This window comes from Taudactylus pleione, unplaced genomic scaffold (assembly GCF_031769625.1).
Source record: "Taudactylus pleione unplaced genomic scaffold, aTauple2 ptg000114l, whole genome shotgun sequence".
In the NCBI taxonomy this organism is placed as follows: Eukaryota; Metazoa; Chordata; class Amphibia; order Anura; family Myobatrachidae; genus Taudactylus; species Taudactylus pleione.
Window position 1 is genome coordinate 22119539 of NW_028284516.1, and position 126645 is coordinate 22246183.

The following is a 126645-nucleotide window of genomic DNA, read 5'->3' on the forward strand; positions in this document are numbered from 1 at the left end:
GTGCGATTGGTTAAGGACATTTTGTCTTTAGCTTTCAATAAGACTTCGTTTGAATAACCCTTCTTTCGAAAACGATCAGCTGTCTCATTAATTTGTTCCTCACAGATATTAGGTTCCGTACAATTTCTTTTAATCCTCAAAAATTGGCTATAGGGGATCCCATCCAGCCAATTTGAGTGGTGTTGACTTGTTCTTTCTATGAAACTGTTGGAATCCGTATTCTTTCTAAAAGTTTTGGTGTTAATTACACCATTTTTAACATAAATACATAAATCTAAAAAGGATACCTCTGTCGCACTATAATTAAAAATCAATTTGATATTAAAACTATTAACATTGAGTTGATTGCAAAATATTTTGAGAGAGTCTTCATTTCCACGCCATATGAATAGAACATCATCAATATAGCGTTGCCAGGACACTAGGCCCACCCCCAGCTTACCATTTTGCCACACATCATGATCCTCCCAGTAGGCCATAAATAGATTGGCGTAGCTGGGGGCAAACCTAGTGCCCATAGCAGTTCCAACTTGTTGTAGGTAAAAGGACCCATCAAAATAAAAAGAATTATTAATTAAAATAAATGTAATACTTTCAAGTATAAAACATTTAAGGGGAGCTCCCTCCGTCGTGCGCATGCGCAGTGGGGACCATCGACCCACTTGCGAGCGGACTGCCGCTCGCGAGTGGGTCTGAATGACCCCCTTAGTGTGAACACCAAATATCTCTTGAGTATACATATATGTGTATTCTCTCAACAGCGCATAAAGACCTCCATAGAATGATAGATTAGTTCTGAAAAGCACCTGTGTTGAGATGAAGAGATAATCTGCTTTTAGTCACATACCCGTCGGTAGAGGTGATCAATGAGAGTTACCTACTTCAATGCAGGTGATCTGCAAGATTCCCTGCATCTGCTGTCAGCTCCCAGAGATTGAAGCTGATGAGAGTACAGAAAGATAAATCAGAGGAAGAATAAATAACTATATATATAGGATATCTCAAAGAGCAGGTTGTGAGTACACGGGTGAAAAACACGTGTACTCACAACCTGCTCTTTGAGATATCCTATATATATGGTGATTTATTCTTCCTCTGTCGATTTATCTTTCTGTACTCTCATCAGCTTCAATCTCTGGGAGCTGACAGCAGATGCAGGGAATCTTGCAGATCACCTGCATTGAAGTAGGTAACTCTCATTGATCACCTCTACCGACGGGTATGTGACTAAAAGCAGATTATCTCTTCATCTCAACACAGGTGCTTTTCAGAACTAATCTATCATTCTATGGAGGTCTTTATGCGCTGTTGAGAGAATACACATATATGTATACTCAAGAGATATTTGGTGTTCACACTACATATCTACGAAGCTGGTATCAATAACAATTTGTGACTCTCTTTAAGCTTACTATTAATTAAGCGATCATGATCATACAGTTCTGACTTATGGCAGCATATAGCAAATACTGACAAAACTGGTATTCATTATACTGTGACTTGTTAATTCTGAAGAATGCAAGTGCAACATGCTTATGATGGTGGTCATAAGCTGTGATTGATGATCTTTTTCAACAATTTTACTTATGCTTGGAATTTCTGAAAGATTAGGATATCCAACTCTGAAAGGCAGAGATAGAAAATAAAAGAGAGTAACAGTAAAGATATCGTTTATATAAGAGCGTTTATGTTTAAGGTTGCTTGAGCAGTTTTTGAATAACGATATTCTTATACACTTTTTTTGTCTGTGATTATGTGTTATTTGTTGTGAGTAACTGTGTCAGATCTCTAGACAGATCTAATAAAAGTTAAGTTTTATAATCATTTAGAGTGCCCCCACACAATGAGTCTTCTTTCTCTTCTGTTTTCATATTATTTGATTTACTGACTCAAAGGGGAGCACCACCGGTTAGAAGAATAAGCATATTCGTTTAAGTGAAATTCCTATCATATTGAGAAACGAACCAATTACCGGTTACACTTTATTACCACGCAGATTCAGTGGGATAGGTACCTGTGCCCAGGCCATTCCTTTCTACTATACTTTCATCTGTTACAGAGAACTCTGCTGCCACAGTGTGGCTGAACTGCACTACAACATACAGTATTCTTACAGTGCTAACATTGCTTCAGTCCTGTACTCAACTTTGTGAGGCATTTTAACAACAACACCTATAACCAGACACAGCAATGGAGAGTTGCAAAGAAATATCCAAATATAAAACAGGACAAGTAGGCAAAAAAGGTCAAATGGAGTAAAGAACACAGACATTGGATAGTAGATAACTGTAAGAGAGTATTGTGGACGGAAGAATCTAGTTTTGAGGTGTTTGGCCCCAGGTGGAGAACATATGTGAGATGTATGACTAATGAAAGGATCCAGGAGAGGTACTTGATTTTCTGTCAAGCATGGACAGGGCCGGATTAAGGCTTGTGGGGGCCCGAGGGCAACTAAGTGTGGGGGCCCTCTTCAAGCCACAAGGTGCCTACCCCCCTCCCAAGCGACACTGAGCCTACCCCCCCCTTCACCCAAGCCACATAGTGCCTACTGCTGTATCCCCGCTGCGGCACTGAATACTCACTTGTCCTTCCGGCAGAGCTGCTCCCTAGTCCCCTCATCAGTGTTACGGACGTGATGTGTCATGTGACACCGATGAGGGGACTCGGGAGCCGCTCTGCGCTGCATGCAGCAGAACACAGAGCTGTGGCAGCTGAGCCCCCATCCGGGAACAGGTGCCACTGGACACCTGTTCTCGGCAGGTTCACACCGACCCTGCGTGGGTGCCCCTTTGTGCGTGGGGCCCCCGGGGTGACTGCCCCTGTTGCCCCTCCCCCCTCTTAATCCGGCCCTGATGACGGAGGACATGGGCCTGTTATGGTGCTGGTAAGGTAGGAGATTTACACAGGGTGCAAGGAATAATGAACCAGGAAGACTATGGGCCTGATTCAGACGTGGATGTAGTGTTGATGCCTGTGCCCAAGCATGGTTTATACTTAAAACCTGAACCATTAGGGTGCCTTGAATTTGGGAACCTCTGCAGTAGTGTGTATCATGCATAAGGAATGAGAAGATACAGGAAAGTGTTAGTGAATTAGTATGTGTATTAGTCTGAGGACACTAGAAGCCTGCTGCGTCCAGAGCTAGAGGCACTCAGGGCCTGATTCAGCAAGGGTCGCAACTGATAAAGCGTACGCAGATGGATGATTGTTGTATACTGTGCATGCGCGAATGCCCCACTGCAATCGGGACTGCGATCGCTGTGACTACGTAGACCCATCGCAGAGTGAATGACAGGAGGTACCGTTTGGGGGTGTGACGGGGTGGAGAAACGCAGGTGTGCCAGTGCGTGCAGGAAAGTTAGCAATTTAGTTGTAGGGTCTGACCTGCCTTAAATGTGCGAGTGGCTCCGATGTACTTCGATATTACCGATGTTTTGGCTGGATTGCAAGGTATTACGGATGTGCGAGAGGGGAAGTCGGCGCCTGTATGTTGTCCGTGCGAGCACTTTGCGATTGTAATTATTAGCACACTTTCACATCAGAACTGCGTACGCGATTGCAGCCATGATACCTTCAGCCATCCTTGCTGAATCAGGCCCTCGGTATGGTTCATTCCACCAAATCTCTCAAGCAGATCTTCTTTTGCTATTTCCAGGGGCATTTACTATACAATTATCTGTCAGATATCTGTGCAATTTGGCTGGTTGGAATGAAAACCTGGTAATGTATGGGAGCCAATGACACTCAATCATATGGTCTTAAACACTGGAAAACAGACAAAAAACAATTGTTCAAATTGGTTGAATTCGTGTGTTTTAACCAATTTGTCTGAACGGCCATTTTTGTTTGTTTTCCAGTGTTTGTGAGCAAATGGTCGATTTGAATGACACCATGGCAGATTAGAGCTGCAGCTGGTGAGCGTCTCAGAAGACAGGCCATCGACTGTGGCATTAGCATAAATTTGCAGTAGCACTACTGCATATCTGAACCAGGCCCTCTATGTAAAGCACAAATTGCCAATCACAGACTCAGTTACATACAAACACACCCTCTATTTCAGGTATATATATTATCTACTTTGTACCTCTATATTATATTGCAGTAAATGCCAAATAGCATTGAATAATAACAATGAATATTATGGCCTAGAGTTACCTACAAGTCTGTTTTGCAGACGGATCTTGCAACGTTTCGCACTGCGCAGTCATGGGAACTGAGCCTACGCAACATTCACCAACTACAGGCGATTCAGGCGAGTCGAACGCATCTTATCCACATCTCCAGATGCTTTCTGGCTGGTTACAGACAGATTTCTACCACAAGGTCTAACGTGTGCTGATAGGGACTTTCACAAGGAGACGTAGAGGGGCAATGCAGCCACACAGATGCGGCCAACGCTGATTACAGGAGAAACTCCTGAGGCACAATGCAGCTCAATGCTCACATACAGATGAAAACTATTAATACCCCTTTCACACCGCATTGCCGGTTTACACGTACATCACGGGTGCGACCCGGCTAAGACCCTTTCAGACTGGTGGCCTGACCCATCTTTTTGTCAGGTCAATGACATCACCACTATCACGTGCTGAGCTGGCGCTTGGAGATGAGATCATCTCCAAGAGCCGGTTCTTCCTATGCTGTGAACGGGACCCGGGTTGCATCAACTCGGGTTACCCGTTCACACTGCATCACGATCCGGGTTGAACCTATGTTCAACCCTGCTCATTACCAGGTTTGAAATGCCGGGTCGAGCTCATTTCAACCTGACCCTTTCAAACAGCACAGTAACCAGGGTTGCTACGCGTTCACGTGCAATAACCACACGTATCTTATGCTGGCCATACACTATTACGACCAGCATAAGATGCGATTCATCGTACGTTTTCCCTTAAACTCCCCGGCAGTCCTGGCTGCACGATTGTGCTTTTTCACACACGATGAACATACAATCTGACGTACGATCACTCGCCCCTATATGACTGGCCGTAATATGATCGATCATGTGCCTCACCAAAACTATGCGATCGTAATAGATTTAAATGACGCCGCTAGGATGGTCGATGCATACGATCATGACACATAATATGGGCTGCACATACCCACAAGCTGCCTCTGGATCTGCTTTGCAGGATATGTCTCTGCTTATACTGCTTGTACACCAAAGTCCCGGGTCTGACATGAGATTTGGAACACTTTTCCAACCCGGACCAGATCCCCTTTTACACTGTGGCGCCGAACTGGGCATAGCACCGTTCACACCGGAGCCGGGTCAGCACTGACTCGGCTCTCCGGTGCAGGTGAGCAGCGCTTCTTCCCCTCCTCTTACCTCTCTCTGCAGCGGTCTGGAGGCAGGGAGGGCGAGTGGGGTGCGCTGTTTCCGTTCTGGTCGGCCCGGCAGTGGGCACTTGGAGATGAAGTCACCTCCAAGCGCCACTGAAGTCAGCCAATCGGGTGGCATGTGGCGTGACCCGAGTCATCATGACCCAGGTCGCACTGTTTACACTGCAGGGTGACACGGGAACGACCCGTGCTCAACCCTGCAAGTCAGTCAGGTTGGATCCCCGGGTCCTGGACCCGGGTTGATCCGTTTACACCGACAAAAATCCCAGGTTGATGTGCGTTCATGTGCATTAAACCAGAATTTTTAAGTCGGTGTAAAAGGGGTATTAGCTGATTCCTGCTTGCAGGCTATGGAGCAGAGGCCAGTTCACTATAACTGCGCCCCTAAGTGAGGGCCTGATTCAGAAGTGAATGCAGTGTCAATTTCGGTTGCAAGCGGGTGATATAGTTCAGTCTGAACATGTGCCTCAGAATGAATTTGGATGCAGAGAGGACAATTTCAGTGGGCGTTACTAGGTGGTAACGGGGTGGCTGGCTGGCTAGATGCAGGCGTGCCGCGGCCAGTGACTGCGTCTTATTTTGCAGTTGCACTGGTGGCCATGTGCCGACAGACATTCTAAGCAACAATAGGAGTGCTCCAGTGTCCGATGGTACGACCGATAGTGGGATTTATTATGCAATGCGGCGGATTTGAATCGCAGCCGGCGAGTTTCTCTGTATGAATCCCATTGGCTGTGGCATTAGCATAAAGATGCAATCGCGCTGCACTACAAGATGGAGTCACGGCTGCATTACAGTCCACCTCTGAATCAGGCCCTGATCTGTCCCATAGATTCTCAGGTGTTTTAATGATACCCATTTCCTGGAAATGTCAATTCAAACTCAAGTGACACCTAAGTGCAGGCGGAGGGAAAATGGTTAGAAGAAAGTTTATATACAGTAGCTGCAGCATATCCATTGTATTTACCATTGGGAACATAAACTCACTAACATGTATTTTCGTGTACCCTTATTATACCTTATACATAATACAACTTAACTCCTAAAAATGGGATTTTGGTACTTACCGGTAAATCCTTTTCTCTGATTCCACAGGGGACACTGGAGGTGCTTACGCTGGGGTATAGAGGCGTGGATAGCTGGAGCTGGCACTAATTTATTCAAAAGTGTGAAGCTCCTCCCCCTCTATTCCCCACCAGCCCTCAGTTTAGAAAATGAAGACCGAGAGGAGATGGAGAACAATAGGAGTGAAAAGGAGAAATATCACTCAACAACAAAACCATACAACATACGGAACTAACAGGCAGGCGAAGAGCGCTGAGGTGGGCGTCCAGTGTCCCCTGTGGAATCAGAGAAAAGGATTTAACGGTAATTACCAAAATCCCATTTTCTCTTTCATCCACTAGGGGACATTGGAGGTGCTTACGCTGGGGACGTCCCAAAGTTTTCCCTACGGGCGGGAGCGCTCTGAGGAAACCTGCAGAACAAGGCGGCCAAAACTTGATGCTGAAGCCGCAAACGTATCAAATCTGTAAAACTTTACAAACGTGTGAACAGAAGACCAAGTGGTCTCACAGCACAATTACAAGGTGGAGGCACCGCTACCGCCTGCCCGTGACGCACCCACAGAACGTGTGGAAGGAGCCGAAAAAGACCAAGGAGGCCGACTCATTGTTGACATAAGCCTGACGGGTAGTCAGTATAAACCAACGAGCCAACATCTGTTTTGGAAGCTGGCCAAGCCCTCCGAACAGCATCATAGAGGACAGAAAGAGCCTCCGGTCTGCGGAGGGAGGCCGTCCAAGAAACAAATGTGAAAAGCTCGAACAACCACCAGGGTAGAAGGAACACCTGAATCCTCTACGAAAGAAGGCACCACAATAGGTTGGTTTATGTGGAAAGCCGACTCCACCTTAGGAAGGAAAGCGGCTACTGTCCTGAGTTCCGCCCCACCCTCATGAAACACAAGGTAAGGAAGCTTATAGGACAGAACCCCCAATTCCGAGGCTGTGAGCCGAAGCCCAAAGTGAGGAGGAGTACCGTCTTCCAAGACGTTCTCCTCCTCACTTTGACGTTATCAACCTCCTCCAAGGGTTCAAACATGGAAGACTGAAATGACCAGAGTACCAAGATCAAATAACAGGGTGCTATTGGAGGCACAAAAGGAGGCTGCACACACAAGACCCCCTGAAGGAACGTCTGCACACAGGAATGAGAGCCAATTTTCCTTGAAAGAAAATGGAAAGAGCAGAAACCTGCCCTTTTAGAGTTCCAAGGTGAAGGCCAGAATCTAATCCCGTCTGGAGAAGAAACAAAAACAGGGATAATCGATAAGTCCTAGACGGAAGGCCCCGACCGGAACACCATGAAATATAAGATCGCCAGAAGCTATGATAATGCACAGCCGAAACAGGCTTTCTGGCGCAAAGCATGGTGGGAATAATAGAGTCTGGGATACCTCTGCGTCTTAAAATATCGGTCTCAAGAGCCACCCCATCAACTTAGCTGTGCAAAGTTGAGGTGTGCGAAAAGAACCTGCAACAGAAGGTCCGGGTGAAGAGGAAGGGGCCACAGCTCGTCTGCCAAGAGGGACCGAAGGTCCGAAAACCAACTACACCAAGGCCATTTCATAGCCACGAGAATGAGTGAGGCCGACTCGTGTTTTATTCTTAGTATACGAGGAAGAAGTGTAATCGGAGGAAACCGGTAACGAAGTTGTAAGTCCACGGCACTGTCAGAGGGTTGACCGCCTCCGCCTGCGGATCCAGAATCCGTGACACGTATACCGGGAGCTGATGATTTAATCGAGACGCTATATCCGCCCGAGAATGACCCCCAGCACCGTACTAGAGCCTGAAACACGTCTAGGTGAAGCTTCCATCCCCCGGGATGGATATCCTGACGACTCAGGTAATCTGCTTCCCAGTTGTCTACTCTCGGGAAGAAAACTGCCGACAGGATCGCTGACTGAGAATCTGAGTTACTTCTCGCATGGCCATGCAACTACGAGTCCCGCCCAGGCGGTTGATGTATGCAACGGCTGTCGCATTGTCTGACTGAACTCTTACCAGAAGAGACGTCAGAACTGTGTTGCTTCTATGAGAGCATTGGAAAACGCTCTAGGTTCCAACACCTTTATGGGCCACCGTTGTTCCAGAGGAGGCCAACGACCCTGAAATTGATAGTCGAGGACCACTGCTAAGAGATTGCGTTCACCAGAGGAGAGCTACCCTGGTAGCCGGGTTCAAACGGATCAGTCGATTCGAATTATAGTGCCTCAAAGGCAGCTATCATCTTCCCCAAAAGACGCCAAGAAGCATGGACACCTTCTTTGGTCTGAGAATGAACTGAACTAGCAACCGGATATCCTGGGCTCTGTCTTCCGGAAGAAAAATCCTCTGTGATGCCGTATCCAGAATTATCCCCAGAAACAGAAGTCTCTGGGATGGAATGAGATTTGTCCAACCGTGCTGTGATTAGAGTATGATACAGTAAGTCAGTGAGATGTGGTCCAAGAGAAGGAATTCTGATGGAGATTTGATTAATAGGTCGTCCAAATAAGGAATTATGTTCAGTCCTGATGACCGAAGATGAGCAATCATAACTGACATAATTTTGGTGAAAATGCGTGGAACAGAGGATAATCCGAATGGCAAGGCCCGAAAACTGATAGTGATTTGCAATATGGCAAAGCGCAGGAAGGCCCGATGCGGTTCCCAAATTGGAACATGAAGATAGGCATCTTTGATATCCAGGGATATCAGGAACTCCGTTGGTTCTAAGCTTGCTATGACAGACTGAAGAGACTCCATTTTAAAACGATACATCTTCAGGTACCGGTTTAAGGACTTGAAGTTTAAGATGGGTCTGACCGAACCATCCGGTTTGGGCACTACAAAAAGGTTTGAGTAAAAACCACATCTTGATTCACTGGAACCGGAACTATCACAGACGATACCATTAGAGACTGGCTAGTCTCTTGTAGAACCTTCCGTAGGTATTTGTAGACTCGTAGTGACAAACTGAGCTGGAGGGGAGAATTCCAAGTTTATTTGGTACCTCAGGGAAAGCAGTTTGCGAATCCATGGGTCTGAAGAGGTCTGGTTTCAAACTTGTTGAAAATTCTATAAGCGAGCTCCCACCACAGGAGACCCCAGGTGGGACAGAAGACCGTCATGCCACCTGTTGCTCAGCTGGCATCAGTTCCCATCTACGTGCAACTGTATGTAGTGGACCTCTACCACCCCTTGTCTGAGTGGGAGCACCTCGGGATCTACCACGAAAGGTCTGTGGCGCACTAAAGGACTGAAACGAGCATCCTCTGTAAGTTCACCTGGGAACCAGAGCCGTTGAAGGGAGGAAGGAAGACTTACCCCCAGTGGCCCAAGATATCCATCTAATGCCGGCCCAAAAAGCATGTCACCAGTGTGCATTCTGCGTCGGCCTGCCAAGAACGCAACCAGGTAACGTCGGCCTGCCAAGACTCTGCGGCCAGAAATAGTATAAGCGGATATTGAACTGACTGATATACTTGGATGCTTCTCCTAGATAAACTGAAGACTCACGGATGTGTCCTGCTAGTAGATCCAAACCCGAAATGAACTGATCAGTCCAGCAAACCACAGCCTGGTTAACCCAAGCGGTAATAAGCGTAGGTCTAAACTGAGCCCCTGCTGCAGTATAAATACACCTTAGCTTTGACTCCAACTTATGATCAGAAGGGTCCTTCAGCAATGTAGCCCCCCATACTGGAAGCGTAGCCTTTTTTGAGAGACGGGAAACAGACGCATCAACAGGGTAGGGGGTTTCCCACTTTTCCATCATAGATGACGGAAAATAGCTGGACGGGAACCGACGAGGAATTTTGGAACCTCTTATCCTGATGTTTCCAGGCCACTGAAAACTGCTGTTGAAGTTGTTTTGAGAACGGGAAAACTGACGACCTTTTTGGTGGTTCAGTGAATAACTCACACTCCTGGGAAGCAGGAACAATATCCTCAGGTACATTAAGGACCCGCCTGCTGCCAGATTTAGAGGTTCCACCCCCGTGGAGGTAGATCCTAAGTTTTGACCGACATCATTCAAAACTTCCTGTAATTCACCTTCCTCGGTATCCTCATGTGCGAGGAGTACCTCTTACGAATCCTCTGATTGGAGGACGGTTATAAAAGGATGCTTCTGAGTAGGAAGTGAAGGGAATAGTAGCAGTGGTACCCATTTTAAGTCTACAGCACCTGGTATCCCCAGGCGGTCTCCCATCCAAGTACTAACCAGACCTGACCCTGCTTAGCTTCCAAGATCAGACGAGATTGGGCGTGTTCAGGGTGGTGTGGCCATAGGCTAACCTGTACCAGGCTGCCTAGAGACTTGGTTAACCCTGCCACCCAAGGGGGGATGAGACTTACGAGCTCCTTAATTCTGTCATACCACCTACCATGTCAGCAGCCCATGGAGGGGTGGGTGAGTTAGTAATGTCCATAACTAAATAAGCATCACCTAACGTGGAGCCCATAAAATGTGGCTTGGTCTGTTTGTTGCTACACTTGGAACAAACAAACGTCTTTTGAGAAGCCTTAGACATTTATACATCACCCATACAGACAGTGCAGAAATAAGGAGACAGTATACTTGTACAGATGCAGACAGTATACAGAGACAGAAGGCTGATTAAGAGAGAAGACACCCTCCCATAGCAATAAATTCCCTGCTCTTTACTAAATGTACCCCAGTAGCACTCACAGCCCTCTTTGTGAAGGATCCTGTAGTCTAGGGATGCCTGGAGCAAGAGAATCCAGCCTTCTGTTACATATGCTGCACACCTCCTGAATCAGGGAGAGATGCAGTTATTCATTGAAGAAAACGGCAGGCACGCTGTTTTACACAGCTGTCTGCCGCGTGTAGAGGAGAGAGCGCGCGCTGGCTAGGCTCCGCCCCCTTCTACATGCCCTAAGGGCTCCCATTATGGCTACTATTAGCGGCATTACCTTCCCCCTCCGCGCTACACTGTCGGGCATAAGCGGGGAATGCTAGAGCCGGGAGCCACGCTGAAGCGCTATTCTAATAACAACAGACACAGCTTATTAAGCTGTGTCAGCGTCGGGCAGCGTGTAGGGGGCCGGGGAATGCGCAGCTGTTACTCACTGCGTGTCCCTGAAGTCTCTCTCTCCATGCAGCAAAGCCTTCTCTTCTTTAGCTTCATGCTGTGTGAAGGCTTGCTGGGGCGATAAGGAGCTGTCAGGTGCTTTTAGAATAAGCCCTGTGCACTCCTTCCTGATTTTTATTTTCATATTAAAAACCAGGGTGCCCAGTACCCGGACCCCACCTTTGATATAGGTGGCGAAGGGTAACTGTAGTGTAAAAGATGCATAAAAAATAAATAAATAAAATTAAATGTATTGCTGGAGCACAGCCTGTAGTGACCAGCTCCTAGGGCACATTTTCTAAACTGAGGGCTGGTGGGGAATAGAGGGGGAGGAGCTTCACACTTTTGAATAAATTAGTGCCAGCTCCAGCTATCCACGCCTCTATACCCCAGCGTAAGCACCTCCAGTGTCCCCTAGTGGATGAAAGAGAAATAACGACACAGACAACAGTGTTGACATTTAAAATCTTTGTCAATTTTATTTTTGACAAATATTAGATTTTTGACTATAAGTTAATACTAATATTGGTGACGGCACAAAAAAGAACGCACATGACAATAACAACAAACAGTTCAAACAAACACACACACACGCAAGCCAATCATTGGTGATCAACTCTCCTTTTCTTCTAAGCACCCGTCCGGGTGGTATAGTCATTTCCCGTCCAGGACAATTGGCTAACACCTTACTCCACTTTCAAGGAGAGCGCACCCACTAAGCGTAACTATTAACACAACTAACATAGTGCCGTTCTTTACCGCCAAGCGAGGCCTAAACAGATGCACCACCACCATAGCTCAAACCTCTAAACAGAAATACCTTAACCAGAAGAAAATACCTTCCAGAAAAATAGCCACACCTGCAGATTTACAAATGAACATCGTGAAATTGTATCAATACATGCTCCACTACACCACCTACAGCCTCCACCATGTACCTAGCCACTGCAGTATTGACTTTTTTCCTAGCCACATCAAGCAGCGCAGCAGACCCAGCATTCCTTCCCCTAGACACGCCTAGGGACAATGATGGACCACACCAACTTACAGGAAGGCAGGGCTTCCGCTAATAATGGAAGTCCCTAATGACAACAGAGCACAAATCCAGGGCAGTGCACTAACCTAAATCATTCACACTCAGATGCAGTACTTTAAAACACGGAAAGAAAAAACACAAACAAAGCAGCGAACCACAGACACACCATACCGACAAGACATGGAAACGTAACAAAGAGGGGGGAAGGGGGAGGGGAACAAAGTAGCCAACCGGACTTGAGGCAAAAAACATAAAAAAACCTACAGTAAACTAACCATCACGCCGTAGCATATAATTCAGAAGCCAATTGGGTCCCCGGGGGAAAATAAAAAATTCCTCATAGACTTCCGCAGTAGGATGGGGAGTGGTTAGGCCTCCGGTGAGCTATGTTGAAACAAAACAGCTAAACCCAGGGCGATATAGCATCAGAACGCAGCAGAACGTCACCGACCAAGGGATAGAATATCCCTGTCGGATAAGCCAGCAGGAGTCGCAGATGTAGCAGCTATTATATTAAATGAGTGAGTACTGAACTCACCTGGATCGAGCCCTACAGATGCCAAACAACGCTTCAAAACATGACAAAACTAGTATTTCGTAACCGGGGTCCCATCCTCGTGCATCAACAATGCCCCATCCCGTTTGTCATTCATCCGCTCAAAGGCGCGCGCCAGCGCCACCTTACATACTGCAGGAATGGGACATAGTTGAAGTGAAAGCCAGCGCCCTCTATCAGCCTGGTCCTTCTCGGAGCGCGATATAAGGCACAGCATTGAGTCTGGGCGCACAATTATGTCTGCAATAGTGAGTGGTGGGTCACCCATCTTAGAGGGGGCAACTAATTAGCAGACCCAAAATGCTCCATGAAGTTCCATGGCAAAACCTAATTGAAACAGCAAGCATTCAAAAGCTGAAAAAACAAACTGAACTGAAGGGACCGCAGCCACCAAGTAAAGCAACATGAAAATATCAATAGGACTCCTGCAGCCAACCTCAGTACGGGTCGACCCGGACTAACCCCTCCAGGCCCTTAAAATTATGAAGGACCTGGAGGGGTTGGGCCTGTCATGTAACGCAGAGAAAAACAACACACGGTGTACCACAGAAAGCGAGCGCCTTTGTGAACACAGATCCCAAATAAAAGACAGCATGACTTGCTGCACGCCCTGACGTACCTGAGCCACCGAAACCCGGAAACGCTCCCATTACTACCAATCCGCCTGATAGCAGCGCAAAGTCCGGGGGGCAATGGCCCTCAAGGCTAATTCCTCCATGCCGGCCTGATGCTCTGCCAAACATAAGGAGGACATGGGTCAACTGACAGATTAGCCTGAGGGGCTAATACCCGAAACCGAAGCCAGGCGGACCACAACAGTGCATCCGCAATCCCATTCTGTACACCAGGCACATGCCTGGCAACACAATGGACATTAAGCAGCAGGCAACGTAAAACAAGTCTCGCTAGCAAACGAACAACCGGAAGAGAGGACGAACTCTGACGCTTAATCGCATGCACTACGCCCAGGTTATTGCGCCAAAAAATTCATACTAGCATTTCTCAAGCGGTCCCCCCAGAGTTCAAAGGAACCACAATGGGAAACAGCTAGAGCAACAGCATGTTCTTAGCAAACCCTTCCGCAGCCCACGTCAAATGGCCAAGGTGCAGTCCACTAAGAACCATTGAGGTAAGATCCAAAGCCAGTCGCGCCAGCAGCGTCAGTAAAAAGTTGCAGCTGAGTGTTACTGCAGGGTGGGACAGGCCAGTTACTCCATCCGTTGAACTGGGAAAGGAACACATTCCAAACTCGCACTTGATCTCGGCCAACAAACATAAAAAATAATGGGGGCGGAGAACGCCTGCCATAGACCTTTCCAATCTCCGGCAGAAGATCCTCCCCATGGGAATGACCCTGCAGGCAAAGTGGAAAAAAATCCAATCATGGACTGCATCTGACACAGGTTGAGTTTACCCATGCCCAACTAAACCATGATCGACCTGTGCAACTTGTCTAATTCGAAGACAACAGCAATGGTGTTAATTTTGATACCCAGGAAGGAGAGCTGCGTCACAGGCCCTTCCGTTTTCTCGCTAGCAACGAGGGACCCCGAAAAAGCAAACAATGACTGCATTGAAAGTAGAAGGTTACCGCAGCGAGGGGAATCAGATGGATCAATGCACAGGAAAATCGTTGAGGTAGTGAGCCACCCCGGCTTCCCCTATGCCAGCAACAACACACCAATGCAGGAATGGGCTGAAACGCTCAAAAAGAAGCACGATATGGAACAGCCCATAGGCAAGCATTTGTCCATGTAGAAACCGTCCTGCAGGCGTAAAACCATGAATCTAAAAGAATCTGGGTGTAGGGGCAATAGGCGGAACACTGATTCCACCTCAATCTTAGCCAACAAGGATCCTAGGCCAGAGGCCTTATCCAGCTCCAAAGCCTGGTCGTAGGACTGATACTACACATGATACAATTCCGAAGGAATAGCATCATTGACTGAGGATCCATGCAGGTAAGACAGGTGCTGAATGAGCCTAAATTTACCTGGCTCCTTCTTAGGGACGACACACACAGGAGAAAGAACCAGGAAAGGTTGCCATCGTTCCCAGCTCTACCTCTTTCAAGACTTTCGCGAACACTATGTGCGGCAGCTCAGACGCAGACTTCAAATTTTTGGGAGGAACCGTGAGAAACAGGGACAGAAATCGGCACACAAAACCCATCACAAAAATTCAGCCACCTCCCTATGGGGAGAAAGCCGTAGCCAGCGCAACATACGAACGAGGCATATAGGGGATGTCGCCTTACTTAGATCCGCCACCGGCAGTTGGACAGCCGTGGGTGGTACCAGATTTGGCAAGGAAGCAATCTTTTGTAGATTGAAGGCTCCTGAAAGGGAGTTTACATGCGTCTAGGGACAGGTACCGAAGGGGTGGAGGCCGGCTGAGTCACCTCCGGCCAAACCTCCACATCTTTGCAGCCAAAATCGCTGATGGATGATCCCAACATGGAATGTATCAAATGGAGATATCTACTGACATTCAAGTATTTCCAAGGGTGGGATTTTAGATAGAACGCTGCGATTATAAGAGACTCGTTTTCCAATTATGATATGAGCAATATGCCTCCTACCCTACACCTCCGCGTCGCTTAGCCACCTTAAACTCCTCTTTAGCTTTTGCTTTCAGGGCAAAAACATTAACATATATTTCCCTGCGAATTATGGGCCTGATTCAGACCCGGTCGCAAGCGCTGAGCGCTCGCAACCGGGTCGATGGTGGCCCACAGCGCATGTGCACGACGGAGCCGGGTCCGTCGTGCGCATGCGCGAGACCCGGGTAGTGATGGGCACTCCGTTGCTCCAGGTCTCGCACCAAAGGGGGCGAGCTGTCGATGTTGAGTGACAGCTCGCCCCCTTGGTGGGCGGGCTGGGGGGGTGGCTGCCCAAACGGAGGCGTTCTCATGAGAACGCCTGCTGTTTGGGGGCAGCCGAAAGCTCTCTGGGGCTTGCGGACACGAGACCCTACCACAAGGGTCTCATCGCAAACGCCCGATGGTCGCGATGGTCTTGACCATCGCGACCATCATCATGGCCGGTCGCTATAGCTGTGGGTGGTCACCCACAGCTATGCGAGCGGCCAAGAGGCCCTTCCAAAAAAAAAAAAAAAGCCCGGACTGATTCAGAGCGAGCGATCTGTCAGAGCGAGCGGCTCTGAATCAGGCCCTATGTCACATACCCACCGACGTAGCCCTCTAAGCACAGCCGTTTTGTTGCAGTGTACCACACCACCCTTAGGAGCCCCGGGGAAAACCGCACTGTCCTCACTAGAGGAGCGGGAGATCCTGTTGCGACGACGGGAATGACAGCAGCGACGACGTGACTGCCTCCAAACTCTATCCCCCGAGCTATCAGTATAAGAGCTGGACGAAAAGGATGAGGCCTGTATATACAGCGCAGCAAGGAGCTGGACAGCCAACGGGCCCAGCTGCGCTAGAACCTGAGAGGGCAGCTGGGATGATGACTGTGCCGCAGGCGCACAAGGAGAGACCGTCGGTTCTGATAACAATGGGGGTCAACGCGCCAGCCAGAGATGCCAGTGCACATAGGGTCTCATCCAGAGCCGCTCGCAAGCGCACAGCGCTCGCAAGCGGCTCGATGTTTCCCCACCGCGCATGCGTCGCATCCAGCACATGCTCAGGCGCTACCGGGCTCGCTACAAGACGGGGTGGCTGTCGATGGTGACAGCTCGCCCCGTTTTGTAGGCGGGTAGGAGGGGGTGGCTGCACAAACGCAGGCGTTCCCTTAGGAACGCCTGGCGTTTGTGGGAGGCCCTACTGATGTCAGTAGTGGACTTCCTGCTCTGTTAGAGCCGGAAGTCCACTCGGTCTTGCGGTAGCAGAGACCCTACCACAGCGTCTCGACGCAAGGCCGATGGTCGCGATGGCATCCTGGCCGCTCACACAAGCTGAGTCAGCGGTATATGTTTTGCTACCCAAACATTTGTTCAGGTCTTGTGCCGGTAAGATTCTCTGAGGTTCACAAGTATTGCATGCAGTTTGAAGTGGATTCCTAGCTCCCAGCTTGTAGTTACAACTATAAAACCAAATATATATATTTTTTGCCAGTTATCACCCTTTTATGCCAATAGCTGAAAACTACGGGATGTAGTCGGCATCCCAGCGTGCGGGATGCCGATGGTCTAAATAGCGTCGGCGAAATCCCAACAGGTCGGGATCCCGGCACCAGTATCCCGACCGACGGCATCCCGAAAGTAAGTATTGGCGTGTTAGGGTGCGGGGTTAGGCACTAGGGCGAGGGTTAGGCACCGGGGAGGGAGTGTTAGAATTAGGGTGCGGGGAGGGGGAGGTTAGGTTTAGGCACCGGGGAGGGGGTGTTAGGTTTCAGGTGTGGTGAGGGGGAGGTTAGGCTAGGCCTTAGGGGGGGGGGTTAGGAAAACACTTACTGTTAGATCCTATGGGTGTAAAATTCTGACCAACGGCATCCCAACAGCTGGGATTTCATACCCAGCCAAAAAAAGACACGTATTTTTATTTTACTCAATTGTTTTTTAGATATAGCAGACAGTAATTCCCATATTTGTAGGCATTTACCCATATTAAAATTTCCCAGAACTGAGAGGTGGCAGATCCTTGGGACAAAAAACAGATGTGGACACAAATGCCATCACAGCTGCGAACTCTCTCACGCATTCACAAATGCGAAAAAACATGCTAATGAGCCACTCACCGTCCAGTGCTTTGAGACGGCCACTGAATGCATCTCACATCCGCTGCTCACGCACAAAACCGGAAACATCGAACACAGATCAGGTGGCCAACAGCCTTCTGAGTAAGTCTAAGCTGCCGCAGACATAGCGGGTTTCCAGAGGGATCTCCTGCTTCCAGCAAGAACGCAGTGGCTAATTTAAGTAGCCCAGAAGTGTTTAAACTCTTCGACGTGCCTGCGTTTCTCTTACTACCTCCCCCAAATGCTGACTACTTGTCACTCACTTTACCAGACACACCACTGTGTGAGTAGAATCTCAGTTCGATCGCTGTACGGCTTACACGCACTGGGGGGGAAGGGTTATGGTTAGGCAATGGGGGAGGGTTAGGTTTGGGGTGCGAGGAGGGAGGTTAGGTTTAGGCACTGGGGGTAGGGAGGGTTAGGTTTAGGGTACGGGGAGGGGAAGGTGAGGTTTAGGCACTTGGGGGGGGAGGTTAGGTTCAGTCAGAAGGGAGGGTTAGGGTAGGGAGAGGATGAGGATACCTAGCTACAGGTTTCGATATCCTAACCCTGTCGGGAGGCCGGCGTCGGGGTTTTGACCATCAGGTTCCCGAGTGCCGGCATTCCTTACTAAGCTTTGGAGAGTGATAAAGTGGACAAAGATAAAGTACCAACCAATCAGCTCCTGTAATTTTCAAACACAGCCTGTAATGTGACAGGAGCTGAGTGGTACTTTATTTCCGTCCACTTTATCTCTCTCCAATGCTCGGTACATAGGCACATTTATAATTTAGCAACACCACACATCTTTAATGCAGCGCATGCACACAGCGCTCTCTGCTGCTCATGTAGTAGTAATAGCGCATGCGCACACCGATGCCTGCTCGGACGGGTGATGCTGAGGCAGACGCGAACTACGCCGCTCATCACGGCGCTTCCTCTGACGCCCCAGACACGTGAGATGTGACGTCACCTCAGGAGGGAGGGGGCGGGTTCCCATCATGGCGTCAATGCAGGTGAGTGCTGCGCGAATCCGGCTGACCCGGATCCTTACCCCCCTCAGTTTCGTAGGCTGCGAAAAGTAGGTCCTGGGTGGGAAGTCTGGAATTAACAGTGGGCGCCTATCCCATGAGTTTACCGTTAGTTATGTGTCCTCTATGGTGACACTGAATAAGTCCGTGTTATATCACCTGTTACCTCCCTGACACACAGGCTGCCCCCCTGCCACCTCCCTGACACACAGGCTGCCCCCCTGCCACCTCCCTGACACACAGGCTGCACCCCTGCCACCTCCCTGACACACAGGCTGCCGCCCTGCCACCTCCCTGACACACAGGCTGCCCCCCCTGCCGTGTTACCTCCCTGACACACAGGCTGCCCCCCCCTGCATTGTTACCTCCCTGACACGCAGGCTGCCCCTCTGCCCTGTTATCTCCCTGACACACAGGCTGCCCCCTTGCCTCCCTGACATGCAGGCTGCTACCCTGTTCTGTTACCTTACTGATATGCAGGCTGCTCCCCTGCCCTGTTGCCTCCCTTGGACTCTGAATGCCCCCCTTCTGCCCTGTTACCACACTGACACACAAGCTGCCCTGTTATTGCCCTGGCATGCAATCTGCCCCCCTGCCCTGTAATTGCCCTGGCATGCAGGCTGCCCTGTTAACTCCCTGGTACACAGGCTGCTGCCCTTGCCCTATTACACCCTGGCACGCAGGCTGCCCCTCTGCCCTGTTACCTCCCTGACAGAGGGTGCCCTGTTATCCCATGCAGGTGCCAGCTGAACCCCTGCGCTGCTTGTTAGTCCTTCAAACTGTATACAGTAATATTTTGTTTTAGAAATCAAATAGATGATAAATTGGGGCTGTTAGTGATGTTCCAATTTTTATCTGCAGGACTATATATAAGTATGTGTATATGGGCCAATGCTACTGATAAATGTTCATCCTATTGAGTTGGACTATAATTGTGCAGCAGTTTTATGTAACATAATCCATCAATTTTTAGTTTTAAGTTTTGATTTTTTTTTTTTTTTTACAAAGGTGCTCTCTGCTTGGCCATATGCCCACAGGCATCAACGTACATGAATTTTCTTCCATTTTTTAACCCTAGTTCAACATGTGTAAATTAAGGTGACATTGGAACTCATTGTTTTCAATGTTGGCATACATGGTCGCAATAGAATTTGTGGTCAGGAACATAGTGGTACAGCTCAGTTTTTTGTTTTTGGCCTAATCAAAGATTTATGTCAATGAAGTTTCCTCCATAGCCTCCGCAAATATAATTAAGAAAACTTATTAACGGAAGTTCAAATGGCACTGCAGGTAAAATGTAATGTTTAGCTCTTGGTGGCTGAACATGTAGTGTCATGTGAACTTCTGTCATTGAGATGCCACAAAGTACTAGGCCGAGGAATACATTTTGTGGGCGTATAAATGTGCACAGTAAAGTTACTTTTATTATTGCTAGTAATGTTTTAAAAGCATTTATTTTGTAATGTGATATAGCCCTTAGTCCGTATGTCAGTTTTCTAAAAGGTTGTAATGAAAACTTCAAAAGATCATTCCTGCTACAGATTACAGTTGTTACATTTATACACTTGTTATTTTTAATTGAAATGTCTTTATGTATCCCAGAGAGACGAATTGTACTTTGTTGATTGTTCTCCTCAGGTGCATTTCTGCAAGAAGCTATTAGTATTCAGGTTTGATTTATATTATGAAAACTAGCTGTTGCCCGTGGCTTCGCCCATGATGAAACCGCTTCTGCCAACATTTTTCAGGTGTTCTAATTGTATTGCTTTGCATAGGGGCCCTGTCATGGGACTGGCCCACGTGACCAGCAGCGCTATACAGACTGGTGGCAGCAGTGCCTTCACCCACCACTCACACCAATGTCACTGTGTGCCCTGTGCACAGACTGCTATGTAGCCTATCCTATTTAAGTGAACGTGGGCTCAAAGCACCCCCTCTCCCACCCCTTATCGGCCACGGGCAGAGTGCCACACATCTCTTGCATTGATGTCAGTAAATGTTGTTTCTTCAGGGTCCATAGGCTCCACAGGGAGACCTTTGGGGGTGTAGGCTGGATCTAGATCCCAGGCACCACGCAGTGAAAGCTTTTGCTCCCGGGATGCACTAGTCCATCCTCCCTATACCCTGCCCCCGAGCCAGACAGTTATAGTTGGTGCCTGGCCGGAGTCAGATCACTGTTAACGCAGGGGGGCTGTTTAGCAGCCCAAAAGCTAATTTTATTTTTGGTAGTTATTCTTCCATCAGAGCGCGCAGCAGCAGACTATCCATAGGACGTCTGTGCTGCCACTCCGTCACCCCGCCGGTGTCACAACGCCAGTACGGATCTGGGGGATCTCGGCTGGACCCCGGCGTCTGTGCTAGCCGGGCCCCACGGGACATCCTGCATTGCGGCCGGACGTTCGGGGACAGGTAAGAGCGGGTTACCCGCGTATTAGCAGTACTACCTCCTGTCTCTGGTTGCTGACTGTGCAAGCAGGCACACAATACCCTACACTCCACTAGACCACCAGGGACTTTTATTTGGTGAGGGAGCCAGCATCCCAGGGGTTAATCGTAAGCCAAGGGAGACAGCCTTCCCGGTTTTAGTGGCTCCTCCTCTCAGCTCAGCGTGCCTTTCCACTGCGGTCTGACTTTGCTGAGCGGTTTTCTCCTGTAGCCATGCCCCCTCTGAGATCTCCGGCGTCCATTTTCTTGGATGGTGCACTCACAGATCTCTCAGGCCAGTGCGTGGTCCAGTGCCCCTGCATACCTCTTCTTTGGGTTGGTGTATGCAGCACTATAGCCTTCCCAGACACTGATTCTGGGCAGTTGATTGTAGTGCCACTTTGCAGTATACTTTCTGCATTGTATGTGACTTATGCTAGCGCTGCCTGTCTGTGTCTTTGTTTCCTAACTGTCAGCATATATCTATACCTTTCCTCTAATTCTACCCTAAAGCTGGCCACACACACAGCGATATTTTACCCGATCTGGACGAATTCCGACACATTGGAATGACAGATCTTGTAAAATATGGCCAAATTGAGAGTAAATTGTGAGTCCCCAATCACGATCACAATGCGATGTGCGTCCCCACTGGTCGCACATCGCATCGTCAGATCTGCCGTGCAGTAGGGCAGATTTTACAATCTAGGACACGATGCACTGGAAAAGTCTGAATGTAGGAGAGATCGTTTGAAGATTGGACACCAAATCGTGTGCAGAGCTGCAGGGGACAGTTTCAAGGGAAATTGTACACATTGGCCCATCGTGTGCAGATCGCTATGTGTGTGGGCAGCTTCATACAGGAGTAGTTAAGGTGGTTCTTTTAACATATATAACTGTTGTGTGCTGTGCCATATTTAGGCAAAGGGCTCCTGCAGCTTACCAAAGTGTCAGACAGGACCAGTGTGTCGTATACTTAGGCAGTGGACTCCTGCAGCTTATCCAAGCATCAGTCCAGTGTTTTTTTTTTTTTTTCCTCGGACTGTTACCTTAACATACAGGTGTATTCAGGGCTTTCCTGTGCCTCACATTTATAGAACTAAGTATTTGTGAGGTTTTGTCATATACATTCGTTGCACTGTGCCATATTTGGGCTGTGTGCTCCTGCAGCTTACCCAGGCATAAGACAGGACCAGTACATTGCTTCCTACTAGTATCCTACATACACAGTGGTTACATTATACCCAGTGCCATTTTGTGTGCCATTTACTCTGCAGCTATGTCTAGCAACGGCAGGAGTATTAACAGGCATCTGCCCCCATACTGCTATCAGGCAAATTATGGGCTGCAGGCTTAAGTGAGAAGGATTTGATGAGGAATAGCTAGAGAAGGCACTTCCGTGCGCTCCCAAAAAGGGGGCGTGGCCATTGAAAAGGGGGCGTGTCTCTAAGACGCGTCACCTTTTCGTTACTCTTGGGGGTGTGCCCGGCACTTACGGTCACGCCGGGCAGCCCCCAAGCGCTGCTGACAGGGAGAATAGATGCCGGGCGCATGCGCCCAGCGTCTATTCACCGGCGGTCACCGCACATTTTCCCATCCGTGGAACACTGCAACCCGCGGGTGAAGACTGCACCCGCAGGCTGTGAGGGCACGGCGACTCCTTTGCTGGCCACTATTGCAGACCGCTTAGCGGATCCGGCTGTAATTGCCCCGAGTGGGTTAGCACAGCAGGACGTAATGCCCCCCTTTGGGGTTGTCACAATACAGGTACCTCCTGTACCCCCACCATGGGTAGACGTACTCTCTAACTCAGTACAGAGTCTGATGGCTACATCTAATGCCTTTTAACCATGTTGCAAGGGGCACCTCTACCCTGACTCTCCTTTGGAGGAGTATGAGAGTCGGTCATAAATTAATATTCCTGCCTTGGTATGAGCTGTCAGATCCATCTTATTAATAGATGATGACGAGACAGCCTCTGAATCCAACACCTTTTGTTTAAACGACAGAGGGAAATCTGCTGAAGCTTTCTGCCGGATTATCTAGCTGAACTCATGGCTGCAGCCTGGCAATCTTCTGGTAAGAGGTTTCATACTGATCTGATGTTACTCTCTTCCTGTGGCTCATTGTGCAGAATGGGAAACACCCCCTGCGGTGGATTCACATGTTACGCGTTTAAAAGCGCTACATTGTCTATTCCTACAGTAACTTCCTTAAAGAATCCTATGAATAGGAAAGTAGAAGCTTGCCTGAAATCGATATACTCTTTTTCAGGGACTGTTGCCCGTCCAACCATGGCTATTGCATGGGTGGCTAAAGCTATAGAGTGCTGACGCACTCGAAGGCTCTTTTTTTTTTTTTTTTTTCCCCCTCAGACGTCTTTTGTTGCTCACATTCGAGATAGAACTTCCTATTTTGGAAAAGTGACAATAGATGCCAGTCTCCTAACCTCCAGAGTCTCAGCCGCGGCTGTGTCTGTCCGCCGTACGGTCATGGAAGGCCTAGAAGGGTTACCCTACAATGGGGATCTTGTTGGGCACAGACCTTGACAAGATTGTTTCTACTTCTACTAGGCCACGGAAATCCTAAAGGTCAGTCCTTTCCTAGGCAATCGGCTTCCACTAGAGCCGCCGAACCCAGAACCAAGCAGACCTTGAATACCAGAGTCCTGCTTCACAGCCTGAGGATAAACCCTCAGCCTGATGGGACAGGCCTCCATCCGGGGAATCCCAGAGTGGGAGGCCGACTTCTTCAGTTCGCCCAGTGCTGGTGTCAAAACACCACGGATACTTGGGTAAGAGAAGTCGTTTCAAATGGGTACGCCCTCTCATTTCTCAGACATCTCCCCACCAGTTTTTGTACACAGGCCGTCATTCAGACCCAAAAAAGTCCTTACAAATCCAGAAAGCCATGTAGTCCTTGCTGCAAGCAGGGGTAATTGTGCCAATCCCACTATCTCAGTGAGGGAAGGGTTATTATTCTCTTTCTGGTTCAAAAGCTGAATGGGTCTCATCGGCCTATCCTCAACCTCAGATCCTTGAACAAATTGCTAAGGGTGCTAAAGTTCAGGATGGTAACCCTACGCTTCATCATCCTAGCTATGGAGCCTGGGGACTTTATAGTATCTCTGGATATTCAGGACGCGTACCTATAGTGCCCTCACATCAACGATATCTCCGGTTTGCTATACTATGGCAACACTTCCAATTTCAGGCTCTGCCCTTTGGACATTCCACAGCTCCACTGGTGTTTACCGGAATTATAACTATCAGGGTGGCCCACCTGCGTGGTCAGGATGTCTGACTGTTTTCATACCTGGATGACCTCCTGCTCCTAGCAGTATCCCCAGAAGTGCTTCACCGCCGTCTGTAGTTAACCATTGCTTTCCTGCACAACCACGGATGGTTAATCAACTGGAAAAGTCTTCCCTGAATCCCTTATAGAGAGTGATTCACCTGGGAGCCCTGCTGGATTCTCAGACAAGATCTCCACACTTCAACTACGAGTGCACAGATGTCTCCAAGTGTCGATCCACTCAGCAATGCAGGTTTTGGGATCCATGGTGTCCGCCTTTGACATGGTGAAATATGCTCTATTCCATTCCAGGCCTTTGCAAAGGCTGATCCTCTCCAGGTGGAACGGATTCCCACCATCGGATCAAAGCTCAGACGGTGGTGCTCTCTCCAGAGGTGTGTCTGTCTCTATCTTGGGGACTACAGACATCTCATCTAACCAAGGGTCGCCCCTTTTTGGTTCCTGGACTGGTTGGAACTTCGAGCTGTCTACAGGGCCCTCAACCTGCCCGTGAAGTATGTGCTATACTTCACGGAAAACCTGTACAGGTTCAGTCCGACAATGCCGCAAAAGTGGCTTACATCTTCCATCAAGGAGGCACTCTTAAGTCGGGCAGCGATGGCAGAAGTGTCACGCATTCTGACATAGGCCGAGGGTCACCTCACGGCCATCTCTGCAGTGTTCATTCCGGGAGTTCTCAATTGGGAAGCAGACATTCTCAGCTGTCACGACTTGCATCCCGGGGAATGGTCGCTTCTCCAAGAGGGTTTTCAACTCCTAGTGAACAGATGGGGCCTCTCACAAACTGCTAACGTACGGGTCCAGAACATGAGATGCCAAGGCAACCTTTGTAGACGCACCAGTGAAGTGGATCTTCCAGTTTGCGTACCTATTCCCTCCAGTCCCCCTTCTTCCTCGAGTTCTTCGGAAGTTCAAACAAGACGGAGGCACTGTCCTGCTGGTAGTTGACCGGCCCTGCCGTAGCGGTCACGTGGTTGTGACGTCAGAGGTCCTTTCTTCAACTTTGTTCTAGCAATAACCATGACGTACCAGTAAGTATTTGAAACTTGTCAATGTAAAGTGTGCTCTTAAAGGGACAACTGATCTCATCACGTCCCACTTCAGTGCACGCTTCCCATGGGGGGATGATTTCCAGCAGCTGTTATTGCACACAAGGTGGCAGTTTTCATGTGCCAATTGTACAATAAGAGAAGGTGTTCCAGATGAAGAAGCCGAACCAGACCTTGCTTCCTAATGTGGGACACTTTAATTTGTTTTTTTTCTCCATATTCCTTTGAACATTGCGGCCATTGAGACCAAAGCGTTGGTTGTGGTTGTCCCGCTTCCCATGGTTTCAGCGCAGGCTGTTCATTTGGTGGCACTACGGCTTATTTCCCTGCCCGCTATTTTCTTTTTCAGTAAACTGACACATTGTCAATAAAAATACTTCCTGACTATTTCAGAAAGGTTCTCTAAGCTGTAGCATAATTGTAGATGACCTTTATATTTCATTTTTGGAAACGTGATGACTCCAGACCTACTAGCTGCTTTTAACTCTGTATCTAATTCCGTTCCTGGTATTATGGATTACAGATGTTCAAATAAAATGTGAAAATCTGTTTTTATTTGACGCTTATGTCAAAGTCACCTTGAAATAAGTAAGTCAGCGAAATGGTTGTGTCCCTGTTTTTGTTCTCCAGCTAACCTTGAGAAACATTCTCCTACAAATGAATAGCAGCAATTTATGCTGGTAGCCACTCCGTAATGGGAGAAGCAGACACACGGTCAGATATTTTTGCATTATAAACCATTGCACAGCTTCAGAAATGTATGACTGTAGTATGACATAAGTCAGAATGTAACCTATATTCTAATTTGATCAGTAACTCTGTTACCCTCCAATGGTAAATTACACTTCTGTCTTATGCATTGCATTATGAAATTGTTACAGATAACTACACAGAGTAGTATCCATGCAAAAGATAATTAAAATGATGGAAAGTTTTCTAATTAAATAATGCCATCTATAATTAGCCTAATTTTGTAAGTCAAATAATATTATTTTGCATTAAATCTTGCAGCTGTGGTATCTTTTTAAGAGTTGTGAGGGGGTTTCAACTCTAACCATGCAGCATCTTAATATTTGGGAACCATCTAACCTGTAATTCTCGTTCTCTCTAATGAATTTGCTTTCATATCGCAAAGTGAAAAATTATCCTGCTTCACATGTCAGCCTTCAATATACTTAATAACAGAGTGTGGAACATGAAAAGCCAATCAGCTTGTGTTCTCTGGTGTTTACACAATACGTGTATTTGTGTGTCAACCAGACTGAAACATGACGTGCTTGACACCAAAGTAGAGTTCCTTTTAATATAATCATTTGTCATGCCAGGTTACACCAGCATTTATAATGATTTCTGATGCACTTTTTAGGACAGTTGTGTTAATGCAGCAATTAAGTAGGTGATTGTGGTTAAATTCCTCAGGAATAAAGACTGCACCTATATGGTGTATATTAAGACAGTATTCATCAATTCTGATGTAAATATATTGGTCAGATATTGTCCAAGATCAGGACTATGTGGATTTTATATACAATATTATGTGACTTTCTGTACTTCCACACACTAATTTCTATGATATAACCTGTTATAAAGATGTGTAAAATTAGTGGCATATGTTGTACAGTGTTCACAGGGAGGTGAGTGCAGCATTGATGGATAACAAGACTGTGCACTGTTAATTACTATAAGGTCTGCAGTGTCATTACTATTGGTATTCCCATGCAAAAATGCAGCTTGCTGCATCCGTTGTTAGATATGAGTATGGACAATTTGCTCGTTTACTGTAGAGACTGTGCTCACCTCTCATACGCCTTTCACACTGCCATGAAATAACCCGGGTTGTTGCACATGAACGCGCAGCAACCCGGGTTACTGTGCAGTGTGAAAGAGCCATGTTGAAATGAGCCTGGTTGAGCAACCTGGCATTTCAACCCTGGTAACGAGCAGGATTGAACAAGGGTTCAACCTGGCTTGCAATGCAGTGTGAACGGGATATCTGGTCCATGCGATCCGTGTCCCGTCCACAGCATAAGAGCCGGCGCTTGGAGATGATATCTCCAAGTGCCTGCTCAGCATGTGATGGCGGCGATGTCATCGACCCGGCAATAAGCCGGGTCGGGCTGCCAGTCTGAAAAGGGGTCTCAGTCGGGTCGCACCTGGGATGGGCCCATGTACAAAATCTCGGGTGCAGCCCGGGATTGCGATGTGAAATGGGTATCAGTGAATCCAATACAGGACAACATACAATGAGGGCTCCACATTCTGTTATGAGTAAGAGCCCTAAATAAGCCCTGACCATGTATTTGATACAGTATATGCCTTTACACTTCAATGTCCAGTGTTACAATGAGCTCCTTACATAGTTAAAATGAATTTTCCTGTTACAACCTTCTAGGGTGTGAATCTGAAATGGCGTTAAATTTTACACATGACATTTAGGGGGAGATTTATCAAAGCTTAGAGAGATAATGTACTGACCAATCAGCTCATAGCTCTCATTTTTCAAACACAGGGCCTAATTCAGACCCGCTCGCGAGCGCTGAGCGCTCGCTAGTGGGTCGATGGTGCCCTAATGCGCATGCGCACGACGGAGGGAGCTCCGTCGTGCGCATGCGCGAGACCCCCATAGCGACAGCCAAGCTGTCGCTATGGGTCTCGCACCAAAGGGGGCGTGCTGTCGATGGTGACTGACAGCACGCCCCCTTTGGTGGGTGTGCCGGGGGCGTTGCTGCCCAGACGGAGGCGTTCCCATGGGAACGCCTACCGTCTGGGTCCGGCCCCACTGACATCACTAGTGATGTCAGTGGGAGTGCTTTTTCCTCTGATAGAGCCAAAAGCACTCCTGGGCTTGCGGCAGCGAGACCCTACCGCAGGGTCTCGTCGCAAGCCCGATGGTCGCGATGGTCTTGACCATCGCGACCATCTTTTTGGGCGCTCGCATAAGCTGTGGGTGATCACCCACAGCTATGCGAGCGGCCAGGAGGCCGCTCCATTTTTAGGTAGGAGGGCCCTGATTCAGAGCGAGCGCTCTGGTCAGAGCGTCCGGCTCTGAATCAGGCCCTCAGCCTGTAAAATGACAGTAGCTGATTGGTTGGTACTTTATATATCCCCAAGCTTTGAAAAATCTCCCCCTGTGTCTTTTGTGGCCAACAGATTCTTACAGCGTACACAAAAAGGGTTAAGCATCAGGAGAAATCCCAAGATAGTCCGTTCATTCCTGCAGCTGAGGAGAACAGAGATGTTTCATTTCAGAGAGCCTGACGAAACCTTTGCATTTTGTGTCCTCGGTTGAGTTAATTTATATGTACTTGAGCTTCATTTGGAGAGTATAGAGGGTTATTGTTACAAGATTTAGGTTGGTTTCTATTACAGTAAGGAAATACAATTATGGTAGAACTAATACACTACTCTTCCACACGCCATGGTGCCTTCATTACACGAACACTGGATGTAGCAGCATAGGCCTGGGCTACATTGATGTGTGTTCAGAGGAAGCAATTGGCTTTTGTCTTATAGTGGTTTTAGCTTTTGCATGAATAGTTTATATATTTAAATTATGCTGCCTGTTTTTTGAGGGGTTATGTAATTGTATTGTTTTGAGTAAAAAAACAAGTCTCTTGGTGTACGATGAAATCCAAGTACAAAGTAGGTGGTCACTGGTTATTTAAAGTGCAACTGCACTCACTAAATATTCAAGTAGATCACTAGTTGCATAATTTTTTAAAGTTGTCAGAATAGATTCCAGTAAATGAATAGGCTTCATTATCATGGTTACAAGGTTGTACCACAAAATAGCTGCTTTTATTTGCATCTGAGTTCTGGCTCCACATCCCCATTTGAAATGATGGAAGGTATAAATATTTTTTTTTAACTTTTTTAATTTTATGAAGCTTTTAACTAATGATGGAGTAATCACGCCATATAAAGAGGTTTGTTAAATATTTTACTTTTTTTCATTTCTATTTCTCACTTCCTGTTTTGAATTGCAATATATGTGACTTGTATACCAGTTTGTTTGCTCTGACAAAAAAAAAATACTAAAAAGGAAAATAGCAAGATTAGATAGAGATTGATCTGTGTGCTGGCAGATTAGTGTCCCTAAGCCGTGGGTTTGACAAACGTCCTATTTATATTTGGAATGATAGAGATTGCCATAAAGTGAGACATTTTGTCTTGGGTCGTTGATTTGTGACTGTTTTTCACAACGTTTCTTTGCCTTAAGTTTTCACTTCTAGCGTTTACAGAATTTTATGTATAGCCCTGCTTTTGAAACGCATATTTACAATGATACTCCTGTTACAGTACAAATTGCTGTTATATGTACATATCACAGTGTAGTTGTGAAGTGGGTGAAAGAGAAACAGATTATCATCATAATGAGGAAATGGTTCACATGTGTATATGGCATACAGTATATTTGCATAGGCCAGTGAACTGTTTCATACAACTTGGCTTCTTTTCGTACTGTTCTGCCAGGGTAAATTATTTTACCACCAGACAGTACCAGACAGTATTCTTCACCTCTCCTGGGTCCTGTCTGTATGTTGTTAAACTGGCAGCATTTTTGCAGTTTTTGGTTTAAAATATGCTGTTCTACGTTTGCACATTATAGTATAGCCTATTATAACTGACACTTAGCAAATGCTGGTCTGCAGTTGCAAGGTAAGTATGGTACTGTATTGTTGTAAAATTTATTTTGTGGGGGACACCTGGGGGCGGCAGCAGCTCTCGGGTATTAGTAAAACCCATCTATTGTATATCAAAATTTCCCACAATATACACAGCTAAATCCAAAACTAATAATATAATTCTTATAGCTTCTTTATTGTCAGTTCTGTAACTCACTATCATATCTGCAATAAATACAGTGTGTGCTGCTTCTCAGTGTCGTGCTGCTTTGGTCTGCCTCATAAAAGTATTGGGACAATACAGGACAAAGGTCATTTTGTTGTACATTTATATAGAGTATACAAATGACTGATGAATACTAGATAGAGAGTTTTCCATGTTGGGTCATAGTCACATGACAAAAGAATGAGGAACTTGTTTTAACTTTTATGGCAATGAAAGAATTATGATGTTTGTCGCATAAACATTTCTTTATACCTAAATTGTCTTGGTTGCTGAGCTGTAGAAAACAGTTGGTCCCGGGGCTATTCAATTCAGCGCACTGTTCAGTCCCACACTTACAAGTTAAGTTGGAGAATGCCGGTTCTCGCGTCTTTACCTGGGTGTTAAGTCGCGAGACCCGGCATTCTCCGACTAAAGTACCGACCGCGAGGCTGTTAGCGCCGTGCTAAGCTGGAAAACGACCTCCCGGCCAGCACTTCAGTTGGATTTCTCCTCGCGCCCACAGGAGGGTACGAGAATAAATCATTTGGTCGCCCTAACAGAGCGGTCAACTGTGGGAACTCCCTCCTGGCGCTATTCAACTATGTATTTTCATGATTTTCTCAACCCATTGTAAAGGCTGCTCATTAAGTATCTAAAAGAAACCCAATGCATTTCTAGGAGGCTTTAATTTCTTCAAGATACTGCGCAAAACAGCAAGAACGCAGCATAAGTGTATTAGTCCCCAATATTAAACCTATGCACATTTATGGGGCAGTAGCAGAAATATTCATTATTTTATTACCCTAACAAACCAGGAGGCCTGTTGCTAATTAAATCGGCCCCATAGTGTCTCGCCTACACTGACATACGGGGAGATTTGTCAAATCTTGGAGAGAGATAAAGCCCCCCCTGAACTGCGGAGCTGAAGTAATTGAGTCCTCTATAGACAAATCTCTGATGTGCTCTGAACACTTTTTGTATTGATTGCGTATATTGATATTACTACTTTTTCAGTGTTCATTCCAGCATTCTGCACCTACAACCTGTGCAGTTCCTCTTTCCTGACTGGGGTCGCTCTCTGCTCTGGTGCCTCTAGCACACTCTGGTCTGTATCTCAGCGGTTTGTTGCATCCGCTGAGTGTGCTAGAGGCACCAGAGCAGAGAGCGACAACCCAGGCAGGAAAGAGAAACGGCATGGGTTGTGACAGGTGCAGGGTGTGACTGGATACCACTTTTTGTATAGACGAACAGTACGAGAATAGAAACCTGCGTTTATTCATGTCTACCATCTTCTAATATTTTTCAGAAGAGGCTCCAGAAAGAATTGTTGGCCTTGCAGAATGAGCCACCGCCAGGAATGACCTTAAATGAAAAGAGTGTTCAAAATTCTATTACACAGTAAGTCAAATTAAATGGATCTGCGTTACAAGTTCAACACTAGCATATATTAAGGTTTAATCAATTGCTGGATACATGTAGGAATCTTGAACTGCACGCTTTGTGAAAGCTGAACACTGTCATATATGACCTATTGAGGAACAAATACTTATCTTTTTCTTACCCGTGTAATTAGTTATTTCAGGATCTTTAGTCAGATCTATGCCATTCATCATAATGTGTGACGTGAAACCAACTTGATTTCAAGTGTCATAATGCAATATCGTTGTGAGATATTAAACAATTCAACATCCTGTTCTTACCTAAGAGACTGAAATATTCGCTTCATTGTGATCTTTCAGATTCATCACATAAATGGACATGTTCTTCAAAATTGTACTTTAAATTCATGTTTTAAAATAGGGTTTTCAGAAGCATTTAGTGGACAGATTTTGGTGTGAATAATTCTTGTGTAACTTTTCCTTATTCTTGGAGCTGTAACTGTTTAGCACTCGGGCTGCCCAAGTGGCTTCTGCGAGCAGATGATGTTTAGGTAGTCTTGATCTACATCTGCACAGTTTGAGGATATTTACCAGGTGCCGTCGGGATCTTCATCTGCCGGACTTCCGATGTCTATATTTCATCCGCCGGGCTTAGGTCCGGCGGTATGTCATACTGACTCCGCTTCATGAATGTGTATCATAATTGTACAGTTTTTTATTCAATGTTATAATTCTTAGTTAAATATAAAATATGAATTGTGTTTTAGATCTTTATATAATATACGCCAATAGTCTAGTGTAATAATCTGGATGGCTTTGGGAAATGACATAAGACTACAAGTCTATTTTACATTTTCCTGTGATGACTTGTCTTTTCTTGTGATAATTGTTAACGTCGGCTAATTAATATAATTTGGGGCAAAACAGAAGTCCTTATTATATCTGTGTCATATTCGCTACAAGAGAATGAAATCACAAACCTATTTTTAAAAATGTTGCTTATTTTGACGTGACTTTATGGGTATATTACATTGCTTTGGTATTTATTTATTATGAAAGTATGTAAAGTTTGATTTACAGAATAGTGAGTGAAAAATTGTTGTGGAATTAACGGGGGTATTCATGAGGGCTTGGAGAGAGATAAAATTGTGAAAGATAAAGTACCAACCAACCGGCTCTTAAAAGCTGGGTACACACTGAGACTATGGGCATTTGACATTGGAAAGAATTGCCTTGAACGTGGATTGTCTGTCCACACTTGAACGAGTTAATGAACAACGGAACGATCACTGTTTCGTCCTTCATTAACTTACCATAGGTTGCTAGCAATGTCAGGTTTGATGTGCAGCACATCAAACCCGACAATGTCGCATGCGACCGCGGGAGTGCGCATATTGAGCGCATACACTGAACGATATAGGCGATTTGTCTTTAAGAAATGGCAAATTGCTACAGTGTGTACCCAGCTTTTACTGTTATTTTTCAAACAGTCTCTACAATGACCATTAGGAGGAGTTTGGTTGGTACTTTATCTCTCATAATTATGTTTTTCACATACTGTAATGACAATTGAGCTTTAGTCATACTGATGCACAGCCTCGTGCAAGGCGTTTACCCTGCGATGTCACCACTAGTATTTATTTATCAGATACTGATGTTTTTTATTGTTTGTGTGAGCCCTTTGTAATGTACTGGATGTCTGAAATGAATGTGTGTGGTACATCTGTAAAGTAGAGCTTCATCGTGAGGTCTGTACAGTGTTATTCTATACAATAATGGGGTTAATGACATGCATTGTAAGGAGACTCTTCACTATGGGTTTCCTTTAAATCAACGATCGTCCTTCTGTGTCTTTGGATGCTTGCTGAAAATAGAAATCTGAGCCTTTTTTGGATTAGCAACTACTGTAGATTAAACTGTGCTCCTGTTGGTAACTGAATAGAAAATATTAATGAACCTTAAAAGAACAGTAGCAGTTGTAAATAATGCAACAATATTGGTTCTTTCTTTAGCCATGTGTGTTTTCTTTTCTTTTAATAGTATCATAGGTCACATAATGTATTCTTGTGTTCTTAACATCAAATGATTAGCTCTCCTAAAGGGATATTGTACTAAAAATATTTATTTGGAAAACCACATATTTTCTAATATTTTGTGTTTTATTGTAACGATCCGCAGAGCCCTCAAAGCTCTGTTTTGGTACTTTCAGTTGTTTCAGAGGCCGCCATTGCATGTTCCCTCTGAGGTCATTATACTGTGGCTGCTGGCAGGGGTTACTGTGTGATGGCTACAGCATGCCACCCCTTGATTTGGGGGCTACAGGAGAATCACCATGGTGGAAGACAGCTCCCTCTGTCGTGTTTTATTTTTTAAATCTCTGATTCCCCTCATTGTCGCCCTTAAAAGTAACCTAACTTTAATAGCGGTTGGCTTGAATCACTTGCAGGCTATGGCTTTTTATCAGTACTGACATGCAGGGATTTTTGATACTGACCCCATTGTAGCAGCCCAGACTTCCTTTGAGTTGTGATATTAAGAAATCTCATGTTGCAAAATTTTGTAGCATTTTCCATTGATTGATGCATCGCATTCATTGCATGTGCTTAAATTAGCTGGCCATTAATCTTAAGTAATGGTTCATCGCCACTTCATTGGATCCTAGTTTGGTGATCCTGTATGATGGACAGAAAAAGGTGGAGAGTTCCAGGGAAAAGGGGGGATACTCTCTAAGTCCTGTGCAGAGGAAGTAACAAGTTGTAAAAAGGGTATGTGAGGCATATGTTGTCTGGGTGGATTTGTGATTGGCTTTGTATGTTCAAGAGGACCTGTCAAACATTATGCAATTCCTTAGCACGGCGAAGACAAAACAAATGGGTACAAAACAAATGTGTACTTTACGGACTCATTGAATAGAGAACCCAATAGAGTACTTTACGGACTCATTGAATAGAGAACCCAAGTGTCCTACACTTCTTATTATCCATCATGGTAATGTCTAAATCCCCTTCACGGAGAGGACCCTGACGTCAGCAGCCAGTGTCCACCAGCATCATTCCCTACCATCCAAGTGGGCATAGAGGGGGAACATAACCTTGTGGCAAACCACCGAGCCCGAATCGTGGCGTGCGGACAACTTTCTTCTTTATGTACACAAGTACCGAAACTTGTCCCCACCTAAAGTACACAAGTACCTTTTAAAACATTCATTGGGTTCTCTCTGCAATGAGTCCGTAAAGTACACGAGTACCAAAAAATGTTTTTTTTTGTTTTGTTTTTTCTTCAGGCTTCAATATAATATGTGATGCAGTGCTCCTCACCTTATATGTTGAGAATGGGTGCATAAAAATTGTTGTCGTCATGTTATTCTCCAGCTTGATTTAAGTTGTTAGTAATAAGAATAAAACATGATATATAGTGCAGAATGTACTTATGGCCTGATTCAGACTTGTACACAAACCATCGGGTTTACCTACGAGTCTGATGGAAGGTGAACTGCACATTGCCCTGGGGCCTAGTGCGCATGCGCTGTGATGCCACTGCGACCACGGTTGCAGTGCCTCGGCTGCTGCCGTTAAAGGGTAGGGAATGGGCGGCAATGAGACTGTTCCCCAAAAAGGTGGTGTGTCACCTCAAGTTTTGTGGGAGGGCTGATGTCAAGGATTGTGTCCTCTGACCCAGATTTCCTGGCCCCGGCAGAGGAGTTCCATCGCCCATTCTGAGTAAACTTAGGCTTACTCAGGTAACTGCGGCCATCGCGACCAATGGTCGAGATGATCCGATACTGCTGACAATAGCCATCTATATTTCCTCAGACGCCTCCAGCGGCATTAGCTTATTTTAGCATCGCTGCTGCGTCCAAAGGGGCAGCGATGCATTTAATGTACAACTCTGAATCGGGCCCTAAATCAGATTGCTGTAAGTAGCATGATATGCTCACCTGATAACATTGAGAAGGAGCTTATACTTGTGCAGATAGCCTGTGTTCTTATTCAGTGTGAAATAACTCTTCCAAGTGTGTCACAGAAATAAGGAATACATTATATGATATAGAAGTGTGTAATACTGTTTCTTCAGCTACATATCAATTTATTACATTCTACAAAGAAAATGTTTTGCTTTACTGTAAAAAAAAAAAAAAAAAAGGACAACTGAGAAGTTTATAAAAATCAATCACACTCGCAGTTCCAACATGGATTTACAGCATTCATAAGATTAAGTTATAATACTTTACTTTAAAAACAAGTGGTTAAAGATTTTAAAGAACATTAGTCCATCCATGGTCTGCAATGTCTTTTAGGCTGAAAACCCCTGTTGGTACCGTGTGCTTATTATTATTATTTATTTATACGGCACCACACTATTCCGCAATATTTTACAAAGTACATACACAAGTGAACAAGAAACCAGTGACTTACAGTACAATATGTACAAAATGCAGGATAAGGACATGGTTTATACACATTGCTGCATTAGCGATCATAACACTCAAATAAGCAACAGGGCGTCAGCAGCCAAGTGTATTGCTGGGTACACACGGGACGATCTCCCTTGAAATTCCTGGTGTGCTGGATGAACGATATTGTTCATCCACACACCAAAGATATCACCAACGATGAACGACCAACGATCGCAAACCCCTATGGAAAATTCACGATATCATCCAGATTGGCCTGCATGCATGCCCGATGGACGATATCATTATCGTCCAGTGGGAGCGCGAATCGTTGGTCGTTCATTGCATACACACAGAACGATATGAACGATATCGTTCATATCGTACCGATATATCGTTCCGTATGTATGCACCATAAGGGAGCCCTTGTGGGGGGGAGTAAGGAGTAGATAAAAATATAAGTAAGGAGAATCACAAAAGGGTAGAGGACCCTGCTCGTGAGAGCTTGTTGGCTTTTAAGAATCTTAGTGTAGTAACCTGGAGACCTCCCCATTCTTTAGACGCTGCAAAATAAGACTGACATCAAACTGTTCCACTAGTCTCCAACCAAAACGTAATAATGGGCGGATATATTTGTACAAGCTGGCATGACGCTGATCAGCTCCTGCTGCTGGTTCATGGTTGCCAGTGGCCTATCTTTGACTGTTGGGACATGGTTACAGCATGTTAGTGGGGGGTTTACATCTCCATTTTCTATATGAAATCTATACTATGTGAGTATGTATTTAATGTGACTGCATTCTGCAGAACTTTGTTTCCCTAAGCAATGTGACATAAGACTGAAACCTCTGTTTTGGAATTAGTCTAAAGTGCAAAACAGTAAATTGATGTTGTAGCTGTGCAAATATAAAACTTAATTAATGAGGTGTGAGGGCAAACTGACCTGTGCTGGCGCAGAACAGGCGCATCTGAGGTTTCTGATATACACAGTAATGTAATCATAACCACACTTTGTTTGGATAACTGAGTTATTATTGCCTTCATCACATGTTCTAGGGCTCGATAATCTAGTAAAATCTGTAAAGTATATTTCCATTTTCCCAGCTTGATCACAAAAAACCCCCACACTTTTTTTGGCTGCCTGTTCGGCACGATAAATTGTTTTCTTAAGTTGAGAATAAAAACCTCTTTGTTAGAATACATGTCAGATATTTGTACTGGCTTAATCTGACCAGTACTGGTACAATTCATTTGTATTCTGTTATTACTTTTATTTACTTTACTTACAGACCTGTTTTCCTTTCTTGTTTATATTAGTATTGTTTTTTAGTCCAGTGTTTCCTGGAGGAAAAAAGATATCACAAGATGAGTAAAGCTGGGTACACACGGTACGATGTGTACCCAGCGATGCAATTAAGGATCCGACAGCCAACATATCGGGCGGTCCCCAAACACGGAACGATCCGGAGCACGACCGTCTGGTATGCAGCCCCCGCTGCGCATAGACCAGCATGGGATCATTCGTCGATTCTACAGATTTCTTGTGCATACAGAGTGATCTGGAGATGCGATGGACGGCCCCATGGGTGCGCACAGCAGACGATGATATGCCCATACATGGAATGATATAGCTGTGATAGCGTTCCGATCCGTCTGGTTGGCCGCTATATCGCTCCGTCTGTGGAGACCTTGAGTTTGAAACAACCAGACGATTTCATTATTATATGGCACAATGCTATAAAACATAGAACACAAGACGCTCTCAGTATGTCTGCCAGAAAAAAACCCTCATGAACAATGGGATGGGTACGGGATGATGGCTCTCGGGAACCCCATAGTCAGTCCTGACGCCAGCACCCCTACCAGGTTATAATCCAGACGCTTCCAGATAAGTAATCCTCACCTGACCACTAAACCTAACCCCCCCTAGTACCTACCCTCTCTCCCTGAAGCCTAAACCCCCTCTCCCCATAGCCTAACGTAACCCTCCTGAATCCCAGCGGTCTGAATTATGATCGCATCCCTAAACAACATATCATATAGGTTTATAAGTAATATTGTAAGATTAAATCCCATCTGAACCTGCCATGTTAGTCTCATTAGCATACTCATTAACATATAAGCATTATAGGATTAAGTCACATATGATCCCCACAAGTAGGGGTGTAACTAGGTGTTTGAAGGCCCCATAACAAAAGTTTGTAGGAGCCCCTATGTACCACCCAGTAGTGAAAAATGTATAGAACACATGTAACTTTGACAAGGAAGATGGGCCCCCCTAAGCTCTGGGGCCCATAGCAGTTGTACCCTTTGCACCTATAGTAGTTACGCCCATGCCCACAAGTAAAGGAAACATTTTAATCTCTGTGCAATCTGTGTGCAGTTAAATGGGTTGCATGCTGCTGCCCCCAGTTTGCCAGCAGGCATTGATCATTGAACGAGAGTTGCAGAACCACAGGTAGAGTGGAAATAAGTTGTCAGGGCTCTCGCTGTGGTTGTGCCCTGTTACATAAAGCAGCACAGGGTGCTGTGAGTGGGGAGCCACTGACGAGCGTGAGGAGAGAGAAGAGGTACCTGTGTGCAGAATTCCCCAGGAGAACATGGTTTGGTCACCGAGCTTCCATGATCAAGCCCCAGCAAAATGTGCATGTGCGTCGTATGTCTACAGGGGTATCCTTGTGCGCACAGGGAAGCCCCAGCATCACTAATCCTCTTCTCTTTAGGTTAGTGATGGCAATTTTAAACACATGTACATGTTTGTTTCTTATATTTGTTACCCCCTTTTTAATTCATAAGTATACTCTGCAATTGTATGTACCCACATTTTCTTCTGTTTATTTTTTGTCTTTTTATTCTGTTAAGACGAGGACAAATTATTACTCTCTCCTGTCATTTTATCTATCCTGTGTTTCATGCCAGCATAGTGCTAGTTATTTTCTAATTGTTTTTCATTAAAAGTAAATTATTAGCCACTTTCTAGTAGACATACAGAGTGTGCCCCTATGTCAGTACTGTTTCTTCTTTCTATGCTGTTTCATGTTTTTGCTCTTGGGTGCATCTATTTCTTCCCTATGAGCTACATATAGGGACAGTGGGTTATATACTACTTTTGTGAGCGCAAATGCTGTAAATTTATTTGACTTAATATTATGCCAGTCCTCTGCAATAAAACTTGTCTCCTGTGCAAACCCTTTTTCATCCTTTCCCTTTTCCTTTATATGCTTCCACAGCTATAAAGCTCAGTTCAGTTGTGTAGTTGTAATGCTATTTTCATTCATGTAATTCATTTGGGTTAATTGTCTAGATGGATGGATTTACCTCTGTATATGAACATTTGTGTAAATTCAGCAAGGATAACAATGCGTCTCCCTGGGATCCAGCAAAGCATAGAATAGTTGTATAACTTTTAAAAATAATGATGTGTACAGTTAAGTCACCAAACTGCATGTTCTCCAAATCCAATGTTTGGTGCCAATACTCCGGTGTTTCTGATAAACCGAAAAAAAAGAACCGAAAACCATAGCATAAATCTCTGATCCACTTTGTGGTCCTGAGTTCTAGCAGGTTGACACCAATAAGTTTCCTGGCATGCTAGGTTGGATGTCTGAGTTTAAAATGTAATTGTAGTGGGTAGTCAAATGCACATCCCTGCAGGGGTATTCAAATGTACATTCCAGCATGCCCTGCTACAGTTTTAGTTTGCCCTAATAGCAAAACTGTGGCAGGGCATGCTGGGATGTGTAGTTCCACAGGAGCCAGAAGGCCACATATTGAATAACCCTGCCATACTGCCTTAGTTTTCGATTACATGACTACGTCCTTACTGTACTTGCTCAGAGTTTCCATGCACTTTGTATACCCCTATGCTACCTTGCCATGTGTAACAAGGTGCAAGTACCGAACATGCCTGATTAAACTATATTTTTTTCCTTTTGTGTGCATGCGCAGCACTTAATTTGCTTATATTTTATGCTAAGCTAACTGGCTTACACCCAACTTAATAGGGTACACCTCCTTAAAAATCTGTGTTTTTGCTTAGCTGGGTATAATAAACAATCTTGTACACCTAACAAGTTATAGAATGGTGTTCAGATCCTGTGCATTCTGTAACCATCCATGTCTGTGATTGATGGTTAGGATGGGTTCTTGTGAATGTGCTGTGTTTGGCCATGTATTAATATCAAACTCCACTTTGGTCTTGTCTGTTCAAAATTCTATTCCAGAAGTCTTCATAAGGGCATTTTCCTGGCTACTCTCTCATTAGAGCCATACTTGTTCAGTTTTTCCCTGAAGCTGGAGAGTGAGAACGGTATGTATTGTGCTGTGAGGACCTGCTAATCAAGGAAGAGTCTTGGAGAGAGGCATCCAGCCACTAGATTACAAGTTGGACAAACTCAATTATTTTTTTTTAATAGAAATAGCTGTCTTTGGGGGAGAGTTATCAAACCTTCTAAAGAGGTCAAGTGGAGAGGTTGTTCAAAGCAACCAATCAGCTTCTGGCTAGCATTTTATAGAATGTTCTAGATCAATGATTTTCAACCTTTGTCAACTTGTGGCACACCAAACAAGATTTTTAAATGGGCAAGGCACACCTACAGTGAAAAAAAAAAAAAAAAAACACACATTGGCTCTCACAGGGGCAAAAACTCCACACACATTGGCCCCCAAAGGAAAAAAAATACACACGCATTGGCCCCGCACACACACTGTCTCTCACAGAAAAAAAACACCACACATATTGGCCTTCATGGGAAAAGGACGCACACATTGGCCCCCACAGATAAAAAACAAAAAACCACAATTATTGCCCCAACCCCCCACAAATACTTACCTGACCTATCAATAGCCGAGAAAGGAGTTCTTAGTCAACTCTGTCATAGACAGCAGTGAGCACTGTATGTGTGGGACCACAACACGGCGTGCATGACCTATGATGTCAAGCCGCCGCTTCTCCATAGGTAACGGCGTAGGCCGCGTCTGAACCACCTGAAGTAACCCAGCCAAGCTTGAAGCTGAACTGGCGGTGTCTGCGCGCAATGGCGGGCATCTCTGTCGTAACTTCTCGAGCTACATACTTGATCACTTGTATCGCAGCACAGCAGTTGAAAAATGCTCTACTAGTTAAATGATAGCTAGAATCTGATTGCTATGTGTAACAGCTCCTTTCACCCTCTTTAGAAGATTTGCTAAATCTCCCCGTGTCTGCTTAAGCCCTGTAAATGAGCATGTATTTCTCTACAAGGTTACCTCAAGCACAAAGTGCAGCTCTGTTTCCCCTCTGTGCTATGATTGGGGTTCTACAGTCATTTGGAACAGTTTTTGCTATTCTGCAAACCCACTTAACTTACACAATTACAAAATGTGTTATTGAAGCTTCTAATACATCATACATGTAGCTGTATCCACTGGTTATGCCGGCCCCTGCCTTCATTGGCTGCACATTACTGCTGGTCTAAACACGCACAAGAAGTTTCTTGGATAGTGTGTTGTTAACAATAAATCAGTGTGTGAGATATATATATTTATATATATATATATATATATATATATTTATATATATATATATATATATATATTTATATATATATATATATATATATATATATACACATAATTATCAAGGAGTAGTCATGGCATGTAAAAAAAATGACATCCTGATTAAACACTGTCCATTTTTTTTTTTTTTTTTTACAAGAATGATTTTTGCTGATGTTTAATGGGAGATCGAAACCCAGAAAGTTCCTGTTTGTTCCAGTCTGATAGGTTGTACTCCCGACATGATGTAGACATTTATTTGACTTTGCAAATGAGGACTCAGTCCCTCTGGCCCTGAACGATCTGCACAGCACATCTGGTGAAGGGAAAACGTAATATTGAGTTTTGTCACTGTCTGCCCATCTTATATTTTTATCGCTGCACACGGAGTGGTCTCCTTAGCTCTCTGTTGGTAATGGAAGCAGTTATCCTGCAGAGTGTTGTAATAAACTATGTGACTGCTGAATGTGTGTGCAGCACACAGCTCACCTGTGCTCTGTGGTTTAAATAATGGGGTTATTGGTTGGCAGGTCTAGGGGGCCTATTATCAAGTCACTCTTCCCAATAAATAATGTGGACAGAGCAGGAGATATTGCAGATCTAACGCGTTTGAAAAAAATAAATCTACAGCATACCGCATTGCTGCAACACACATAGCCCCAATATCATTCCAATCGCTGCAGTAATGAGGATTGTTTGATTTGGGGGCTTTTATGTAGGACTTAAACAAAAAAAACTACATTCTAGTCTGCCTGCCGTTTAAAGAGCATTTTAGAGATATTTTTTAGTAATATTTCCTACATTGTAAGGGACACCATTTTTTTTCAGTCTCCCTCTAATTATAGAAAACTCGCTATAAAATCTTTGCTTTACAGCAAACCGCCTGGAACTGTGAGAATGCCAGTGCTAGTGTCTGAAAACGAATCATTTGAAGCAAGACCACTTTATCAATAACACATTAGGCATTAGTAGCAAGTCCTAGTGAAAGTAGGTAATGCAGATCATCTTCAATGCCTGATTTCCCACGCTGCCTATAAAGTATATCTCTATATGTGATATCATAGCAACAAGTTGCGCAAACTTCCACAAACAATCATGTAAGGCGGGTGCTGGATCTCAACAGTGAATACTAATATTTATTTTCCAGCTCAACATGATGTGCTCTGATAAGTACCTTGTTATGCACTTCTTGCACTTTATATGAACTATTGCATTTTTGATGCATTTTTGGCTGCTACATTAAAATGCATTAGGATTTAACCTTTCTAAATGGTTGTGCGGATCTATCGTTTTTTGTATGCTTCAACATATTGAGCTGGAAAAGAAATATCTATATATGATAGATACATACACTAGTCAGCCCTAACAATAAAACCACCTGCCTAATATTGTGTAGGTCCCCCTCATGCCACCAAAACAGCTCTGCCCCATTGAGGCATGGACTCCACAAGTCCTCTAAAGGTGTCTTGTGGTATCTGGCACTAAAGCGTTAGCAGCAGATGCTTTAAGCCCTGTAAGGTGTGAGGGGGGGGGCCACCTTGAAATTTGTCATGCTCCCCAAACCATTCTTGAACATTACTGCATGGTGCATTATTCTGCTGAAAGAGAACACTGCCATCAGGGAATACCGTTGTCATGATGGAGTGTATTTGGTCTGCAACAATGTTTAGGTAGGTGGTACATGTCAAAGTAACAGGCACATGAATGCCAGGACCCAAAGTTTACCAGCAGAACATTTCCCAGAGCCTCCTACAGCTTGCCTTCTTCTCATAGAGCATCCCGGTGCCACCTCTTCCCCAGGTAAACGACTCACATGCACCTGGGCATTCACATGATGTAAAAGGAAATGCGTTTCATCAGACCAGGCCACCTTCTTCCATTGTTCCATGGTCGAGCCATTGTAGGCGCTTTCGGCAGTGGACAGAGGTCAGCATGGGCACTCTGACCAATCTGTGGCTATGCAGCAAGCTGTGATGCACGGTGTGTTCTGACACTCTTCTGTTATAGCCAGCGTTAACTTTTCAGCAATTTGTGCTACAGGCTAGCCATCACTCTCCACGTGCATCAATAAGTCTTGGGCACCCATGACCCTATCACCGGTTGTTTTTCCTTGGGTCACTTTTGACAGGTACTAATCACTGTTCTGGGATTACTCCACAAGACCTGCCGTGTTGGAGAGGCTTTGACAAAGTCGTTTAGTCATCACAATTTGACCTTTGTCAAAGTTGCTTAGACCTTTATGCTTGCCCATTTTTTCTGTTTCCAACACATCAACTTCAAGCAATGACTGTTGATTTGCTGCCTTAAAAGTGGCCATTGTAACATAGGACAACATAATTAGTGTTCACTCTGTCTGGCGCCAGACCTAGATAAAGGGCACTTCTGTGGGCGCGCCTGTAAAGGGGGCGTGGCCAAGGAAAGGGAGTGTCTGTTTTATGATGCGGCCCCTTTTCATCTGTCTTGGTGGCGTGCCTGGCACTTCCGAACATGCCCGGTCATTGTGAATGGGACACTGCGGCCTGTGGGAGGGGGGCGAAATCTGCAGGATGTTTCAGCGGGGCGCCGTGCTGGAGGGCAGGGTGCTTTCTGCCCTTTAGAAATAGGGCAGGGTGCGGCACCGCGTTGAATTAGCCTAGCGGGAATGCTAATAATCAAAGTTATTCCCTTCACCTGTCAGTGGTTTTAATGTTATGGCTGATTGTTTTGTGTGTGTGTAGAGCAGTGATTCCCAACCTCTGTCCTCAAGGCACCCCAACAGTCCTGGTTTTAGTGATATCCATTCTAAAGCACAGATGGTTAAATCAAAATGACTGAGGTACTAATTAAGTCACCTGTGCTCAATTACGGCTATCCTTAAAACCTGGACTGTTAGTGTGCCTTGAGGACTGTGGTTAGGAACCCCTGGTGTAGAGGTAGATAGAAAGACAGAGATTTATCTATTGGCTCCAGTACCCGGCTCTGCTTGGGTAGAAGTCTGATCTGTCTCTCCCTAGGCAGCTGGCTCCCTCCCTCCCTCCCTCAGTGGGCTGCACTCTGGTGATCTCTGCCACTTGGACACCAGCTCCCTTGTACTGAGCCGCAACTCCTACACAGGAACCACATTTAGGTACTTGTACTGAGCCGGCTCCTCTGTTCCCGTCAGTGACTGCCCTCTGGTATTCTCGTCACAATCCCTGTGCTAAACAGTGCCTGCTGTTTTCATGACCCATCATGTGTTTTATAAAATCTTATTTGACACGACGTTCAGGTTAGCATAGGGATCAGTGATCCTATGTTTCAGTTTTTGTGAAACATGGGATCACTATGTGTAGTCCAGTTTTGTGAAACATGGGATCACTATGTGTGGTCCAGTTTTCGGTTTTGTTGCAGGCTCCGCCATTGTTGGTCGATGGTTTTTACCATAGGACAGAATTAATCCATGGTTTGTGTTTTGCACTTGCGCATTAGGCGGCCACGCATGTGCAAAACATTTTGTTTCACCATCACGCTCAGCAATCGATATACCAACGGTGGTTGGCAATCGATGGTGAAACCACTCAATACTCACTATATGCCGCAGACCATTGATTGGGGCTAAACCATCAATGGCAAACCCCATGCTAAAATTTACATTTTCAAAATGCATGCACCTTATTTCCTATTTGTATGTAAATATTAAGCAATATTTATGTGGTTACATTTGTAAATCTTAGAAAAAATATATCATTAATGAAAGGCAAGCGAAGACTTAATAGAATGAGAGATGGTGATAACCTCTCCCAATACAAAAGCTTGCTTCTGTTGTGTCCTTGTAGCAAGGGGACTGAGCTCACTAGGCTGGCCACCCAATAAATTAATTGCCTGTCATCACGTTTTAAGTGCCCCTTGTCTATACTCCAGAGGTTCCCAAATGCAGTCCTCAAGGCACCCTAACAGTCCAGATTTTAAGGATATCCATGCTTGACCATAGGTGACAGTCAATTTGATTTAACCACCTGTGCTCAAACATGGATATCTCCAAAACCTGAACTGTTGAGGTGCCTTGAGGACCGCGTTTGGGAACCTATGCAATACTACAATCTATTCCTTTATGGTGAACACAAATAGATCATGCAGCATCCAAAAAAAAGGCACTTCCGTTCAAACTCCCCAAGTGCAAATGCTAGTGAGTGTAGGTTCTTTAAAGCCAGCTGATTCTGTCTCCATACTAGTTTAGTTTACTAGTGTTACAGATAGAAAAGCACATCTTAGTTTGGATCCCAGTGGATAGGGGACTTTAGGGATATGACCTACTGATACATAAGAGAGCAAGCAAATTGGAGATGCACACAAGATCCTAAACTTGTAATTTCTTTCTACAGACGTATAGCATTGTGTGTATCTTAGATGGCCATGTGCTAGATGGTTTTGCTTGTGTAGCATAACAATCTCTGTGCAATGCTTATAGGGAAATGACCTATTTACTCAGACCTTTTTACTATACTGTCTTTCTCTGGTACCATACAAACATAACATCAAAAACATTAAACGTTCTGGAAGGTATAAGCTTATAAGGCATTTTCATTATGCTACAAATTGTAGTAATTATCTTTCTTTACAGATAATAATCTTGCACTACTTATCCAGGTAATTATCCTTTACAAGGGGTAATTAAAAGTCCATAGAACACTTACAGCGCCTTGCAAACGTATTCACCCCCCTTTGCATTTTTCATATTTTGTTGCCTCACAACCTGGAATTAAGATGGATTGTTTGAAGGTGTGCATCATTTCATTCACAGAACTTGCCTGCAACTGTGAAGTTGTGTTTTTTTTTAATATTGTGAATCCAACAACATTTAGGACAACATAACAGAAAACTTCAGCATGCATAACTGTTCACCCCCCTAAAGTCAGTACTTTGTCGAGCCACCTTTTGCGGCAATTACAGCTGCAAGTCGCTTTGAAAAGTCTCTATGAGCTTGCCACATCTTGCCCCTGGGATTTTTGCCCATTCCTCAAGGCAAAACTGCTCCAGCTCCTTCATGTTGGATGGTTTCCGCTTGTGAAGAGCAATCTTCAAGTTTGACCACAGATTCTCAATTGTATTGAGATCTGGGCTTTGACTAGGCCATTCCAACACATTTAAATGTTTCCCCTTAAACCACTCGAGTGTTGCTTTAGCAGTATGTTTCGGGTTATTGTCCTGCTGGAAGGTGAACCTCCGTCCCAGTCTCAAATCACAGACAGACTGAACCAGATTTTGCTCAAGAATATCCATGTATTTAGCACCATCCATCTTTCTCTTGACTCAAATCAGTTTCCCAGTCCCTGCTGCTGAAAAACATCCCCACAGCATGATGCTGCCACCACCATGTTTCACTGTGGGGATGGTGTTCTTGGGGTGATGGGATGTGTTGGGTTTGCGCCAGACATAGCGTTTTCCTTGGTGGCCGAAAAGTTCAATTTTAGTGTCATCTGACCAGAGCACCTTCCTCCATACATTTGGGGAGTCGCCCACATGCCTTTTGGCAAACTCAAATCGTGTCTTCTTATTTTTATCACTAAGTAATGGCCACTATTCCATAAAGTCCAGCTCTATGGAATGTACGGCTTATTGTGGTCACATGCACAGATACAACAGTCTCTGCTGCGGAACTCTGCAGCTCCTTCAGGGTTACCTTTGGTCTCTGTGCTGCCTCTTTGATTAATGCCCTCCTTGCCCGGTCCTTGAGTTTTGGTGGGCGGCCCTCTCTTGGCAGGTTTGTTGTGGTACCATGTTGTTTCCATTTGATAATGATGGATTTGATGGTGCTGCGGAGGATCATCAAAGATTTGGATATTTTTTGATAACCCAACCCAGAATTGTACTTCTCAACAACTTTGTCCCTGACTTGTTTGTAGAGCTCCTTGGTCTTCATGGTGTGATGCCTCTTGCTTAGTGGTGTTGCAGCCTCTGGGGCCTTTCAGAAAAGGTGTGTTTATACTGAAAGATCATGGGACACTTAGATTTCACACAGGTGGACTTCATTTCACTAATTATGTGACTTCTAAAGGTAATTGGTTGCACCAGAACTTTTGAGGGGCTTCATAGCAAAGGGGGTGATTACATATGCACATGCCAATTTTCCGAATCTTTTTTTTTTTTTATATATATTTCTCATTTCACATCACCAAATTAGACTATTTTGTGCAGATCCATCACATAAAATTCAGGTTAAAAAAATAATTATTATTACAGGTTGTAATGTAATACAAAAAGGTAAAAAGCCAATGGGGGTGAATACTTATGCAAGGCACTGCATATACTGATGAATACCAATGACTTGAACAGCTTTTAAAGGAAATCTGCATGCTTTTATATAAGACCCAGAAGACATGACAACTGTCCCCATGTCGTTGGAATAAAACCGGAAACACAAAGCTTAGTGCTGCTGACGTTTGCTAGTGCCGTAGTAACTCCTCACAATACAACCTGACAATCTCTCCCTGATTTACACTGGTGACGTATAGACATTTAAGATATTCTGCAGGTGGTGTTTTGCTCTTTACTGACTCCTAGGTGACTGGATAAGCAACCACACCCAAAACAAAGTCTTCAATCTGCTATTCATTGCTGCATCTGACAACCACAGACCAAATTAGCCTCAAATCACCTTGTTGGGGAGGCTCCATCAGCTGCTAAAAAATTGAGAACTATTGATATTGGTAATTGTAATAATCTGGTCAAAAATAGTCATCCAGCAACTGCTATTGTAGTCAACGGTCAGCTTCGCTAATGATACAGGGTGTTTCACTCGCTGTTGGCCCCAAAGTTTTACTTACTACTTTTAAAGTATTTGCCGTAATTTACTGAAATGTGACAGACATACCTTGGTCTATGAGAAATATGAGGAAATCATAGCAAGTGTTGAAAGTGTTCGCCATTAGCATCCAGGCCAGCTGTTTATGCATGCGTGACGTGAAGGCCAGCTGTTCACAACCCTAATTAGCAGCACATTCCAAATTCCAATAGGGGAGCCACACCAACTGCCAGGGAGGATATAACCAGTGAGGATGGTAGTTGGTGATGCTCCCCTGTTTAAATTTTGGACTCTGCTGCAGCCCCAGCTTTGGAGCCACCACTGCTAGTCAGTAAGTATTCCTGCTTCTGACAGTGGTGGTGTGTACTGAGGAGTCCACATTCATCGTGTCTGTTTGTTACGTGCCGATATGAACCTTTATTAACTCCAGTAAGTCTGGACAATAAATAAGCCTTGTTCAGCTGTGTACATGGTTATATTGGCACGTAACACACACAGACACAATCCGGCCCTGAAAATGGTGATCTTTATACCAAAGCTGAGGGACATCACAAAGGCTGGTTATGATATAACAAGTCACATGGTCAGTATACTGAGATGAAAAATAAACTCCTGCATGCATTTTGCCTCTATCTATCTATCTATCTATCTATCTATCTATCTATCTATCTATCTATCTATCTATCTATCTATCTATCTATCTATCATAACATTTAGGTTAAAGTAAGCATACCTTACATTGTGAGATGTCATATCAGCAGATAGAGTTGATAACTGATAGGAATTTTCAAAATGGTCAGGTCAGATTGACAATGGGGGGGATGGAACTACAGCTCTTGGCCTCCACATAAAAATAGGCCCATCATCAGCATGATGATGACCAACTGCCTAGCTGGTCACACAGTCAGCTATAAATTATAAGTATTAAAATAGTTTTTTGACTTTTATCACAAAATTATACATTAGTTCTATTTTTTATGTATTGGGGGAGACAGTGAGGCTGATGGTGTATGGGGTGTACACCTGCAGTTGACTCTGGTCACACAGCACTGGTTAGAGCTCCTCTCCTTCTCAGTATAGGCCTTTGTACATTTTCAGCCACAGGCCAATGTGATCTTTATGATGGGTACACACTAGACTAGGGATTCCCAACCACAATCCTCAAGGCACACTAACAGGCCAGGTTTTAAGGATAGCTATACTTGAGCACAGGTGACTTAATTAGTACCTCAGTTATTTTGATTGAACCATCTGTGCTTAAACATTGATATCACTAAAACCAGAACTGTTAAGGGCAACATCCACAAGCTGATTTCTATGAACGATTACGATATTGTTATCGTTCAATCGCGCATGAATCCGCCACATTAATGTCGGAAACGACCAGCGATGCACGCTCCCGCTGGTCGTTTCTGACACCAATCATCGCCCGAACATGCTGAACAACCTGACGATAACGTCAGCATGTTTGCAGATGATTGATGTGCCTACATTGAACGACTGCTCGTTCAGTGTAGGCACAGCACAGCACAGACTGTCAAACGACTGCACGACTACAATGTCGTAATCGTGCAGTCGTTTTTTGGTCTGCTATTGGATGTGTGCCTTAAGTGTGCCTTGAGGACCAAGGTTGGGAATCACTGCACTAAACAATAAATTGGACGATTTGACTATTTTAGACACACTGGAATGACAAATCGTCCACATTGTCTAGTATGTATGCACTATTGTGCACTCCCGTGTGTCGTCAGTGCCGTCGTGTTGTTGGCCTTTCTGCACGACCAATCACACGATGCCACATGCGGTGCAGTGCATAAAATGAAGGAAGGAACGAGTGATCGTTCCGTCTTTCTTTAAATCTTCTTAAGATGTACCAGCAATCTTGCGTGCTCTGGGGTGAAGGGTAATTGTCCTGACCATTGGCAAAATTGCCCGGTTGTTTAATGTATACTGGCTGAAATCCGGCCCCATAAATGGCTGAGTGACATAACAAAAGCTGTTTATGATGAAAAATCACCTCCTGTGTCTATTTTGCAAGTTATAATCTATCTATGATTTAGGTTAAAATAATCTTACTGGGCACATCCACTAGGCGATATTAATGAGCGATTGCACAATTACGAAATCGTAATCGTGCAATTGCTCATTAATCGTGCACTATAATGTCAGAAGCGACCAGCGTTGCGCGCTCCCGCAGGTAGTTTCCGGCATCAATCATCGCCCGAACATGCCGGTCAATCTGTCGATAACGACAGATTGGCCATGTTCAGGGATGAGCGGGGGGCCTACACTGACCGACTAATTGTTCAGTGTAGGCACTACAGAGGATTGGGAACGACTACGGTTACGATGTCATAATCGTACTGTCTTTCTCTAATCGACATGTGGATGTGCGCCTTTACAGCTATCAAACAATTTACATTAGCTGATCTGTTTAATTACCTTGTATTGACTCCAGAATTGATAAAATTAGGACATCTCACGGTAACTATCAACTTTTTACAACCCATAGAAATTCTATTACGTATTATTTTGGCTATTGTTAAAAAGTACATTCTTCAACAATGGGTTCACCCTACAGCCCTATCTTTATCTATTTTTCGGGAGAAATTTTTTTTATAGGCACTGAGGGGGGGAGGGTTAGGTTTAGGGTGTAGGGAGGTAGGGTTATGATATTGACCGACAGGTGTCTGTATGCTAACCCTGTCGGGATGCCGTCATCGGGATTCTGACTGACCGGGATCACGAGCGTCGGTATCCCATACCCAGCCCAATTTGCCTATTGAGGATATAAATCACATCGTATCTGATCTAATGTATTGAATCTTCATTTCACCTGGTTGTAATCTGCCACAGAACCTGTGTAATTTACATGTGCCCTGAATTAAAGGGATGATATGGCAAGACTAAGGGGCCTATGTATCAAGCTGTTTTTTTTCTTTTTTTTTTACAAAAAACTACAATTTTATGTATTGTACCTATAATTTACCGCGGCTATGGCTTCAATATGGCCCATAGTGGAAAAATGGATTTAAAGTATTGGGTCTGGTGTTTTGGGGGGCTGTATGGATAGGACAGGTGTTTTTAGGATTTCAGGTGGCTGCAGCAGGTGTATTTTTTAATTTTCCATTTATACACACACAAATATACTAGCACCCATTTTAATGTACCGCCAATTTTACTGCACCAATTATTTTCTCCATAAAATATTGCTTTCTGTCATTTTTCTACACTTATGCAAATCTACTTTGACACATTTTACAAACCCAAAATACTTTTATTAGGGCTAATAATGCACATTTCCTATGTCAGTTAGACTATTTATGAGGTAGTGATTTCCCCAAAATGTGGTATACTTTTTACAAGATTCGCCATGCACAATTATCGCACATATGCGTTTTTGCGTCTTTTGTAATTGAATAGGGCGGAAAACAGGAGCGTGCATTGCGAAAATATGTGAAAATATCGCACCAAAACTAGCGAATAGTGAGAACCATTCTCCGGCGTTAAGTTTTCATTTTATCGTGGCTAATTGAATCTGGCCCATGTGTGTGCGACTCGCTCTTGACCTTAGCACAGGTGTGTAACTGGCTTAACTAAAATACTGTTTTAACATAAGAGACCTGTCTGTCACCTATTCATGATAAAGAAAAAAAATAACTGGTGAGCTTTCCTTTATTTCAGACAGATTTTACAACTCTTCTTACACGCTGTAAATAAACTTTTTTGGAAGGAGGGAAGTTATGCACTTGATAACAATAAATAAATAATTAAAAATTGATGAACAGAGTTGACATGAAGTGGTCATTTTATTCAGTTTTGCTTTTATAGCCTAGCCTCAGACTAGTGGACAACTATTCTAAAATATAGAATGTTGCAGCAGTTGGACAATGGTAGATAAACCATTGTATTTGAATATCTATCTTATCTATTGTACTGTGCAAAAGTTTTAGGCAGGTGTGGAAAATTACAATAATAAGTGTCTGCAGGCAACAGTGAAGCATGGTGGAGGTTCCTTGCATATTTGGGGCTGCATGTCAGCAAATGGAGCTGGGGATTTGGTTAAGATTAATGGTGTCCTCAATGCTAAAAAATACAGGCAGGTGCTTATCCATCAGGGAGGCATCTGATTGGCTCAAAATTTATTCTGCAGCAGGACAGCGACTCCAAACATACAGCTAATGTCATTTAGAACGTTCTTCAGCGTAAAGAAGAACAAGGAGTCCTGGAAGTGATGATATGGCCCCCACAGAGCCCTGATCTCAACATCATCGGACCTGTCTGGGATTACATGAGGAGACAGAAGGTTTGAGCAAGCCTACATCCACAGAAGATCTGTGGTTAGTTCTCCAAGATGTTTGGAACAACCTCCTTATATAATATAATAAAGACCCCGGTTTAGGGAGTCTGCCTGTTTATTCAGGCAATCTCTTGAACCACTGGATGATTTTTGATTGGGTCATCACTATTCTATACAGCATTAGTCAAGGCTTAGGTGTATTAAACATTCATCTGTGACAATAGGGAGTACAGCAGCGACGATTTTAGTGAAGCAAAGTCACGGGAAAAAATATCTTGCACCAAGCTGTTGTATAGGAGCTAGCCAGGGTGCTGAAACAGCAAGACAGCATTTGACAATGAGGCTTGGAATGAAGTCACAGAAAAAAAGTGCTGTGTTAGTGACTGCTGCTGCAGGGCCGAGGGTTACACTCTTGACTCACTGTCTCAGAGAGCCAATCAGAGATAGCAATGTGCCCTGTTGCTTGGCAGCAGCTTAGAGAAGGGAGGGAGCCAGGGATTGAACAGGGTCACGTCTGAGGCAGACAAGAGTGAGAGACAAACTCCATGAACCCATGAAGATGCCCTGAGAGGTATAGCTATCAGGAATTACAAAAAAAACAACCACCATCGATGGTGGCAAAGATCGAACCGCCATCAAAAAAATTGTAAAAACATTGATGGTTAGTAACCATCGGATTCCGTTGTCCATCCCTATGCTGAACCTGCCACACGCCCTCGGTGAACAGGAGGAACCTCCCATGGAAATCATTGCTGTTCTCAGACAGGCACTACAGCGAGGAAGATAAACAGGAAGCCCAGGAAATTCAGGGTACATTGTTCATCGCCATGTTCGGTAGCTGGGGAGGGGTACGCATGGAGGCTGCGGAAATATGCATAGGTGCCCCAGCCTCAGGGGCAAGCTACTGATAATGCTTACGGTAGCTGCAATACAAATGTCCCATCCATGATCCTCCAGTCTTTCCCAGCATATCCCAGGGGCTACAGCAGTGGGGGTTGTGGTGACACTGGTGAGAAGCAAGGGTTTGTGATGAGATGCTGGGGACTGTGGTGACATGGCGCAGGTTGTTATAAGATGCAGGGGGCTTTGGCAAGATGAAATTGCTCCTGTGCAAAGCCGGGGTGGGGTCATTAGTATAACCTTAAAACGTAATGCCTTTAAAGTTATACGCTTTGGGTGGAAAAGTGGAGGTGATTTGGGCAGTCAACACAATGCTGAATGAAAAGGAAGTTCTGTTATTGGTCTACAGAATAATTGTTACATACATTGCTTATTTTAAGGGGGGTATCCAATTAGCCATGATAAGTAAGTTTTCTCCGGAGAAAACTTTTGGGACCATTCGCACAATTTTCCCACTTATCGCATGTTTGCACACTCCTGTTTATGGTGCTGTCCTATTGCAAAACCGGAGATGACCAATTCGCATGATAATTATTGCATGGATGACAGGCAAAATACACCTGTCACTTGCACCTGCAATGTTTAAAACACTTGTCTCATCCATACAGCACCCTCGTATACCTGTCCCACTACTTTAAACCCATTTTCCAACACTTTTTACTTTTTCACCCCAAAAATGACATGTCATTATTGGCCAAATTAAGCTAATTAAAAAAATTACTTTTGCTAATTAGTCATTAAGGTGTCCCTGTGTTTCTGCACCAAGTCCCGACAGGTTTAGCCAAAAATAGGGGTTTTGCACAACTTATTACCTGCTCAGGGTTGGTGGTGAAAAGAAATTCACGATAATTCCTATACCACTTTCTGCATATGCGAAAACCGCGGCTAATAGGATAGCCCGATAACCATTTTTGGATTTCTCCAAAAATGGTTATCTGGGCTAATTGGATACTCCCCTTAGCCTTTTTTTTTCCTTCAATGCATGTGTGGTATTGTGTTTTTTTTTTTATTATTTTAGTTTTTTACTAGAAGATATCAGTTTGCATTTCTCCTGTAAACTGTAAAGGATCATTGATCAGCAGCGATGACCTGGACTTTGTAGTTACAGAACACCTTAGTGTCTCCTAATATATTGACAGTAAGGGAGTAAATTCTTATTATGCAATCTGCTTTACATAAGACACAAAAATGAGCAAGTAACAGGCATTATTAATGTGTTTAGCCCTGCTGCTCCAGGACATGAAACAATTGTAATTTAGTTAAATTATACTGTTCATAATCTTAAAGAGGTGGAATGAAGACCATGAAATTTTTATTATCTTTTGTTTATATGGTGCCACACGGGTTCTATAGCGCTGTACATAGGGGTGAAACGTACAACAATATGCATTTGTACAGACTGCCACAGACAATCACACTACTTTACAAATCTAAATGATGACTGTGTTCAGATTACATAAATACATTGAGAATACAAAGGGTTCAGGGCCTTGCTCCCAAGAGATTGCAATCTTGGGTAATGGGATGACATAAAGAGCAAGATGGCAGTAGAGCTGGGGAAACTAATGGTTGGAAGAAAGGTGGAGGGGTGGGGGGAGGGAGTGAGTAAACGAGTCTTAAAGGCAAGTTGAAAGGATAGGAAGTTGGAGGTAAAGGCCCCCATACGTCAGAGATGGATTGCAGCAATCGTGCAATTTGCAATCGATTGTGTTTAAAAATCTGCAATGTATGGGCTTCACATATCGCAGATTGCAACCAAAAAGTGATTGGAATTGTTTAATCAGATTGTCCAACATGTTGGATTTCATAGATTGATTGGGGCTGTAGATTGCTAGTATATGGACATGATCAGCAGATTTGCAGACCGTTTCTAGCAAAACGATGGGCCTTTCAAGATTGCCAGATCTGTGTTTGCTGCAATCGATCTGCAAATCACTGAAAAAGATCTGTAATGTATGGGCACAGATTGCTCGATTGGGAAATCCTAAAATCGGGCAATAAATCTTGAAAATTGTTCAATTGCAGTTTTCAGATTGCTGATGTATGGGGGCCTTGAGAAGGAAAGGAGTTTGGTGCAGATTGAATAACCACAGATATGATTTCTGCTTCTTTTAGCTGACTTAATAACGTAAAGTGTGTTGTGAAATAAATAGCTCTGCACATAGCCCTGTGACTTGGGTATTTAGATTTCATTTTCATAAAATTTGGTTTTATCTGAAGATTGTGCTGCGTCTTGCACGATCCTCACGTTCTCTTTTATATAAAGCACAATTGTCCCTGCCTTTTGAAACCTTTTGTCTGATGGACTGTCCTGTGGTGTCTAAAATAAATTAATGTTAACCATCAAAGTAAAAAAAAAAAATTCTTGTAAACTGAAAATGTAAAAACTCCATCTAATGTTCAGTCTTTTTTTTTTGTTCTGCAACTTTGTGTATCCTTTTAAGATGGTAAAGTTGAACTTGTCTTTATAACTTTCCAGGTGGATTGTAGATATGGAAGGTGCCCCAGGAACATTATATGAAGGAGAAAAGTTCCAGCTTTTATTTAAGTTCGGCAGTCGGTATCCTTTTGATTCTCCTCAGGTAACTTTTCCCACTCACGTGTTCCAAGTACAAACTTGATTTCAGATTTGTTATATTGCTGACAGATGTGTAAGCTATATCATGTTCTCCTCTGGCCATTCATCATTTTAATCATCAAATTAGATAGCACATGAAGTGACTCCAGTGCACAATTCTCAAGGCCCCCATACATCAGCAATCTGAAAACCACAATTAAACAATTTGAAGATTTATTGCCTGATCTTAGGATTTCCCAATCGAGCAATCTGTGCCCATACACTACAGATCTTTTTCAGTGATTTGCAGATCGATTGCAGCAAACACAGATCTGGCAATCTTGAAAGGCCCATCATTTTGCTAGAAACGGTCTGCAAATCTGCTGATCATGTCCATACACTAGCAATCTACAGCCCCAATCGATCTGTAAAATCCAACATGTTGGCCAATCTGATTAAACAATTCCAATCACTTTTTGGTTGCAATCTGCGATCTGTGAAGCCCATACATTTCAGATTTTTATACACAGTCGATTGCAAATTGCACGATTGCTGCAATCCATCTCTGATGTATGGGGGCCTTCAGATGCTCTAAGGATCATTTAATGATATGTCTCTCAACAACAGTTGGAATAATTGTAAAGGAGATTTTCAAGAATATACTTGAAAGAAAAATCTAAAGGGTTGATAATGTTGTCATTTCGGTAGATGAGATTCTGCAAATAAGCAAATTATATCCATAAATTTGCTTGTTGTTGGTTGCGTGACAATTATCATCCTGTAAAACAGGCTACCTAGATGGGCCTTATGCCCCATTTTCTGTCTACAGCAGGGGTTTTGGACCTTTCCTTTTAGTCCCTTACTTAAGATGGCTATTGGCTTAACACATATATAGGTGGAAAAGTTTTGGTTTACAGGAAAAAACATTCCTCATGTAAAGGCCCCTATACATCAGAAATGGATTGTAGCAATAGTGCAATTTGCAATCGATTGTGTATAAAAATCTGAAATGTATGGGCTTCACAGATCGCAAATTGCAACCAAAAAGTGATTGGAATTGTTAAATCTGATTGTCCATCATGTTGGATTTCACAGATCGATTGGGGCTGTAGATTGCTAGTGTATGGCCATGATCAGCAGATTTGCAGACCGTTACCAGTAAATTGATGGGCCTTTCAAGATTGTCCGATCTGTGTTTTCTGCAATCGATCTGCAAATCACTGAAAAAGATCTGTAATGTATGGGCACAGATTGCTCGATTGGGAAATCCTAAAATCGGGCAATAAATCTTCAAATTGTTCAATTGTGGTTTTCAGATTGCTGATGTATGGGGGCCTTTACCTCCTGGCCTCCCCCATCCTCTCCCTGTGTTCTTTTGCTGATCACTGCACAAGATTCTCCTGTGCTCCTTCTGAACAGCTGAAACATGCAGACTTTGCGCCTCTCAATTATGAACATTTATGGAAAAACTTGACCGATCCAGACAATCGGAATGTAGCATCAAGATGCCAGATCGGTCCGTGTATATCCAGCTTTATTTTCCAACTGTGATTAGGAATTTCAATGAGCTTGGGGGAAATGCAGATTGTATCCAGATTCTTATATTAATCTCTGCATTTCCAAGCTCAGGCACAAGAGCTGTAAAGAGAAGAGTCCCCTCTTTCTGGTAATCACCAGACAATAACATTTCATACTACTAGAAAGTTAGTTTTCAAAATGTTGTGTTGTTGGGTTAACACATTATTCCTAGACATTTTATATGTTTCATTAAAACACACAAATAAAAAAAGTTTTATTTTCAAGTGCGGCTTTTAATATGAATACCTGCTTGTACAATCTTTTTACCGTTTTAGAAAGGTTAATTAATCCTAATGCACGAAACACTAAGCATTTCTTGATAATGTTTAGAAGAAAAATCCATTTGCTTTTTGCTCCCTTACTTGCAATTTTAATTAAAACACTTTTTTTTGTCCAATTGTCTTTGCCATTTGAAGAGAAATAAACAAACTAATGCTATTTACTGAAGATTAATAGTCTTTTGAAATAAAAAAAAGGTTTAATTTGTTTGGTACTGAATAAATAATTACACATATTGTTGCAATGTAACCTGCCCAAAAAGTTGCAAAATAGGCTTTGCACCGATGGGGATGAAAGAGCCCACGGATATAAAATTGGGAAATCTTTATATATAGAGATATATATATATATATATATATATATATGAGAGAGAGAGAGAGAGAGGAGATATATATATATAGATATATATATATATAGATATCTATATGTATGTATGAGAGAGAGACTTCGAGGGCGCTAAATCGCCATCATTTGTTCAACAATTGTATATATAATACACTGATTTTAGTGCCATTCAATATGTATAAAAACTCCACAGGTCGTGAAGAGGACCACCCAACAAATGGCCAATGCCAAAATTATATCAAATGATGAATTATTTTATAAAATTCAGAGATCATAAAATACAGCTTATATAAAATATAATATTTTTGTGATGCCGCATATCTTTTTTCAGGCTTTTCCAGAAGGCATTTTGAGTAGTGGTAATCACGTTGAATGTAAAACCCTGCGCGTTTTATCCGCACAAGACTTCTTCAGGGGTGATCAAGTTCTTAAATGACAATTCTCATATAATGTGAATTTGTACTTAAAACAGATCCAGGATTCAAAAGAGGGCTAAATCCTTTGTATGGGATTAAGCCTGATTTGGATAATAGGTCAGGTGTGATAAGAACTTGCAATTGGAGATGCCATACACATCAAAAATGGCTTGATCTCTTGTATAAGGTTGAGCTTTGAATAAATTCTAGAGCTTTAGCGAGTTCAGTAGAAAACAGTCCAACTACTGCAGAACCCCCGTTTGAATATCTTTGAAGATAAGGTAGTCATGAGTCTGTCTAAATTTCCTGCTGAAAGTTTTAATGGCTAAACTTTTTTTTATAAAGTTGGTGATAGAGACGGAAAACAAACTCAATTGACTTCATCTTGTGCATGTACTCACTGTATATCTGTCTAGAATTAACAACTTTAGGAAGATGGAACAATTATTTATCGGTCCTACACGAACCCATTCCAAGCAATCCATTTTTACATGGATAGGCGATGTAATCCCTATGGCATACAAGTGGAAATGGGCTTAAGGTACCAGAAAATTAAGGGCACACACTACTGGAGCAGTGGCAACTTTTGGATGCAAAAAGCTGAACATTCCGAAAACCTTTTTTTTTTTTTTTTACATCAGTTCGCTGTACGTAAATGTGTGATCATTCAGCATAACTTGGCTTCACATTCTTAATGCCCCGCCTGTTGTTTTGTTTGCATAGTTTCCATTGTAAATAAACAGAGTTTCTACTTCAGGGTCCATAGGGTATCCACAGGATACCTTGGGTATAGGTGTGACGTCAGTCGCAGGGCACCAAAGAGTTAAGCTTTCAGCCTCCCAGGATGCACTAGGTCCCCCTCCTATACCCCGCCCCCGGGCCAAGGCACCTCAGTTTAGTTTGGTGCCCGGCCGAAGTCGGGTGCACCTGTTGGAGTGGGGGCTAGAAGAGCCCCTGAAGCTTTTTCTTCATGCAGCTGTGGCTGCACATCTGGATGAACAGCATGGACTGTCAGTCCTGACGTCCATGCTGTCTTCCCTACACCCCGCCGGTACCAGAACGCCGGTACTGATCCGGGGATGCTGGTGGGCGTCTGGGGTCACAGCTAGCGGTGACCCCAGATGCTCCGGACCATGGCCGGATTCAAGGGGGACAGAGGTAAGCAGCGGGGTCCCGCAGTGGGTCCCCGCTGATCACATGGTCCTAAGTCCCCAGGCAGGGGGCTCCCTGGGGACTGGCTGCAGCGTGGAGCCAGGCGACCAACCTGCGCTTCCACTACCCCCTGGGACAGCGGACCGCAGCAGAGCGGTAGCGCTGCGGCGTCCCAGGGGTTAAATGCATGCCAGGGGAGCGCGCCTTCCCTGTCTCACAGCCGGCGCCTCCCCCGCTGCACACAGCCCTCTCTGCATGCTGCCGACTGGTCCTGTGGCAGCGCTCCTCCCCCAGGCCAGCCTCCTCTCTGCTCCTCGGCGGCCATCTTCTCCAGAACGCATGGTGAACGCTGCTGGAAGCGCTGGACGGAAGCATCGTGGGTCCCCCCGCATACCTCTCCTCCGCTGTGGCTCAGGTCTGTGTATGCAGCGCTGTGTCCTACCAGGCCCTGTGTCTGTGTAGTTGAGTAATCAGCGCTGTTAGTGCAGGAATTGTTATTTCTCTGCATTGTATGTGACTGTGCTAGCGCTGCCTGTAACTTTTCTTCTCTAAACTGTCAGCTTTATTACTGTCCCTGTTCTTCTGCTAAAGCCCTTGCGGTGCGGTGCTGCAGGGTGGTCTCTCGCCTATTTAATACTTAATTGGTGAGAGAGGTCACATACGTGGTGCCATCATGTCTGAAAGTGATTTTCCCCTCCGGCTACAGTGTACCACGTGCAAAGTACCGTTAGCGGAGGGGGAGGGTAGCGCGGAGGGCCTTTGCCGGCAGTGTTTGTCCATGGCGCGGCCTATTACGGTTACAGCACCGGTACAGGAGCCGCCCTGGGCTTGTTTCGCTCAGGCGTTAACAGCTTTAGTGGGCCAGTTAGCTCCGCAGCCCGCGTTTACTCCGATGGGTTTGTCCCAGCAGTCTGTGGTGTCGTCACCCATGCAGGGGTTCCCACGACAATTGGTGGTACCCCACAGTCTCCCTATTTCCCCGCTCCCGGGTTCTCAGGAGCCAGCGTGGGTTAACTCCCTGACGAGTTCTGTACAGCACTTGTCGGATGTGTTGCAAGGGGAGTCTGTGATGCGGCCTCATAAAAGGCCGGTGGCGTCTCTGTCCGCTCCTTATGAGGATGACGAAGGGACGTCTGATGATGGGGAGATTCTGGATCCTTACGATCAGGAACCTCTCCATACTAAGGACGCTGATGCTAAGTCCAAAGTATATATTCCTGGACTTATTCGGGCGGTCCGCACAGCCTTGGTGATTGAGGACGAAGTTCCCCCAGCGGCTAAATCTAAGTATGCCTTTTTCAAAGATGTGAAGGGCGATGCCACAGTCTTTCCTCTTTCGGGTCAGTTGGTGGACCATTTAGAGGAGGCGTGGAAACAACCTGGCAAAAGATACCAGCCGCAGAGACGCCTGGCGGTGGCTTATCCGTTCGCGGATAATTATTTTGCTAAGTGGGAATCCCCTCCACAGGTGGATTCTCACGTGACCCGTCTTGTCCGTAGTGCCACATTGCCGATGCCATCCATGTCCTCCCTTAAGGATGCTACGGACCGCAAGGTAGAAATCTGCCTGAAGTCCGCTTATTCCCTTGCAGGGGGGGCAGCACGGCCGGCTATGGCCATTTGCTGGGTTGCCAGAGCGATGGAGCGCTGGGCGGATTCATTAGAGGCTTCTTTTGAATCCGACTGTCCGGCCGAACAGGCGGAGTTGATTGGCAATCTCCGTGATTCGGCCACCTACATCATCGAGGCGGCTCTAGACATTAGTACTCTGGTGTCTAGAATTTCTTCAGCAGCGGTGGCTGCTCGTCGCACCTTGTGGCTGCGATCCTGGAAGGCGGACGCAGATTCCAAGAAAGGTCTGGAAGCGTTGCCGTTTACCGGAGAAGTTCTCTTCGGTCCGGATCTGGATAAGATTGTGGCCACGCTGGCGGCAGCCAAATCTGCTTGTCTCCCGTCGGCCGCTGCTCCTTCTGGTTCGGGACCATCGTCCTTTCGGTCATCTAGGGCCCAGGGCAGGCCCAAACCACAGTCGTTTCCTCGACAGGCTGGCCCTAAGAAATCGGTCAAGCCCCGGAAGCAGGCATGGAGTACCAGACGTCCGGCCCCCAAGCCAGATGACAAGCCTGCGGCCTGACGGTCCGGGCCTCCCTTTGGGGGATCCCAGGGTGGGAGGCCGCCTGCTACAGTTCGCCCAGTGTTGGTCGACCACTACGACAGACACTTGGGTTCTGGAGGTGGTTTCCCACGGATACGCCCTCTCCTTCCGGCACAGACCCCCGGCTCGCTTCTTCACCACGGGTCTCCCATCAGACCGGAACAAGGCTACGGAGCTGCGGAAGGTATTGCACACTATGCTCCAGGCTGGAGTTATAGTGGCTGTTCCATTCTCCCAGAGGGGCCAGGGTTTCTATTCAAATCTATTTTTGGTACAGAAACCCAATGGGTCATATCGTCCGATTCTCAACCTCAAAGCACTCAACAAGTCTTTGCGGGTCCCGAAGTTTCGGATGGAGACCCTACGGTCCATCATTCTGGCGCTGGAACCTGGGGACTACTTGGTGTCATTGGACATACAGGACGCTTACCTGCATGTCCCTATTCTTTTGCGCCATCAACAGTTCCTCAGGTTTGCAATCCGCAGCGACCACTTCCAGTTTCGGGCGTTACCTTTTGGCCTGGCAACAGCACCACGTGTTTTCACCAAGGTGATGGCGGTCATGGCGGCTTCTCTGCGGCTGCAGGGAGTCCGCATGTTGCCGTATTTGGACGACCTGTTATTGGTGGCAGGATCTCCAGAGCTCCTGTTACGCCACTGCTGCAACGGCACGGCTGGCTAATCAACTGGCAGAAGTCCACTCTAATCCCGTCTCGGAGGATTCTGCATCTTGGAGCCTTATTGGACTCGGGACAGCAAAGGATCTTCGTGACGGAGGACAAGATCTCTGCTTTACAGTCAAGGGTGCGCAGTTGCCTGCACAGCCGCCGGGTGTCCTTACACTCGGCGATGAGGTTACTGGGCTCCATGGTGTCGGTGTTCGACATGGTGGAATACGCCCAGTTTCACTCCAGACCTCTGCAGCACCTGATCCTGTCCAAGTGGAACGGGCTGACTCAGTCTCTGAAGTCCCAGACGATTGTGCTCACCCAGGAGGTTCGCCTGTCCCTTGCGTGGTGGTTACAGACGACCCACCTCAACAAGGGACGTCCGTTCTGGGTTCCAAATTGGGTCCTGTTGACAACGGACGCCAGTCTTCGGGGCTGGGGAGCAGTTTCGGGTCCACACTTGTTCCAGGGCAGGTGGACGCCGACAGAAGCGGAGCTTCCAATAAATATCTTGGAACTCCGTGCGGTCTTCAATGCTCTCCAGCAGGCACAGCGGTTTCTCCAGGGTCGCCCGGTGCAGGTCCAGTCGGACAACGCTACCACCGTGGCCTACATAAACAGGCAAGGAGGAACTCGCAGTCGGGCGGCTCTCGTAGAGGTCTCTCGGATCCTGGTTTGGGCGGAGCGCAATCTTCCGGCCATATCAGCGGTCTTCATCCCGGGAGTGCTAAATTGGGAGGCGGACTTTCTAAGTCGCCAGGACGTTCATCCGGGGGAATGGTCCCTGCACCCGGACGTTTTTCAACTACTGGTGGACAGGTGGGGTCTTCCAGAAATCAACCTCATGGCGTCCCGGCACAACAACAAGTTGCCGGTGTACGGGTCTCGCACAAGAGACGAAGGGGCGTCTCTGGTGGATGCTCTGTCCGTCCGGTGGACGTTCCGGTTCGCATACCTGTTCCCTCCGGTCTCCCTTCTTCCACGGGTAATCCGGAAATTCAAACAGGAAGGAGGGACGCTCCTGTTAATAGCTCCCGCGTGGCCCAGACGGCACTGGTTCTCAGACCTTCAGGGTCTGTCCGTGGACAGTCCTCTGCGGTTGCCGCTACGACCGGACCTTCTGTCTCAGGGTCCTTGCCTTCACCCGGACCTGACTCGGCTGTCTTTGACGGCGTGGCTGTTGAGACGGCCATGCTGAGGTCCCGGGGGTTTTCCAGCTCTGTGGTGCGTACCATGTTACGAGCTCGGAAACCGTCTTCCGCGAGGATATACCATCGCGTGTGGCATACGTTCTTCCAGTGGTGTCGACCGAGAGGTTATGCACCGCGGGAGTTTCGTCTGTCTCGGATTCTCGCCTTCCTGCAAGCGGGACTAGATCATGGGCTTCGCCTTGCTTCTTTGAAGGTACAGGTTTCGGCCCTATCTGTCTGGTTTCACCGTAGGATTGCTACAATCCCGGATGTGCGCACCTTTATGCAGGGTGTTCTCCGCATTCAGCCGCCCTTTGTTCCACCTGTGGCGCCTTGGGATTTGGCTGTGGTCCTGAGGGCTCTCCAAGGACCGCCGTTTGAACCACTGGGCTCAGTGGATCTTAAATGGCTAACAGCTAAGACTGTTTTCCTTCTGGCCATTGCTTCGGCCAGACGTGTTTCTGAGTTAGGGGCTCTTTCTTGTAGACCCCCTTTCTTGGTTTTTTATGGGAACAGGGCAGTGCTCCGCACTCGGCCCGAGTTTCTTCCCAAAGTTGTTTCCCAGTTTCATGTTAACGAGGAAATAGTTGTTCCGGCCTTTAACTCACCGGGTCTTTCCGTGGGTGAGGCCTCTTTGGATGTTGTGCGGGCCTTAAGGACTTATGTTGACCGCACTTCTTCGTTTAGGAAGTCGGACGCTTTGTTTGTCCTCTATGGCTTCCGTAAAAAGGGTTGGCCTGCTTCAAAGCAAACTTTGGCAGCCTGGATCCGTATGGCTATTTCTGAAGCTTATCTTCATGAAGGCCTACCGGTCCCTCCTTCTCTGAAGGCTCATTCCACTAGGTCTGTGGGTCCTTCGTGGGCAGCTCGACGTGGTGCCTCGGCAGTTCAGATCTGCAAGGCTGCTACGTGGTCTTCTGTCCATACCTTCGTGAGGTATTACAGGTTTGACACCTTCGCCTCTCAGGATGCTTCCTTCGGGCAGCGGATTCTCCTTTCTGCACAGGAGCGTCCCCACCCTTAAAGGATACTGCTTTGGGACATCCCCAAGGTATCCTGTGGATACCCTATGGACCCTGAAGTAGAAAATATGAGATATGGTAAGAACTTACCCTTGTTATCTCTATTTCTACGAAGTCCATAGGGTTCCACAGGACTCCCGCCCTGTCGCACCTGTGCTGCAGATGGGCTTTGCTCTGGTCACCGGTTTTCCGTCTCCCTCTGGTGAGAATGTGATTCTTGTATGTGTCCAGATCTTTGTTCTCTCTCTTCCTTCTCCTCCTCCGGCCTATGGCTTGGTAACTAACTGAGGTGCCTTGGCCCGGGGGCGGGGTATAGGAGGGGGACCTAGTGCATCCTGGGAGGCTGAAAGCTTAACTCTTTGGTGCCCTGCGACTGACGTCACACCTATACCCAAGGTATCCTGTGGAACCCTATGGACTTCGTAGAAATAGAGATAACAAGGGTAAGTTCTTACCATATCTCATATTATTGAATAGTAAAATAACAGATTACACGCAACAATATTTCAACCCAGGTTTCCCAGCCATGCTGTCCTCTGATGTTTATGGGTTTTAGAGGTAGCTTGGGAAATCAACAGGAACATATAAAGGGGACAGAGTACCCTTATATAACATTTCAGGGAATGTTTTAATACTACCTGTCTCTAATCAAGGAGGGAGCAAACCCATTATAAGGTATGCCATGGAGTATTTAGAAGAAAATTGTGTATAATCCATTATTTTATTTTAATAATTTTTTCTACCAATAAGACCATATTTTTAATGAGTATGTACAGCACAGTGCTGCCTCCTTTGAGAGACAATTTAATTGCAGCACCTGGCATCCAAATGCATTTTTTATTGTTACTGTAAAATACAGTACATAAAATACATTGATTATATTTTAGCCCATGTGTCCAAAACCTTTTTACGATCTTCTTTGGCAAAACATTTAAAAAGAAGGAAGCGCAAATAGTGTGACACATAATTGGCGCACAAGCAGTAATGAAATAGGTAATATACTTACTGGAGTATTTGGTATGTATGTACCACCAGAGCAAGCTGTAGGGAAGCCTAAATAACTTACCAGGGGAAACAGCTGATCCTAGATTCTATCTCCATCGTACTAATGTTCCTAGCATCTGACCACCTCTACTCAGGACAACACCCTGAAGATTATTTTGACCATGAGTTTCACCTTTCAAGACATACCTATAGCCCACAACTTGCTCTGGTACATCGGTTGCAAATACTCCTTTGAGTAATTATATACTTCATGCATCTAGAATGCCATAGCATTGTGTGCTTTGTCTTCCAGGACCAGTATTTTGCAGCAAGGGAAAGTTCTATTTTACGCTTCAAGTATACTATTGAAGTATGTTGGACACTGACATCTCCAAGATATATATTTTTCGATCATTTATTTGCTTTTTTTTAATATTCAAATTTATATTGCTTTTATATAACTTTTTAATATATGTCTGTTTAAATTCCATGGCACTGTAAACTGGGAAATCTTCTCATATGAGTTTTAAACATTACATTTTACTACTTTTAGTTTTGCATAAATTATTTACTTATTGTAAAGTTAAAAAACATTTTAGCTCCTATCACTTGTAAGGTCAGTGCTTGTGAGAGGTATTATTTAGAAGAGGATTGTTTTGTGTGTGTTTCCCCATTTTGTGTGCAAAACTTTTACTGGTAGTTTTTGCAACAATTTTCCACAAGTACCCTATGGACAACTACTAGATTTCTATCACATTAATCCAGGGGCACTGGTTTGGTCTGTTTTTGGAAAGTACATTACTGTGAAAAAGATGATTTGCAGTAGTGTTCTTATTAACCGTAGCTTATTCACTACTAGCATGTGTGAAGGCTTTTTCTGTCATCTTTAACGTGGCGATTTATTTTTATTGCAGGTTATGTTCACCGGTGATAATATCCCTGTCCATCCTCATGTTTATAGCAATGGTCATATCTGTTTATCTATTTTAACGGAAGATTGGTCACCCGCACTGTCTGTGCAATCTGTTTGTCTTAGCATAATCAGCATGTTATCCAGCTGCAAGGAAAAGGTAACATTCATATCGGGTTTACATAACGGTTTAGTTATTTATGTGGTTTCTTTGGTATGTTTGGGTTTCCCAAGATGATGAGTGGTACCATTACTACACATTCAACATTTTGAAGTATTGTACCATGTTGAAATGGGGAAGGTATGTGCGGTGTTTAAAGAGAGTGCTCACCTTTTAGACCCTGAAATAACTCCCCTGGACCACCACTGTTATGTGAAGGCATCCTCAGATAGTAGAGATCTGTCAAAGCAGATTCTAACACACAGTTTTTAGATATCTCACAACAAACTGCTTCACTTAAGCTGGGTACACACTGGAGAGATGTCGGGACGATTTGCTGTCTCGTAATGACAATTGCTCAGTGTGTACGCTCAATATGTGGTTGCCCGCGGACGCTAGCGTTGTCAGGTTTGACGTGCCGCACATCAAACCTGACTGTTTTGCTTGTGACCTAATGTATGTTAATGAACGACTGAGCAAGTGATCATTTCGTTGTTCATTAATTGCTGTAGTGTATACTGGCAATCACGCGATGTCCACTGTCCAGGTTGTCCCTGGACAATGGCACGATTGCTGATCATCTCAGTGTGTTCCCAGCTTTACTATAATGTCCAAAAAGGAAATAAATGCCAGAATCAGTCCTCCTGTATTTATACTAAAATGGAGTCACTTTCTCAGAGGAGCCTATTTTGTGATCTCTGGTTATCTGTAACACTCAAACATGTAAACACGTTTCTGAATACTCACACAATAAAGAAACACCTGTATCGAGTAGTATGTAAAATCTGGGAGATGTATTAATAGCACCAAAATTACAAATGGCTTCTCCCCATGGAATAAAATATAAAGTGCTTTACTCAATGGGGCAGAAATGCCTGAACCTGTATTCTCCACTCCTCTGAGTAATCTCACATAACAAGGCAGCTATCTGTCATAGCGATTGTCATTGGTAATAGCTGTTCTGCACTCTTTTTCTGGCATTAGGTTAGGTTTAGACACTTGGGGGGATTAAGTTTAGACTGCAAGGAGGGAGGATTAGGATTTAGAGGGAGGATTAGGATACTCAGGATCCTAAACCTGTCGAGATTCTGACCGCCGGGAACCTGAGCCCAAACCGTAGGGAGTAGTAATGTGAGACTAAAGGGACTTAAAATAGCTGCACCAACATAGAAATGTTTGCTAGCTTTATACTTGATATTGCAATTAATATACAGGCACTCATTTAAACATGTACTCTGCTCACCTGTCACTTCATGCTTATCAGGGAGCTGGCTCCACTCGCCTTTATACTCCACCTAACACCTTTCTACACAGGAGTGGCACCCACTGCTCTCCAGGTTTCATAGGCAGATCTATTTATCAACTGGATTAAACAGTTGGTCAAGCATTTGAACCATCATTGCAGAACTTCTAGGGTTCTAGGACACATACAGTAGTGCCTAATGCTATAATAGGGGCAGCAGCGATCCGCACCTTCAGATAACGTTTTATTATTGTGTGTTACTATCTGCATTTTTTATTATATACACTGTTTTTTTTTTTCTTTTTAGTATCTTGTCTTTATTTTAGAAGGTAGGGTTATTGTTTTTTGTTGGCTTTAGATAGAAAACTAAGCTACTTTCTAAATATTTGCTGTGTACTCCAGGGCAGCTAAATGCTATTATTATATGACTGAGAAGCACAGCAGCAAGTATGGTTTAGACTGCCACATTGAAAGCTATTGGTTATAGAACAGAAATGTTTTAATTTAATGTATATTACAAATATTTAGAAAACACATAAACATAGGCTATTTAATGAGCATTCATACCTAAAATCTCACCCTGCCTTCTGTATATAGTGATTAATCCTATAGCTGGTATCTAAGAGAGCATATGTGTCAGTTGTACAGTATCTCCTTATGGATGGTATCACGCAGGCGCTTTGAATGCTAGAGCTTTTATTCCTAAAGTACTCATATCCCAACATGCTGATACCGAGTAGCACATCATTTTCTGACTGTAATCTCCACTGTGTGCTTTCAGCATTTTAAATGCTAGCGCTTCTTAGAGGGTAGGTGGTTGGAAAAGTGTCTGCATGACACCAACCTAAGAGAAGCATCTAAATCAGTGGTAGCCAAACCCAATCCTCGAGAGCTACTAACAATTCATGTTTTCCGGGCCACCTAGCTGGTGCACAGGTGTAGTCATTACTAACTGTCACATTTTCAAACATGTGGTGCATTCATTTCTTTAGCTGGGTACACACTAGTGGGTATATCCTGTGGATCGGAGCGACATATTGGGCATATCGTCTAGTAGTGTGTCCCTGCTATGTCACGGAAGATGCGCGCTCCCGTGCGGCATCGCATGCAGGTCCGACGGGCGATATTGTTAGTGGGGGCCATGCTGCCGAATGCAGCATGGCATCCGCAGTCGCTCCCGGCATCGGCAAGTGTGTACGCACTTGCCGATGCTGGCACTCTGCCGGGTCCCGTCACTGATGAGGCCGATACACACTAGACATAGTCACTCTAGTGTGTACCAGCCTTAACTGACACATTCTACAGATCCAGAGGTGGCCTGGAAAACATGAACTGCTGGTAGCTCTCGAGGACCAAGATTGGCTATACCTGATCTAAATGTATTGCAGTATATTTTATATGCATGAAGTTCATATGTCAATTTTTAGTGCAGGCATGTAACCTAGTTTTTACACAGCATACATGGACTATTGGCTTCCCTGCATTATATGCTGTGTCTCATGAATAACAAACAATACTTAAATAGAATTTAGCTTCAACACTTCAATAGAACAAAGAATTCTTCCTTTTTATCCTAATATATAAGATATATTTGCTGTTCCTACTGAGTATTTCTGATATACTCCCAAGAGTGACCGGATGCCCCGTTCTAATAAAAGGAGCGGGAGACTAAAACCCGAGCACAGGGAGTGGTACAGTAAGATCACAGATAAGGAGAAAGTGCTCATCTCAGGACTGCAATCATACTATAATACCGCTAAACCTGGCGGTCTGTTAGTCTGTCTAACAGGATGTACTAAGGAAGGGAGGTTGGAGATATGTCAACATAATTTGGAGACAAAGCATACTTTGGGCTATATATATTGAACATTTTAAAACAAGGACACAAATCAGTTGCTCCCAATTGGGTCTATTTTATTTCTTTATTTACCAGTTATTTCTATAGCGCATACATTTTCCGCAGCGCTTTACAGAGATATCTTCCCATTTACATCTGTCCCTGCCCCAGTGGAGCTTCCCTACCACATGCTCACACACATACACACTATGGTAAATTTTTTTGTTGGGAGCCAATTAACCTACCAGTATATTTTTGGAGTGTGGGAGGAAACCGGAGCACCCGGAGGAAACCCACGCAAGCACAGGGTGAATATACAAACTCCGCACAGTTAGAGCCATAGTGGGAATCGAACCTATGACCTTAAGGCTGTAAGGCAGTAACGCTAACCATTACTCCGTCTATAAGGTGGTCTTTTTCTTCTGTTACTTTGAATGCATTATATATTGAGATTGAACACAGATTGAAATGTATCTTGTGGTGTTATATAATAATGGAACCATTTTAATGTATTTGGAGTGGATATATGTAAATGTTTTATTAAATATTGGATTATATTAATATCTGCGCTCCTTATTTTTGCAATAGAACAGTACTTTTGAATTGTCCCATGAATAACCCTTATGCAAATATTGTTTGGTCAATTCTTATGAGACCATGGCATTACATTGACTTTTTGAGGCATGAGCATATGAATACATTTTAGATGTACTACTTTCGTTGCTACAATCTTAGCCTTTGTTACTGGAAGCTAGCCAGACAATCTCTCAAAGTGCGCTGTACTGAATGTGCCGGAGCGTATTCTTCGCCTTGAACATTTTAGTGTTGTAATTTGTTGTGAGAATATAGAAAAATAAATTATACACACCACCACTTTTTTTCGTTAGAATTCACCAATATGGCCAGTCTACAAACCTAGACACATGGGGCTAATTCTAAGTCTCACGCTGGCATCAGCAGAAGCCAGATTTACTACCTTATGCTAATAAGGGACCCCAGGGAACTGCCCGCCTGCTAGTGGAATGCCGCGCTGCACACTCATCTTGCTCCAGCCGATGCAGTTGTCATCATTAGTATCTGCACCAGCCCCATACTAGGAGCAAGATATCTCTTAAGAAACATGGTTCCCATCCCCGTACGCTCGGAGCTTTACATAACACGCCCACGGCACTCCCATGACACTCCAACAAGTCATGGTGGTTTCCGTGCACTCGCCTTGTCACTGCCTAGGTCCCTCTCCAAAACGCCTAATTTTCACGCGCTGTATGCAGAGTCTCACCATTTGCGTCCGTGCACAGAGATCCGTCCGACTCAGAATCAGCCCCACTGATATCAAGGAAACAGATGGTGTGGACCATCGCAGGCTATTGGACTAGGAAAATGACAGAGTCCTTTAACGATGGGCAATGCCACGTTTTTCCTTTGCCCCCATTAATGTCATCTGCATATGTGCATTGGACACTTTAGCAGTGTTTAGCTTTCCCATGTATTCCTGTGCGACTGCTTCCACAATGTATCCCATATTAATGTGCCAAGATGAATCTGGGAGTGTTCACATCCATTAGCCTTAAAATCTGTATTAGTAACAGCTTTAATATAATTTACTTGTTTTTTTTTTTTTGAATTGGTGATGTTGGTGTTCTTGTTCTTTGCTTTTAGAGACGACCTCCAGATAATTCCTTTTATGTAAGAACATGCAACAAAAATCCAAAGAAAACAAAATGGTGGTATCATGGTAAGTGTATAAATTGTATTGCACATGATAAATGCATCAACTCCCTCTGTTAATCATTGCATTGCCAACACCTTCTTTATTGTGGTCACTTAACTTCTTTATGCATGTATTTGATTTTATATAACACCCACATATTATGCAGTGCTGTACAAATAATTAGTCATTCTCCTTATGATCTGCTCTAGTCGAGATATAAACTGACTTGCCACAGGCACACTAATTCACACGCCAAGAAAAGTTTAACTACTACCAGTATATATTTGGTTCATGGGAGAACTGCGGTGCCTAGAGGAAACAGGCAAACAGAGAGAGCACATACAAACTCCATGTTAGTATAAAAGCTAAAACTCTACATTTAATAAAATTTCAAGTAATGCACATATAGGAGGTTATCTACTTAGCTGCAATAACAATAATGTTTCACCTGCTTATCGCATGTTTGCACGCTCCCGTTTGTCGTACTATCCTATTACTAAACCGGAGATGATAACCAATTTGCACGATAGTTCTTGCAGGGATGGGAATAAGTACAGGTAACAATGAGGAAATCAGCCTGTACCCCCAAAAAAGGTAAACTTAGGTAGGGTAATGGTATAGAAGTGTGTTAGTGGCCGTAATCCAAGGGTTTGGGGTTCTTTAATTGTGTCAAATGCCTGTTATATGCATTTTTTTTCTAACGGTGAAAAATTTATAGAATGCAATATTTTTTTGTCCAAAATAAATGCTATAGGTGAATTAGGGATACAGTAAGAGTGTAAAAATACACCTGGTGCAGCCATTGGCAATGTGTAAAACACCTGTCCCATCCAAACAGCCCCCCACCCCAAATATACCCATACCACTATTTCAAACCCATTTTCCAACACTTTTACTTTTTCATCCCAAAAGTGACATATCATTCTTGGCCAATATAAGATAATCCAAAAAATATTTAGCCTATTTAGTCGTTAAGGAGGGTGTCCCAGTGTTTCTGCACCAAGTCCTGACATTTTTAGCCAAAAATAGGTTTTGCACAATTTATCACCAACTCAGAGGTGGTGGAATTAAATCTGCGGTAATTCCTATACCAGTTTTCGCATATGTGAAAGCCGCAGCTAATAGGATAGCCCGATAACCATTTTTGTAGAAAAGTTTTCACCAGTGAAAATTTCTCAGAGAAAAACGGGTTATCGGGGCTAATTGGATACCCCCCCTTATAGTCTTCATTCTAGCACCCTGCACCTGTCACAACCCATGCAGTTCTGGGGTGTTGCTCTCTGCTCTGGTGCTTCTAGCGCACTCAGCTAATGCAACAAACTATTGAGATACAGTAATTAAGTGTTAGTCATATAGCTTCAATACCATCCCAGCATACAGAATGAAAACCAGTTTCAGTCACATGTAAGTATGTGGAAGTGGGTAGGCATCACAGAGTTCCTGTAATACAGTACTTTCTTTACAGTGCCGTTTGCCAGACAAGGCCTACCATATTTTTGTGGCACCAGTGCTCCTCAAAGCTCTCCATAGGCTCAGCTGGATGGTTTTGTTCTGTATAGTTTTCAGCCTTCAAACCCCTACAGAGGTTCCCAAACTTGGTCCTTAAGCACCCTAACGGTTCAGGTTTTAAGGATATCCATGGTTGAGATGGTTAAATCCAAAGACTGATGTACGAATTAAGTCACCTGTGCACAAGCATGTTTATCCTAAAAACCTAGACCGTTAGGTGTGACTTGAGGGCTGAGTTTGGAACCTCTGCCATAGTAGTAAAATAAATGTCACCCTTCATGTAATTGTTTGAAAAGTAGTACGTAGTGTTATATTCTTCCTAGGAAAAAGCAAATGTTTAGGAAATAAAGGCAAAAAAAATCCAGTTTTTGCAAATATTTCTTGTTTTCAAGCTCCATAATATGTATCAACAAGTTATTTTGGGAGTGAGACAGGGCAAGGTTCTGTAACTCTCTTGAAGGGGATTGGACACTACTAACCTGCATATTAGTAACACCAGCAGTCATTTTTCTATCACACTTTTCAAACAGTCAGCTATTAGACTACACATTTTGATTTGATCTTTAATTGGGGGAAAGGGCCACAAATATTGTACATATGGTACAATATTTTATTTCTATTTTTTACAGCATCAAATATTTCAAGTAATTTTTCTATTAGTGTTTCTGCACCCTACTAGGGTAAAATATGATTGCAAGGCTCTGTCAAATGCAGTTGTTAGGGTTTAAGCTGGCTGGGTGGAGAAAACTTATTTTTAAGTCTTTCCTTAAAGGCCAACTCTGTCTAAAACAGAAACAAAGTTTTAGGTGGAATCGATAAGTAAAACATTAATGGCTTAAGATGAGGCAGCCTTTTGTTTATACGGGCTCTGTGTTGCCTTTTTCAGAGAAATAATGGTCTGCGGCTGGTTTTCATGGTTTGGCTTGGGCCCCAGAGCTTCAGTTAAGGGAAATCTTCATGCTAGAGCATGCAGTGGCATTATAGAGAACTTTGTGGCAACAATTTGGGGAAGGCTCTCTTCTGTTTCAGCATGACCGTGCACCAAATAAAGTCCATCAGAAAGTGGTTTGCAGAGTCAGGTGTAGTAGACACTGACTGGCCTGCACAGAGAACGGCCCTTAACCTCATTGATCACCTTTGTGAGTAATCGGAGAGCCAACTGCAAGACAGGTTTTACTGACCATTATAGTGCCCAACCTCACTAATGCTCTTGTGGATGAATGGGTGTGGATCTAGTGGACAGCCTTCACAGGAAGCTGGAGGCTGCTATAGCAGCAATGGGAGAATCAACTCTAGCTTTGGAATAAGATGTTCAGCAAGCACATCTGGGTGTGATGTTTGGGTTAATTTTCAGTTTTGTGAATTATGTAAAATCTTAATAACTGCACTAAAAAAAAGTTCAATTAGTAGGCTAACTACATTGTAAGCCTTGCATTCTTTTATAGGACAGTAATCTGTATTAAATATTTACAGGTCTATTACAATTTCTAATGAACATTTTTTTCTTCTTTCTTTCGTTAAAGATGACACTTGTTGATGCAAGTTGCAAGCCCCTCTAGAAGAAGATAATCCTACTGAATAAACAAGCACTTTGGTCGTTTAAGTCTTTGAACTTTAACCTTTGACTAGAGGTGACTGTATTTAAAGAAGACTACTTCCTTTTTACTGCATTTTTACTAGTGTGCATTGTGGCGCATGTGAATAGCTGTCTCAGCACATGCAGCTGACATGCTTTATTAGTCATACTGGATTAATGCAGGTGTCGGGACGATATTCCATTTTTCTTTACTCTTTCCAAGATTTCCCAGGTCATCATGTATTGTGCAATAACAATGATAAATGCATGACTGGGCCTGCGGGATTTATCTACCAAATTAATTTGGATAATAAGGAACACTTCTTCCGTTACATTGCCACCCATGACATCGGGATACTATGCACTGTGATCCAGAAAATGTCAGCATGGCTCAACATGCTCGACCTGAAGGACTGCGGAACGGGAACTGTATTTATTAACATGTTTCCTTTGTCAGGTTGTTGGCGAATGTCTTCTGATGAGTGCAAGGGACAGGTACAAAAAAACCCAAACCAATGTGGTAGCATATATAAGTTGTATATAGTTGATAAAGTTTAGAGTATAGTATGTGTGCGTGACATGCTAGGATGTAGGTGCCTTGACGTGTACCTGTCATCTGTAGTCAGTGGAGGCGACCGTTTGGTGGACTGAGCCAAGATTCAGCCTAGCAATTAATTTAGAACTATTGACATTTCTGAGAAGTAAAACTCAAAGTTCTTCATGCCTCCATGATGCCACTAGTTCCTATTAAACTATTAGGCTGCAGTCTAATGAATACTGTATAGTCCATATAATGGCTGGCTCCATTGCACATAAGCAATGGCTACGCTTAAATCAGGACTTTATATCAGGAAGGGCTGTGATATGAGTATGTTGCAGCCTTTAGATAGGCTCAAGTATCACATAGCTCTTTTTTATTTTATTTGATGCTCTTAGTTATGTTTTTTTCCCCCTAACTATTGGCATGAGCCCTGCTCAGTCTAATGTATTTGTTTGAAAACACATTTTGTCACTTTTTTTTTTTATTTTTTTTATTTTGTTGTCATTTTGGAAGTTTTGTTTAATACAAAAGTTTATTTAGACCGAGTAACCTTGTCATATATTTTATTCATATAGCTCCTGATGCCTGCAAGCAAACATTAGCATCCACAAAGTAGTATATTCAGCCTGTTTACTCTACAGCAAGTAATAATATATTTTCATAGACCATGCTGAATATTCAACACTCCTCTTCCCTCAAAGCTTTATTTTTTTTTTTCTTTTTTACTATATTGTTGACTTTTCATATAAAAAAGTCTAAAACTGTTTTAATTCCTTTTAAAGTTGACTGGTAATAGAGCAGATCGGTTTTATAGAACAAAGGAAATACTAATGGGGGGAAGAGCGATTTTTCCTGTCCTATGGGAGGCATCCCTTAGTTCTCCATATTGCTGTTTTGAGATATCTGAGTTTTGTAGTTTAATGGCATCTTAAAAGCCACTGGTGGTCTTAGGCTGCTTACTATCTTACAGAAGTAGTCAACCTGTGGCTCTTCAACTATTGTGGAACTTTAAGTTCCAGCATGCCTTTCCAGTCTGAGATTACCAGGGCAAGCTGGGACTTGTAGTTTTATATCAGTTGGATAGCCACCCTGGTTGTTGTTTTTTTTTTATTTCTCCCTTTAATGTTTGTGCAAAACTATAAAACTCAATAGTTTATATTAGTCCATAAACCAATTACTATAGTTTTGTTCCCAAAGTTACACTATGTGGTTCTTAGGTGGCTGGGTTATATGTAAATAAAACAATTATCATCTGTAGAAATAAGATCCATTTGTCCATGTACTTGAAGAAAACTAATAAAAATATATATATATTTACGGACCTATGAATGTTAGTTATACATGGTGTAAATTTAAACACTGTGACCAGTTTCTCAGTGAAATTATTTGACCTTTCCAAAGTTGCTGAGCGGCGTTTGGTCTTAGCATTAAGAATACAGAACAGAGTTGGCAGCTTTGAAAGCCTTTGACACCAGACAAAGCATTTTTGCTTGAACTCATCAAACTGTTACTAGGTTTTATGGATTATTCAAAGTCAAATAAACTTTTTTTTCCTTATCTCATCCTTGTTTTGTATTATTCATAGTTTCACACATTTTTTTCCTTCTGATGCATACATATGACTTTTTTTTTTCAGGCAAAAATTAATTTTCATTAGATTAATGGATAAATACTGAGATCAAAAAGTATTGACAACTTGCATGGTTTAGTTGTCCTTCAACAAAGACACATAGATTGAGTTGCTGTATTTAGCCTTTAAGCTGGGTATACACTGGAACGATGTCTGTGCAATATGCTGTATCATAACGACATATCTCCTACATTGCTCAGTGTGTGCGCATGATTGAGCACTCCCGTGCTCGCTAGCGACGGCGCCAGCGATATCGCTAGCGGCCAGTGCATTGTTAATGAGGGAACGGTGATCGCTCTGCCGTTCATTAAAGTCGTCCAGTGTGCACACACAATCACACTTCACGGGCATTCGTTCCAATGTCGGAACGAATGCCCGTTGCTCCAGTATGTACCCACCATTATTCTAGTCTGCAGCTAACTATGTTTCTGCTGCTCTCACACCAGGATTCGCCACACTGTCTAGCTCCCACTTGCTTTTTATGATCCTGGGAGAAAGAAAATAAAGATGCTATGTGCGCTAACTGGTACAGTCGTTAATATTTTCTTGCATTGTGTTCTGCCTGGAACAAGATTTAAAAAAAATAAATAAATACTCCTTTTGGTTTAGCCCAGTGATATACAGCCTTTTGCGCTCCAGCTACTGTGGAACTAAATCTAGCATACCCTGCAACAGTGTTGCGAATTGTGAGGCATGCTGAAATCTGTAGTTGCACAACAACTGGCGTCTCACAGGTTGCTTACCCTAAGTTTAGCCCATGCACAGTAAAGAGGGAGCAAAGAGATTATGGTCCTTATTTAATTAGCGGTGAAATCCACCCCCCCCCCCCCGCCAATGATAAATTATCCCCAATTTTTTTCCGTAAGTTGCGTACTTGCCGTAAAATAACTGAGCAAATTTTGGGTAAAAGAAAAATTATTTGAAAATGACTAACGTATTGGGTCTGATTTTTCAGGGGGCAGTATGGATGCGTCAAGTGTTTTAAGCATCGCACACGGTCGCAGCAGGCGTTTTTTTTAACAGTTTTTAAAATTGCATTTTTACAACACGATAATACACTTGCACCCATTTTAACGTACCCCCAATTTATGTGGAACAGTAATTTCCTGGAGAAAAAATTGCTCTATCGTTTTCAACAATTTTTTTTCACCCAAAATTTGCCAGTCGTTTTACGCCAAAATACGCAACTTATGCAAAAAATTTGGGGTAGTTTATCATTAGGGTGGGGGGGTTGTCAAAAGGGTTCTGAAAGAAATCCCCAGATTTTTAGGCAAAAATAGGGATTTTGCTTTTTTTTTTTTCTCCTGGTCTGAGATGGAGATTCAGTCTATCCTATTATTGTGGGTCGATAATATCGGAGCAAAATTTGGCCGATATTATCGTTTACGATATTATCAACGCTAATTGCATCTGACCCTATATACAGCCATGGCCAAAAGTTTTGAGAATAACACAAGTATTGGTTTTCACAAAGTCTGCTGCTTCAGTTTTTATGATGGCAATTTGCATATACAGTACTCCAGAATGTCATGAAGAGTAATCTGATGAATTGCAAAGTCCCTATTTGCCATGACAATGAACCTCAATCCCAAAAACATTTCCACTGTATTTCAGCCCTGCCACAAAAGGACCATGTCAGTGATTCTCTGGTTAACACAGGTGAGTGTGTTGACGAGGACAAGGCTGGAGATCACTCTGTCATGCTGATTGAGTTAGACTAACAGACTGGAAGCTTTAAAAGGAGGGTGGAGCTTGAAATCATTGTTCTTCCTCCGTTAACCATGGTTACCTGCAAGGAAACACGTGCAGTCATCATTGCTTTGCACAAAAAGGATTTCACAGGCAAGGATATTGCTGCTAGTACGATTGCACCTAAATCAACCATTTATCGGATATCAAGAACTTCAAGGAGAGAGGTTCAATAGTTATGAAGAACGTACTGCAAGCGCCAGGATGTCAGCAAGGGGAGAAGGCGCTCTCCTTACAGCCCCTCCCCCAGTCCAGGGCGCCATTCCACTGCGGTCTTGGTGTTCCCTGGGCTGCTCCTCCCTCACCCTCTGTCAACCCAGAGATGCGCGGCAGCCATTTTCTGCAAGCAGGTCTCCAGGAACGCTGGGTCCAGTCTTTGTATATAGCTCTACCATTGGCCAGGTCATACAGCGCTATATCCTACCAGCCACTGTGGTCTGTAGTTGATTTTAGTGCCCATTGTAAACATGTAATGGTTTTCTGCGTTCCTATGTGACTTGTGCTAGCACTAATCTTTACTTTCTATACTGTACAGTTTATACCTTTCCCTTTATTCTACTATCCCCTGACATACTAAGGTTTAAGGGGGTTCATTGTACCTCACATTTCCCAGATACTTGTGAGTGCTATCACATACTTTATAACGTGGTTGCACGCTACACTGTGCCATATTATCCAAGGTGTTCACTGCACTTTATCAACATGTGTATTTTGTTATTCCTGTGGCTATGGCTGGCAGTTGAAAGAATAACAAGCAGCCTAATGCTGCTGCTCCTAATCTGGTGTCTTGTAAATCCTGCTCTGTAGGCTTAGCCACAGAGAACCTCATTCAGGATGGTCTCTATTAATTGTTAAACAGCCCCAGGCCCGTCGGCCCCAGGTGTGTCTCCCTCATGACCCACCCTGGGCTGCCTTTTGAAAAATGCTTGCAAAACTTGCGGACCAAGTAGCAGTCCCCATGGTAGCTCCCCCTATGGGATGGCCACAGCAGGTACTCCCTGCAAATTCTTTGCCTCCCCATGGGTAGACGTACTGTCTACCTCAGTACAGAGTTTGGCTATTATGGTTTTTCAGCAAATGCTGCAAAAAGAAAAGCCTTTACCTACTAAGCTTACTAAATGTACTATAATATCTTCCCAAACTACACAGTTATCTGACTGAGATATCATCTGGGGGGAGCAGAAGATGCAGATCTCTCACTTTGACTCCGTCTCAGGGGAAGAGGAGCCACCCTCTAAACTAAATATACCTGCTCTTGTGAGAGCTGTTAAAACTATTCTACAAAGAAGATGATGAACCCGCTCCTAAGAAAAAAATACGCATTTTTTAAGCGACAAAAGATTTTTACTAGCGTTACCTCACTCTGACCAGCTATCTGATCACGAGTGAAGCTTGCAATATACCCGGTAAAAGGTTTCAAATTCCAAAACTGTTCATTTCCTTTTACCCTTTTCCAGCTGCTGATTGTACTAAATGAGAAGTTCCCCCAGCCGTGGATTCTCATGTAACACGTCTGGTTAAAAATGCCACCTTACCCATTCATACTGCAACCTCCTTGAAAGAGACTGCAGATAGATGTGTATAGTAGCTTGTCCTAAATCTATATACTCTCTTACAGGAGCTATTACTTGTCCTGCTAGGACTACGGCCTGGGTGGCAAAAGCCATTGTGAGTTGGGCAGATGCCCTAGAAGAAACTTAACCTCCTGATGCTTCGAGGGAACAGCTGTCCTACTTATCTAACATTAGAGATGCAGCCTCCTACTTAGGTGAAGCAGCTATAGATACGGCTCTCCTGGCCTCCAGGCTATCTGCCACTTCGGTAGTGACCCGCCGTATTCTTTGGCTACGTTCCTGGAAAGCAGATTCTGAATCAAAACTGGCTCTAGAGTATCTGCCTTATGCAGGAGACATCCTATTTGGTCCAGAATTGGATAAAATTGTGACTATTTTGGCGGCTAACAAGACGGCGTTCCTGCCCTCTGCATATAATACAAAGCCTTGGCCGTCATCCTTTTGGCCCTCAAGGAAAAGCCATGGGGTCAGTCTACCACGACCGCAAACATCAACCAAAGTCTCCAAGCCTAGGGCCAAACAGGCCTGGGCTACTAGACGTCCACCTGCCAAGACTGAGGACAAGCCTACAGCCTGACTGGGTGGGCCTCTCCCTAGGTGGGAGGCTGACTTCAATTTGCCCGGGTTTGGCATCTAACCATGTCAGATGCCTGGGTAAGAGAAGTGGTCTCCCATGGATACGCCTTCTCATTCCTGATGGGACCCACCCCCCCCAGCAGTTTTTGCATGAGACCGCCATCGGGCCAACCAAGGCCCTGTGCTCCAAAAAAACATTCAGTCTTTACTGAATTCAGGAGTAATAATTTGGGTCCCCTCCTCACAACGGGGCAAGGGCTATTCTACCCTTTCTTAGTTCAGAAGCCCAAATGGTCTCATTGGCCTATCCTCAACCTCAAATTTCTGAACAAGTTTATCAGGGTGCTCAGGTTTCGTATGGAACCCCTCCGTTCCATTATCCTAGCTATGGAGCCTGGGGATTTTATGGTATCTAGACATTCAGAACGCTTACCTACATGTACTTATAGTGCCTTCTCATCAACAATATCTGCTATACTACAGCAACATTAACAATTTCAGGCTCTGCCGTTCAGCCTTTCAACGGCCCCCTGGGTCTTTACCAAGGTCATGGCAATTATGGCGGCCTCTCTGCCTTCAAGGGATCAGACTGCTCCCATACTTGGACGATCTCTTGCTGTTGGCCAGCTCACCAGACACTCTTCACCGCCATCTACAGGTTACCATTGCCTTTCTTCAAACGCACAGTTGGCTGATCAACTGGAAAAATCTTCCCTAACACCCTCTCAAAGGATGGTGCATTTGGGAGCCCTCCTGGACTCTTGAGTTCAGAGAATCTCCCTAATAGCGGACAAGATTTCAGTAATCCAACACAGACTATGCAGACTGCTCCACAAGCGCCAAGTGTCAATTCACTCTCAATGCAGGCCCTGGAATCAATGTTGTCCACCTTTGACATGATGGAGTTCATCCAGTTTCACTCCAGGCTCACCAGACGGTGAGCCTCCCCCCAGAGGTTTGCCTGTCCCTAACTTGGTGGCTACAGACTTCCCATTTGAACAAGGGTCATCCCTTTTGGATCCCACTCTGGGCTCTCCTCACCACAGATGCAAGTAACTGGGGCGCAGTAACTGGCCAGCACTCCTTCCAGGGCTGATGGTCCCCAGTCAAGGCAGTGTTACCAATCAATATCCTGGAACCTCGAGCTATCTACAGAGCTCTCACTCTGGCTCAGAATATTTTGAAGAACTGGCCAATACAAATTCAGTCCGACAATGCCATGGCGGCGGCCTACCTCAATCACCAAGGGGGCATTCGAAGTCAGTCACCAATTACAGAAGTATCCCACATTCTCACATGGGCCAAAAGCAATCTCCCAGCCATCTCTGTAGTGTTCATCCCAGGGATTCTTAATTGGGTAGTGGATTTTCTCAGCTGTCACTATGTGCATGCAGGAGAATTGTCTCTACATCCAGAAGTCTTTCAGCTTCTAGTGGACAAATGGGGTCTTCCGGAAGTGGATCTCATGGCCTCAAGTCACAACAACAAACTTTCAAGTTATGGAGCCAAAACACAGGACCCCGAAGTGGCCTTCATAGACACATTGTCGGTGAAATCTAACTTCCATTTGGCATATCTCTTCCCTCCAATATCCCTACTTCCTCGAAAGTTCAGACAGAAGGGGGGCACAGTCCTGTTCATAGCTCCGGCTTGGCCCAGACGTCATTAGTACTACGATCTTCAAAGGCTCTCCATAGACATTCCTCTTCAACTTCCTCTACGCGTAGACCTGTTGTCTCAGGATCCATATCTACATCCGGACATAGCCCTTCTGTCTTTAATGGCTTGGCTCTTGAGACATCCCTCCTAACGGCTAAGGGTTTCTCCAGCTCTGTGGTCCAGACCATGCTCAGAGCACGTAAACCAGCCTCAGCCAGGATTTACCACAGAATATGGCATACGTATATCAAATGGTGTGCTCCAAGAAACTATGACCCTCAAGTCTTTAAGGTTAATCGAATTCTTGCCTTTCTTCAAGCTGGACTGGATCTAGGCCTCCGTTTAGCATCTCTGAAAGTGCAGGTCTCTGCTTTGTCTATCTGGTTTCAGCGTAGAGTTGCTACTATATCGGATGTTCACACCTTCATGCAAGGTGTTTTATGTATGCAACCTCCCTTTGTTCCTCCTGTGGCTCCATGGGATTTGTCAGTGGTGCTCCAAGCACTTCAGGAATCTCCATTCGAACCCCTGGAATCAGGGGATGTCAAGTGGCTCACTGCGATGACTTTTTCTTCTGGCTATAGCCCTCTGCCCGTCAGGTATCGATTTTAGGGGCGCTTTCATGTCACTCCCCTTTTTTAATATTTCATCAGGACAGGGTTGTTCTTCATACGCGCCCAGGTTTCCTTCCCAAGGTGGTTTCTCGCTTCCACCTGAATGAGGGAATAAAAGCCTTGACGCTTCTATGGGCATTTAATTCACCGTGAGGTGAGGCCTCGTTGGACGTGGTCCGTGCTCTGAAGATCTACGTGGACCACACTACTTCCATCAGGAAATCGGACTCCCTCTTTTTGTCCTATATGGATTCCACAAGAAGGGATGGCTAGCTAACAGACTCTGGCCAGATGGATTCGCATGACTATCTCACAGGCTTAAACGCAGACTGGCCTTCCTATGCTGGCTTCAGTATCTGCTCATTCTACTCGTTCTGTGAGTTCCTCGTGGGCAGCCTGGTGTGGTGCCTCAGCTGAACAGCTATGCAAGGCAGCCACCACCTTTCTCAGGTTTTATGCCTGTGATACATTTGCCTCTCGGGATGCTTCCTTCGGGCGTAGGGTTCTCTTATCAGCTTAGAAGTGTTCCCACCCTTGAACCAACTGCTTTGGGACAGGAGAAGAAACTCATAGAAGCTAGGAGCGTCAAGGCTTTTATTTTCTTATGTTTGAGTCAGCAGTACTCAGCGTCTGTATTAAGTCTCATTAAATGCGACTCAGTCTGCTTCCACCAACCCTCAATATCAGTAATTGTGCTGGTTATTTTAGCGGGTCGTGGCTGAGCTTCGCTAGCAGCAATGCTGCAATCTGGACTGCATTGGACGTTCGGAGATGTCAGGTAAGACGATTCCTCTTATGAGGAATCACGTGCGGCAGTCCTTGCTTTTGGTGTCGGAAACTCACCAGAAGTCACTGCCGCCAGGGCCTGGGATTGTCCGCATCCTCACTACACCAGTCGGGGCCTTATCGTCTGATGCCGGGGATCGGCAGCAGATGCTTCTGCTGCCATGAGGCCAGCGTACCCGGCTGGTTAACGCAGCTTAGGGGAGGTAGGCGCTACCCCGACAGCTTCTTCCTTGACCCAGACGCAGTTCGTACAAAGAGTTTTGCGTGTCTGGGTTGCTCCGCCTACCATCCACGTGTATATAAGATGCTCATGGTCCACGCTAAGTGCGCCCTGTAGCTGTGGTCTCAGGAGGGTCTGGGTCAGTCTCCCTGTATAACTCTCCTTGGTTAAAGTATATGGTGCTCTATGTCTTACCATTTCTTTGCGTTGCTGTAGTTGATTTAGAGCCGATTGTAATTATAATACATATGAATTGTTTGTGACTGTTAGCTGCTGTATTGACACTGTCTTTAATTTCTAAAAATCTGTCAATTATAAATCACTGTTTTCTCTCCATCCTTTGTGGGTGGAGGTTTCTTTCTGAGTACTTCACATTCAAATAAGTTGTTGTGAAGACTGTCACATAACATTGCAATTATTGCCTTTATTGACCATGTCAAAAGATAAAAGGAACCAGGAAGGGAAGCAGCTTGCGTTGGTTCCATGTAAGTTATGTACGGCTTATGTGTCCTCTCAGGACGTAAAAGAAGGCCATTCTAGTCAGAGTATGGTACCAGCTGATTTTGATAACAGACCGGTAGTGACCTAAGCGCAAGTTATCTTTTTGTCAGTCTGCCCAACATATGGATTCAGACACATCATCAGGAGAATCAGATGTTACACAGGGTTCCTCTCCAGGATCTACTTCTGGGGGGGAGGATCATCCGTCCACAGTGGATGTTCCTTCTTTGGTTAGAGCGGTTAAATCAGTCCTAGGTATTCATGATGATGAGTAAGAAGGCTCCAATGTTTAATCCCCACCGGAAAGTGCTCAAAACGGAGCACCTTGTATCTGATCAGCTTAAAGAGCTTGTCGAGGAGGCATGTGGTAACCCTGATAAATGGTTTTATGTGAATAAAAGAATAACATCATTGTATCCGTTCCCACTTTCTATATGTACTAAGTGGGAGGTACTCCTACTGTGGATGCTCATGTAACACATTTAATCAGAAATGCTGCAATGCCTATTCTATCAGTGTCTCTTCGCTGAAGGATTCCACAGATAAAAAGATTGAAGCCTGCCCTAAAGCAATATTTTCATCATCTGGAGTGGTTACTCGTCCAGCTATGGCTAGAGCCTGGGTAGCCAAGGCTGTTGAAGAATGGATAAGGGCATTAGAGGATTCACTACCAAATGTTACTAGAGAGCAGATGATAAATATTTCCCACATATGGGAAGCCGCTTCCTATCTGACAGGGGCTGCAGTGGATGCTGGACTTTTAGCTTCTATGGCATCAGCAGCATCAATAGTGGCATGCAGGGCCCTTTTACCAATATAATGGCAATCATGATGGCCTATCTCCGACGTCAGGGAGTCATAATGCTGCCATATCTGGACGACCTTCTGATATTGGCACAGACTCCGATTATGTTACAAAACCAACTTCAAATGACCATAGCCTGCCTACAAAGGCATGGCTGGGTAATTAATTGGAAGAAATCATCACTTTCTCCAACACAGCAGATGGTCTGGGAGCACTCTCTGGCACAAAGAGTGTTTCTGCCAGAGGACAAGATTGCAGATCTATCATTGCAAATATGCAAGCTGCTACACAAGCAAAGGGTATCTATTCTGTTAGCAATGCAGATCCTGGGATCAATGGTATCCACCTTTGACATGGTGGGGTATGCTCAGTTCCATTCCAAACCTCTACAAAGATTGATTCTCTCCAGGTGGAATAGACAGCATCCTCTTATAAGGTCTCAGAGGATGCTTCTCACTCCAGAGGTTCATCACCCTCCTGTGGTGGCTGAGAAAGGATCATCTAAACAAAGGGTACAGTGACAGGTCATCACACCTTTCAGGGAAGATGGACAAATCAAGAAAGTAATCTGCCAATAAACATTCTGCAATTGCGAGCAGTATACAGAGCTCTGATCATGGCACAGGACCTGCTCCAGCGCAGGCCGGTCCAGATCCAGTCCGACAATGCGACTACAGTGGCCCACCTCAATCCTTGGAGGCACAAAAAGTTATGCAGCCATGAAGGAAGTAATAAGGGTTCTGATTTGGGCAGAACGTCATCTTCTGGCCATCTCGGCAATATTCATACCGAGAGTACCCAATTGGGAAGCAGACTTCCTAAGTTGCCAGGACATACATGGTGGAGAGTGGTCTCTCCATTCGGGAGTGTTTCAGCTCCTGAAAAACAAATGGGGTCTACCAGAGAGATCTCATGACGTCACAACCACAAGGTCCCCAAGTACGGGTTCAGGTCCAGAGACCCATTGGCAACCTTCATGGACGCACTGGCAGTAACATGGGATTTCAAGCTGGCGTATCTCTTTCCTCTGATTTCTCTACTCCCAAGAGTTCTCAGAAAATTCAAGCAGGAAGGCGGAACGGTAATATGGTGGCTCCGGCTTGACCCAGACGTCATTGGTTCACTGACATCTTGAATCTGTCCATAGACAGTCCATACCCTCTTCCTCTATGGCAGGACCTGCGAACACAGGGTCTCTGCCGACATCCGGACTTACCTCGTCTGGCTTTGACGACTTGGCTCTTGAATCTTCCATCCTAAGAGCAAAAGGTTTTTCCATTTCTGTAATTCAAACGATGATTAGGGCACGGAAGCCTGCCTCTGCCTGCATCTATTACAGCGTTTGGTATTCTTTTGGTCAATGGTGTTCCCATAGGAAGTATGATCCTAAGGTATTCAAGATTTCCAGTGGGTATGGGTTTGATGCCGCATCTCCACTACAGAATCCCGGCGAGGGTTAATTAACCTACGCCGGGAGACCGGTGCCCGGCATCCCGATAGAAGGGATGCTGAGCGCGGACAGCCGCCGGGGGGGAGGGTGAGGTTTAGGGTTCCGAAGGGGGATTTAGGGTTAGGCTAGGGGGAGGGAGGGTTAGGGTTAGGCACCCCCCCGGGGGAGTTAGGTTTAGATGGCAGGGAAAGGGGGGGTTAGGGTTAGGCACCCTAAAGGAGGGTTAAGACGTAGATTAGGTTAGGAAATACTTTTTGCACGATCGTGATTTCCTTCCACGTCGGGCTGGTGCTGCCGGGAATTGAACCGCCGGCCATATGTATTCCTTCCAGGGTACTGGGTTTTCTTCAGGAAGGATTAGCCAAAGGTCTAAGTCTGGCAACTTTGAGAATATAGGTTTCTGCACTATCAGTCTGATTTCAGAAGAAGATTGCTTCATTACCAGATGTTGGAATTTTTTTAGATTTGAAGTGATTAACAGCAAAGACCCATTTTCTTCTTGCTATTTCTTCTGCTCGCATACTCTTGATTTGGCAGCGCTCTAGTCTCTCCCCATTTTTGATTTTTCACCAGGGTAAAGCTGTTCTTCGTATAAGAGTGTGTTTCCTTCCTAAAGTAGTGTCCCATTTTCATTTAAATTAAGAAATTGTTGTTCCAGCTTTTCAGGCTCCAGACCTTTCTCTACGTTAAGCCTCCCTTTATGTAGTTTGTGCTCTCCATATCTATGTGGAGCGTACAAACTCTGTTAGAAAATCAGATGCTATTTTTGTATAATATGGTTTTCTCAAATGAGGATGGCCAGCTAATAAGCAGACTCTGGCGTGATGGCTACGCATGACAATCTCTCAGGTGTATACACAGGCTGATCTCTCTGGGCCTGATTCAGAAAGGAACGCACGCTAGCAGATGCACGCACTTGTCCGCTGCGAGAATATGCTAATCAATGCATACTCACGGAGACCGCAACACAAGATGCAGACACCCAGCCCCATATGAAGTCGCCCATCTCCCATTACTCAGTCTGATCAAAACATAAGATAGCGTAAACATCGGTAGCATCGAGAACCATCGGACTCATACGCACAATAGTGGTTGACCTGATGCAGGATTTTGGCCACTTCCTGTGTACAGCTTACGGTACCGTATGCTGCCGCACTGCCTTAATTATGCATGCCCCTTTAACGGCGTTATAACACCTGCATTCGCCCGTCACCACCCACAAACGGCACTTCCTGTCAATATCGGAAGGGTTTGCATGCACACTGCATGTACTGTAGTCTGCGTACCATAACCCGATCGCGTTCTCTCCTTTGCATTTCTTGCTGAATCAGGCCCTCTGTCCCAAGCATGGTGACAGCACATTCTACTCGGTCTGTAGGGCTATCATGGGCATATAATTGAGCCTCCGCTGAATAGTTGTGTAAGGCAGCCATGTGGTCTTCTGTCCACACTTTTCTTATGTTTTATGCCTGATTTTTTTACCTCTCAGGATGCTTCCTTTGGGCTATTGGTTCTCCTTTCTGCTCAGGAGCATACCCCACCCTTAGGGGAACTGCTTTAGGACATCCCCATGGTATCCCTATGGACCAGGAAGAAGAAAAATTGTTATATTAGGATTGTTCTATAGAGGGCTCATTCTGGCTGGGTTTTCAACAAGAGAAAAAATTATGGTAGACTTGCCTAGATAACTCCTTTTCTTCGAGGTCAATAGGATCCAGAGGGAAATCATGGGGATATTATGGTTGGAGACCAGGCACCAAACAGTTAAAGCTTCAGCTCCCAGGATGCCTCAGTATTCTCCATATATACCCCACCCCTAGCCATATGACGTCAGTTTAGTTAACAAGCTGCAAGGCAGGAGAAGGAAGAGCATTCGTATATAAGAAACACACTTACACAAAATGATGGAATCTGTGACCGAAACAAAAAATTACCCATGCAGCCAGGTGCGTCAGGGTGGGTGCCCAGTGAACCCTATGGACCTCGAAGAAAAGGAGTTATCTAGGTAAGTCTACCATAACTCTAATTTTCTTCTTCAGGGTCTATAGGGATGTCCTAAAGCAGGTCCCCTAGGGTGGGGGACGCTCCTGAGCAGAAAGGAGAACTCGTCGCCCAAGGAAGCATCCTGAGGGGCAAAAGTATCAAAGGTATAAAACCTAAGAAAAGTGTGGACAGAAGACCATGTGGCTGCCTTGCACGATTGTTCAGCAAAGGCACCACTACCGGTGGAACAAAAGGAGGCTGAACTTGCAGAACTCTTTGGAAAAAAATTCTAACATCTGGTAAAGAGGTAATCTTCCTCTGGAACCAGACTGACAGTGCAGAAACTGCACTCTCAATGTAGCCAGGCGGAGACCACGGTCTAAACCTGCCTGGATAAAAGCGAGTATCCTGGAAATCCTAAACACCGTAGGATCATACTTTCTGTGGGAGCACCATTGACAAAAAGAATGCCAAACTCTGTAATATATGCTGGCAGAGGCAGGCTTCCGTGTTCTAAGCATTGTTTGAATTACAGAATTGAAAAAACTTTTTGCTCTTAGGATGCAAGATTCAAGAGCCACGCCATCAAAGGCAGACGAGGTAAGTCCGGATGCCGGCAGGGACTGTTCATTAGCATATCCTGCCATAGAGGAAGAGGATACGGACTGTCTATTGACAGATTCTATATGTCGATTAACCAGTGACGTCTGGGCCAAGCCGGAGCTTGAATTTCCTGCAGACTCTTGGGAGGAGGGATATCGGAGGAAAGAGATACGCCAGCTTGAAATCCCATGTTACTGCCAGTGCGTCCATGAAGGTTGCCGATGGGTCTCTGGACCTGGACCCGTACTTGGGGACCTTGTGGTTGTGGCGTGACGCCATGAGATCTATCTCTGGTAGACCCCATTTGTTTATCAGGAGCTGAAGCACTCACAGATGGATGTCCTGGCTACTTAGGAAGTCTGCTTCCCAATTGGGTACTCATGGTATGAATATTGCCGAGATGGCCGGAAGATGACATTCTGCCCAAATCAGAACCCTTATTACTTCCTTCATGGCTGCATAACTTTTTGGGCTTCCCTAAGGATTGAGGTAGGCCACTGTAGTTGCATTGATGGACTGGATCTGGACCGGCCTGCGCTGGAGCAGGTCATGTGCCATGACAAGTGCTTTGTATACTGCACGCAGTACCAGAATATTTTTTGGCAGATTAATTTTCTGATTTGTCAATCTTCCCTGCAAGGTGTGATGACCTGTAACTGCTCCCCATCCGCGAAGACTGGCATCTGTGGTGAGCAACATCCAATTTGGAATTCAGAACGGGATCCCTATGTTCAGATGATCCTTTCTCAGCCACCACAGGAGGGAGTGATGAAACTCTGGAGTAAGATGGATCCTCTGAGACTTTATTCAATGATACTGTCCATTCCACCTGGAGATGATCTTTGCAGCGACCTGGAATGGAACTGCACATACTCCACCATGTCGAACGTGGATACCATTGATCCCAGTACCTGCATTGCTAACAGATTGGATACCCTTCGCTTTCGAAGCAGTTTGCATATTCGCAATGATAGGGCCACTATCTTGTCCTCTGGTAGAAACACTATCTGTCTGAGAATCCAGAAGAGCTCCCAGATGTACCATCTGCTGTATTGGAGAAAGTGATTATTTCTTCCAATTGATGATCCAGCCGTGCTTTTGTAAGCAGGCTATTTTCAGCTGAAGATGGTTTTGTAAAGCCTAAAATTGGTAGTGTTGCTGAAGGACAGCAAACCATAAAAATTGCTGGTGAGATGGTATAATAGGAACATGCAGATATGCATCCTGAATGCCCAGGGAAACCATGTAATCCCCCGGCTCCATTGCCAAAATAATTGATTGTAGAGTTTCCATATGAAGCTTGGGTACATAGATAAACCTGTTGAGGGTTTTTAGATTCAGTATAGGACAATAAGCCCCATTTTGTTTCTGAACCAGAAACAGATTGGAATAAAAACCCCTTCCCTGTTGAGATACAGGAACTGGGACTATAACCCCTGCCTGCAGCAGGGAGTGAATGTCTTCCTGAAGGGCCAAAGCCTTTACCGCATCTGCAGGAGGATCTGTACAAAAAAAACTTCAGGTGAGGATGCCTCCTGAAAGTGAGGACATACACCTGAGACACCACTTCTTGGACCCAGGCATCTGTTGTTGTTTGATACCAACAATCCAGAAACTGAAGAAGTCTGCCTCCCATCCTGGGATCCCCCAGGAGGAGTCCTGCCCCATCAGGCTGAGAGTTTGTCGTCCAGTTTAGAATCTGGACGTCTTGGCGGGCCAGACCCCTTAGTTTGTCGCCTTGATATTTTGCGAAAACTAGAAGTCTTTGAGGAAGGCTGTTTTCTTGCTCATCCCTGAGAACAGAAGGACCGAAAAGAAACCTGCCTAGACTTTATAGTCGCTGTAGATGGCAGACATGCTGACTTTGAAGCTGCCAGAGTAGCTATTATTTTATCCAACTCCGCTCCAAAAAGTACTTTTCCGTAGAAAGGTAAAACTTCCAGCTCCTCCTTTGATCCTGTATCAGCTTTCTGTGCCACTATTGAAGCTGCTGATGCTTTAGAAGCTAAAATGAAAGCATTTACTGCCGCTCCTCCCAGATAGGAAGCGGCTTCCCGTATATGGGAGATATACATCATCTGCTCTCTGATAGAATTTGGTAGATAATTTTCCAATGCTTCCATCCATTCTTCAACAGCTTTGGATACCCAGCCTCCAGCCATAGCTGAACGAGTAACAGCTCCAGATGATGAAAAGATCGTTTTAAGACATGCTTCAATCTTTTTTTTATCTGTGGAATCCTTCAGGGAAGATGCTGCAACAATAGGCAATGTAGCATTTCTGATTAAATGCATCACATGAGCATCCACAGATGGGGTACCTCCCGCTTAGTACATACGGAAACCGGGAATGGATACAATGATGTTATTTTCTTATTCACATAAAAACATTTGTCTGAGTTACCCCATGCCTCTTCCATAAGCTCAGTGAGCTATTCAGATACAGGAAACTCCGTTTTGACCACCTTCCGGTGGTGATTAAGCACTGGATTCTTCTTACTATGAGCTGGTTCATCATCCTGAATGTCTAGGATTGATTTAACCGCCTTCACCAAAGAAGGAACATCCACTGTAGATGGATGGTCCTCCTCTCACGAGCTAGACCCTGGAGAGGAACTTTGCGCATCATCTGATGATACGTCTAAATCCATATGTTGAGCATACTGACAAAAATATAACTTGCGCTTAGGCACCTTAGTAACTACAAGTCTATCAACATTAAATGGTGCCATACTCTGACTAGAATGGCCATCAATAGCCTTCCAGGAAAAATGCATAGGACGTGCAAACATAGCATGCTGTGGACACCCCATCCAAGGACATGTAGTGGGAGCAGCCATACAATCCACAAACTGCTTAATTACCTGGGACAAAAAGGCTACCCAAGAAGGCTCTTGTCCAGGAACAGGAAAACTGGACTGGTTAGTTGGCTCTTTATGACCGACAACACACAAACCATCCTTAATGTCCTGAGGGGACAAATAAGCCATACATGATTTACATGAAAGAGCACAGAGGGCTCCCCCTCCTGTATTCCTTTATCTTTTGTCATGTTCAGTGAAGGCAATATTTGCAATGGTATGTGACAGCCTTCACAAAATCTAAATGAAGGTGAAGTACTCAGAGAAAAACCTCCATCCCAAGAGGATGGAGAGAAAAAAACAGTAATAGTTATAAGTGAGAGACAGAAATAAAAGACAGTGTCATTACAGCAGTTAGCAAACAGTCACATACAATGCATATGTAATAAAATTACAATAGACTCTAAATCAACTACACAAACACAAAGGAATGGTAGGATATAGAGCTCTATATACCTTAACCAAGGAAAGTTATACAGGGAGACTGACCCAAACCCTCCTGAGACCAACAGCTACAGGAAGCACTGAGAGTGGATCGTGAGCGTCTCATATACACATGGAGGATAGGCGGAGCAAACCCAGAAGCGCAAAACCCTTTGTAGGGACTGTGTCTGGGTCGGAAAAGGAGCTGCCGGGGGAGCGCCTACCTACCCTAAGCTGTGTTAGCCAGCCGGGTATGATGCCCTTGTGCCAGCAGAGGCGTCTGCTGCCAATCCCCAGCGTCGGACGAAAAGGCCCCGGTGGTGTAGTGAGGACCCGGACAATCCCAGGCCCTGACATCAGCGGCTTCTGGTGCGTCTGACACCAAAAGCAAGGACTACCGCGCACGATTCCCCATAAGAGGAATCGCCTTACCTGACATGTCTGTGCATCCAGTTGCAGTCGAGGTCTCAGCATTGTGGCTAGCAAGCTTAGCCGCAACCCGCCAAAATCACCATTCCAGTTACTGGTGTTGCAGCCCGGCAGAGGTAGATGGAGTTGCAGTATATGCGTCTTAATTCAGACACTTAGTACTGCCAACCCAAAAACATAAAATAAAATAAAAGCTTACCGTAGTACTGCCAGGCCAGTCCCATGTTACAAATGTGCGTCTTGTTCCTGCCACACCAAACGAACAACTGAAGATGACTAGGTGGGGTATATATGGAGGACCCCGAAGCATCCTGGGAGCTGAAGCTTTAACTGTTTGGTGCCTGGTCACCAACCACAATATCCCCATGGTATCCCTGTGAATCCCTATGGACCCTGAAGAAGAAAACTCTGTTACAAAAATCACAGATTCCGAGGGTAGGGGAGGAGATGGAAAGGTTAAGTCAGGGCCTTTCTTTGGAGTTGAGCCAAAAAAAGGTATACAGAGAGAGAAAAACAATCATATCGACTTCAAGGTCTGCCCACAACCATTTATGGCGGACAGCGTGACTGATGACTGCCTGGGCCAGGTGGGAAGCTAGATAATACGCATGAAGATACGGCAAACCGAGGCCCTGTTCACGGTCTCCTCTCAGACCAAATAAAACATGTCTCAGAACATGGGAAGGCAATCTAAATGAATGTGTTTGAAAATTATAAAGGAGCCTAGGTAAAAGGGTATCTTGCCAACCGATGATATGTACAACTTGTCCCAGGACTGCATGTTCCTTGAGGTTGATCTGTTTTAATCATTTGGCAATTCTGATCTTGTTCTAAGAAAAAAACATTTTAGACTGTATTTATTGTATTATTTTCTGGATTTTTAGATCTTTTGACTGGTTCTCTTGAACAATTCATCTCTTGTTCGCAAAAGTATATTTTTAGACTGCTTTCTGACCTCTAGGCGGAACTCCTTACAGGAATCCTCTACAGGAACTCGGAGGAACGCAGCAGAACATAGGATTGTCGGGGCCCTCGTTTTCGGTTTGCATCCCTACAAAGGTAAGTATGCATGAATAGCTACATAAAACAGCTATGTATCGCATTGAACTGATGTGATATATAGTGAAAAATTTCAAACAGGATCCACAATGCTACATGATGTGAATTTAAAAGGGATTATAGCCTTATATTATGATTTTGTAATGTCTAATTTACAAATGATCTATAGTCCGCTAAAAGGGAGGAATCATTCTTTTAGGACATCCATTTTTGCAACAGGTCCAGGGCTCAAAAAGATATACTGAGATCATATGTTGACTTTACGCTTTTCCTTTCTCAAAAAGTTATTGAAGTACTGTTAAGATAGGAGGTACAAAATCTGGTTAGTTCAAATAAGTATCTGTATTAATTTTTCTTGCTGTTCAGAATTGGCTGTTGTGCTTGATTCTAGTTCAACCATCTCCAATCTAGATGCGCTTGGATATTCCATTCCATTCCAAGGTATTCTATATTTGATAGGCAATTTTACTACAGATGAAGACCACTTTTTACAAGAAATGTCACCTGTCATTTCTGTTGTTTGATCTCAAATATATCCAAATCTGTGTAATAGTAATCTAACAATCTGTACACTTGTTAAGAAATCATTCTATCCCCCACCTGATCTAGAGTTATATTGTCTTTAGTCAGCAGATGTCAGGGACCCCCTATAGGTATTCATGTTTCACTGAGACTCTGTCAAAGCCAATAACAGTATTACCCTGTCTGATGCCACACTAGCGTCAGGACTGCGATTGCACAGATCCCCAAATCCTGATGTAGTAATTAGCAAGGGCAGAGCCTAATATACTGCTCCCAATTAATATTCTAGCGCTCTGCCATTTATACCATACACCTCTCTTGCTTACCACAATTTACGGAAATAAAAGGGGCCACAGGTCCCCAAATACTCTATTACAATTGTGCAGTCTCTACAACACAAACTAGCACTCCGTTGGTCTCCCCCTGCTTCTAGCAATAAATAATAGTTATAGTGACTGAATAGCTTCTTCAAAGACTGGGTTCTGGAGCATATATGAAAATACACTAATAAAGCAACACTTTGTATTTACAAAAAGGATTACAACGCTTAGTTACAAAAATGATGTGGACAGTTACTGTATACATTGACAAACATGGGTTGCAATTTTAAGATAAAAAGGAAAATCTTATACAAAATTACATTCAGCTTATTCTGGTCTAAGGAGAATTGCAGGAAATGCAGGTCCCAGGCTTCAACTTAGAATTGTTCTCCCAAAGTCTATCACAGAGCAAACTGTTCCCATACCTTTTTATCAACTTTTCCACCAACCACCGATAATGATGTCATGACCAAGTCCGTGATGACAGGCTGACCAGTTACTGACCCAAGGTCCATGCCAGGACCCACATAACTTTTAGCTGAAGTAAACATAAAAACATTATTTATCCAAATGAAATATTATATGGTCACATTAATTTCTATTTTCTTCAGGGTCCATAGGGTCCACATGATCTACCTTGGGTATGTACTTGGAGCGATCCAATGCACCAAACAGCTACAGCTTTGGAGTCCCCAGCATGCACTGTTCCTCCTCCCTATATACCCCGCCCTCAGCCACAGGCTTTCAGTTTTTTGTTTGCTGCTTGGCAAGACCAGTAGCACCTGTTATACAGCGGAACTGCCTAGGCAGTCCCAGGTTTTTTTTATTTTATGATTTACCTAAGTTTTTGAAACTTCAGAGTTTAGCGGTACCAGCGCCGATAATGATGCAGTACTGTGACGATTCCTACCTCCGCCGACACGCCAGTACCGCTATACGCACTGAAGTTCTCGGCAGGCCTCAACATGGCTTAGGTAGCAGCTTTCGCTGAGGTCCGGACTGCAGTCGGGTCACGGAGATGCCAGTAATGTGATTCCTCGCGGGGAATCGTGTGTGTCAGTTCAGGTCTCCGGTGTAGAGGTACATAGGAGGCGGCTGCGGGTGAAGGCCTTGTGTGACGTGTCCTCACGAAGACGGCCGGGGTCATATCATCTGTCCCGGGGACGGGTGGTAAGAAGCACTAGAGGCGCACTAGTCATAGTCTTACTACCGTGAGGTCAAAATCGCAGCCTAGGGGAGATAGGTGCTCCCCCAGACGCGAACTTCCGGGTACGGATTCCCACATCTGATTCACTATATCTGACCACCTCATGTAGAGAGGCTCGCAGTTGGCGTTTGTATATCTACTGCTGTAGCTGGTGGTCTCAGAGGTTTGGTCTGTCTCTCTGTATACCTCTCCCCTGGGTCTGGTATATAGCAATCTACATCCTACCACAACCCCCTCGAGGCTGGTTAGTTGATAGAGTCCATTTGCAATAGCAGTTGTGCGTATTTATGCATTGTATGTGACTATGCTAGCTGCTGTGTGTTTACTGCCTGTCCAGGTTCAGTCCGACAACACGACAGCAGTGGCCTACATTAATAATCAAGGAGGCACACGAAGTCTGGCTGCCATGATGGAAGTGGCAGAAATTCTGCTGTGGGCAGAATGCCATCTTCCAGCAATTTTGGCCATATTCATCCCAGGTGTTCTCAACTGGGAAGCGGACTTCCTATGTCGCCAGGACATACACGCCAGAGAATGGGCTCTTCATCCGGACGTCTTTCAAATCCTAGTGGACAAGTGGGGATTACCGGACATAACCTCATGGCGTCACTTCTGAACCACAAGGTCCCCAGGTACGGGTCCAAAACAAGAGATCCCTCAGCTTCCTTCGTGGATGCTCTGGCGGTGTGGTGGGAATTCAGGTTAGCATAACTGGTTCCTCCAATCTCCCTCCTCCCAAGAGTCATCAGAAAGTTTAAGCAGGAAGGTGGCCGGATAATACTAATAGCTCCTGCCTGCCCAGGAGGCATTGGTTCTCCGATCTGATATGTCTATCCATAGACATTCCACTGCCTCTAAAGGCCGGATCTGCTAATGCAGGGTACCTGCCTATACCAGGATTTACCTCGGCTGGCTTTGATGGCATGGCTCTTGAGTCTTCCGTCTTAATGGCCAAGGGTTTTTCTGCCTCTCTGATCCAGACGATGCTGAGGGCAAGGAAGCCTGCCTCTATCACAGAATTTGGCATTAATTTTTTCTTTGGTGTTCTCACAGAAAATATGACCCAAAGATTTTCAAGGTATCTAAAGTACTTGCTTTTCTTCAGGCTGGATTAGAGTTAGGTCTTCGTCTGGCAACCTTGAGAGTCCAAGTTTCTGCTTTGGCAGTTTGGTTCCAGCACAAGATTGCCCCTTTGCCGGATGTTAGAAGATTCTTACATGGTGTTCTTTGGCTGCAACCTCCATTTCTCCCACCGGTGGCACCGTGGGATTTATCCTTGGTTCTCAGGGCACTGCAATGTCCTTCCTTTGAACCCTTGGATATGGTGGACTTGCCATGGCTGACAGCGAAGACACTTTTTCTCCTCGCTATTTCTTCAGCTCGCAGAGTTTCTGACTTGGAAGCACTGTCATGTCGTTCTCCATATTTGATTTTTCATCAAAATAGAGTGGACCTCTGTACTAAAGCGGGTTACTTTCCAAAGGTTGTTTCCCATTTCCATATAAATGAGGAAATTGTAGTCCCGACCTTTCAGTTTTCAGACCAGTCTACAGGTGAAGCTTCCCTGGATGTGGTTCGAGCCCTTTGTATTTACGTGGATCATTCCAACTCTGTCAGGAAATCTGATTTGCTCTTTGTGTTATATGGATTTCACAACGGGGATGGCCAGGGAATAAACAAACTTTGGCTCGCTGGCTGCATATGCTTATTTCTCAAGTCTATACACAAGCTGGTCTCCCTGTCCCTAACGAGGTGACAGCACATTCCACTCGATCTGTGGGACCATCATGGGCGGTTAGACATGGCGCCTCGGCTGAACAGCTATGCAAGCAGCCACTTGGTCTTCCATCCTGACCTTTGTCAAATTCTATGCATTTGATACTGTTGCCTCCCAGGATGCTTCCTTTGGGCAGGAGTGTCCCCACCCTTAAGGGAACTGCTTTAGGACGTCCCCAAGGTAGATACTGTGGACGCTATGGACCCTGAAGCAGAAAATAAGAGTTATGATATAACATAACTTAAGGTGCCCACACACATACCGATGTGCTCACGATCCGATTTCTTGTCCAATTTCCTCATGAACTTTCACGGGAGCTCCCTTGCTGTCGTGATCACGATTTTGGAAAAAAGACACCCAATCTGTTTTACAATCTCACGATCTATCGGATCGTACGCATCGTGAGATTGGCCATAACAAATAGTGAGTTTAAAAAAAAAAACAGGCTCTTGACTATTGGTGGGAAATTTAAATAGCCATAACAATGGGAAGGGCTATTTAGGGAGTATAAAAAGCAGGCACCCTTTAAAATCTGTGTACATTCTGCTCTGCTACTAGATGAGGCTAGGTGTATTCCTGCTGAATCCTGTATATTGCTACTGTGCTCTTTGTATTTGGCTTGCCTTTTACAAAGTTTATTCTACCTGCAAGTGCGTGCTACCTACCTGCATTCTATCCTGTTCCTGAATTCTGTACTGATGCATTCCTATCGGTATAGAGTGTTAGTCGCTGAAGCTGGGGTCCGGGAGATTATGAAGAGGGCCCAGCGAAGAAGGATGAGAGCATGCTGGACCAAGGAGTTGCTTCTACAAACGGATACCCGCTCTCACATGTCCCTGCTGATGGAGATCAAGGAGAACAACCCGGATGACTATCGCAACTACCTGCGCATGGATGACACCACCTTCCAGGAATTGCTGCATATGGTGACCCCCCACATACAGAGACAGGACACAAGGTGGCAGAGGGCAATCCCTACTGAAGACAGACTGGTGGCTACCCTGAGGTACCTGGCTACAGGAAGGTCATTTGAAGACCTGGTTTGGAACACTCATCTCACCTCAGTCCTTGGGCGTCATCATTCCGGAGACCTGCAAAGCCATCGTTAAAGTGCTACAGTACCACTATTGCAAGGTAAGTAAAAAATAAAAAAAAACACACCACACATTGGTTTCTTGTGTAAATAAATTTTTTTTACATTTTTTTTTACTCAATATAAAGCAAAAAACAGCCTTCATTTAGTACAATGTGCACTGACCTGCAGGCAACTGAAAGTGTGCACTAAACTGTGCAATATACTTTTTTTGTAACAATTTCACAAAATAACATTATCACCAAATTTTATGAATCCCAATAGGTAGCAGCCGGCTGCATGTGATTGGGTGGGTCAGACGCCAGTTTGAACAGGCCAATACACACATAGCACAAGTACACATTGTAGCCCCGGCTTCCAGCAAGGTGTACTTGTGCCATGTGCGTAGTGACCTTGTCCAAATGGCGCCATCACCACCCTATCCCATGCAGCAAGCACCTATTAGAATTCATAACATTTGGTGATATTAAAAGCAAGACAAAAAAACAACCAAATTAAATATCACCAAATTTTATGAATCCCAATAGGTAGCTGGCTGTATGTGATAGGGTGGGTCAGACGCCAGTTTGAATAGGCCAATACACACATAACACAAGTACACATTGTGGCCCCGGCTTCGAGCAATGTGTACTTGTGCCATGTGCGTAGTGACCTTGTCCGAATTGCGTCATCACCACCCTATCTCATGCAGCAAGCACCTATTAGAATTCATAAAATTTGATATTAAAAGCTTGAAAAAATTTAAATCTCTGTATATTGGGGTGACTCATCTGCTGCATCCAGCAGAGCATTATACGAGGTCGTGCTGGTGCTTGGTGGGGGAGTAATATCTAACTGGGCAGGGGACGGACGGACATACCTATTTGGGGCAGGGGAAAATAGCATTGGATCTGCAATGTACTGTATGTAGAATATGAGATATTTTTGCTCATACAGCGACTCAACAGGTCGTAGTTTAACCTTAGAAAATTTCTTTGGATATCTGTATCCATATTTCTCAATGTGCTGTTCACATGAGCTGTGAAATCATCTATTGCATCTGGGGGTTTCTGCAGCAGCCGATCTGCGCTTTGGAAAAAATTGTCCTCACGTTCAGTAAGATTCTCCTTTCTCCCTTGTATTTTTTTCTTTTTTTGGGGTTGTTGAGAAGATGAGGGTCCAGGTGGAAGTGGAGTTTCCACTTGTGTGGTATTCTCCGGCTCCTGTCGCCACTGAGCAGGCTGAGGTCCGGTGTGGATGCTAAATCAGTGTCTTGGGTAGGAGTCTGTATAGGGAAAAAAGATATAAAAAATATTATAGTCATGTTTTAACCCCTTTTTTTCTATTTTTACAGTTTCCTAACACCGTGGAGGAGTGGACTAGCATCGCGGAAGATTTTGAACAACGTTGGAATTTCCCTAACAGCGGAGGAGCCATTGATGGGGAAACACCTCCGCATCAACCCACCTGCCAACACCGGATCATATTACTACAACTACAAAGGATTCTTCAGCATCATTCTCATTGCAGTGGTGAATGCCAACTACGAATTTCTGTTTGTGGATGTCGGCAAGAATGGCCATGCTTCAGATGGTGGGTCCTTCAAAAAGACAGCTTTCTACCAGAGACTCGCCAACAAAACCCTCATCTTGCCCTCACTGGACCAGACAAAGCACGGCCTAAATTACGTTTTCGTCGCAGACTAGGCTTTTGCATTACATGAACATGTGATGAAGCCATTTGCACAGAGGGGCCTGACCAGAGAGAAAAGGATCTACAACTACCGTCTATCCCGGGCACGGTGCACTGGGGAAAATGCATTTGGAATAATGAGCAACCGCTTCCGCATTTCCACACCACCATCAATCTAATTGTGGAGAAGATAGACTGGGTCGTAATGGTGTGCCGTGTGCTGCACAACTTTCTGTGAAGAAAATCTACTCGAGGACCAGTCCCCAGCTAGACCCGAAGATGTAGGAGCCCTGGAGGACATTGAACAACTGACATCTGTGTCTGCACCAAGGAAAAGGAAGGGGGCAAGGGGATTGTTTGAAACCGCACAGGACAAAAATATCAATTAATTGAGACGGTCAGTATAATAGTCAAAGACCAGCATATTTTTCAAAGAATGAGAATAGGGTATAATTCCTTAATAATTCACATAGAGTTGCTGGTGGTGCACAATTGGAAAAGTACATATAGTACTTATATAGTTAGTATTGAGTCATGAAAGAAAATTACTCAAAAAAAGAGGAATTTTCCTTTTTTGATGCACTCTTAATTTCTGATAATTAATACATTAGATATCAATACAATATAAACCTTAACTTTTAATTATTAGGACAAACCAACACAAAAAGACATACACACAAAATCTGCTCGCAATTGAAGCATATAATGCTGCAGATCACTTACTCCCTTCAGGAGCATTGATTATTAAACTGGCTCAAGAAATAGTCAATGTAGGTCTATTACTACTCCATAAGGTTGTGTTAATTTAGCTGATTGCTAAATACACCATTTGCTATTACAATATTAGTAGACCATCTGATGAACAAGAAAAATAAAAAGTGAAATATATCAGTAGAAAAACCAATCTATTATATCACTCCTATATAAAATTTAAATAATAGTCTGATTCTAGGTATGATTTAAATGTAGCAAGACTATTTAAATCCTCATAATTAACCCCTGTCAGGGGATATACATATAATGCAATAAAAAAACATCCAATATTAATTTGTATAGGAAACCAGGCAATTAATAGTATATGTTATTACATCCATATATATAGTTTGTATACAGCAATACTGTTTACATCATCATGGTTAACCCCTATTCAAAAAATGAAATCAGCAATATCCAATATTGAATCACTTGGGAAATACAGCAATTAATAGCATATGTTATTGTATCCTTATTATATACATTGCAGACTGTAATTTTGAAAACAATTAAAAATATAGGGTATTGTTGGTAATAATATATAGGACCAATCCAGGTAAAAAATAGAGAAAAGAGACCCCCACCCTATTGGGGGAAGACAACTCACCCCTGCTCCCGTTTTCCCCTGTGGGTATTGAACGGGTCAGAGGGAGATGGAGACCTCCTGGGTGCAGGGTGAAACAATGGAGACAGATAAAGTATAGTCAGTTCCTACTTTCCCAGCTGACTTCGGTATCCCCCTGTTGCGGGTACGCAGTGCAGGGCGGTATAACCGGTGACAGCGGGATGAGGGGGCTGACAGAGTTAACTGATTGCCTGGTATGAAAGTCTGGCAGAGGAGGGATGATCGGGAGCAGCATCCCGCTGAATAGTCTTGCCGCCGTCAGAAGCCGGGTCACATGGGCGCCCTGTGAAGCCCGGAGTCCTGGCGCTGGCTGATGACGCGCGTTTCACACAAAGAGCTTGTTCACATTGGAGCCTATGTTCTCCCTGTGACAGCTTCTCCTTAAATAGCCCTTTTGTTTATGTTAATTGTCACGGTTGACATGGGTAATTAAGAGACTATTGATCTTTCATTAAGCATTCATTATCTTTTCAATAAAGAGTTGATCAGTTGTTATTTATTGGGATAAATTGTCTCTATTATGGTTAAACAATTATTACATGTCTGAACACAGATTGCGACAAAATGTGTAAACTGGGCATCAGTACACAACTAATAGATATAATTGCGTGTAATATTATTAATTGAGACATATAGTCTCTATTATATCGTGGTTATAAGGTAATTACATAAAACATCAATTATAATAGATATAAATACATATTTGGCATCCATACATGCCATTATAGTGGATATAAATGTTTATTACTCATACGAAGTATAAAAACCCCAATTATCAAATTCCAGATTGGTAAAATATATATATATATATATATATATATATATATATATATATATATAATTATATTGTATTGAAACTATTACTACAAAGATAATAATGCAAGAGTAAAATAACATTAAAATGTGATACAGTGACAGAATGTGCTAAAGTATATGATTCTATACAGTGTTCATAACGTAATTAAGAATGCCATAAGTGTATAATGGAGATAGCCTCCAAAAATTATTAAAATTAATTGTGGCACTAAATAAAACTAAAAATATCAAATATATATACAGTGTTAAATAAGAAATATTAAACAAAAACTAAACCTAGTGTAAGTGTAAAAAGTGCTGAAGTGACTACCTATAATTTGATATTATTAAAGATAATACATAATTGCAGTATATTATATAAAATAAGGGGTAATTAGAATATTAAATAAAAAATATTTTAAAATTAAACAAGTGTTTATGTATATACTCTATTTATATATAGTAGTGCATTGACTGATCAACAAGCCAATAGTTGGTTATTGAATAAAAGTTAAAGAAAAAACAGAACATGGAATTTACAGTGATTAAAAAGATCACTGAAGATATTCAACGTAATTATTCTTAATACAGAGAGGAAAAATATATATTATTATCTTATCCCTAAACCAACATGTATTATAGATGGAACATCTCTATATGTATGTACTAGTAAAGGGAGAACAGAATAAGGTATGACGTCCACATTAAGGTTTATGTCGGCAGAAAGACTCCATAGTTGTTAGATTCATTGAGTCCTACTGGTATTAATGAGCCCATTTTGAAAATCCATTTACTCTCCATTTTTAAAAGTTCTTTAGTGTTATCGCCTCCTCTTATGCCCATATGTAATCTGTAGTCCAAATACTCTTAGGTCTTTAGTGTTAGGGTGAGCTCGAAAGAAATGTCTCGCCACTGAGGTGAGTTGCTTATTTTTCCTTAAGTCCAACGCTGCATTCCAAATGTTCCCAAGATGTTCTAGGATCCTTGATTTCAACATCCTTGTGGTCATTCCTATATATTGCCGATCACATGGACATCTGATGCAATATATCACATTCGTGGGTTTACAGTTGATATAATCATTGATTTGGATATTTCGCCATATTTGTCTTTTACCACCGATTGTTGGATCATGTATTCACATACTTTACATGATCCACATGGGTAAGTACCCTTGATCCTATTCCTATGAGTGGATCTTCTGATAAAATTGCTCTGGACCAATTTATCCTTTAGATTCAGGGATCAGCTAAATTAACACAACCTTATGGAGTAGTAATAGACCTACATTGACTATTTCTTGAGCCAGTTTAATAATCAATGCTCCTGAAGGGAGTAAGTGATCTGCAGCATTATATGCTTCAATTGCGAGCAGATTTTGTGTGTATGTCTTTTTGTGTTGGTTTGTCCTAATAATTAAAAGTTAAGGTTTATATTGTATTGATATCTAATGTATTAATTATCAGAAATTAAGAGTGCATCAAAAAAGGAAAATTCCTCTTTTTTTGAGTCATTTTCTTTTATGACTCAATACTAACTATATAAGTACTATATGTACTTTTCCAATGGTGCACCACCAGCAACTCTATGTGAATTATTAAGGAATTATACCCTATTCTCATTCTTTGAAAAATATGCTGGTCTTTGACTATTCTACTGACCGTCTCAATTAATTGATTTTTTTGTCCTGTGCGGTTTCAAACAATCCCCTTGCCCCCTTCCTTTTCCTTGGTTCACTATAATATGTTGAGCTCAGCTCAATTTCAGAAACCTGCACGGACATCTCTACTATGATATACTTGAACAACACATAAGAGATATATATTTAGAATCCTAGTATTAAGCCTAGAAAGAATATTTTTCCTTTTTCCTAAATAATGGCAGACTTTTCACTTAAAAATGCCTTCGGCAATAGACGCAGAACAGAGGATTATAGTGAAATCTCAGATCTTTCAATAAAAACAATTACAAAAGATACTGGGAGACAGACTATCGCCAATTAAGTTTTTTATTGAAGAAACAAACTCAAATTAATTGGGATTTGATAAGTCTTGACAACTATGTGAAACAACAAATAACCCCAAGAGGACTGAGACCTAAAATCTTCCCAGCCTATGACCTTATAACAGACAATCTATCAGAGGAATGGGACAAATGCCTATTAAAATGCTCACATGACCTCATGAATATTCTTATTAAACATCATCATTTGGCATTAGAGGGGGGTGAAAAAGAGAGAGGCAATTTGGGGAAAGCCCTAGAAACATGGGAAAAGGATACAGACTTTCAAAATCAATTCGAAAAGAACAGAAAGGACCTGGAGGACTATGAAAAAACTGTCATTGAGAGGAAGAAAAGGAAATTCCTTCGGGACAAAAAAGACTATCAGATGGATAGAATATTTAAATGGAGTAAAAAGAACAAGGAACAGGTACATGTGTAGTTTTCTTGAAATCTATTCCTATCATCCGAGGCTGAATCTTCGGGAGGAGAGGAATCACAATCTAATCCGCATACTTCCCCAATGATGGGACTGAACCCCTTGGAACAAGTAGAGATTCCCCCATTTTTAGGCTATGGCCTGGGAAAAAGAGGTCGTCCGCCAAGAGGAAAACATGGAGGGGGAAGAAGAGGGGTATACGAAACTTCCAGGTGGGACTCTCCACCCACTGCAAAGTACCCAACGAGGAGAAACAAAAACTTCTGATAAAAGATTCACAACTGAAGATTATAAATCTCTCAGAGCACTCCCTCACATTTGAACAAACAGAGGTGCTTAATCGTGTATTAACATTCTCACCCATGAAAATCCTCAATCGGTTTGGTTGGGAAAGAGATTTGAGATTATTTGGTAGAAAATTATTACTAACCAAATTTTATGCCCAACAACAGAAACTAGGTGAACAATATATACCACTGGATGGAGAGGATACAGGTTCCCTGACTACACAAGATCAGGAAATGGTTCAAATTCTAGAAGAACTTTCCTCAGCGAAGGAAAGTGGGGTACAATCAGGTCGTAAAATCTGTAAGAAGAAATCAAATTTTACCCCACAAGATCATATATGCCCAGAAGTGGGAATATTTATTAATTTAGTAAGCAAAGAATTGGACCAAATCCACAAGATGAGGAAGATTCCGAGATACAGGGATAATCTCAGTAAAAAAGAAAGACCAGCTTTAAATGAAATAATTAAATGGGATGATGTGGTTATTGAGCCCTGTGATAAGGGGGGCAATATAGTGATCTGGCCTATCCCTATGTATATGGCAGAAGCAATGAGACAACTGAACGATCAGGAATGTTATCACAAGTCAATGTTTAATCCAACAGAGAACTGTAAAGTTATCTATGATGGGATCATCAATAGAGCAAGATCCAATGGAATTATAACTAAACAGGAATTTGAATATCTTAAAAATGATAATCCTCGTACTCCCACCTTTTACCTACTTCCAAAGGTACATAAGGATATAAAAAAAAACTCCCGTTAGACCAATTGTCTCAGGGATAGGGGGTATCTCTGAGAGAGCAAGCAGCTTTCTTGATATACATTTAAGGAAACATGTGGAGAGTTTGTCCTCTTACACATGGGACACGACGGATGTCTTAACCAAAATTCACGATATCAAACTGGAAAGGAATTCTCTACTGGTGAGCCTAGATGTAGAATTCCTCTATACCAGTATCAGCCATCAAAAGGGTATTAAAGCTGTTGAATATTTTTTGAGAACAGAAGGAATGGACGATTTTAAAGAATTCTTATTGGAACTTTTACATTTCATTTTGAACAAAAATGTCTTTACATTCAATAACATGTTCTATACACAGATTAGGGGCACGGCTATGGGGGCAGCATGTGCCCCCACTTACACCAACCTATATCTAGGTTGGTGGGAACAAGAAATCGTCTTTCATGAAAAATATGACAGATTCACAAAAAACATCATGATGTGGATGAGATACATAGATGATGTTCTGATGATATGGGAGGGGGAAAGAGCATCCCTCGAGGAGTTCATTACACTACTTAATGAAAATGATCTGAATCTGAGATTGACCCACAATATAAGTGAATTTGAGGTAACATTCCTTGATTTTAAACTCTATAGAGACAGTAATGATATGTTATCAACTGAGCTGTATAGAAAATAAACAGCAACTAACAGTTTGCTCCACTGCTCAAGCTCACATTTTCCATCTACACTTTCAAACATCCCCAGAGGGGAATTTCTACGTCTAAGACGCAATTGCTCTGATGATGAGATGTACAAAGTAAAGAGCAATGAATTGGCGGCAAGACTCAAAGAGAGAGGATATAGCATGAGGAGCATCAGAAAAGCGAAATCTTCATTACTAAAAACAAACAGGGATACCCTGATTTTTCAGGACAGTAAAAGAAGAAATTGAAACTACAAAATGAACACCCGGAAATGAGATTTGTGGGCGATTTCTGCTATGAATGGTATAAAATTCAGGATGTTCTTAATAAATATTGTCATATTCTACTTGATGATGCAGATTTGAACCAAAAATTGGGCCCAAAAATATTGATGAGTTGGAGGAGATCCCCGAATCTAAAGGATAAATTGGTCCAGAGCCATTTTGTCAGAATATCCACTAATAGGAATAGGATCAAGGGTACTTACCCATGTAAAGTATGTGAATACATGATCCAACAATCGGTGGTAAAAGACAAATATGGTGAAAATATCCAAATCAATGATTATATCAACTGTAAAACCACGAATGTGATATATTGCATCAGATGTCCATGTGATCAGCAATATATAGGAATGACCACAAGGATGTTGAAATCAAGGATCCTAGAACATCTTGGGAACATTCGGAATGCAGCGTCGGACTTAAGGAAAAATAAGCAACTCACCTCAGTGGCGAGACATTTCTTTCGAGCTCACCCTAACAACACTAAAGACCTAAGAGTATTTGGACTTGAATGATTACATATGGGCATAAGAGGAGGCGATAACACTAAAGAACTTTTAAAAATGGAGAGTAAATGGATTTTCAAAATGGGCTCATTAATACCAGTAGGACTCAATGAATCTAACAACTATGGAGTCTTTCTGCCGACATAAACCTTAATGTGGACATCATACCTTATTCTGTTCTCCCTTTACTAGTACATACATATAGAGATGTTCCGTCTATAATACATGTTGGTTTAGGGATAAGATAATAATATATATTTTTCCTCTCTGTATTAAGAATAATTACGTTGAATATCTTCAGTGATCTTTTTAATCACTGTAAATTCCATGTTCTGTTTTTTCTTTAACTTTTATTCAATAACCAACTATTGGCTTGTAGTGCATTGACTGATCAACTATATATAAATAGAGTATATACATATACACTTGTTTAATTTTAAAATATTTTTTATTTAAATTTATTTAATATTCTAATTACCCCTTATTTTATATAATATACTGCAATTATGTATTATCTTTAATAATATCAAATTATAGGTAGTCACTTCAGCACTTTTTACACTTACACTAGGTTTAGTTTTTGTTTAATATTTCTTATTTAACACTGTATATATATTTGATATTTTTAGTTTTATTTAGTGCCACAATTAATTTTAATAATTTTTGGAGGCTATCTCCATTATACACTTATGGCATTCTTAATTACGTTATGAACACTGTATAGAATCATATACTTTAGCACATTCTGTCACTGTATCACATTTTAATGTTATTTTACTCTTGCATTATTATCTTTGTAGTAATAGTTTCAATACAATATAATTTATTATATATATATATATATATATATATATATAATTTTACCAATCTGGAATTTGATAATTGGGGTTTTTATACTTATTAGGAGTAAATAAACATTTATATCCACTATAATGGCATGTATGGATGCCAAATATGTATTTATATTCTAATATAATTGATGTTTGGTTATGTAATTACCTTATAACCACAATATAATAGAGACTATATGTCTCAATTAATAATATTACACGCAATTATATCTATTAGTTGTGTACTGATACCCAGTTTACACATTTTGTCACAATCTGTGTTCAGTCATGTAATAATTGTTTAACCATAATAGAGACAATTTATCCCAATAAATAACAACTGATCAACTCTTTATTGAAAAGATAATGAATGCTTAATGAAAGATCAATAGTCTCTTAATTACCCATGTCAATCGTGACAATTAACATAAACACTAGGGGTATTTAAGGAGAGGCTGTCACAGGGAGAACATAGGCTCCGATGTGAACAAGCTTTCTGTGTGAAACACGCTTCATCAGCCAGCGCCAGGACTCCGGGCTTCACAGGGCGCCCATGTGACCCGGCTTCTGACGGCGGCAAGACTATTCAGCGGGACGCTGCTCCCGATCATCCCTCCCCTGCCAGACATTCATACCAGGCAATCAGGTAACTCTGTCGGCCTTCTCATCCCGCTGTCACCGGTTATACCGCCCTGCACTGCGTACCCGCAACAGGGGGATACCGGAGTCAGCTGGGAAAGTAGGAACCGACTATACTTTATCTGTCTCCATTGTTTCACCCTGCACCCAGGAGGTCTCCATCTCTCTCTGACCCGTTCAATACCCACAGGGGTAAACGGGAGCAGGGGTGAGTGGTCTTCCCCCAATAGGGTGGGGGGGGGGGCCTCTCTTTTCTCTATTTTTTACCTGGATTGGTCTTATATATTATTACCAACAATACCCTATATTTTTAATTGTTTTCAAAATTACAGTCTGCAATGTATATAATATGGATACAATAACATATGCTATTAATTGCTGTATTTCCCAAGTGATTCAATATTGGATATTGCTGATTTCATTTTTTGAATAGGGGTTAACCATGATGATGTAAACAGTATTGCTGTATACAAACTATATATATGGATGTAATAACATATACTATTAATTGCCTGGTTTCCTATACAAATTAATATTGGATGTTTTTTGATTGCATTATATGTATATCCCCTGACAGGGGTTAATTATGAGGATTTAAATAGTCTTGCTACATTTAAATCATACCTAGAATCAGACTATTTAAATTTTATATAGGAGTGATATAATAGATTGTTTTTTCTACTGATATATTTCACTTTTTATTTTTCTTGTTCATCAGATGGTCTACTAATATTGTAATAGCAAATGGTGTATTTAGCAATCAGCTAAATTAACACAACCTTATGGAGTAGTAATAGACCTACATTGACTATTTCTTGACCCAGTTTAATAATCAATACTCCTGAAGGGAGTAAGTGATCTGCAGCATTATATGCTTCAATTGCGAGCAGATTTTGTGTGTATGTCTTTTTGTGTTGGTTTGTCCTAATAATTAAAAGTTAAGGTTTATATTGTATTGATATCTAATGTATTAATTATCAGAAATTAAGAGTGCATCAAAAAAGGAAAATTCCTCTTTTTTTTTAGTCATTTTCTTTTATGACTCAATACTAACTATATCTGTGTCTGCACCACCAATTACAACAACATCCACCGCACGTGCCAAAGAAGTGAGGGAGGAGTACATGACCTATTTTAATTGACCAGGTGCTGTACCATGGCAGGAGGACTGTCTGTGAACTACTGACTAAATTGGACATTTGGGATTTAACAACAAAAACATTAAGGATTTTGGTTTAAACTGTGTCACTACTTACCAAGACTTCTGCAACCTCTTCTCCCTCACGCTCAGCCATCAAGATGATAGATTCCCTTTGAGACTCTTGTTCACTGATGAATGACATCATATGGTAGTACCACAGCGCAGGAGTATATATTTCATCTGTAGCCGCTCCTGATTTTTTTGGAGTCATTCACCTTCTTTTTTTCTTTGATGTTACACTGTCCTGAGATTTTGAATCTTTTGCCGTACAGTTTTCAGGTCTGCATCAGATATGTATTTTTTCGTATACACCAAAAGTTCCTCTAGTTCAGCCAACTTGTGTGACTTGTTGTGGTACTTCCGAGAACTGATCTTCCACAGACTCTCTTTTGAGTGCAGGATTTCAATCAATCCTGTAATGAATTCACGTTCAGAATCCATGGACATTATTTATGAAGAAGAAAAAAAAGGACATTTAAATATTTGTGTATATAGTTTTGTTAAATGTAATGTTGTTATAGTTCACATTTTTAATGTTTTAATATTTTCTTTTTTACAGGTTTTTAAAGGTTTGTTATGGTATTCTAATCTTGTTTTCTTTTACAGGAATGTCATGTGTTCATTGCTTGGTAATATAATGTTTTTCTTTGTTTGACAGCATGGGTCTTCCACCTTTGGGCCTGTCGCTGTTGTAGAACTACAGATCCCAGGATGCCCTAAAAACAGTTTTAACATGCTGTTATTTCCCAAAGGTGGGTGGCAGGTCCACTTGGGATCTGTAGTTCCACAACAGCTGGAGGCCCAAAGGTAGAACACCCCCAGCTTTAAATAATGTGCATTTTTAAATGTAATATATGGTGATTATTTTGTAAAATACGTGTTTATTTATTTTTTTGTTATATTACTTAAAATGTATTTTTATTTTATCTGTATTGAATTTATTTTTAAACATGTTTATTATTAATATAATATGTTATTTCAATATGAATAATCTTCCTGGAATGTATTTGTTTATCTTGATTAAATATTTTTGTCTATTTTTAAAAAAATTGATCGGTTTTCTAATTAATCATTAGGTGGCCCCATGACGTGGTTAGGTAAGGGGGCACACATTGGTTGGCAGTGGGAGATTAAATGCATGACCCAGCCACCGCCCGCCTCATTCCAGCGGGCGGTGGCTGGGTCATGCATTTATTACCTGGGGGCACACATTGGTGGGCAGTGGGAGCTTAAATGCATGACCCAGCCACCGCCCGCCTCATTCCAGCGGGCGGTGGCTGGGTCATGCATTTATTACCTGGGGGCACACATTGGTGGGCAGTGGGAGCTTAAATGCATGACCCAGCCACCGCCCGCCTCATTCCAGCGGGCGGTGGCTGGGTCATGCATTTATTACCTGGGCGCACACATTGGTGGGCAGTGGGAGCTTAAATGCATGACCCAGCCACCGCCCGCCTCATTCCAGCGGGCGGTGGCCGGGTCATGCATTTATTACCTGGGGGCACACATTGGTGGGCAGTGGGAGCTTAAATGCATGACCCAGCCACCGCCCGCCTCATTCCAGCGGGCGGTGGCTGGGTCATGCATTTATTACCTGGGGGCACACATTGGTGGGCAGTGGGAGCTTAAATGCATGACCCAGCCACCGCCCGCCTCATTCCAGCGGGCGGTGGCTGGGTCATGCATTTATTACCTGGGGCACACATTGGTGGGCAGTGGGGAGCACATATTGGTGGTCAGTGTGGTTGTATTTAAACTGTACCAATACTCACCAAAAATTGTCCAAAACAAGAATCCAGTGTGCAGGCTCCTCAATGTGCGACTGTCTTGCTCCATACATGATGCTGCACAAGCTGGTGATGGGGCGTGTCCAGGCTCCTGTCAGTCAAATTCTGCGTTGTGTGATTAATCGTACGATTCGTCGTGAGGGAAAAAAACCCCTCAGGATCGGCTTCCATCGTGTTCATGGTTGGCTAATCTGCCATATAGCACGGCAGATAAGAGCTCATCGTGCTCGTGAGTATAAACTCACGATTTGTACTTTTTTTTTACCCGATTCGTCGTCACAATTCGTCAAAATCGGCCTAATTGGATGAAAAGTCGGTATGTGTGTGGGCACCTTTAGATAACTCCTTTTCTTCGAGGTCCACAGGGCACCCACCCTGATGCACCTGGCCTCAGTTGGGATCTTTTCTTTAGCCTTTTTGTATAACTAACTCCCTCTTCGTATGTTGAGTGTTTCTTGTGTACATTGTACTACTTTCTCCAATCTCCGTCTCTTGCCGTTAGACGTGTTTACAAACTGAGGCCCTGATTCAGACCCACTCGCGAGCGGCTGTCCGCTCGCAAGTGGGTCGATGTTCTGCACTGAGCGTGCGCATGCGCCAGACGCGACGAGCGAAGGAAAGTCCTTCGCTCGTTGTGTCTGATCAAAGGGGGTGTGCTGTCGATGTTGATTGACAGCACGCCCCCTTTGGTGGGCGTGCCGGGGGCGTGCCTCCCTGACGGGGGCGTTCCCACGGGAACGCCTCCCGTCAGAAGCCGGCCCACTGACATCACATGATGTCAGTGGGAGTGATTTTGGCTCTGATAGAGCCAAAATCACTCCGGAGCTTGCGGTTGAAAACCTCAACCGCAGGCTCCGGCTCGCAGTTTCGATGGCCCATCAAACTGCACGCTCGTATAGCCTGTGGGTGGTGACCCACAGCTATACGAGCGTCCAGGAGGACGCTCCATTTTTATGGAGGGCGGCCATCATTCAGAGCGTGCGCTCTGCTCAGAGCGTACGGCTCTGAATGAGGGCCTGAATGCCTATGGCTGAGGGAGGGGTATATAGAGGGGAGAACCAATGCATGTTGGTAACTCCAAAGCTGTAGCTGTTGGTGCATTGGATCACTCCAACTAAATACCCATGGTAGATCCTGTGGGCCCTATGGACCTCGAAGAAAAGGAGTTATCTAAGGTATGTTATACCATAACTCTTATTATTTGAGCTATAAAATGATTAACAAGATGTCGAAGCTGGAATTTTGCGAATGGCCGCCTAAGCGCCATTTTAGATAAACTCACACTTTAGTACATGTGGCGATATTACTATTGGCATCATGCAATTGCATCTGTGACCATCGCCATAAGTTACGGCGATTCATCAAAAGCCTATTTCATGACTTTACGTAGTTTGGGTGCTCTGGATAAAGTGTGTATATTATTAGAATTCCCCTAAAGGATATATTTCAGAAATGGCTGTACAGTATGTCAAAATTGGATTGCATTAGCTAAACAGAGCAAATGGCCACGTGACAACTAGCCTGTGAAGACAAGCTTCATGGACAATAACGTCTGCTCTCACTCCAGGTGGCCCTGCTTGAATACAGCAAGAGGGTTGTTTGTAGTACCTTACATTAGCAGGCTTCCTACAATAAAATACCTTCAAAGCCAAGAGTGTTATCTGAGGTTTGGGTCTTGTAGCTGTGCTAATTTGCATCCACACAGGCCCTGGGAGAACAAAGACCAGTATTTTGGAGCCTGAAAAGGGTGGGGGCTGCTGGGGCATGAGCAGGTCATGGAACTATAAGGCTCAGCACTCAGCATTCCACACTGTTAGGTGTTCACTTAGTTTAAGTGAGTTTTAAGTGCAGCATTTCTCATACACACATTAATCCGCACAATTGCACTGTTAACTAGTCACTTATTAGCAAATTTCTAAGATCCTGTATGAAAACGCTGTTTGTTTCATGCGCACGCATCTGCCCCAAGTTAACTAGCGTCTTTACATCACACCCCGCATACTTACACATTACATATTCACATAAAAGGTTTAATAAGCTTTAAAGTATAAGATTTAAGTTTGTTCATTTAGCATAAATGCTGTGAAATAAAGATTATTTGGTAACTAAGGTTTTATACTTAAGTAAGCCGTGATTGGTATTGTACTGATGCGTACTCTTTCAACAGTATTCCAGTACCATCGGTGTGGAGATCGCATCATGCATTCTCAACTTATGGACCTCAGAGACTTCAAGCCACAAAATGTACATTATATGAACAACTGTTAGGATGTTGTATGAGGCAGGAAACCAGAGACCCCCAGTTGTTAGAGGCAGGGTTGTGTCTATTTGAATCAACCTGTTAAATGCCTTGTAACATATGCCCTCTCCTTTGGGACCAATGGTATTAGCAACAAACTTCTCTATTGTGTTTATTTCTGGGTGGTATAAATATGTGTGCTCTGACCCTGGGTTCCTAGTCTTTGTGCTGAATGCTGATTGACTAGGGGTTTCTTGCTGATGCCTAACATCTGGACCAGAGAGCGCTGCGTATGTATAATTATACTTGAGTCTGTATAATCTCTTTGTGCTAAGATTATATGAGGATCATAGCGTGTAACTGCTGTACTTTTACTTGAATAATACTTTGTGCTTTTGAACCACAGATTCTAGGTCTGGAGTCTTTATTTACTGTATGACTGCGTACGCAAATTAGCGTCATCCTTAGAGTATAGGTAGGATATTAGAAGGTATAGGCAGGGGTATATAGAGGTTCAAAGGCAGAATCCTTACTGGGATGTGTGATTGGTTAGATACCTAATTTCTCCAAAACCATACGTCCTAGGTGCACCCAAATCACGTCTAACCACCACACAAACTTCAAAATTATTTCTATAATTTCTGAAGCTCCTAGCTATTTTATAAATACAGTATTACGTTTACATCAAGACCGATAACACATGGTTTTGTTCTTTGTTCCTGCTTGCAGTTTGAGCATACCTTTTGGTCAGATGGCTGTTTGAATACCCCAGCTGTTTTTGCTGCCCAAAGATGTCTTTCATGTACAATCTAACCAGCACCAAGCCATCTAAATACTGACATGGATGAAAGGGTTTTTATTTACCCATCTCCTGTCATGTAATAGCTTTTTCTGCTCAAAGGATATCCACAATATACACACTATAGAAACTACACTTCTGGAGTGGAATTAAAAATGTTTATCTGTGTGGGCAGAATTATACCAGAACCTTTAAAGAACATTGCAATAGGCCCTGAAATTCTCATCATCTCGACAGTGGATATAACCAGTTTCATATAGGCAAATTAGCATATGTTTAAATAAATAATTTCTATGTGGTGCTCTTACAAAGCAGATCTATAAAATGCCACATATACTGTATGTGCCTATACCCCATATGTAGACGTTTTAACACTAGACAATGTTTATTCAAGCTGGGATTTAAATCTTTTGCCTCTCAATATATACTTAGGCCCATATTCAATTTGCTGCGATAAGTCTGAATCCGCAGAAAAGTATCGCGGGTAACATAATTTCGCCAGGCAGAAACTAATCTTCGTATTCAATTCCAAAGACATTTCGCGTACGCGGAAAGTCAGTGCAATGTAATAGGCGGACAAGTTTCGCCTATGAATAGAAGGCGGAAATAAGTGCAGAAAATGGGGTTTTGGAGTGCAAACAACCACTCTGCAGCCTTGGCACAGCACCCCAAAGGATAACTACGTCAAACACCCCAACAAATGAGGGACACCCCAAAATCTGACTTTGAAAATGGGGACGAAAAAGTTCAAAGTTGGAGTACAAACATAAAAAGTAACGAAATAGACTTCTGGGGGATCAGGTGTTTTTGGGATTGCAGGACATTGCAGCAGGTGCGTTTTTCACGCTGTTTAAAACTTCACTTTAGGGACTTCAAAATATGCTTGCACCCATTTTCAAGTACCCCAAATTTGACAGGACTACTTATTTTTACCAAAAATACTGCTTAATGCTATTCTTCACCTCTTGTGCAAAGACGCTAATACGAACCTATTGACACAAGTTAAGTATCCCAAATATCATCAGTAGGGCTATTCAGGGGTATCTATATTGATCCCCAATGTTAGTGCATCTTTTGGGGGGTGTCAGGCTGGTTTCTCAATTTTTGACAGCACTTTCCGCCTTTTAGTTTCACCGGGTTCCGTTTTCACGTCCTTTGGAATTGAATAGGGTGAAAAGTGGGTGCGCACTAAAAGTGAATTCAACAACATGCGATGTAGGCGGAAAGTAGATTCCACCGTCGGAGGCGAAATTATCGAGACTAATTGAATACGGGCCTTAGTGGCCAAATCATTATATGCAAAATAGCTATTTCGCAGATGATGCATGAATCTGTATAAGTACGGAAAGGTGAAGGTATGCATAGACTAATGAAGTGTATGAAATAACGTGTAGTGCTGCACTGGTAAATTGGTCGAGGGTGGAAGTTGTTACAATGTACATAGAGTGGACCGACAAACAAGACACTGGGCCTGAGTGCAAGGCCTGTGGTCGTAAATGGCTACTGGATGCTCGAGTATAACGGCGAGAGTGGGCAGACTTGTTCAGTCCCACAAATGGGCAACAGTGCCCAAACACTCTGAATCAGGGACCATTTCAAATAGCCTCTCAACCAACAGTAGACTGCACATTACATCATAGGGGCTGTGGAAGCAGACAGCCTGTGCGTGCACCATTGCTATCTGCTGCAAAAAGCGTGAAACGCCTCCCAGTTTGCTCAGGAACACAGGAATTGTAAAGTAAATAATTGAAAACGAGTCATCTGGTCTGATAAATCACATTTTAATTATATTATGCAGATGGTAGTTTGAGGATATGGATACAACAGCACGAAAGCATGGATCCTTCTTGCATCGTCACGACTCTTCAGGCTAGTGGAGGTAAAGTTATGGAGATACAGTTCATCGCATTTGTGCTAATACTCCCCACAAAACATACTGTCAGTAGAGTCCATGCCTAGAAAAATTCAAGCTGTATTAAGGGCAAAGGGTGGCTGAACAAAGGACTAACCCACTGGTCATAATAATTTGGCCACTTCGTATATTTAACAGGAGTGTGTATATGTATTTTTATATATATATATATATATATAATATATATATAATGTGTGTGTGTGTGTGTGTATATGTGTATATATATATATATATATATATATATATATATATATATATATATATAGTCTCAGCTGACACATGAGCCCTTGTTTAAAAAAAAAATTATGGAAACAGAGGGGTATATTTACTAAAGTGCAGGTTTTTAGAAGTGGAGATTTTGGTTAACAAAAAAATCCATAAGGGAGGCAGACTCCCATCAAGGATGCAAGAGAGAGTACTTATAATACACAGCAGTGTATAGTGTGGTACAGTTGGTATAAGCTTAGACCGAAAGCATAAAAGGCATCTTGCAGAAGGGACCATGTGGGTGATATAAAGTTAATACTGTGCCAATTAGCATAGCGTACCTTGCCTGAATTCACACTGTGCCTTTGGCCAGAAAGAGCATGCACATAATAAATGCTAACATGCAGACAGATGCATTTTGCATGTGAAATCGTTACAAGTGAAGGGACTGAATGGGGTGTGTGTCATACTCATGTAGGTGAATACAGCAAAGGCATGTTTGCACAAATGCGAATACATACAAACCAGGGAAAAGTTGTATAATGCCTAAAACCATATTTGTGTGTATTCAAGGATTGGGGCAAATAACAGATGATGATCAAATTGCATCATTTTGCTGGAGTTCATGCAAGAGAAAATCTCCCTGTATATAGCCATAAGTGTAAGTAAAAGTATTTTATCTTGAATGTGGTAGAATACAGGTAACCAACTGAGGGATTGACAGAACGGTGTAGCAGACGACGAAATGTTTAGCGAGGAAGATTGTAGTGGTGAGAGTCTGAATTGGGGAAAACCAGTAAGGAGACAATAATCAATGCGGGAGATAATTATTGCGTGAATTTGAGTTTTGCAGTGTCTTGTGTAAGATATGGTCGTAATCTGGATATGGTTTTTAGATGTATGTAACATGATTTGGAAACCGAATGAGAGTGGGGAACAAAGGACAGTCCAGAGTCAAGGATAACACTGGGGGCACTTTAAGAGAGGACAGAGCCCTTATGCAGGCTCCCTTCTCTCTGGCAGCGCATTCGATTCTGGCTTGGTGAAAAAGATATATAATACTCCGCGCTGTGTAAAAAGCGGCTCAGTATTCATTTATTTAGATGGTTGAAAAGAATATATGAGCGCTAATGAAAAGTCATTAAAATGTAAATAACTAAAATGTCAGAGTGATAGTTTGTAAAATTGGTATGTTATGCTAGTGATTTTATGTGTGTTTGTAGAATTGTTTATGTAAAGATTAAAAACTTGCATATATGAAAAGATTGGTAACACTTTGTATCCTATTACGTGTGTGAGAAATTGCAACACTTTATAAATGATTGACGTAATGTTTATAGCTCACTAACTTCAAAATTATCAAAATACATTGATTATTTTCAGCAAGATATAGTGACTAAACAAAGAAGCTTCTTAAAGGATACCATTACAATTTTTGGACCAAACTAAATTGGAAAGACAGCTATTTCCTATGCACAAGTGACGTGAAGTCACTATACACATGCATCAACCATAGCATTGGATGCAACCATACAAGATATTATCTGGCAACTATTAGACATCCCCACAAGCCAAATCAATTTCATAATGAGCAACATAGAATTTATACTTGACCACAACTACTTTTGGTACAATGATGCTTTAAACAGATAAAGGGTACAGCTATGGGCATGACCTTTGCACCGAGTTATACAAACTGTGGCAAAATGGGAGGATGACAACATCTGGAATAATGATATATACAGAGAAAACAACATATGCTGGAAATGCTACATAGATGACGTTCTCTTTATCTGAGACGGACCAGAAGATATGCTAAAGGAGTTTAAGGAATACATCAACAACAATCAGATCGATCTAGAATTTACCACCCACAGCAGCAAAGAAAAAGCAATACTCCTCGACCTAGAAATCTTCATAAAAGTTTGAAAATTGAAAACAAAGACATGCATCAGAGAAGTTGATGGGAACAATTTCCTAAACACTACAAGTAACCACCATTCTAAATGGATTGAGAATATCCCTGAAGGTCAGATAAAATGGATACATAGAAACTGCACAGACACAGAGGATTTCATAACACAAAGTGAAGAACTGAAACAAAAATTCTTAGAAAAAGGATATAAAATTAAAAACTGGAAACTTTTTCGGGAGATAGAGGATTTTTGCGCTCTCTCTGGCTTCAAAATTAATGCACAAAAAACTGAAGTTATTGACTTCTATATCCCACAAGCTGTTAAAGATACCCTAGAACAATCCTTCCACTTTCGTTGGAATCGTCGCCAACTGAAGTACTTGGGGGTCTACATTACCAAACACTATAGACAACTTTTCCAAGCAAACTTTCCACAACTGCTAGCACAATTTCAAAAAGATCTTAAGGACTGGGGAGGTTGTCACATCTCCTGGATCGGCCGTGTTAATGCCATCAAAATGAACCTATTGCCAAGGTTGTTATATCTATTTCAGACTCTGCACATCCGGATACCTCCTTATGTTTTTAAGCATCTACAACACATAACTGCACAATTTATTTGGTCCAATAAACGATCTCGGGTGGGGAGCGGGGTTTTGCAGAGGCACACTTCTGGTGGCGGCCTTGGGGTCCCTAATTTTAAATTATACTATTTTGCCACCAGATTAGCACAATGTGTATTGTGGAATGGACCCAAGTCTGAGAGGGTGTGGGTCATGATAGAAACTAATGAACTTAAACTGCATTTCATTTCTTCATTGTTGTGGCTTTCCAAAATGGCCCACCCTCGGGCTGCCCTGCATCATCCTGTGATTTCCCATTCTTTAGATATTTGGGATACGGCTAACCGCCAACACAATATTGCCCCACATCCTAGTCCTCTGATTCCGCTGTTTGACAGTCCACTTTTCCGTCCGGGCTGTCTTTCCTCCGCCTTGGTGTATTGGAAGAACGGTGGAATTAGATTACTAAATGATATTACGCAGACCTCGCTCTTCCCCACGTTTTCGGATATACAGACCAACCTTTCCATCCCTCACACCTTCTTTTTCCAATACCTGCAAATACGACACTTTCACTCCACATTGGTGTCTCAACTTCTCTCACCACGTTGGAGGGCCTGGCCCTTCGTGTGGCATCCCCTAAAGGACTCATCTCCACGTTATACAATTTGCTCCTGTCCCCATCATCAGACATTAGAGACTCTCATGAAAGGGCCTGGGAAGCTGACTTGGGGGAAACCTTAGACAATGATGACTGGACTGATATCTATTCTAACTTGGTCAAAAGCTCAATATGTGTTCGCATAAAAGAAAATGCGTACAAGTTATTTTTTAGATGGTATTATGTTCCTACTCGTCTTAACAAAATGTAGCCTGGGACTTCCTCATTGTGTTGGCGATGCTGCATAACAGACGGTACATTCCTACATATTTGATGGAGCTGTTCGAAATTAGTTCCCCTTTGGAAGGAATTGTGTACATTGGCCAATTCTGTCTTGAGTATTCAGGTCCCTTTTAGCCCTAAATATTTTCTACTCCCTATAGGCATCCCTGGGGCATCTCCCCACCAAAATAAATTATTTACTCAGATGGTATTGGCAGCCAGATGCATTATTGCATCAGCATGGAAGGTCTGAAACGCCTAGTTTGGATCTGATTATAGCCAAAATATGGCATGTCCACTCCATGGAATACGTCACTAGCATACTGAAGGGCTCCTCCACAAATTTCATTAAGGTCTGGGAACCCTGGACCTCTTATTTTCAGGTCCCCCCAGCATTTCTGTGAACACATTTTGATATGTTATTTTGTTATCTTATCCCAGTTTCTGATTTATTGTGCTAACTTGCTGCGTCCAGTCCAGTCGGATCTATCACCGTCCCTCTTCCCCAACCTCCTTCTATTCTTCTATTCCGTTGTTGTTGTTTTTTTCTTTCTTTCTTTTCTGTTTCCTCCTCTTCTCTCTTTTTTCAATATTGAAAAAAAAATAGATGAGACTGTTTTATTGCACATCTGTTTATTATTGATGTACTGTGCATTTACTCATCTTTGTAATATAGTGTGTCTATATGTTTAGACCTCTGTGTAGGTTGCTCTCGTATTGTCTCTCATCTCACTAATAAATTATGTTTTAAAAAAAAATAAATTCAAAACTGGAAAGCCAAATTACAAAAGTAGCCAATATTAAAAGAAAAGAACTCATACATTATAAGAAAAGAGAAAATCCTGAAATAACCATGATTACACAATACAACGGAAACCACAGAACCATTGATAATATATACCAGAAACACTGGCATATTCTACAGTTAGATGAAGATTTAAAAGGAATAATAGGAGAAAAAACAAAAATAATATACACCAAGGCAAAGAATTTAAAACAAGAATTTACAAAAGCTACGTATCAGTCAGAAAAGAAGAAAGGAACAAATTTAACTAAGGCTTCTATCACTATTTAAAATGCAAAGCATGCAAGAATTTTGGAAATATCACCACTAAGAAAACTGAAGAATTTTTATCAAATCAAACACAAAAGAACAATAAAATAAAAGAGCATATCACATGCGAAACAGAAGGAGTCGTCTACATGTTAGAATGCCCATGTTGCCATAAATACATTGGCCAGACAAAAAAGAAAATTAAAAACAAGAGTTATGGAACATATATACAATATAAAAAAAGGCTTGAACACACACAGCGTCTCACAACATTTTACAGAGAAACACAAAAAAAATCCAAGTGGTCTCAAATTTACAGGAATCCAAAAAGTCTCAACAAACTGGAGAGGGGGAAATATAGTCAATGCCCTAAAGAGATGTGAAACAAAATGGATCCACACGTTGAAAACATTGACCCCAAAAGGGTTAAAAATATATATATAGAACTTAATGCATTTGTGGAAGACTAAGGTTATGTATACCCCCCTATCTTTAAATGAATCAACAAATTATTTGTTTATTATTCATCCAATATACCTATGTTTTATATATCTTCCATTTTAAATTATTTTCATTTAAATTAATTTTAAAGAATTTTTATCCATTTTTTATTAACTTATTAAGAATGCCACTCTTTTACATACCACTTTTACATTTTATTTTATTAACATAATTTCAGTAACACACATTTTTACATTCCACTGAAGCACTTTATAATAGAACATGAGGATACCGCCGTTTTTGGCCATTTCCTGGCTAGAAGTTGGAAAGTTCCCAAAAATGTCTAAAAAGGCACTCCAATGAACTAGCATCATCCTTGTGCTTCTACAAACACACATAAAATCACCAGCATAACATACCAGTACCCGAACTATCACTCTGACATTTTAGTTATTTACATTTTCTTCAGGGTCCATAGGCGCCACAGGGAGACCTTGGGGTTTAGGAGTTGGGAACCAATCCGGGTACCTTGCAGTTAAAGCTTTAGCTCCCAGGATGCACTGGGTCCACTCTCCCTATACCCCGCCCCCGAGCCAGAGGCACCTCAGTTTCGTTGGTGCCCGGCTGGAGTCGGGTCACCATTTTGCAGGGGGGCTGTTAATCAGCCCCTAAAGCTTTTTTCTTTATTTAATTAGTTATGTCTACAAGTGACTAGAGCGCACAGCAACAGACTGTCCGTGGGATGTCTGCGCTGCCGCTCTGCCACACCTCTGTTGCCGCTGATCTGGGGATCTCTGCGGGCTTTCCGGGGGTCAGCGCTAGCCAGGGCTCACAGAGAGGACCCAGACTGTAGCTGGACATCAGGGGACAGGTAAGGTGGGTTGCCGCTCACTGTGACCCGTGTATAATGGCAGTTGATACCTCCGGTCTCAGGGGACAGACTGGAAGTGCTGGGTGCGGACGCAGGCTCCGCCCATCGCGCTCCAACTTGACCACCAGGGACATAATGGTAGCGGAACCAGCGTCCCAGGGGTTAATAACCAGCCAAGGGAGACTGCTTCCCTGTTTAAGCGGCTCCTACCCTCAGCTCAGCGCGCCTTTCCACTGCGCTCTAGCTTCCCTGAGCTGCTCTCCTCCAGATACGCCCCCTCTGAATTCTCCGGCGGCCATTTTCTAAGTGTGCAGTCCCAGGACAGCGCATGGTCCGGTCCCCCTGCATACCTCTCCCCAGGGTCCAACGTATGTAGCGCTATTTCCTACCGGACACTGCGTCTGTGTATTGAGTATAGTGCCGCTTTGCAGCTTCTTTCCTGCATTGTATGTGACTTGTGCTAGTGCTATATCTGTTTCTTTTTTTCGATCTGTCATCCTATGACTATATCCTTTCTCTCATTCTGCCATAAATACAGGTGGTGTTAAGGGTAGTTCACACCTGACCTCAAATATATACTCGTATATATAATTCAATATTTCTGAGGTCTGTCACATACTGTTGTGTGCTGCAGCTTACATAAGACAGAACCAGTATATTGCTCCCTGTTAGGATCTATACATACTAGTGGTTGCTTTGTACACAGTGCGCTATTGTACGTAATTTATCCTGCAGACATGTCTGACACGGGTAATTGTCACATGCCTGTACTTTTGTCTCAAACTTGCAGACTATGGGCCTGATTCAGAGCCGCTCGTAAGCGGCCGCTCGTTCGCTCCGAGCGATGTTCGCACAACTGCGCATGCGTATAGGTTGTAATACGCATGCGCGAACCAGTCATTGCGGTCGGAAATTGTGTGCTCGCAAAATAGCGAATGCCTGCTAATTTGAGTGACAGAATGAGGCGTTTGTGGGTGGTAACAGGGGAAGGTGCTTGAAAACGGGGAGTGGAGATCCGAAAGCAAGGCGTGCCAAACGGTCAAAACGGGCGTTTTAAGGGTGTGCATAATTAACAAAGCAGCGTCATTGACCACATCACTTGGTTGTCTTTTAGCCTGAACTGCTCGCATGATTGCGGTAGGAAAATCCTACCACAAGCACTGCGAGCAGTTCAGATGCCTTTCGATGTACTCGATTAATCTAATAAATAGCGGAGATGACGTAGGATGCGAGCGGCCAGGGGGCATTTTTTAAAAAATAGCGAGCGCATGTTTCGTTCGCTCGTTCAGACATAGAGGCGTCAACAGACCGCAAAGAGTGAGCGCTCTATTTAAATATCCGGCCCCTTTTTCTGAACGAGCCAGCGCAAATAGCGTCCGGCTCTGAATCAGGCCCAATGTGCTGCAGTTTTGAGTGAGCAGGATGTGGTTCGGGATGGGTTATGTATGAGATGTTATAACTCACCATGTGTCCCAAACCCCCTGACATCAGTACAGGAGCCCCCTTAGGTGCGTTTTTCTCAGATGCTGGCCTCTATCGTGGACCGCCTGGCGGTCCCGACTGTTGTTCCTCCTATGGGGGTACCACAGCAGCATGTCCCTCACTCACAGGGACTTCCACTGATTGTGCAGACCCCTCCTGTACCACAGCAAGCGGTCATTCCCACAGTGGGATTATTACAGGGTGGTTCTCCACCAAGAGTGGATGTGTTCTCTACCTCAGTACAGAGTCTGGCTACGGGCATTCAGACCATGTTGCAGAGTGAGAAACCTGTAAGACCAGCTAAGCGTCCTGTGTTGTCATCTCAATCCACACAGGTATTAGAATCTGAGATGTCATCTGATGAAGTGACTGATGTTTCTAACACTGACTCCCGTCGGCAAGAGGCGGAGCCCAAGTCTAGAATTAATATTCTTGCCTCGGTGCGTGCGGTCAGGCACGCATTGCTTATAGAGGATGATGAACCAGCCCCTAAATCCAAACACCCTTTGTTTAAACAGATAAAGGTGTCTTCTGCAGTATTCTCTCTATCAGATCAGCTGGTGGATCACATGGCTGAGGCCTGGTAATAGGTATCAACCTCAAATGTTTGACCTCATGTTACCCATTTCCTGAGACTCATTGTAAGAAGTGGGAATCACCCACTGCGGTGGATTCACATGTTACACGATTAATTAAAAGTGCAACATTACCTATGCCTTCCATTTCTTCCTTAAAGGATCCTACGGATGGGAAGGTGGAAACTTGCCAAAAGTCTATATACTCTCTTTCAGGAGCTGTTGCCCGGCTGTCCATGGCTATCTCCTGTGTAGCTAAGGCTATAGAGAGTTCGGCAGATATACTTGAGGACTCCTTGGAAGTTCCAGAGAATCAGGTGTCACTGGTCGGCCATATTACGGATGCGGCTGCATATATCGGTGATGCCGCTCTGGGTACTAGTCTACTGACATCTAGGGTCTCGGCTGCAGCCGTGTCTGCTCGCCGTTCCCTGTGTCTACGCTATTGGAGCGCAGATGCCGATTCTAATAAAGGCTTGGAGGCCTTACCCTACAACGGGGAGTTTTTGTTTGGCCCAGACCTGGACAAGATTGTTGACACATTGGCCAAATCCAAATCTGCATTTCTGCCCTCAGCATCTGCTCCTACAAAATCTTGAAACTCCTCCTTTTGGTCCTTTCATACCCAAGGAAAATCCAAAGGGCAGTCCTTCCCTAGGCAGTCCGCTGCCAAGAAAACTGCCAAGCCTAAGAAACAGGCCTGGAGGACAAGACCTCTAGACAGGAGGATAAACCCGCAGCCTGATGGGGCAGGCCTTCCTTTGGGGGATCCTAGAGTGGGAGGCCGACTTCTTTAGTTCGCCCAGTACTGGTGTCAAATGACCAAGGACGCTTGGGCAAGAGAAGTGGTCTCAGGGGTACGCCCTCATTCCTTCGAAGGCCTCCCCACCAGTTTTTCTGCACAGGCCCTCCTTCAGACAAAACCAAGGCCTTGCAGATCCAGAAAGCCATAAAGTCCTTGCTGCAGGCAGGGGTAATTTGTACCAGTTCCGCTATCTCAACGACTGGACTGTTTACTATTCTACTCTCTTTCTGGTTCAGAAACCGAATGGGTCTCATCGGCCTATCTTCAACCTCAAAGCTCTGAACAAGTTCCTCAGGGTGCCCA

The 126645-nt window shown here is 43.6% G+C and overlaps 1 protein-coding gene and 1 pseudogene across 2 annotated transcripts; one reads left to right on the forward strand and one right to left on the reverse strand.

Moving 5' to 3' along the window:
• Nucleotides 1-10565: 10565 nt before the first annotated feature.
• On the reverse strand, nucleotides 10566-10684 carry LOC148525003 (5S ribosomal RNA; annotated as a pseudogene).
• Nucleotides 10685-18680: 7996 nt separating this feature from the next.
• UBE2W (ubiquitin conjugating enzyme E2 W) lies at nucleotides 18681-77062 on the forward strand. Of its 2 annotated transcripts, XM_088471436.1 has the most exons (6): nucleotides 18681-18769; nucleotides 31709-31800; nucleotides 56149-56251; nucleotides 66930-67085; nucleotides 71825-71900; nucleotides 74909-77062. In XM_088471436.1, exons 1-6 carry the CDS (start codon nucleotides 18755-18757, stop codon nucleotides 74920-74922), a joined length of 456 nt encoding a protein of 151 aa, XP_088327562.1. In that variant the 5' UTR covers nucleotides 18681-18754; the 3' UTR covers nucleotides 74923-77062. The 2 variants fall into 2 exon arrangements, with proteins under 2 accessions (XP_088327562.1, XP_088327561.1); XM_088471435.1 differs by lacking the exon at nucleotides 66930-67085.
• Nucleotides 77063-126645: the final 49583 nt, after the last annotated feature.

Excerpts from the sequence above, each read along its gene's own strand:
- UBE2W (XM_088471436.1), top strand. Across the intron at positions 31,801-56,148 it reads GTTCAAAATTCTATTACACA|GTGGATTGTAGATATGGAAG; the intron begins GTAAGTCAAATT and ends ATAACTTTCCAG. Across the intron at positions 56,252-66,929 it reads ATCCTTTTGATTCTCCTCAG|GTTATGTTCACCGGTGATAA; the intron begins GTAACTTTTCCC and ends TTTTTATTGCAG.